This window comes from Aristolochia californica, unplaced genomic scaffold, assembly GCF_029961685.1.
Source record: "Aristolochia californica isolate CCGP_79_NKW_82.1479 unplaced genomic scaffold, dmAriCali1.0.hap1 SCAF_16, whole genome shotgun sequence".
Classification (NCBI taxonomy): domain Eukaryota; kingdom Viridiplantae; phylum Streptophyta; class Magnoliopsida; order Piperales; family Aristolochiaceae; genus Aristolochia; species Aristolochia californica.
This window is the reverse complement of record NW_027181837.1, coordinates 11581551-11725729: the sequence shown is the minus strand read 5'-3', so window position 1 is coordinate 11725729 and position 144179 is coordinate 11581551. Positions and strand designations below refer to the sequence as shown.

The window sequence follows — 144179 nt, the reverse complement described above, 5'->3', positions numbered from 1 at the left end:
AGCTCGTGGTATCTTTGTGGGTCCTACTTGATCTTCAAAACTTCTATTTAATTCCAACACATGTTCCTTATCTCTTAGCTAGAACCACTTTGTATGAGGACTCTTGTTGACACCTCTTGAGCTCATGGTGGGTCTCACCAGCTTATGGGGCCATGATGGGTTCCACATTGTAACCGTAATGTGGATTGCTACTTGATTATCACAATAGAGTTCCATAGGGCCCTCTTTGTGGAATCCAGATTCAGCTAGAAGAGATTTAATCCATAGAAGCTCACTCCCCTCCTAGAGAAAGAGCTTGTCCTCAAGCTCGTAAGTGGGATATAGGGCCCGAAAAGCCTCTAAGGGTTCCAAGGAAGTTTCAATCGGGTCGGTGTCGGCCCACTAGACTAAAATCTCCCACGATCCATGGACACGGCAAGCCTGGAACACCTGAGCGGGGGTGGGTAGCACACGCCTATCTTGAAGTGGTGGCAAAGGGGTGTGGAGCATAGGAGAATCTCCCTTGAATGGCTTCAACAGTGAGACGTGGAAAACATCATGGATCTTGGCGTCTGGTGGAAACTGCAGGTGATAGGCCACACTGCCAATGTGGTCCTATACCTGGAATGGACCATACAATTTTGGGGACAATTTGTGACGTTTGGAGGCTGTAAGGGAAAGTTGGCGGTAATGTTGAAGACGAAGCCATACATAATCTCCCGGAGCAAAGGCTAGGTCACGCTGCCGTTTATCATAATTTTTTTTCATTGTAATTTGAGCTTCCTGCAAATGAGCTCGGACCTGGCGGATCATAGTATCTCGTTCCTCCAAAACGTGGTCAAGAGCCACCACCCAAGAAGAGCCAGGTTCATACGATAAAATCCTAGGGGGATCTCTCCCATAAAATACCTTGAAGGGTGTCATGGCGAGTGCTGTGTGGTAAGATGTATTATAACAAAACTCCGCCCAGGCAAGCTACCTGACCCAACTTTTGGGTGAATCCCCCACGAAACAGTACAATTACATCTCAATAGTGCGGTTGACTACTTCCATTTGCTCATTTTTTTGTGGGTGGTAGGCGGAGGAAAAAGCCAATTTTGTCCCCTATAATCTGAAGAGCTCTTTCCAAAAAGTACTTGTGATGACTACATCTCTGTCACTGGTAATGGACTCCGGTAAGGCATGAAGGCGGACAATTTGGTCCATGAAAAGCTAAGTGACATGGATCACCATATAAGGATGCGCCAATGGCAGGAAGCGCCCATATTTAGAGAACCGGTCCACAACCACCAATATAATCAATTTTCCAGATGACGTGGGAATTCCATCAATAAAGTCCATGGATATATTTGCCCATACCTGTGAAGGTAGCTGAAGTGGTTACAACAACCCTGCTGGAGTTAATGACTCTGCTTTGTTCCTATTGAATTTAGGACCCCTTTTCCATAATCACGAGCAAAAGAAAGAAGAAATAAAAAGAGAGAAAAGGGGAGAAAAGCTCTCGGGTAGAGTAGAAAAAATTAAAAGGGAAAGGATGAGTTGCGCCAAGGAAGGAGAGGGAGAGAGAGAACCAAACTCGGGATTGAATGTGTTGCTTGATTAATTCCGAATTACAGCCTCTCTATTTATAGGAGAGGAGGAGGTAGAAACCTCATACAAATTGTCATTCAATCCTAATTACATTATAACTCTAACTCTTCAATATAAGTAAGTCTCAAAATAAGTAAGTCACAATATAAGTAAGTTCTTTATTATCTATGAATATAAGGGATAAGCCAGCTTGTGGCCTTATCCTAGTGGGCCCCTCATGATTCTCAGTGCACTTTGATAATTGTGCGAGTTCGTGAGATCTTGTGGGCCCCACTTGATCTTCAAGTCTTCTAAATCAACTCAACCTATGTTTCTTGATTCCTTTACTCGAGCTTTCTTTGGGAGATGACTCTTCTTGGTGTCCCAAGTCCTCTAGGATTCTTCTTGATGACCTACGTCCTCATGGTGGGTGCCACCAGCTCAAGCACCATGGTTGGCCCCACATTGTAACACTCCCCCTCAAGCTGGGGGTGAGAAGATGTCTTAAACACCTAGCTTGCTGCATATGGTAAACATGATCTTATGAGTGACTGGTTTGGTGAGGATGTCAGCAACTTGATTTTGTGAGGAGATGTGCTTCAGGGATAACAGACCAGCTTGGAATTGTGCTTTAGGGATAACAGACCAGCTTGGAATTTTTCTCGTATAAAGTAGTAATCAACTTCAATGTGCTTTGTCCTCTCATGGAAGACTGGATTCGATGCAATATGTATTCCTGCTTGGTTGTCACAATATAGATCCATTGGAGCTTCTTTATAAAATCCCAATTCAGTGAGAAGGGAACTTATCCATAAAAGTTCACTTACAGTGTGTGCCATGGCTCTGTATTCTGTTTCTGCACTGGACTGTGCTACCACATTCTGTTTTTGCTTTTCCATGTAACCAGATTTCCTCCAACCATTGTGCAAAACCCAGAAGTAGAATTTCTATCATCTGGGGATCCAACCCAGTCTGCATCCACGAATCCCTCAATGTTGAAGTGTCCATGTTTTATTTAGAGGAGCCCCCTTCCAGGAGCCCCTTTAAGATAACGTAGTATCGTCTCAAGTGCTTGCCAATGACTAAGTTGTGGCTTGTGCATGTACTGACTTACCACACTTACTGCATATGGAATATCTGGTCTCGTTACACATAGGTAAATAAAATGCCCTACTAACCTTAGATATTTTCCAATATCCACGTCTTCTCCAGTGCCTCCACATAACTTTGTATTTGCATCCATAGGAGTGTCTACCGGTTTGCATCCCAACATACCTGTTTCTTCTAGTAGATCAAAGGCATATTTTCTTTGGGATAGAATAATCCAATGTCATGATTGTAAAACCTCAATACCCAAAAAGTATTTCAGTAATCTAATATCCTTTGTCTTGAATTCAGCACATATTTTTTCTTTTATTTTTTGAATGCCCTCAGAGTCACTTCTACTTAAAATGATATTATCAACATAAATAGCTAGAATCACCTTACCTCTTGCTGTGTTCTCAATAAATATTGAGTGGTCTGCAGAGCATCTATAAAAACCTATCCCACACTACCAAAATAATAGATTTTTTAGAAGAGTTTGAAAGGCCTTATATAAAATCCATGGAGATATCTGCCCATACCTGTGAACGTAGCTGAAGAGGTTGCAACAGGCCTGCTAGGTGTAAGGATTCCGCTTTGTTCCGTTGGAAAACATGGCACGCAGATACATAGTCAGCTATCATACGTTTCATGCCCCTCCAATAGAAGTCATAACTAATACGAAATATGTCTTCTGCTGGCCCTCATGAGTGATGTTGTGAAAGGAAGATATAATGCTGCTAAGTAGAGCGGAAGTGTGATGGAGATAAATGCAATTCTTATACAATATGAGGCGGTCCTGAATTTCCCAACTGCTGTCCATAGTTCGTTGCTCGATTTTTTGATACAATTCCATAAGCTCGGGATGTTGATGAATTTCAACTCTGATTGAATCAAGCAAAAGAACTCGGGGTTGACTGATAGCATGTAGTTGTGGTTCCAACATATCTTGGCGAGATAGAGCATCTACCCCCTGTTAAGGTGGCCTGGTTTGTACTCCACCTGGAAATCAAACCCCATCAGTTTACTCAACCAATATTGTTGTGGGGAAGTAGTGATATGTTGCTCCAACAAGTATTTCAAACTGCAGTGGTCTGTTTGGATCACGAAATGTCGACCCAAAAGATAGGGCCTCCAATGCTAAATGGCGTTGTCTATGCCAATAAGTTCTCTTTCATATGCAGCTAATTTGTGGTGGTGCGGGGCAAGGTGGCAGTTGAAGTATGCTATGGGATGGCCGTGCTCCTGTAAGACTGCACCAATGCCCCCTCAGGAAGTATCACATTCAATAACAAACGGTTCTTCAAAATTTGGTAGTTGGAGAACCGGTGCAGCGGCTAAAGCTTGTTTCAACTGCTAAAAAGAGGAATATGCTATCTTCGACCATGTGAAGGCATTACGCTTAACTAAGTTCATAAGCGGCGCCGTGATCTGGCCATAGTCATGATTGAACTTCTTGTAATACCCGACCAGGCCTAAAAACCCCCTTAAAGTCGTGACGGAATGTAGAGTAGGCCAGTCAATCACGGTTTGTATTTTGCTAGTGTCCACTTTAACCCTAGAGGCTGAGATGACATGACCCAAATAAGCGACCTCTGGGGTACCCATAGCGCATTTGGATTTATTGAGGAATAAATGATGGGAATGCAGGAGGTTGAATACTTGGCGCAAGTGCTGAATGTGCTCTTCCCAATTCTTACTATATATTAATATATCATTAAAGAATACCATAACATATTTGTATAAGAATGGCCGGAATACCTCTTTCATAAGTGCCTGAAAAGTGGAAGGGGCGTTGGAAAGCCCAAATGGGATAACCAATAACTAAAAATGACCATGATGCGTACGGAATGCAGTTTTCTCCACATCGTCAGGGTGTACCCAAATCTGATGGTAGCCGGATTTCAAGTCTAGCTTAGTAAATAATTCTGCCCCATGTAACTCATCCAATAGTTCTTCCACCACCGGTATTGGAAATTTATCCTTTACCGTATGACCGTTGAACTATCTGTAGTTCACACAAAAGAGCCAAGAGTTGTCATGTTTTTTGACCAACAACACTGGCGATGAAGATGGTGAGTGGCTGGGCTGAATAATTCCTTGAGCTAACATATGCTGACATTGGCGCTCTATCTCATCTTTTTGCAAATGTGGGTAGTGGTATGGACGCACCACTACTGGCTTTGTGTCCAACTTTAAATGGATACGATGATCACAAGCTCGTATGGGCGGAAGTGCAGCGGGCTCATGAAATAAGTCAACAAATTCTATCAGGAGTGAGTTTAATTGACAGCGATCGGAGTCCATAACTTTGATATTCTGGAGAGTGCATGGTAACTGGCCATGCGTGCCATGTAATGTGAGTTGTTGGTGAGTTTGCATAAAACTCATAGTAAGGGACTTGAAATCCCATAAAATCGGACCCAACTGCTGCAGCCATTGAATACCCAATACCAAATCAAACCTAGCAAGTGGTATGACCAAAAAATCTGCCTCAAAGGTGTGTCCTTGAATAAAAATGTAACTGCTGAATGTTGGAAGATGGGCTCAAACCCACAAGCTCAAGTCAAGAAACTCACACGTCATAGGAGTTGCATATGTGTGAAATATGATTCTTCACTTAAAGATGGCATAGAGGTGTAAATATGTGTTCTTTTTATGTTTTTTTATTTCATCAAGTTGCAGCCCTAAGGGCATTGTAAAGACTATAAATAAAGGCTTTGGCTAAGAGGTAGAGCATTGAAACACTCTCCTCTCTTTCCACAAATTCGTCCAGCCCTCGTTTTCACTTTGACGCAAACCGCTTCTCCATTAATCCAAACTCTCTCGTTCCATGTCCTTCTTCTTCTCCTCTCCTTCTCTCTTCTTCTTCTTCTTCCTCGTTGATCTAAAGTTCCTTTCATGAGATCCTAAATTCTACGTGGTATCAGAGCAAGGAGTTTAGGTTCCCTCTTGATGAAGTTATTATGGAATCTGTTCAAGAAGTTGTAAAAGAAGGAGTTCAGTATGAAGAGATAAGTTCATTCTCTTCTTATTTACATTTTGTTTCCTTTCTTTATTTACATACTCCTCTTTACTGTTTTTCTACTTCTTGAACTTTGAATCACATCAAGTTAAGATAAATCTTTATATGTTGTGAAGATTTATTTTTATGACTAAATTGATGTTATAATCTTGATCTTCTTGTAAATCAATTAATCATTTGCTGTTTGTGTCTTATTAAGATTGATGGGTTAGAATCAATTACCTTTATGTAACTTGGATCAATCTCATTTGAGGTAGAATTCCAGCACATGTTGCTATAAGTCCTACTTAATGTTGCTCATGGGTTTGTGTTATGTTGTTGGATGCCCATTATATGTTTGGTGAAATTCCAGCAGTCATTTACCCTTTGTAGTTTCTTTTGAACTTCAACAATTGAATTTTTTTACGTTGAAGTATCCCATGAGCTGAAGAGAAATTTCTTCCAAGTATCTTGATTTGCCTTTAAATCTTCTCTAAATATTTTTTTCTATTTCTCGGTTTGTGTTGGATTCTGGATTAAGGCCTAATCGGTTGCATCTACTTTCTTCTCTTTGTTTTTAAGAATATAGAGGAGTTGAGTGATGACTGGATTTTATTCTCACTTGCTAAAGGCACAATTTTTTTGATAATTTGGTGCTTTCTCTCGTAAAATAAATTGGTTCTTGTTCTCCTTTTTTGTGACTGATTTGGTCCACAGGTTCTTAAAATTACATTGAGTAATTGTTATTTGAAGAAGGCCCCTTCCCTTGACCTCCACATTTGACTTGCCTGATCATGGAGAGTGGACACAACAGTAATAAGAGTGATATACTCCATATTACTATGATTCCACTAAGAGGTCTCTCCAATTACATGAGTTGGTCACAATCGGTCCGGAGGGTTCTTGGTGTGTGTTCGCAGGCAATCAAAAATAAAACCTATACTCCTAAAAATATATGTAGTAGTGCGAGTAAGGATCGATCCCACGAAGAGTGATTAGTCTACTTTTATGCTCTGTGAACAAGGATGGGGGGTTTTGAGTAGAACGAAAACACTAAAAAATAAACAACTTAGAAACAATTCAAATTAAAAGAATCGAAATCAATCAAGAGAACAAATCTTGGTTTAAGTCAACATCCACCATTGGAATTCCACAACTGATCATCGATGCAAACATATATCAATTCACACTTGAATATTCATCATTGGAACTATCTTCCTATCTCTCCTTTCGTAGTTATAGAAAACAAGCGATCCAAGTAACCCTAACTACTCAACAACCCAAGACAAGCGCTAAAGGTTTAATCTAGCAGCAACCTTAAGAATTAGAGAGATCGATGAAGCTAAACAACACAAGCACAAGTGGCTGCATTTAATTTAGTCCAACATTCTTCTCAAGACCTAATAATTTCTAACGCAGCAAATCATCAAATCTCATTTGTTTCACAGGTTAGAGAGATCAAACAATTACGGATTTGACATATAACCTAGCAGTAGATTGCAACGAGTAATAAACTAGTAGGCTTCCTAGGAATTAAACGAGACAATCATGAAATTTTTTTTCATAAGAACATCAGATACTCAAAACATAAATTGAATGATGAAAATAAATCAGATCTCACAGTTGTATTGATACCGAGGCTTCAGTTTCCTTTGACCAAGTTTGAAAGTTTAGCCACGCAGGGCCATGAAGAAATCTGAAGAAAAAATATTGAGAAAATAGAGGAAAAGCTGGAGAAGAGCAAATAGGGTTTGGGGCGCCGAACTTGTTTTTTCCTTTTTATCCCCTTCTTTCTCCCGTTTTAGGTTTTTTCTTTTCGTGTATCCCGGTCTAGGTCACAGAACACATGCTGCAACTTAAAGCACCGTTTCGACCCGCATACAGCCCGTATTGTCCAAAACTCAAAAAATAAAAGTTGTAGAAATTTTTTGGTAATTCTATAACATCTTTAATCATCTCCATCCGAGCTCGGATGAGAGATTTATGCCTAAATTACTCCTGTGGTTGAAGGGTGTGTTTCTCTCAAATTCATTCCTATGAAAATGATCTACCATAGGCTTGCAAATCTTCTCATTTTCCACCACTCAGATCACATGCATAACACAAATCATAAGGACTTTCGAAGGGTTGTAACGGGGTTTAAGATCATGGTGGGAAATATTTGGGAATGTAGCTAAAAAACCATCGAAACTAGTGGAGAAAAAATGAATCAACTCAAACTCAAATATATTAGACATGTAAAACCAATCACTCTACTCAGCATCTTCTTCAATTTGTGTCTATCTCGTATGAATAGACCCCTTTCTTGGAATTTTAGGTGGAATTATGAACACTGACAGTTTGTAACTTTAAAAGCCATTCCCTCCATCACTTCCTTTCTTCTTTTCTTTTTTTCTTCACTTTACTTTTCTTTTTTTTTCTTTTTTTTTTTCTAACAATTGTGCTCATGAATTGAGGATGAAAACATGTTCCATTTCACTAGTCATTGCCATATCACAAATCCAAACACCCCCACACTTATTTCTTGCACACCCACATGTACCATAGTGTTGAACAATGCTCCACTAGCTCTACGGCTAGGGAAATTTTTTTTTTCAGGTTTAAAGCAAGTAACATGGGTTCACAAAAAAAATAACAATAAAGCTCAAAGGGGTTCAACAAAAGGGAAAAATAATAATTGCGAGGTAGGCTATTTGGATTATATAGCTTATAACAAAGAGGGCCTTAATCATGTTCATGCATGCATGTGTCAATGTGACTCAAAGAGAAAGAAGGCAAGTTCTAGAGAAACAAATCCATGGAAGATTATCTCTCATGAAAAAATATAATGAGACTGATATGGATGTGTCAGTCTAAAGGCTCAAAATCTCACATGCTTTTGTCTACCAAATGTAGTCACTACCATCCTCAAAGAAAATAACTAGACTAATTCATTTTCAGTTGAAAGATTACTTATTCAATCATGTTATGAATCTTTCAAGAGTCTAATTGAATCTTGCTCATGACATAGACAACCTAAAAATCATTAAACCCCACAATATTTTTTTCAGATTTTTTTTTTTTTTTAAAAACGGATTTGGAACTCAACCTAAATCCCCTCCCCCACACTTAGAACTTACATTGTCCCCAATGTAAGGTCAAATGTAAAGAGAAGGCACAAATAACAAAAATATAAATGCAAAAATAAAGAGAAAAAGGAACAAACTCCCCTTGGGTTGCCTCCCCAGCAGCGCCTTTGTTTATTGTCATTGGCTCGACTCAGTCCTTCTATCTTCAACTAGTATAAATTGGATCCTTAAGGTCCAATGTTGTCATGTTCTCCACTTGGAAACCTTCATAGAAAGGTTTAAGTCTATGGCCATTCACCTTGAACACTTTGGAAGTCGCTAAACTTTGAATTTTAACTGCACCATGAGGAAAAACATTAGTAACAACGAATGGTCCAATCCAATGAGAACACAACTTACTTGGAAACAAACGATGTCGTGAATGGTATAGGACTTTTTGACCAAGTTTAAACTCCTTCCTAGAGATCATCTTGTCATGAAAAGCCTTCGTCTTTTCCTTATAAATCCTTGCACTCTCATAGGCATCATTAGGAATTTCCTCTAACTCTTGTAGTTGCAACTTCCTGTGTTCTCCACTTTCATCCATCTTCATATTGAAACGCTTGATGGACCAATAAGCCTTGTGTTCTAACTCAACTGGAAGGTGACATGGTTTCCCAAACACCAACCGATAAGGTGACATACCAATGGGCGTCTTATACGCAGTCCTATATGCCCACAAGGCGTCATCCAAGCGCAAACTCCAATCTTTTCTACGTGGATTGACCGTCTTTTCAATGATGGACTTGATCTCTCGATTTGACACTTCCGCTTGTCCACTAGTTTGCAGATGATAGGCAGTCGACACCTTGTGGGTCACATGGTACTTTCTCAGTAAAGTCTCCACAATTCGATTGCAAAAGTGAGTGCCTTGATCACTTATTAGAGCTCTTGGAATTCCAAACCTAGAGAATATATTAGACTTGATAAAATCTGTAACAACTTTAGAATCATCAGTCCTAGTAGCCATAGCTTCTACCCATTTTGAAACATGATTTACAGCAAGCAAAATGTAAACATAACCAAAATATACAGGGAATGGTCCCTTGAAATCGATGCCCCAAACATAAACAATTTCACAAATTAGTATGGGGGTTTGTGGAATCTCATTCCTTGGGGATATATTACTTAGTCTTTTGACAATGTTCGCATGACTTACAAAAAGAATATGAATCTTTGAATATAGAAACCACATTCTAGCACTTTTCTGGCCGTCCTCTTAGCTCCAAAGTGACCTCCACAAGCGTAAGAATGACAAAAAGAGAGAATAGAACTAATTTCATTTTTAGGAATGCACCTTCTTATTACTTGATCTGCACAATGCTTCCATAAGTATGGGTCATCCCACACATAGTATTTGGCATCACTCTTGATTTTATCTCTTTGTGCCCTAGACAAACCAGGAGGTAACATATTAGTAACCAAATAATTTACAATATTCGCATAAAATGTAATGTCACACTCGCAGAGAGCAATTGCTCATCAGGGAACGTTTCATTCAAATGAAGTTCATCCTGCACATGAAACGACTCAAATGATCTGCGACATGATTTTTTGTCCCTATTTTGTCTTTGATCTCCAAATCAAATTCACTCAAGAGAAGTATCCATCTTATTAGTCTTGGTTTTGCCTCTTTCTTCGTCATCAAATAACGGAGGGCTGCATGATCAGAGTAAACAATGACTTTAGTACCAAGCAAATAAGATCGAAACTTTTTCTAAAACAAAAACAACAGCTAAAAGTTCTTTTTCAGTGGTAGAATAATTTCTCTGGGCATCATTCAATGTCCTCGAAGCATAATAAATGGCATGGGATACTTTTTCCAATTCTTTGACCCAAAACGGCGCCTACTGCATAATCACTTGCGTCGCACATTATCTCAAATGGAACGTTTCAATTAGGGGGTTGGATAACTGGGGCAGAAGTCAATAGTTTTGTTAGCTTGTCAAACGCCTTTTTGGATGCCTCATCAAACTCAAAAGCCACATCCTTTTGTAGCAACTTGCACAAGGGTAAGGCTATTTTGGAGAAGTCCTTGATGAATCTAGGGTAGAAACCTGTATGTCCAAGAAAAGAACGAACTTCCCGCACACTAGAAGGATAAGGTAAAGATTGAATAATATCAATTTTAGCTTTGTCTACCTCAATTCCCCTGGATGAAACAACATGACCAAAACTATGCCTTGTTCAACCATAAAATGTCATTTTTCAGAATTTAACACAAGGTTGGTTTCTATGCATCTTTGAAGAACAAGTGTAAGGTTATGTAAACAAGTATCAAAGGAGTCTCCATAAACTGTGAAATCATCCATAAATACTTCTATGATATGCTCAGTATAACCTGAAAATATACTAACCATACACCTTTGGAAAGTGGTGGGAGCATTACAAAGGCCAAAGGGCATGCGACGATATGCAAAAGTCCCAAATGGGCATGTAAAAGTCACCTTTTCTTGATCCTCAGGAGCAATTGCAATCTGAAAATAACCTGAATAACCATCAAGAAAACAATAGTAAGAATGACCAGATAACCTTTCAACCATTTGATCAATAAAAGGTAAAGGGAAGTGGTCCTTTCGGGTTACTGCATTTTATTTTCTATAATCTATACAAATCCACCACCCATTCTGAACACGGGTAGGAACTAACTCATCATTCTGATTTTTCACAATAGTTATTCCAGTCTTTTTAGGAACCACTTGAACTGGGCTGACCCATGTGCTATTCCGAAATAGGATAAATCGCTCCAACTTCAAGAAGTTTGAGGATCTCTTTCTTCACTACATCCATCATATGCGGGTTCAATCTTCTTTGCGGTTGACGGGAAGGCTTTGCTCCCTCTTCAAGTAAGATACAATGCATGCATGTAGAGGGGCTAATTCCTTAAATATCTGCAATTGTCCAACCAATAGCTATCTTATGCTCCTTAAGGACCTGCACAAGCCTTTCTTCTTGTGATGCACTAAGTTTACTGGAGGATCACTGGTAACGTTCCTCCATTTCCAAGGAACATGTACTTGAGGTGATTGGGGAGAGGCTTCAAATCTGGAGTGGGAGCCTGTAAAACAGAGGGTAAAGGCCTCTCATTAGAAATTGGTAACTCAATATAATGAACGTTACCTGAATGCTGTAACTGTGGAATATCATTAAATGTTGTAGCAGTTTCTTGCAAATCAGAACTCAAGGATAACTCTTCATTCTCTTTCTCAATATGCTTACTAATGTCAACTTCCAATTCGTCTTTTCCATCAAGTTCAAAAACGTCCTATGTGAAAGAATCAATCACATCAATAAAATAAACAGGATTATCATCACCAGGATATTTCATGGCATCATAAATGTTAAACTTAACGATTTCACCATCAAATTCCATGGTAAGTGTGCCACTATGAACATCTATCTTAGTCTTGGATGTCTTTAAGAATGGTCTTCCTAAAAAAATAGGAGCACTTTGGTCACCATTTTCCATATCAAGCACATAGAAATCAGCAGGGAAAATCAAATTATTAACTTGCACAAGAACATCCTCAACTACACCCTTAAGATAGGCATTAGATCTATTATGCAATTGAATCACAACACCAGTTTTATTCAAAGGTCCAAGTTTCAAAGAAGCATATATAGAATATGGCATGACATTAATCGAAGCTCCTAAATCTATCATGGCCTTCTCAAATTTGATGTTACCTAACGTACAAGGGATAGTAAACATACCTGGATCCTTGCACTTCATAGGGAGTTTTCTTTGAATAATTGCAGAAACATTCTCCCCTACTCTCACCTTCTCACATCTGTTAAGTTTCTGTTTTCTTTTAATTGTGCACAATTCTTTCATGAATTTAGCATAACGAGGCACTTGTTTAATAACATCTAAAAGTGGAATATTTATCTCACATCTATGAAAAGTCTCATATAAATATTTATTTTGCTCATCTTTTCTAGATTCTGCCAAAGCTTGAGGAAAAGGAGGAACTGGTATATAATCAGGAAGAGGTGGGAACTTACGCTTATGTACGTCATCATCATTGGGGACGTTCCTGTCTACAACAACATTTTTGTCCTTTTCTTGCTCCAACAATGCAGGGGTTGCCTTTACCCAAATCTCAACCTCTTTACCACTTCTCAAAATTATTGCACTTGCATTCTCTCTTGGATTTACTACCATTTGAGAGGGTAATTTCTCCAAACGTTGTGCCTCTAGCTGAATATTTGTGGATGCCATCTGACCCATCTGATTGTCCTAACTTTGAATATTGGCCCTTGTCTCCTGTTGAAATTGCAAACTATTAGTCTCAAGAGATTTAACAATATCTTCTAAAGACATACCAGAATTGGAAGTTTGGCTCAGTCGTTGTAGTATAGTGGTGAGTATTCCCGCCTGTCACGCGGTTGACCTGGGTTCGTTCCCCGGCAACAATGCCAAAATTTGGTGTGCTGTCAGAGGAAACCAAAAATAAAACCTATACTCCTAAAAATATATGTAGTAGTGCGAGTAAGGATCGATCCCACGAAGAGTGATTAGTCTACTTTTATGCTCTGTAAACAAGGATGGGGGGTTTTGAGTATAACGAAAACACTAAAAAATATACAACTTAGAAACAATTTAAATTAAAAGAATCGAAATCAATCAAGAGAACAAACCTTGGTCTAAGTCAACATCCACCATCGGAATTCCACAACTGATCATCGATGCAAACATATATCAATTCACACTTGAATATTCACCATTGGAACTACCTTCCTATCTCTCCTTTCGTAGTTAATTAGAAAACAAGCGATCCAATTAACCCTAACTATTAAACAACCCAAGACAAGCGCTAAAGGTTTAATCTAGCAGCAGCCTTAAGAATTAGAGAGATCGATGAAGCTAAACAACACAAGCACAAGTGGCTGCATTTAATTTAGCCCAACATTCTTCTCAAGATCTAATAATTTTTGACGCATCAAATCATCAAATCTCAATTGCTTCACATGTTAGAGAGATCAAACAATTACGGATTTGATATCTAACCTAGCAGTAGATTGCAATGAGTAATAAACTAGTAGGCCTCCTAGGAATTAAACGAGACAATCATGAACGAAAATTTCAGAAGAACATCAGATACTCAAAACATAAATTGAATGATGAAAATAAATCAGATCTCATAGTTGTATTGATACCGAGGCTTCAGTTTCCTTTGACCAAGTCTGAAAGTTTAGCCACGTAGGGCCATGAAGAAATCTCAAGAAAAAAACTAGAGAAAAGAGAGAGGAAAACCTGGAGAAGAACAAATAGGGTATGGGGCACCGAACTCTTTTTTTCCTTTTTATCCCCTCCTTTCTCCTGTTTTAGGGTTTTTCTTTTCGTGTATCCCGGTCTGGGTCACAGTGCACATGCAGAGACTTAAAGCACCGTTTCAACCCGGATACAGCCCGTATTGTCCAAAAGTCAAAACATTAAGGTTGTAGAAAGTTTTCGTTTAATTCCATAACATCTTTAATCATCTCCATCCGAACTCGAATGAGAGATTTATGCCTAAACTACTCATCAATGTCGAAACTTTCCAGACTCACCCAATTAACTTCGTTTTGCACTTAACGCTTCCATTTACATCCTAAATCAAAATATAAAAATAATGAGTATATTTAGGACCAAATAATTATAAAATTCTAAGCATTAGGAGATAAAAATATGATATTTTTCATTCTTATCAGTTCTTATTACTCGTGACCTCTTAAGCCACGTTATTAAATTTCCTCCTCCGATTGATGAAGAAGATGAGACCTAGCACAAGTGGGTTAAAAATGATAACATGGTGATAATTCGGCTCATAAATAGCATGGAAGTGCATGTGGCCAACAATGTGGTCCACTTGGAAACCGCCAAGGACATATGGGACACTTGTGCTAAGCTTTACTCAAGTACTACCTCATTACAAAAAGTATATGATGTCTTACAAAATATGCTACATACGAAACATGGAGATAATATTCATGAATTTTTGGCCAGGTTTTGAGGCCTTCTCCAAGAATGGAAAATATCTCAGCCATACTCCACTGATATTACCATTGAAGAATGACAACGAGAAGCTTTGACAACAACCATTTTTTTGAATTTATGGGAAAGTGAAATACTTCATTGACATCAATAACTTGTTGTAATCAGAGTACATGAACCTCTATTTATAATAGAGGAAGGTAGTAGAGTCCAATTACAATAAAACTACCCTTGTCCCAATTACACCCAAACTCTAACACTTAAGGTAAGTCCTAACATAATTAGGTAACTCAATATTGATAAAAGACAAATATAACTTAAACTAAAACTCTTCTGGGTCGTGACCCTAAGATAAAGATACTTTTATGAGTCCTTCTTGATCTTCCAACTTATGTGATAAGGATGCCAGCTCTTGGTAATCATTGTGGGTCCTACTTCTTATGGGCTTGGGCCCATCTTGTGGGCCTTCCTTGGTCATGTGGCCCATCTTATAATAATCTTACATATGTGGGCCTTCCTTGGTCGTTTGGGCTTGATCTTATCTTCCAACACTCCCCCTCAAGCTGGGGGAACTCTCAGCTTGCTGAAAATGATGTATAAAATATTTTTGTATAAAATGGCACATCTTCCAATATACTTTTATCTTCCAACATTCCCCCTCACGCTGTTGTGTCCTTCCATGAGGCCCTGCGGCATTATAAGTGATAGGAAAAATCACTCCTAGCCGGTAAGCCATTGCTTCATACTCCAGTCTCAATGCTGGATGTAGGGCACACTCCACTGCTATCGATAGTGTGTCTATCGGCATGGCTTTGAAGTGTTCACCACCGTGTCCTTCCACAGGACAATGACTCTCTAGTGGTAGGAGTCATAAAAGCCATTACAGGGGAGAGGAGGGGGGGGGGGGGGGGGGGGGGGGGGGGGAGATAACATAGATGTAATCATAAGTTCCTCCATCATGGATTTCCAACCACAAATAATTTTCCTATTTTTGACGGGGATGAAGTTCCTCCGTCATGGACTCCCAACCACAAATAATTTTTCATCTTTTTTACAGGGATGAAGTTCCTTTGTTGTGAACTCCCAACCACAAACAATTTTTATCTTTTTGACGGGATAAAATAAATGATGACATGAGGCCACCTCTTATTCAATAATAATGTCCCCAAAGAGACAAAATAGCTGCAACTAAATATAACACGACCATCTTCCAACACCTATAACATGAACCAAATAGTAAACTTTGTCAAACAACCCATGAAATAATCCGATATAAAAATTTCTTGTTTGATGCACAAGCTTCATCTTTTGTGCTCCCCCTTTCTTGAATATTTTGGTCACATAAACTTATCCACAACATAAGGAATAAAATACCGCTTTCTTGTTCTTGTTCTACTTCTCTCCCTCAAGCTGGGAGGTAATAGCAGTGATCCTAGCTTGAACCAAATATCATAGAAGTAGAAATAATCCCAAATAACATAGATTTGTAAATAAGCCCTAAAACCAGGGAGAAGTGAGATATTTTCCTGATATATCAACTCAAACAGTGACGCAAAAAAATCGGCATAAATTAGGATTTTTCAATACAAAAAGATACCAGCATGACCTTTGATTCTTCCAATTCGAATATATCTTTCAATATAGATCAGATTGACATGAAATTTTTTCCTTCTAAAAATAGAATTAAATACCTCTCTTCAAAGTATGAATTAACTTCATTAAATATAATTATCATAAGATAAACAATCTGTTAGTTTTTGGTCTTTGTCATCTGACTGAACTAAGTTCTGTTTCTCCTGTTTTTCCAAAACGACCATTGACTCTTCCAAGATCAATATCTCCTTATAAAAAAATCATATCGAGAATTGGTTGAATAGGTAGGAAAATAGACTTACTTATATTTTGTTTTATATATAATTCTCCATATAAAGTCTCTTGCTTGATAGCATAAAAAACCTCAGAAATTGATGCGTATTGCTGCCGCTCGAACCTCTTTTTCAATATGATCTTTCTTGCTTCAAATATCGATTTCGCTTTGTTGATAACTCAGAGAAAAAATTGGTTGAATAGGTAAAAGAATATACTTACAGGTTGATATATATATTTCTTTATATAAATTCTAGTTATTGATAGCAAAAAATACTTCAGAATTTGAAGATTGCTGTTGCTTCTTGAACCTTTTTGCAAGTTGACCTTTGCTAATTGAAATATCAATATCTCTCTGTTGATAACTATGATTGGAACAAATAGTTCTTCTTTAGAAATTAGACTCAAATATCTTTCTGTCAATATATAACTTGCAATATGAAAAACTACGTATAGAGGTGAAAATCGCAATGAAAATTACAGGTGTAGGGACTGAAAAAAAATAACTACAGATCTAGACCTAGGGTTTAGGTTTTCGAGAAAAGGATCACATTACCTCCGTGAGTTGACCAAGTCAACTCACAGAAACTGCTCTGATACCATGTTGAATTTATGAAAAAGTGAAATACTTCATTGACATCAATAACTTGTTGTAATCAGAGTACATGAACCTTTATTTATAATAGAGCAAGGTAGTAGAGTCCAATTACAATAAAACTACCCTTGTCCCAATTACACCCAAACTCTAACACTTAAGGTAAGTTCTAACATAATTAGGTAACTCAATATTGATAAAAGACAAATATAACTTAAACTAAAACTCTTCTTGGACATGACCCTAAGATAAAGATACTTTTGTGAGTCCTTCTTGATCTTCCAACTGATGTGATAAGGATGCCAACTCTTGGTAATCATTGTGGGTCCTACTTCTTATGGGCTTGGGCCCATATAGTGGGCCTTCCTTGGTCATATGGGCCATCTTATAATAATCTTACATGTGTGGGCCTTCCGTGGTCATTTGGGCTTGATCTTATCTTCCAACACATTTGCTTATCGAATTTTAAACCTTACCTTGAGGTTGCAAAAACTCAGCTTCTAAGTTCTTCCACTCTTCCACCCTTCGATGACATTAGTGCTACATTACTTTGGATACCTGATCCATCCCCTCCTTCTCCTATTGATGCCCCATCGGCGATGTTCTCCGGCAATCAGGGTACATCTTCATCATACCGAGGACGGGGTAGAAATATGATAGGGGGTCGAACTATGAGAGGGGCTGAAAATAGAGGTGGTCGAACGGGTCCGAATAATTCCTGTACTGAGCCTTGACTTTGCACTTACTGTGGTGGTCAGAACCACCTTGTGGCAACATGCTGGAAACTTCATGGCAAACCTGATTGGGCCACGACTAACCCAATCTCTGTTAACATTGAGAAACATGAAGATAAGGCTGAATCATCCTCCGAAAATGTGACTCTTACTGCTGAAGACTATGTTGTATTTCAGAAAATAAAGTCCTTCATGGAATATTCCCTCATCATCTACTGCTGCTACTACTATTCCCTCAGGTATACTTTCTTCCTCTTCTTCCTCCTCCTCTTGGATCATCGACTCTGGGGCCACCGAACATCTATCAGGTAACAAACACTTGTTGCGGTCCTTATCTCCTTGTTACCCTCAGAAATTTGTTACTATTGCTAATGGTGCCCAAACCAAGGTCCTTGGCAAAGGTTCCTCCTCTCTTACCTCATCTATTCCCCTTCAAGATGTTTTGATTGTCCCTCAATTTCCTTTAAAATTGCTCTCGGTTAGTCAATTAACCAAACAATTAAATTGCTTTATCACCTTCTCACCGTCTTCTTGTGTATTTAAGGAACTCATTATGAAGCAGGTGATTGGTGGCGGCCATGAAAAGGGGGGTTTGTACTACTTCACTCTTCCACCATTAGATGCATTATCATCCACTACATCCGAGGCCCAACTTTGGAACAACCGACTTGGTTATCTGTCTACCCCTTCACTTCATTCTTTGCTTCCGTCCTGAAAAGAACTTTCTAATTTCAGTTGTGAGGTTTGTCAATTAAGTAAACATATTAGGAGTACATATTGTCCTCGTCTTACAAATACAAGTACTGCTCCTTTTGAGCTAATAAATTATGATGTATGGGGACCTTTATGTGTCTCAAATATTTCCCAAGTTAAATATTTTGTCATTTTAGTTGATGATTTTACCCGAGTGACTTGGTTATATTTATTTAAAGAGCGTTTAAAAAATTCTTCCTTTGTTTAAAATTTTTCATGCTATGGTCTTGGCACAATTTGGGAAGAAAATTCAAATCCTTAGATCTGATAATGCTAAGGAATACATGTCTAATGAATTCAAATAATTTTGTGAGAGTAATGGGCTTATTCATCAAACATCATGTGCCTATACTCCTCAACAAAATGGTGTTGCTGAAAGGAAGAATCATCATCTTCTTGAAGTTGCTCGAGGCCTCCTCTACTCCATGAAGGTACCCTATTTATATTGGCCTCATGCTATACTTACAACATGTTTTCTTATTAATAGGTTACCTTCATCAATTCTTCATTATAAAACTCCTTACTCTGTGTTATTTAATGGTGAAGATCCTTTTTCTCTTCCTTTGAAAGTGTTTGGTTGTACGTGTTTTGTTCATGTTACATCCTCACATAAAAATAAACACTATATTCTGTCTATGAGGTGCATTTTTTTGGGGTACACTCGCACCCAAAAAGGTTATGAAAATTACAATCCTACTCTTCAGAGGATACTTATCTCTAGGGATGTGACTTTATTTGAGGACACCTCCTTCTACTCCTCCCATGATGCTCCTCCAGGATGGACTTGTCCTTCTACCACTCTTTGTCCGCTTGTGCCTTTCAATCTTGAAGTTAACCCAACCCCTGATGCACCTGTCGTACCTTCACTTGTGGAGTTGTCGGATCCACTAGAGGTAAGTCTTTCTCCTCCTATGTATGGGCCTGAATTTGATAATCAACCTATTGCTTTAAGAAAGGAACGTCATTCTTGTACTACTTCGCATCCTATCTCAAATTTTATGTCTCCCCATCGCTTGTCTTTCGAGTGTTTTCAGTTCCTTGCGTCTCTTTCTTCTACTTCCATTCCACAGTCGAATCAGGAGGCTCTGAGGCATTCAGGATGGAAGGCGACTATGGATGAAGAAATGCACGCCTTATACGAAAATCAAACCTGGTCCTTAAAATCACTCCCAAAAGGTAAAAGACCAGTTGGTTGTAGATGGGTTTTTTCTGTAAAACTTAATCTGGATGGATTGGTTGCTCGTCTTAAAGCACGACTTGTTTCTAAGGGCTATACGCAGTGCTATGGGATAGATTATGAGGAGTCCTTCTCTCCTGTAACAAAATTGAATTCGGTACGCATCATCTTATCTATTGCTGCTAACTCATCATGGTCCGTCTATCAATTGAATGTTAAAAATGCTTTTTTAAATGGTGATATAAGTGAGAAAATTTATATGGTTCAACCACCTGGTTATGTGGTTGAGGGGGAGTCAGTATACCGGTTACAAAAATCTTTATATGGGCTTAAGTAGTCCGCTCGGGCTTGGTTTGATAAATTTAGTCAAACACTTTTATGGTTTGGTTTTCATCGGTGCTCGTTTGATCATTCCGTATATTATAAAGATATTGTCAAAGGGAAAATATTATTGGTCGTATATGTGGATGATGCACTGAGCATACAAGAGGTGAAGAAGATGATATGTCAGGAATTCAAGACTAAAGATCTTGGTATGCTTAAATATTTTTTGGGTATAGAAGTTCTTCAATCCAAACATGGGATAATATTGTCTCAAAGGAAATATGTATTGGATCTCCTTGATGAAACAGGAATGAAGGGTTGTAGACTAGTCAATACACCTATGGATACAAATATAAAATTATGTGCCACAAATGAAGAAGATATTGATATTGGCAAATATCAAAGACTCGTGGGAAAACTGATTTATCTCACGGTAACTAGGCTAGACATATCATATGCTGTAAGTATGGTGAGTCAAATCATATACAAACCACAAATTACCCACTGACAGGCTTTAGAGAGAATATTACGATACCTAAAAGGAGCTCCAGGAAGAGGATTGATGTGTAAAAAACATGGGCACTTGAACATAGAAGGCTTCTTTGATGCAGATTGGGCTGGATCACCTGATGATAGAAAATCTACATCAGGATATTGTATTCTGGATGGATGAAACTTGGTTACATGGAAAAGTTAGAAGCAAAATGTGGTTGCAAGATCTAGCGCTAAAACAGAATACAAACCTATGGCCCATACCGTTAGTGAACTTTTATGGGTTAGGACCCTTCTTATTGAATTAGGTTTTTATAAAAAAAGGGTCCATGGGTCTGCATTGTGATAATCAAGCAGTCATTCAAATTACTTCAAATCTAGTTTTTCATGAAAGAACTAAACATATTGAGGTGGATTGTCATTTTATACGGGAGAAGTTTCAAGCAGGAATAATCTCTCTCAAACATGTGTCATCTCAAGAGCAAGTAGCTGATATTCTCACTAAACCGGTTACATCTAAAATCCTATCGTTTACGTGTAGCAAGTTGGGTATTTATGATGTCTTTTCTCATCTAGCTTGAGGGGGAGTGTTGGAAGATGGGCTCAAGCCCACAAGCTCAAGTCAAGAAACTCACACGTCAAAGGAGTTGCATATGTTTGAAATATGATACTTCACTTAAAGATAGCATAAAGGTGTAAATATGTGTTCTTTTTATGTCTTTTATTTCATCAAGTTGTAGCCCTAGGGGCATTGTGAAGACTATAAATAAAGGCATTGGCTAAGAGGTAGAGCATTGTAGCACTCTCCTCTCTTTCCAAAAATTTGTCCAGCCCTCATTTTCACTTTGACGCAAACCTCTTCTCCCTTAATCCAAACTCTCTCCTTCCACGTCCTTCTTCTTCTCCTCTCCTTCTCTCTTCTTCTTCTTCTTCCTCGTTGATCTAAAGTTCCTTTCATGAGATCCTAAATTCTACACAGAACATAACCCTACTCTAGTAAGCTTTTCCCCATTAGCGACAGAGACTGAAATGCCAAAATTGTTCTGAAGTGGCATGCCCAACTGTTGGGCTGCTATTGGCTGAGGAAATTGTGGGTGCTGCCCGAGTCTACCAGTGCAAGTAACATGAGGTTTTGGATGCCAGCGTGGACTTGCATAGTGTTGGTGTTGTGTAACTCCATCATGGTGTGAATGGAAATTGCTGGTTCTTCCACTTCAGTGTCTTCCTCCTCCACTGGTTGTGTGATATCCTCTGGATCCTCCACCTCTAACCAAAACAGCCTTTTGCATACGTGCCCCGGCAGGAATTTTTCATCACAATTAAAACACTGCCCTTGAGCCTTTCTCTATTTCATTTCCAATTTGGAAAGGTGTCGAATATATTGTGTGGGGGGTGTGGACTTGGTAGTCTCTGATGTATGGGAAGGAGGTGGCCCTTGGTGCAAAGGGGCATTGTGGAGTGGTGGGGCACCTGGTGCCACACGCCTGGCCAGGGGGGTCTATGCCCCAGAGATTCTTTCATAATTATTTGCTTGGCATCTAGTGTACGTGCCAAATTCATAGCATGCGCTAAAAATGCGGGGTCATGTAATTCCACTTCTAGACGAAGTGCATCAACCAGGCCGACAATAAACAAATGAACATATTGACTAGGATGCACAAACTGACTGGCTCGGGCAAGCCTTTCCTGAAACTATTTTTGATAATTCTCATTGGAACCTGTTTGCTTGGGATTGACCAAATCCCCGAGAGGAATGCTGCGTTCTGGTGGACCAAACCTCAACATACTGTGATCTTTAAAAATTTCCCAATCATACTTGATGCTTAGAATTAAATTGGTGATACCACAGCTGCGCTTCGTCGAGCATGTGGAAGGCAGCTAAAGGAACCCTATCCTCGGGCTGGGTTCGTTGGTTCCAAAAAAAATGGTCACACCATTGCAACCATATCAGCAGGTATGAGGACCCATCATACGTTGGGAAATCGAGTTTGGTATACCTAGGCACTGTGGAATGGCTGTTGTCGTGAGTCTCCCCTGGAATTGGATGAGCTGGGTGCAGAGGAGGCATTGGGGGTGGAGGAATAGGTGGCTGATCGGAATGTCTATTGGAAATTCCTAGCAGAGAAGCATCCCGTGGAACCCATTCACCGAGGCGCATATTAATTTGGAGAATAGCCTCCTTGATTTCTTGCATTTCGGTTTGGATGGCTGCATTGTCATTCCAAAGTGCTTGGGATTCATACTGAATCTCTTCAATGGAGTTGCGCAAATCAGCTAGAGAGGAGGAATCACCGATGGTGGTCCTGTTTGATACCAAGTTGTTGAGTTCCCTCGCCATGGATCGTGTCACCCGATGATCTCCCCTTGATTCCAGATTGGACTGCTTTGTTAAGGAGGCATTAGGGTTCTTCAAATGACCAATTGCGATAAACTAATGAGCTTTCGAAGGAAGCACCACCTTGGACCTCGTCATAGAGAGAATCCGATCTTGTCTACTTCTAATTTGATCAATACTTGGTTTCCTTCATCAACTGACGTCCTTATAAAGACTAGGGAACGCACACCAACAAAGGCCAATGAAAGGGCCATAAGTTTGAAGGAAATTACATCAATACCTACTAATTGAAAAAGTTGGAAATTACATAAGCTACCCTCTATGTCTACTAGTTACTCTAGATGCTATGGAGTCCATAACACATTGTGGGTCCTACTTCTTATGGGCTTGAGCCTATCTTGTGGGCCTTCCTTTATCGTGTGGCCCATCTTATAATAATCTTAGATATATGGGCCTTCCTTGGTCGTGTGGGCTTGAACTTATCTTCCAATCAAAACGAAGAATTTCACTTAGACAAATTGGATGTAAATACAACCTTTCTTCTTGGTGATTTGGAGGAGGAAATTTACATGATGTAGCCACAGGGTTTCAAAGCACAGGGAAAGGAGAAAATGGTGTGCAAACTTCAAAAGATCTTGTATGGTCTTAAATAGGTTCTAAGACATTGGTATAAGAAGTTTGACACCTTTATGAGTAGTAATGGTTTCTCTAAGAAAAGAACCTCGTACTTGCAAATACTTCTCATCCTATATCCAACTTTATGTCTCACCATCTCTATTATGCAGTCCTATCAGGAAGCCCTAAAACATCCAAGATGGAAGGTGGCTATGGATGTGGAAATGCAAGCCTTATATGAAAATCAAACATGGAACTCAGCACTGCTTCCGACAGGTAAGAAACCGGTGGGTTGTAAATGGGTTTTTACTGTCAAACATTCTCTGGTGGGTTGCTTGCTTACTTCGGTAAAAGGTACACTCAATGATATGTAGTGGATTTTTAGGAGACCTTCTCTCCTGTTGCCAAGTTAAATTTGGTACGTATCCTATTATCGCTTACCGCTAACTCTTCATTGTCTGTCTATCAAATCGATGTCAAAAATGTTTTCTTAAATGATGATATAAGCAAGGAAATTTAAATGATTCAACCACCTATTTATGTGGTTGAGGGCAGTCCATTTGTCACTTAAAGAAGTCCTTCTATAGGCTTAAACAGTACCCTCGGGCCTAGTTTGATAAATTTAGCCAAGCACTACTACGGTTTGGATTTCATTGATGCTCCGTAGATCATTCGGTATTTATTAAAGATATGTCAAAAGGAAAGATATTATTGGTTGTGTATTTTGAAGATATTGTCTTAATCGGCAATGATGTGAATAGCATACAAGAAGTAAAAAATAGGATATGTCATGAATTTAAAACTAAAGATCTTGGAATTCTAAATTATTTTCTGGGCATAGAAGTTCTTCAGTCCAAGTATGGGATAATATTATCTCAGAGGAAGTATGCCTTTGACCCCCTCGAAGAAATAGGAATGATGAGGTACTGCCCAACTGACACACCTATGGATGCAAATATTAAATTATGTGCAAGTTTTGGAGAAGATATTGATATTGTCAAATATGAAAGACTTGGGGCAAACTTATCTACCTCACGGTAACTAGATCATACATATCATATGCCATAAGTGTGGTAAGTACATGCATACACCACAACTCACCCATTGTCAAGCCTTAGAAAGGATATTACGATACTTAAAACGAGCCCCAGGAAGAGTACTGCTTTATAAGAAAAATGGCCACTTCAACATAGTAGGTTTCTCATATGCAAATTGGGGTTGGATCACTTGATGACAGGAAGTCCATTTCTGGATATTGCACTCTTGTTGGAGGGAACCTGGTTACATGGAGAAGCAAGAAGCAAAACACGGTTGTGAGATCTAGTGCAGAAGCAGAATACAAGGCTATGGCTCACACAGTAAGTGAACTCCTATGGATTAGGTCCCTTCTTACCGAATCAGGATTTTGTAAAGGAGGTTCTATGGGTCTATATAGTGATAACCAAACAACTATTCATATCACTTCGAATCCGGTCATCCACAAAAGGACCAAACACAATGAGGTGGACTACCACTTTATATGGGAGTAATTTCAAGCGGTTATAATCTCCCTCAAACATGTTTCATCATAAGAGTAGGTAGTGGACTAAACCGATTATGTTTGAGATCCTATCTTTTATATGTGGCAAGTTGGGTATTTATGATGTATTTTTTCCACCAGCTTGAGAGGGAGTGTTAGAAGATGGGCTCAAACCCACACGTCCAAGGAAAAAAGCCCACACATCCAAGAGGTGGCATATTGGTAAATAAGAAGACCAATCATAAAGATGGCAATAAGATGTAATTACTTGTCTATTTATGTCTCTTTTCTTGTAATGTTGTAGCCCTAAGGGCATTGTAAAAACTATAAATAAAGGCCCTAGGCTAAGAGGTAGAGAATTAAGTTCTCTCCTCTCTTCTCAAATTCATCCAAACTCACCTCTCCCTAAGTCAATCTATATTCTCTCTCTCTTTTCTCTCTTCTTCTCTTCTTCTTCTCCTTCTTTTTCTCCTCTCCCTCTTTGGCTCGAGATCATTATGAAGGAGTCCTAAATTCTACATACTACATATTATATATCAAGTCTGGTCACTATGAGGAAAATAAGTTTTCCTTCAAGTTTCTAATATTTACCTAAATCAACATCTTTACCAGAGCTTGCACATAACATTGTGTTAGCATCCATAGGACTATCTGTTGGTCGACAAGCCATTATCCATGTGTCTTCAAATAGATCAAGAACATCTTCCTCTGAGATAAGATTATCCCATGCTTTGACTTGAAGACCTCAATACCCAAGAAATATTTCGAAAGTCCAAGATCTTCCATTTTGAACTCCTTGCATATCTTCTCTTTGACTTATTTTATATTGATTGCATCATTGCGAATCAAGAAAATATCATTCACATAAACTGTCAGTGATACACTTCCCTTTAAGGTATTCTTGACAAAGATGAAATGATCTATTGAGCACCTGTTGAATCCAAACCGTAACATTGTTTGGCTAAAATTTTCAAACCAAGCCAGAGGAGACTCTTTTAAGCCATATAAAGATTTCCTCAATCTGTATACCAATTGTCCCTCAACCACAAAGCCAAGTTGCTGATTCATATAAATTTCTTCCTTAATATCACCATTTAAAAAGACATTCTTTATATCTAATGAAATATCGGCCAAGAGGAATTTGCAGCAAGTGATAATAAGATTCTTATAGAATTTAACTTGGTCACCAGGGAGAAAGTTTCCTCATAATCAACTCATTAGCATTGAGTATACCCCTTTGCAACTAGACAAGCCTTGAGGCGAGCCAGAAACCATCTGAATTGTGCTTAATAGTAAAACCTATTTACAACCCATGAGTTTCTTTTCGAGAGGAAGTCGAACCAAGGCCCAAGTCTGATTCTCATATAAGGCATTAATTTCATCTTCCATCACCACCTTCCATCCTGGATGTCTGAGAGGCCTCCTGATACAACTGTGGGATAGATACAAAGGAGATAGATGCAAGAAATTGACACCAAGAAGAAAACAAACGATGGTAAGAAACAAAATTTGATATAGGATGAGAAGTAGAAGGCCCATTATAAGTCCTAGGTTTCTTTTGAAGAGCTATGGGCCTAGTATCAAATGGTGAACCAAATACAAGAGGGGAAGATGGACTTACCTCAAAAGGATTCGTAAACTCCATAGGTGTGGTATCGGCCGATGTTTTAAGGGGATGAATACAAAGATCCTCATCAAGGGGCACAACAGGCTTCAAAGCCTCTTGACCATATGAAAGACCTGAAGGAAAATCCTTTGAGGAATAAAAGGATATACTTTCAAAAAATGTTACATCCCTGGAGACAATTAACTTTCGAATAAAAGGGTTATAACAAACACATCCCTTTGGGGTACGAGAGTAACCCAAAAAAAATACACTTAATAACCTTCGAGTCCAACTTACTTTTTTGTGGGGATGTGACATGACTGAAACATGTACAACCAAAGATCTTCAAAGGAAGGAAAAAAGGGGTCCTCATTTCAAAATAACAAGGAATATGGTGACTTATGACCAAGTACCGAAGATGGTAGCCTACTAATAAGGAAATAGACCTAAATAATCTCATGAGGCCAATAAAAATAGGCCACTTTCATGGATTAGAGAAGGCCGCTAGCTACCTCAAGGAGATATCAATTTTTTCGTTCAACTTCACCATTTTTTTCAGGGTGTAAGCACATGAAGTCTGATGGATAATGCCATTATCCTTACAAAAGGATTGAAGCTCTACTGAGATCTCTAAAATTATTGGAACAAAGTACTTTTATCTTTTCACTTGTGGAATTTATGGAAAAGAGGAATACTTCATTGACATATTTATAGCCAGAGTACGTGCACCTCTATTTATAATAGAGGAAAGTTGTAGAGTCCAATTATAATTAAACTACATTCGTCGCAATTACACCCAAAATCTAACACTTAAAGATAAGTCCTAGCATAATCAAATAACCCAATATAAATATAAGACTAACATGACTAAAACAACTTTAAACTAAAACTCTTCTATGAGACCTGCTTCCATTATAATTCTGGCTCTGTAAAACTTCTTATTGTGTAAGACTTCTTATGTCACCTGATGTGACCATGGTGGGTCCCATATCTTATGGGCTTGGGCCCATCTTCCAACACTCCCCCTCAAGCTAGGGGTGAGAAAACATCATGAATTCCCAGCTTGCTGCAAATTATGTATAGGATCTTCTCGTATAAAATGAAAGTCCATTTCTTCCAACACTCCCCCTCACGCCGGTGCTCTCTTCCATGAGGCCCAGCTAGCATCGTATAAAATGATAATCCTCCATTTCTTCCAATACTCCCCCTCACGCCGGTGCTCTCTTCCATGAGGCCTAACTAACATAAGATAAGTGAGAGTAAAATCACTCCCACCCGTCTGACATTGTCTATACACAATGCTCAAAAGTATAATAAAACTCCTTCATCACCGTGTCCCTCCATAGGACAACGACTCTCAAGTGGTAGGAGTAATAAATGCCAATTAAGGGGGGTAACATATATGTAGTAATAAGCTCTTTCATCACAATGTCCCAACTCGGGTACCGACTCTCACAGGTAGAAATGGGTGATCAATGTCTGTCATTCACAAGACAACGATAAAAAACATGATAAGTGGGTAATCCCTGTCATTCACAAGACACCACGGGTACATAAAAAGTCTCAATTGACTTAAAACACCCAACCATGTTGGACTTAAACTCTCAACCGAAGCAACACACAAAAGGTTGGCCCAAAGATGTATGTCAGAGTCAAATAAAGGATGGTAGGAGTAAGATTGTCAAATAGCCTATAGGCAACGGGTAAACAAGAAGATAGGATGTTGAGGTCACCACTTCTTCAATAGTAATGTCTCATCCAAAGAAACGCAATAGTTGCAGCTGAAATGGGACTAGGCCCATATAACACGAACCAAAATAATAAAATCTTTGAAAAATGACCCATGAAATAATCCGATGCGAGTATCTGCAGAAACTAATATGTTGACCAAGGAATATGTTGTGAATACCTCAAAATAATAATCCAGCCAGAGAAATAGAATCAAGTCAAGTAGAGTCAGGTATCACCAATAATTACCACAATTATTACTGCAAGTCAAGATTCTTGATCTTGAATTTTATTTGCTGCAAAAAATTTCTTCTTAGATGCATAAGCTTCATCTTTTGTGCACCCCATTTCTTGGATATTTTGGTCACATAAAACTCACCACAACATATGGAATAAAATACCTATTTCTTGTACTTCTTCTACTTCTCCCCCTCATGCTGGGAAGCAATGGCAATGTCCCAACTTGAAAAAAAATAACATAGATGTAGTAACTGATAAAGGGGTAAGTGAGATAATTTCCTGATATAGTTGATAAATAACAGCAACTCAAAAAGTAACACAAAACAATCGGCTTAAATTCGGATTTTTCAATGCAACAAGATACTAGTATGACCTTTGATTCTTCCAGTGCAAATTTATCCTTAATTATAGATCAGATTAACATAAAAATTTCTCTTTCTGAAACTAGACTTAAATAAATTTCATCCAAGTATAAATTTTGTTCATAAAATATAAGTCTATTGAGATGTATAATCTGATTGATTTTGGTCTTTGTAATCTGGCCTAACTAAGTATTCATTCTCCTTTTACCTGCATGACCATTGACTCTTCCAAGATCAATATCTCCATATAAAAAACTCAGATCTAGAATTGGTTGCATAGGTAAGAAAATATACTTACAAATATTTCTTGTGATATATAATTCTACATATAAAGTCTCGTTCTTAATAGCATAAAATAGCTCGAAAGTTGAAGCTTTCTGCTACTACTTGAACCTCTTTTGAAATTTGACCTTGGCTGCTTCAAATATCGATTTCTCTATGTAGATAACTCCAATTGGAAAAAAAATCATTTTTTTCCTTGGAAAGTAAACTCAAATATCTTTCATTCAATATATAATTTGAAATATGAAAATCTCAGTATATAGGTGAAAACGTAAATAAAATAATGGGTATAGGGACTTAAAAAAATATAAATACGAACCTAAAATGCTAGAGATAATAAATCAAAAAATATCACATCCTTTGTGGGTTGACTGAGTCAACTCACAGAACCTGGCTCTCATACCATGTTGAATTTATGGAAAAGAGAATTACTTCATTGACTTATTTATACTCAGAGTACATGCACCTCTATTTATAATAGAGGAAAGTTGTAGAGTCCAATTACAATTAAACTACCTTTGTCCCAATTACACCCAAACTCTAACACCTAAAGATAAGTCCTAGCATAATTAAATAATCCAATATAAATAGAAGACTAACATGACTAAAACATCTTTAAACTAAAACTCTTCTATTAGACTTGATTCCATAATAATTCTCTCTATTTAAGACTTCTTATTGTGTAAGACTTCTTATGTCACCTCACATGATCATGGTGGGTTCCTTATATTTTGGGCTTGGGCCCATCTTCCAACACTCTTGGATATGTGGAATTTCCTTGGTCTTATGGGCTTGGACCCATCATCCAACACACTTGGATATGTGGGCCTTCCTTAGTCGTGTGGGCTTGGGCCCATCTTCCAACATTACTGAATTGAGTGGAGACCATGGCATGAAATGATTCAAAAATAGAAAGGATTTCAGACCTATCTTTGAATAAAAACAACCATGTAACTCAAGTAAAATCATCAATAAATGTAAAAAAATACTTAACTTGTGAGATATTCGATATACTTAATGGTCCCCTTAAATCTGAATGAATCAATGAAAATGGAGCAACATCTTTAAGTTTAGCTCGAGGAGAATATGTAATCCTCTGGTCATCAAAGGATGAAAGTACTAAGGAGTTGAGAAGTTGAGATTTGACCACCTCTAGATATGCCTTGTTATTGTCCAAACAAATAACAACTGCTAAGGCTTCCGCAGCTTTTCTTGAACCAAGAAGTTAGTAGATTAGGGCTGAGCAATTTTCTACTCCTAAATCAGCTCTCTAAACTGAGCCAAGTACTCATGTAGATTCTCCCCTTGTTTTGTATAAAATATATTTTGAAATGAATCATATAACTTTTTGGAAGATATGAATATGTTGGAGTGTCATTGATGTAATTAGTTTATGGTTTTTGTATCTTCTTCACTCTTATGGATGAAAGGTATAATTATAATATTGTTACTTTTAGCATCTATAAAATATAGCTTATGGGGGAGGGTTTGGACTAAGTCCATGTTGAATTTATGGAAAAGTGAAATACTTCATTGACATCAATAACTTGTTGTAATCAGAGTACATGAACCTCTATTTATAATAGAGGAAGGTAGTAGAGTCCAATTACAATAAAACTACCCTTGTCCCAATTGCACCCAAACTCTAACACTTACAGATAAGTCCTAACATAATTAAATAACTCAATATTGATAAAAGACAAACATAACTCAAACTAAAACTCTTCTTGGTTGTGACCCTAAGATAAAGATACTTTTGTGAGTCCTTCTTGATGTTCCAACTTATGTAATAAGGATGCCAGCTCATGGTAATCATTGTGGGTCCTACTTCTTATGGGCTTGGGCCCATCTTGTGTGCCTTCCTTGGTCGAGTGGGCTTGAGATTATCTTTCAATAGTCCATAATCTCATTCTTGTCCTCTTTTCTCCCCAACGTGTGTTCTCTTCTTTACCCAAGATGTAATCTACGGAGTCCAGAAAATTAACATAGTATCAGAGGTGTGATTTTCAAGACTCTATGAGTTTTTTTTCTTTACATAATTATTCAAAGCCTAATGTTATTTGTCTTTGTTGTTGATCATTCTCCGCCTTTGTTCATGGTAAGATCTATTCTTGGTAATTGCATATCTCAACAAAAATTTTATTTTTCCAAATTGATCAGTTCATCATTAGGAAAGTTTCTAATCAATGACTCAGAGATATTCAGTTTGTGTTGACTTTTAGGACTCCATGGATTTAACTCATGCAGAAAAAGAGAAAGACACCCATTGGGAGAAAACATGAGAAAGAAGAGGTTATGGACTTGATATCATAACCCTTCCCCTGAAGCTCAATTTATAGATTAATGAAACTACAATATTACAATTATGCCCCTATAACTTAAACCTACTTACATCAATCATGATTATCCAAATCTACGTAAATCAAGGGAAGATAAATCAATTACATTAATTGAGGAAGATTTGCCAAATCTTCCAACTCATGTGATAAGGATTCTAACATGTATGATGACTCATCATACCACCTCACGTGATCATGGTGGGTCCCACCAACTCGTGTGATCATGGTGGGTCCCACCAACTCGTGTAATCATGGTGGGTCCATATCTTATGGGATTGGGCCCATCTTCCAACACTTTCGGATATGTGGGCCTTCTTTGGTCGTGTGGGTTTGGGCTGTTATGCATGCAATAACATTATTATTTTATTTTTATTTTTATTTACTTTATTTTATTTCAATTTTAAGCCACAGGGGTATTTTTGGAATATTTCATTTATAGGGGTATTTTGTAATATTTTATCCTAAACCATGTAAGGATCAACCCTATTTAAGGGGTAAGAGTAATGAGAGAAGGAAAGCATTGATTTAAGGTTAATTTTAGGTTAAACAGGCTTGGAGCTCTCCATGACGAGTTCTAGGGTTTTCAAGCTTCCCTTTGGCTTGATCTTCGTCTTCCTCTTCCTCATCCATATGAATCCCTGTGTCAAATTCGGGACCGTAACAACTGGTATTAGAGCGGGAACACAATGAACTATTATATCTATTCTATATCCCACAAAAAATGGATGGCCCTACGCAAAGAAGAGGAAGAAAGATGTGATAGGCATGATGAATTGGAAAGAATAGAAGCAGAAGAGATACGTGAATGACACGATGAATTGAAAAGAATACATGAATGGCGTGTAGGTTCCATTATAAATTTTTATGCAAGGCAGCAACTCGTTGCCGCAGAAAAGGTCATACAACCTCAAATCTTCGAGCACATCAAATGCACAGAAGGTGAGGCAGCAGACGCTCTTTCGGACGGGAATACAGGCCACGGGCCAGAAAAATTAAAAATTTCGTCATGTTTACCGGCCGAAGTCCATGGGGAAGATTTGGGTGTGACCTAAAGTCCGAACCCGGGAACCATGGAAATCTCCAAGAAGGACACAAATCCGAATTTGGACTCAATCCTTCTGCAATCAGATGGTGGAGGCCACGGGCTAGAAAAATTAAAATTTTCGTCATGTTTACCGGCCGAAGTCCATGGGGAAGATTTGGGTGTGACCTATAGTCCGAAACCGGGAACCATGGAAATCTCCAAGAAGGACACAAATCCGAATTTGGACTCAGTCCTTCTGCAATCAGATGGTGGAGACCATGATTTTTGGAAGTCGGAGGGGTATTCCACAGCCCTCTTATCACGGTAAACCAGACGTATTCCACAAGCGATGCAAATAAAATTGCCCAGCGAAGAAGCCCCTCAGGGGTGTTGTTCGCCGTCAAAAAAATCTCAACGGGCACCCAACCGCAACATCTTCCCGTCGGGTCCGTCGATCAGGCAGTCAGCATGGTGTAGAGCAAAAGGGAGAAAGGGCGACGGAGAAAAGGGGTGCCAGAGCACCTCTCGAACCATGTGACAAAAAATCCTCCAGCGGGGATGCCACGATGTCCTCCTGTTCGCCATCAGAGGAAGAGCATGCTCCAGCGGTGCCGTCGGAAACCACTCCGGTGAGATTTGACTTCCGGCCACCACCTCTCACTCTCAATCCAGCTCTTGGGAGTCCAGCGGGGAACCCACTTCAACGTATTATGGGGTAAGATTCTGAAACGACATCTAATTTTCTCTCTAAACGATTTTTCTATGGGGGTGAAGGCACTCCATGGGGCTGAGCAGCAGTGACGCCGCTCGAATTTTTGGCCTGGAGGTTCTTTGTTCCGTGAAGCAGAGAAACAGTACCCAATTGAGGGAATTCGGGCTTGTGTGTATGAATTTCAGGATGTAAATTTTTTGGAAATTCTAGGAAGGTTAAAGAAATTCCTTCAGGTGATTTTTTGTTCTGCTGATGCTCACATTACCTGTGGGTATGTTCATTGTCAAATTGAAAATGTGGGGCTTAATTTTTTGAGTCCCATGTTTGTAGTCATGGGAGATGGAGATGGGAATTCCAAATATTTTGGCTTTGTTCATTTTGAGAATGTAGAAGTATGCATCAGTGTTGTATCCAATGCTAAGGATGCATTCTGCTGAATGATTATGCTATTCATGCTACAACTACTGATGGGTATGCTGAGAAAGATGAATTAGTGCTGCATGTTTCTGCTCTTAGCAGTGACTCAGTTGATATTGAAGAAATAACGTCTAGTTCTGTTGAAGATGTCAAACCTGCAGCAGAACCTGAAATTGAATTGGGTCAAAGTGGGCAAAACAGGGCAACTTCGCTTTAGCAAGATGTCAAAACAGAAGGTGAAGTTAGTCTTCGTTTTTGTGAAACAAAAGCAATTCGTCTGTAAATCCTGGTGATAGCTTGGAATCAGAGGTTGAATTTGGCAATCTTTGTGTGGAGCTAGAATGCAAAGATGATGTTGAAAATGGTGAAAGTTTGCTAATTTGTCCTATTATGGAGGTGAAATCAAGGGATAGTAAGTCATATTTGTCATCTCTTGGTTCTGAAAAGAATGGAGACAATGCAATATTTGAAGTGGTGTGGGAAATGGAAAATATAGAGAAAAAATTCTTCTAACTATCAAATTTTGAGGGGTTATCTCATGGCCACTCTCTTTTATGAGCCTTCAACTAGGACCAGATTGTCATTTGAGTCGGCCATGAAAAGGTTGGGTGGAGAAGTTTTGACAACAGAAAATGCACGGGAATTTTCTACAACAACAAAAGGAGAAACACTTGAAGATACCATACGAAATGTCGAAACATTGATATAATTGTCATGAGGCACTTTGACAGTGGTGCTGCCAGAAGAGCTGCATCAACAGCAGGTATTCCTGTTATTAATGTTGGGGATGGTCCAGGCCAGCACCCTCCACGGGCTCAGTTGGATGTGTATATGATCGGAAGAGAGATAGGCAAATTGGATGGCATTCGTGTTGCCTCAGGATGGAAACCCATTGAGTTTGATGATGAATCTCCCTACACCATCATGTTTGGACCCGATAAATGTGGGTTCACTAACAAGGTGCTTTTCATCCTCAAGCATAACAATCCCGAGACTGGGGAGTTTGTTGAACATCACCTTAAATTTCCTCCTCCTGTTCCATCTGATAAGCTAACCCATGTTTACACTGCAATACTGAAACCTGACAATGAATTGTGGATTCTTGTTGATGGGGAGGAAAAGAACAAGACCAATTTTCTATCTGCTAATGATTCTGAGCCTCCACTTATCCCACCTAAGACAATACAAGATCCAGATGATAAGAAACCTGAGGATGGGGATCAGAGAGCTAAGATTCCGGATCCTGAAGCTATAAAGCCTGAAAATTGGGATGAAGATGCCCCAATTGAAATTGAAGATGAGAAGGCAGAGCCGCCAGACGGATGGTTGGATGGTGAACCAGAGGATTTTGGCGACCCTGAAGCTAAGAAGCCCGATGATTGGGATGATGATGAGGATGGTGAATGGGAGGCAACGAAGATTGATAATCCTAAGTTTGAGTCTGCTCCTTGCTGTGGTGAGTGGAAAAGACCTACGAAGAGAAACCCGGTTTACAAGGGTAAATGGCATGCACCATTGATTGATAACCCTACTAGTAAGGGTATCTAGAAGACAAGGCAGATTCCTAACCATGAGTACTTCGGGCTTGATAAACCTGACTTTGAGCCCATTGCAACTATTGGAATTGAGATATGGACGATGCAGGATGGGGTCCTTTTTTACTATATTTTGATAGCTGGGGATGAGGAGACTGAAGAATCTGTCAGGGTGACTGAATGGAAGCCTAAGTTTGAATTGGAGAAGGAAATGCAGCACGAAGAGGAAGTTGCAGCATCTGGTGGACTTTCTGGTGTTCATAAGAAGGTCTTTGATGTGCTCTACCGGATTGCAGATATTCCTTTCTTAGCAGCATATAAGTTCAAGATCATTGATGTCATTGAGAAGGGAGAGAGTCAGCCTAACCTTACTATTGGCATTCTGGTCTCTGTGGTTGTTGTCCTTGTAACAATCATTTTTAGGGTTATCTTTGGTGGAAAGAAACGAGCTCCAGCTCGAGTACCGCCAAGGAAATGAAAAGCTCTGAAGTTGAAGGTGACAATCAAGGAACTAGTGGTGACAAGGAAGATGAAAATGAGAAGGAAGATGCTGCTACCCCCACGACCAAGGAGGTCTAGAAGGGAAACATAAAACTACAAGTGGGAGTTCCGATATTTTGAGGAGAGTTGGTTATGTAGTCTTGATGTTAGGCAAAAAAAAAAAATGCTTCTTTGGTTGGATGCTCTAGTTTTGTAGTCCAGAGGGCTGACACAGATACCGCGGTTGACACTTGAAAATGGATGGAAACGTCGGCAAGGGCAAGGGGGGGGGGGGGGGGGGGGGGGTGTAATTTTATGTACGTAATAACATTAATATTTTAATTTTTTTTCTTCATTTACTTTATTTTTTTTCAATTTTAAGACACATGGGTATTTTTGGAATATTTTATTTATAGGGATATTTTTGTAATATTTTATCCTAAACCTTGTAAGGATCAACCCAATTTAATGGGTAAGAGTAATGAGAGAAAGAAAGCATTGATTTTAGGTTAATTTTAGGTTAAACAGGCTTGGGGCTCTCCTTGATGAGTTCTAGGGTATTCAAGCTTCCCTTTGGCTTGATCTTTGTCTTCCACTTCCTCCTCCCTACGAATCCATGTGTCAGATCCGAGACCGTAACATGGGCCCATCTTCCAACACTCCCCCTCAAACTGGGGGTGAGAGAACATCATGAACTCCCCGCTCACTGCAAATGATGTATAGGATCTTCTCATATAAAATGGCAGTCCTCCATATCTTCCAACACTTCCCCTCACGCTAGTGGCTCTTCCATGAGGCCCAACTGGCATAAGATAAGTGAGAGTAAAATCACTCCAAGACGTATGACATTGCTCCAAACTCCAGTAGGTTGGAGCACACACCTATCTTCTCTAGGTAGTAGGTCTATACACAATGCTCATAAGTGGAATAAAACTCTTCCATCACTGTGTCCCTCCACAGGACAACGACTCTCAAGTGGTAGGAGTAATTAATGCCAATTAAGGGGGGTATAATATATGTAGTAATAAGCTCTTCCATCACGGTGTCCCAACCCGGGCACCGACTCTCACAGGTAGAAACGAGTGATAAGTGGGTAATGTCTGTCATTCACAAGACGACGATAAAAAACCCATGGGTATATTTATAAGTCTCGACGGACTTAAAACACCCATATGAATGTATAAATGGACTTAAAATCTCAACCGGTGCAACACTCGAAAGGTTGGCCCTAAGGTATTTTTGAGAGTCAAATAAAGGATGGTATGAGAAAGGATATTGAGGCCACCACTTCTTCAATAATAATGTCTCATAAAAAAAGATACAATAGCAGCAACTGAAATGGGCCTGGGCCCATATAATATGAAGCAAAATAATGTAAAATGACCTATGAAATAATCCAATGCGAGTGTCTACACCAAATAATATGTTGACCAAGGAATAAGATGTTAATACTTCAAAATAATAATCCAGCCGGAGAAAAAGTGTTGAGTCACATCGAGTCAAATAGTAGACCAATATAGCCGAGTCATGGAAGAAATATGTATAAAACATGGGACCCGGACATGTAGACCGAGGTAAAAAATAAGTGGGTCATGTCTGAGTTGATTCACTGAGTTGACCCGGATCGGGTTGACTTGGTCCGAGTTGGCCCAACTCTCAGGGTTAACCCAGCGGAACAGAACTGAGTCACTCGGCATAACCAGTGAGCCGATTAAATGTTTCCTAACTATGGGAAACATTTAATGCTTCAACAACTCTATCGTCCTCCTCTCGGCATCTAATAGAGCAGTTGTTCAAAAAAAAATTCTGGATTTTGGACTCTCTTAAAAGAAACTAAAAACGAAAAGCAGTGATCCAGCAATGAAGATAAGTATGCAGGTGCTGAAATCATCAATAAGTTCCTGAATAATAGTATCAAACAAAACTTCCCAATATCATCGGCAATAGTATCTTCCCTGAACAGTGTGGGATTGCAGAACTCTCTTCATGGCAGGCTAAATTCAAGATACCGATCAGAGGATTTTTTGGAAATCAATCAGCAAATCAGCAGCATGTATAATGACCAATAACGATCTGGCAGAGGCAGAAATTAGGCAATGAAGGAAAGACGGCTTCCAGATTAATAGAGCAAGAATTGACAGCAGAGACAATCTCGGGGAGGCAGTAGTGAGAAAAAAATCCCTGGAATCCCTTTACGACTATAAGCAGAAACAAACTCAGCAATTTGTTACTAGTCTATGAGTTTTGCTGGTTCTAGAAATAAACCAAATGCTAGAAATCAGAGCATATCTTCATCTTCCTTCCCTTGCCAAAAGTTATTTGTAGAAGGAGATTCTAGAAAGTAGTTATAATTAGCACTCGACAATATTTTTCTCCTGAGATCAATCAGTGATCATGAGAAATCAGCAACGATTAGACAAAAACTTTGGATGGCAATTAAACAGTGAAGCAGCAGCGATGATCTAGTAATCTTCAGCTCGCAACGACGCAACGACAACAAAGGATGATGTAGAGTATTTTCGGCGATATTGAAGATGATGCCAACGCAGGACGGCAGAAAAACAGAGGATGATGAGAACAACAGCAAGGAATGACAACGATCATATGTTGTGGACTCAATAGCACACCGAGTCACACAACGAAGGAGGCAACAACAACTCACTCAATAGGATTTATTTCTTGTATTACTTCGAGTAGGATTTATTTCTTATATTTTTTTAAGTAGGAGTTAATTCTAATTACTTTTATATGTAGGGGCATTATGGGAATTATTGTAACCCTAACCCTAAAACTCCATGACGTGATCTATTTAAAGGAATGAATGAATGAAATAGGTAAACTTTGAGATTTTAAAATAACCTAGTGTAAACAGGCTGAGATCACCTCTTGATCTCGAGTTTAGGGTTTACTCCAAAAATCCAACATATCCACCCTCCATTGCCATCCATCTTCATCCATCTTCCATCACCATCATTCCAAGTAAGAAGGGGAGCTTCCTGCCTCTTTTCAGAGCCCAAAGAGAAAGTCTTTCCTCTTTCTCGGTAGCAGCAGCAAGAGAGGCCTCAATTCCTCCCTTATCGAGCAGAAAAGTGAAGATCTTCATCCTCAAACCTTGAGCAGTCCTGGTGCAACGTGGGAGCTGATCACAGCAACAAAGAAGAGGTAATAATCTATTCCAAATTCGTGTTTTAAGTTAACTCAGAAAGAATGATTGCAATCTTAGCTAGAGCAGCAACAAAGAGGGCCAAACCCTCTTTGTTGTGATCAAGAAAAGAGAGCAGCTTACTCTAGTAAGCTCAGCATTTCTGTGGGGTATCCTACCTTTCACAACAACTCGTTAGGACCATCAAAAGAGGAGTTTCCTCCTGGCCGAGCACTGGTCAAGAGAAAGACTCACATATAGACCCTTGACGTGAAGTGAGCTTAAATTCTGAGTGCTGGAGTCTCAAGTTCCATATCGTGTAACTCGATCCAAGACCCGGGACCGTAACAACATGGTATCAGAGCAGGGTAACATGGGGGATACTCTCAGTAATGAAGAAATCCAAATCATGATACAAAAGATAGAAGATAGTCTTGAAACAGCACAACCAGTGTTGGGGAAGGTTTTTGGTTTGGAAGAAGAGATGAGCCGAGTCATCAGCATGCTAACTGAGCTGAGGACAGAGAGATATCAGAGCCCAGAGGTGAGAGAGGTTGCTCAACCATATCACAGAAGAGGGGAGCAGTGTACTGGGCACAATGTTGTCCAAGGACCCCAGCATGGAGGCACAGTTCCAAGGTACACCAAGTTAGAGTTTCCCTTTCAATGGTTCAGTTGATCCCTCAATTTGGTTGCATAGATGTGAAAGTTTTTTTTTGAACCAAGGGACTACTGAATGGGATAAGGTGCAACTAGCCTCGTTCCATATGACAGATGTAGCCATGTTATAGGTTACTCAAGTAGAAAAAGAGAGACCAGGGATGACTTGGGGAGAATTTAAAAATCTATGCACAGTTAGATTTGGCCCTCTCGCCAACAGCAACCCCCGGGGGAGTTAGTCCTATTGCAAAAAACTGGTTCGGTGGAACAATATCAAAAACTGTTCCCAAAAAATTTGGCGCGTGCTGGTGAGAGGGTATTGGTTGACCAACAGGTCTTCCTATTCACAGCGGGTCTCAATGAGTATTTACGGCTAGAGGTAGAACTCCTTATGCCTATGGATTTAGCTCATGCAATGAATATGGCCCGAGCAATGGAACAGTGACAACAGTTGCAGCAACGTAAGCCGGGTTGGACGGGTGAGAGGAACACATCCTCCACGTGGCAACACAATGCAAGTCCGAGCTCATGTCATTGACCGAGAATTGGTGGGACTAGTCGACTCGGGGAGTACACACAATGTTTTGAGTTTGACAGCCGCACAACACCTCCAGCTTCAGATACACCCTCATCCGACAGCCACCGTCTTAGTGGCCAATGGCGACAAGGTCCCTAGCTATGGGATTAGTAGGCGGTAACTTTTTCCATTGGCTCTACTTCGTTTAATGCTGAATTTTTTGTTATTCCCCTGGCGGGATTTGATATGGTATTAGGTATTAAATAGTTACAAACGTTGGGGACCATTCTGTGGGACTTTTCGGCTTTAACCATGAGCTTTGATTTGGCCGGGAGTCAGGTGCTCTTACTGGGCTGTCAGGTGGACAGGGCCCACCGCATGCACACTTTGCAGACACAGGAACAGCCTGATAGTACTAGTGATGGTCTGGTTGAGGAGTTCTCTGACCTCTTCCAAGAGCCTTCGGGTTTGACTCCCCTGAGGCACTGTGACCACAAGATCTGTCTGAAACCAGGATTTGAGGTAGTAGTCATGCGACCGTACCATTACCCACACCTTCAAAAGGACGAGATAGAGCGTCAGTTCCAGGAGATGTTGAAACAGGGTCTTATTCACCCCAATCGCTCCCCGTTCTCTTCACCCATCTTACTTGTGAAGAAACATGATGGGACATGGAGGTTCTGCATAGATTATCGGGAGTTGAACGTGCAAACAGTGAAAGACAAGTTTTCGATTCCGGTAGTGGATGAGCTCCTGGATGAGTTACATGGGTCGTGGTTATTCACTAAACTCAACCTCCGTATGGGATACCATCAGGTCCGGATGCACCCCTCTGATATCGCGAAGACGGCATTCCGCACACATCATGGCCACTTTGAGTTCGTCATCATGCCGTTCGGGTTATCCAATGCACCCTCCACTTTCTAAGCTTTGATGAACAACGTATTTAGCCCCTATCTTCGAAAATTTTCTCTTGTGTTTTTCGATGATATTCTTATATATAGCAAGTCGGTTGAGGACCACTTGGCACACTTGAGGATTGTTTTCGACTTGTTACAAGCACATCAGCTCTATTTAAAACATTCCAAGTGTTCTTTTGTGGCTTCACATGTGGGGTATCTGGGACACATTATCTCACATGAGGGGGTTACGGTGGATCCAGAGAAGATCCGAGTTATTCATGAGTGGCTGAAGCCACAGTCTTGTTCTGTATTACGGAGTTTTTGGGGTCTTGCGGGCTACTACCGAAAATTTATTCAAAACTATGGGCCCGTGGCAGCACCATTGACCAGTATACTCAAGAAAAATTTCTTTGTTTCGAATGAGGAGGCCACCAAGTCATTTGTGGCACTCAAAGTTGCCCTCACATCTGCACCAGTATTACAACTTCCCAACTTTGATGAATTGTTCGTGGTAGAGTGCGATGCTTCGGGCATGGGCATTGGGGCCGTTTTACAATAGTTGGGCCATCCTATTGCGTATTTTACCAAACAGTTGGCAGTCCGCCATCACAAGTTGGCAACCTATGAGCGCGAATTGGTTGGGTTGGCCAAGGCAGTGCAACATTGGAGGCCTTATCTCTGGGGCCGGGCTTTTCTCACACGCATGGATCACTATAGCCTTAAATTCCTACTAGAACAGCATTTGATGACGTCGCCACAGCAGCACTAGATCAGTAAGTTGTTGGAGTTTGACTTCTTAGTGGAATATCATGCGGGGAGATTAAATAAGGTGGCACACGCCTTGTCACGGTGTTTTGAGGATCATCAGTTGGTCTATTCGATCAGCCAGTCAAGATTTCTCATTCTGGACTTGGTGAGAGATGCACATGCCATTGACCCTGCACTGCAGGAACTACATCAGAAGATTTCGGAAGGGACAATGAATTCGAAGTGGTCCATCCTGGATTCACTTATTTATTACAAGCAACGGCTTTTCCTTCCACTTGAGTCCGAGTTGATTCCAGCTATTCTCTCAGCCTACCATGACAGTACACACGAGGGGATATAGAAGACCTTGCACATAATTCGAGCTGATTTTTACTGGCAAGCCATGAAGCCCTCTATTGCGACTTATGTGGATGACTATCAGGTCTGCCAGCACAACAAAGCCAAGCACTTGAGTCTAGCCGGTCTTCTCCAGCCTCTAGCCCTTCCTACACAGGTTTGGGCCGACATTTCGATGGATTTTTTGGAAGGTCTACCCCTGTCCTCTGGCAAATCCGTACTTTTCGTGGTGGTTGATAGATTCTCCAAGTACGGACATTTTATACCACTGGCTCATCCTTATACAGCAACATGGGTTGCTCTGACTTTCCTAGAGTAGATAGTCCGCTTACATAGCATTCCAAAATCCATTGTGAGTGACAGAGATGCAATTTTCAAGAGCACCTTTTGGCAGGAACTTTTTCGCTTGAGTGGGACTAAATTGAAGTTCTCCTCCGCCTATCATCCACAGACAGACGGGCAGACAGACGTGGTGAACCGCACCATCAAGATTTATCTACGGTGCTTGGGGGGTGATCATCCGCGGCAATGGGTTCAATGGCTTCTGTGGGCCAAATATTGTTATAACACTTTGTTCCACTTTGCCTTGCAATCCACTCCTTTTAGGGTTATATATGGCCGGGATCCACCTCGCCTTCTCTCGTACAACCCATGGTCCACCCGCATGGACGCGATTGATCAGGCACTCATGGACCGGGATCTGCTGCTACAGAATATCATAGAACGGCTACGACGCGCCCAAGCTTGGATGAAGGATGTCTAGGACAAAGGCCACCGTGAGGTCTCTTTTGAGGTTGGGGAATATGTGTGGCTACGACTCCAGCCCTACCGTCAGCAGTCTCTTGCGGGACCTCCACAACATAAGCTCTCTCCCAGATTCGTCGGGTTGTTTCCCATTCTTCGACGCGTGCGACCAGTCGCCTATCAGCTCAAATTACTAGACACGACCAAACTTCATGATGTGTTTCATGTCTCTCTTTTGTAGCCACATTCCGGGGCACAGCCTACATCTACTCCATTCCTACCACCGGTTGATAATGGCGAGGTTATTCTTAACCCTACTGCGGTGTTACATGCTTGGCTGACCAATGACCATTGGGAGATTCTCGTTCAATGGACAGACACTAACCCCGACGCTGCAACATGGGAACGTGTGGACATCTTCAAAAAAGTGTACCCTGTTTTTGAGCTTGAGGACAAGCTCTTTCTCCAGGGGGAGGCAGATGTTGTGGACTCAATAGCACTCCGAGTCACACAACGAAGGAGGCAACAACAACTCACTCAATAGGATTTATTTCTTATATTACTTTGAGTATGATTTATTTCTTACATTGTTTTAAGTAGGAGTTAATTCTAATTACTTTTATATGTAGGGGCATTATGGGAATTATTGTAACCCTAACCCTAAAACTCCATGATGTGATCTATTTAAAGGAAAGAATGAATGAAATAGGTAAGCTTTGAGATTTTAGAATAATCTAGTGTAAACAGGCTGAGATCACCTCTTCATCTCGAGTTTAGGGTTTACTCCAAAAATCCAACATATCCTTCACCCTCCATTGCCATCCATCTTCATCCATCTTCCATCACCATCATTCCAAGTAAGAAGGGGAACTTCCTACCCCTTTTCCGAGCCCAAAGAAAAGGTCTTTCCTCCTTCTCGGCAGCAGCAGCAAGAGAGGCTTCAATTCCTCCATTATCGAGCAGAAAAGTGAGGATTTTCATCCTCAAACCTTGAGTAGTCCTGGTGCAATGTGGGAGCTGATCATAGCAGCAAAGAAGAGGTAATAATCTATTCCAAACTCATGTTTCAAGTTAATTCAGAAAGAAGGATTGCAATCTTAGCTAGAGCAGCAACAAAGAGGGCCAAACCCTCTTTGTCGTGATCAAGAAAAGAGAGCAGCTTACTCTAGCAAGCTCAACATTGTTGTGGGGTATCCTACCTTTCATAGCAACTCGTTAGGACCATCAAAAGAGGAGCTTTCCTCCTGGCCGAGCACTGGTCAAGAGAAAGACTCACATACAGACCCTTGACGTGATGTGAACTTTAATTCTGAGTATTGGAGTCTCAAATTCCACGCCGTGTTACTCGATCCATGACCCGGGACCATAACATGATACCTGACTAACAAAAAGATTTCTGAAAAATAACTTATGCTCCCCAAGATTAATATTGTCACCGGAGGATGGCCCCCATCAGTGCTGGTTCCAGAAACGGAAGTAGCAGCCACAGCAGTGACGGGGATGCTTCGATTGAGGACTGTTAGCCGGACGGATCGGTCGACGAAAATAAAATAAAATGACAAAAGATGAGCTCTCTGGTGGTTGCCTCCGGCATATTGGCTTGGTGGCAATTACTAGTAGAAAATAACAGGGATATGGAAAATATAAAAAAATAAAAAGGGTTTGGAATTTTAAAATACCATGGCTAAGAGTCCCGAAAATCAATGCTCTAATACCATGTTGATTTTCAGGACTCCACGGATTTAACTCCTGGAGAAAAAGAGAAAGACACCCATTGGGAGAAAATAGGAAGAAGAAGAGGTTATGGACTTGATATCCTAACCTTTCCCCTAAAGCTCAATTTTTAGATTTGTTGGAAGATGGGCTCAAGCCCACAAGCTCAAGGCAAGAAACTCACACGTCAAAGGAGTTTCTTGCCTTGAGTTTGTGGGCTTGAGCCCATCTTCCAACACACCCCCTCAAGTTGGAGGAGAAAAGACATAAAAAAATACCCAGTTTGCCACATATAAACAATAGGATTTTAGATGTAATGGGTTTAGTGAGAATATCAGCTACTTGCTCTTGAGATGACACATGTTTGAGAGAGATTATTCCTGCTTGAAACTTCTCCCGTATAAAATGACAATCCACCTCAATATGTTTAGTCCTTTCCTGAAAAACTAGATTTGAAGTAATATGAATGGCTGCTTGATTATCACAATGTAGACCCATGGACTTTTTTTTATAAAAACCTAGTTCAGTAAGAAGGGTCCTAACCAATAAAATTTCACTAATGGTATGGGTCATAGCTCTGTATTCGGCTTCGGCGCTAGATCTTGCAACCACATTTTGCTTCTTAACTTTCCATGTAACCAAGTTTCCTCCAACCAGAGTACAATATCCTGATGTAGATTTTCTATCATCAGGTGATCCAGCCCAATTTGCATCTTAGAAGCCTTCTATGTTGAAGTGCCTGTGTTTTTTATACATCAATCCTCTTCCTAGAGCTCCTTTTAGGTAACGTAATATTCTCTCTAAAGCCTACCAGTGTGTAATTTGTGGTTGTGCATGAATTGACTCACCACACTTACAGCATATGATATGTCTGGCCTAGTTACCGTGAGATAAATCAGTTTTCCCACAAGTCTTTGATATTTGTCAATATCAATATCTTCTTCATTTGTGGCACATAATTTTACATTTTTATCCATAGGTGTGTCAACTGGTCTACAACCCTTCATTCCTATTTCTTCAAGGAGATCCAAGACATATTTCCTTTGAGATAATATTATCCCATGTTTGGATTGAAGAACTTCTTTACCCAAAAAATATTTAAACATACCAAGGTCTTTAGTCTTGAATCCCTGACATATCATCTTCTTCACCTCTTGTATGCTCAAAGCATCATCACCGGTTAAGATAATATCATCCACATATACGGCCAATAATATTTTCCCTTTGATCGTATCTTTATAATATACGGAATGATCAACCGAGCATCGATGAAAACCAAACCGTAGAAGTGTTTGACTAAATTTATCAAACCACGCCCGAGGGGACTGCTTAAGCCCATATAAAGAATTTTTTAACCAGCATACTGACTCCCCCTCAACCACATAACCAGGTGTTTGGACCATATAAATTTTCTCACTTATATCACCATTTAAAAAAGCATTTTTAACATCCAATTGATAGACGGGACATGATGAGTTAGTAGCAATAGACAAGATGATGCGTATCGAATTCAATTTTGCAATAGGAGAGAAGGTCTCCTCATAATCTATCCCATAGCACTGCGTATAGCCCTTAGCAACGAGTCAAGCTTTAAGACGAGCAACCGATCCATCCGGATTATGTTTTACCAAAAAAACCCATCTAAAACCAACCGGTCTTTTACCTTTCGGGAGTGATGTTAAGGACCAGGTTTGATTTTCGTATAAGGCGTGCATTTCTTCATCCATGGCCGCCTTCCATCCTGGATGCCTCGGAGCCTCCTGATACGAATGTGGAATTGAAGTAGAAGAAAGAGACGCAAGGAACTGAAAACACTCGAAAAACAAGCGATGGTGAGACATAAAATTTGAGATAGGATACGAAGTAGTACAAGAACGACGTTCCTTTCTTAAAGCAATAGTATCAAATTCAGGCCCCATACATAGGAGGAGAAGGACTTACCTCTAGTGGATCCGACAACTCCATAGGTGAAGGTACGGCCGGTGCATCAGGGGATGGGTTAACTTAAAGATTAAAAGGCACAAGTGGACAAGGAGTAGTAGAAGGACAAGTCCATCCTGGAGGAGCATCATGGGAGGAGTAGAAGGAGGTGTCCTCAAAGAAAGTCACATCCCTAGAGATAAACATCCTCCGAAGGGTAAGATTGTAACAAAAATAAACTTTCTGGGTGCGAGAGTACCCCCAAAAAATGTACCTTATAGACCGAGGATCAAGTTTATTTTTATGTGGGAGTGTAACATGAACAAAACACGTACATCCAAACACTTTCAAAGGAAGAGAAAAAGGATCTTCACCATTAAATAACATAGAGTAAGGATTTTTATGATGAAGGATTGATGAAGGTAACCTATTAATAAGAAAACATGTTGTAAGTATAGCATGAGGCCAATAGAAATAGGGTACCTTCATGGAGTAGAGGAGGCCCCGAGCAACCTTCAAGAAGATGACGATTCTTCCTTTCAGCAACACCATTTTGTTGAGGAGTATAGGCACATGATGTTTGATGAATAAGCCCATTACTCTCACAAAATGATTTGAATTCATGAAACATGTATTCCTTAGCATTATCAGATCTAAGGATTTGAATTTTCTTCCCAAATTGTGTCAAGACCATAACATGAAAATTTTTAAACAAAGGAAGAATTTCTGAACGCTCTTTAAATAAATATAACCAAGTCACTCGAGTAAAATCATCAACAAAAATGACAAAATATTTAACTTGGGAAATATTTAAGACACATAATGGCCCCCATACATCATAATGTATTAGCTCAAAAGGAGCAGTACTTGTAGTTGTAAGACGAGGAGAATATGTACCCCTCATATGTTTACTTAATTGAAAAACCTCACAACTGAAATTAGAAAGTTCTTTTAAGGACGGAAGCAAAGAACGAAGTGAAGGAGTAGACGGATGACCAAGTTAGTTGTGCCAAAGTTGGGCCTCGGATGTAGTGGATGATAATGCAGCTAATGGTGGAAGAGTGAAGTAGTACAAACCCCCCTTTTCATAGCCGCCACCAATCACCTGCTTCGTAGTGAGATCCTGAAATATACAAGAAGACGATGAGAAGGTGATAGAGCAATTTAAATGTTTGGTTAATTGACTAACCGAGAGCAAATTTAAAGGAAATTGAGGGACAAATAAAACATCTTGAAGGGGAATAGATGAGGTAAGAGAGGAGGAACCTTTGCCAAGGACCTTGGTGTGGGTACCATTAGCAATAGTAACGAATTTCTAAGGATAACAAGGAGACAAGGCCTGCAACAAGTGTTTGTTACCTGATAGATGTTCGGAGGCCCCGGAGTCGATGATCCAAGAGGAAGAGGAAGAAGACGAAGAAAGCATACCTGAGGCAATAGTAGTGGCAGCAGTAGATGATTCCATGAAGGACTTCATTTTCCAAAATGCAACATAGTCTTCAGCAGTAAGAGTCACATTTTCGGAGGATGATTCAGCCTTATCTTCTTGTTTCTCAACGCTAACAGAGACTGGATTAGCCGTGGCCCAATCAGGCTTGTCATGAAGTTTTCAGAAGGTTGCCACAAGGTGGTTCTGACCACCACAGTAAGTGCAAATTCAAGGCTCAATACAGGAAGAATTCGGACCCATTCTACCACCTCTATTTTCAGCCCCTCTCACAGTTCGACCCCCTCTCATATTTCTACCCCGTCCTCGGTATGAGGAAGATGTACCCCGATTGTCAGAGAACAAAGTCGATGGGGCATCAATAGGAGAAGGAGGGGATGGATCCGGTATTTTTTGTAATGACACAGTACTTGAGTAAAGCTTAACACAAGTGTCCCATATGCCCTTGGCGGTTTCCAAGTGGACTTCATTGTTGGCCACATGCTCTTTCATGCTATTGATGAGCCAAGTTATCACCATGTTATCATGTTTAACCCAGTTGTGGTAGGTCTCATCTTCTTCATCAATCGGAGGAGAAAATTTAATAACGTGGCTTAAGAGGTCACGAGTAATAAGAACCTTCATAACCGATTGTGACCAGCTCATGTAATTGGAGAGACCTCTAAGTGGAATTGTAGTAATACGGAGTATATCACTCTTATTATTATTGTGTCCACTCTCCATGAAGAGGCAAGTCAAATGTGGAGGTCAAGGGAAGGGGCCTTCTTCAAAGAACAATTACTCAATGTAATTTGAAGAACCCGTGGACCAAATCAGTCACCAAAAAAGAGAACAAGAACCAATTTTTTTCACGAGAGAAAGCACCAAATTATCAACAAATTTGTGCCTTTAGCAAGTGAGAACATATAGCCATCACTCAACTCCTCTTGTATCTTAAAAACTAAGAGAAGAAGGTAGATGCAACCGATTAGGCCTTAATCCAAACTCCAACACAAACCAAGAGATAGAGAAAATATTTTGAGAAGATTTAAAGGCAAATCAAGATACTTGGAAAAAATTTATCTTCAGCTCTTGGGATACTTCAGCGTAAAAAAAAAATCAATTGTTGAAGTTCAAAAGGAACTACAAAGGGTAAATGGCTGCTGGAATTTCACCAAATATATAGTGGGCATCCAACAATATAATACAAACCCATAAGCAACATTAAGTAGGAGAAGTTACAACAACATGTGTTGGAATTCTACCTCAAATGAGATTGATCCAAGTTACATAAAGGTAATTGAATCTCACCCATCAATCTTAATAAGATGCAAGCAGCAAATGATCTTGATCACGTTTGTAATTGATTTACAAGAAGATCAAGATTATAACATCAATTTAGTCATAAAAATAAATCTTCACAACATATAAAGATTTATCTTGACTTTAAGTGATTCAAAGTTCAAGAAGTAGAAAAAACAATAAAGAGGAGTATGTAAATAAGAAGAGAATGAACTTATCTCTTCATGATTGAACTCCTTTTACAACTTCTTGAAAAAATTCCATAATAACTCCTTGATCTGATACATTTGTATAGTATAATCAAGAAATTCACACGTCAAAGGAGTTGGACATGTGTGAATTTTGATGCTTCACTTAAAGATGGTATAGAGGTGTAAATATGTGTTATTTTTATGTCTTTTATTTCAACAAGTTGTAGCCCTAAGGGCATTGTAAAGACTATAAATAAAGGCATTGGGTAAGAGGTAGAGCATTGAAGCACTCTCCTCTCTTTCCACAAATTCGTCCAACCCTCATTTTCACTTTGATGCAAACCTCTTTTCCCTTAATCCAAACTCTCTCCTTCCACATCCTTCTTCATCTCCTCTCCTTCTCTCTTCTTCTTCTTCTTCTTCTTCCTCATTGATCTAAAGTTCCTTTCATGAGATCATAAATTCCATATGGTATCAGAGCATATTGGTCCCGTGTTCGAGTCCCGCTCCCACCGAATTTGTCCCAGGTATTTCTGGTGAATTTGTCCCGGGTTTTTTCGGTGAGTTTGTCCACAGGTTTTCCCGGTGCGGGGGAGTGTTGGAATATTTGTTTGCATCGACTAGGCCAGTCCTTGTATAAGATCTGTGGGGTTGCTTTCCTAATAGGTTCAAGCCTTTTAGCGCACTGGTTTCAACAAGATTAATCAAACTACAATATTATAATTATGCCCTTGGAACTTAAACCTAATTACATCAATCATGATTATCCAAATCTACGTAAATCAAGGGAAGATAAATCAATTACATTAATCTAAAAAGATTTGTCAAATCTTCCAACTCATGTGATAAGGATTCCAACTCGTGTGATAAATCATCATGCTACTTCTTGTGATCATGGTAGGTCTCACCAGCTCGTGTGATTATGGTGGGTCCATATCTTATGGGCTTGGGCTCATCTTCTAACACTTTTGGATATGTGGGTCTTCCTTGGTCGTGTGGGCTTGGGCCCATCTTCCAATAGTTTGGAATACTTTCCAGATTCTACAGATTAAAAACAAAAAGTTTCCAATGATAAACTTGACTTAATTAGTAGCTCTTGTGAATAAGGAAACATTTCCAAAGATAAGATATTTCTGAGATCAGAGAAACTTCAAAAAGGAAGTTAAATATTTGTTCAATATGCTAGAATTCGTCCAGAATTCTGGAATTCAAGGAGAGCCTCTTTGCATGCAGCAAACAATAGTGCAAGACTTCATACTTCAATAGTCTATCAACTAGAGTAACAACAACTCAACTTAGGTATGTGATAAAAAGAAAAGTATCCAGTATTGATAGATTAAACTACCGATTTGCAAAAAATAATATTATCAACCAACCACACATTTATAAGAAACAAGGCTATATGTAGTATAGAAAAAAGGTTGTAAAACACCTCAAACTGATAGTTTTCTTTCAATCGAAAAATCAGCTTTCATGGAATAAGAGAAACTTCAAACTTTATCTCATAAATTTCATGAAAGAAGCATAATTTCCAAAGGAAGAATGTCTAGCCTATATCTGGCATTAATATAGATGAAAAATCAAGAACCAAACCTGGAAGAAATACTTAACTTTCCCAAGTCATTCTAACTGAAACTGAAGAGGTACAATCCTACACTTTAAACCGAAACTTGTTTCATGGAGTCCTGAAAATAATTTATCTGATACCATGTTGATTTTCAAGACTTCCTAGGTTACAATATTCGTAAAGGAGGGAAAGAAGAAGAAGTAAAAGAAGAATAAGAAGAAGAAGAGAGGAGAAGACGTCCAAGAGGAGTGAGAGAGGATAGCACATTGAGGAGAGAATGAGAGGAAGGATTAGGGTTATGGACTTATGTCCTAACCCACCACCTTAAGCTTTATTTATAGGCCAAAAGTATAAATATTATAAGTAAACCCTTCACCCTAGTAAGTGTGAATAAGAGACAAAAGATAAAAAGATAATTATATCAATGACACCCAGGCTTGTTCATATCTTCACCAGGAACTACATTGTGACAAACTAGAAAAATAAAAAGCAAGCATTAGATCTCTCAAACATATTTCATCTCAAGGGCAGGTTGCAAATATCCCCAGCTTGAGGGGGAGTGTTGAAAGAAGTAATCTGCGTATAGTGGCATTATGTAAAATCTCATCTTTCATTGGTTCTTTTCCACCCTTCTAATCATCATCTTCATATATTTATCATCTGCTCATTTTTTCATCTACGCTTCTTTCATCATCTACTCATTTTGTCATCTACGTTTCTTTCATCATCTACTCATTTTGTCATCTACACTTCCTTTTCCTTTCATTAATTTTCCCCTCCTTCAGCTTATATTCCAATAGACAAATACAAAGGGGAGCTTCCCCTTCCTCCCCTCTCTCACCGACAAGACAAGAGGGTAGAAAGAGCCTTAGCCTTTGGTATTTTTGTTGAGAAAAAATTTAAATTATTAAATATATAGAATTTAATTACTAATTACCCATACACTTTGCCAAATCCATCAGTTGTAGTTAAAAATTTGGTCATACATGAAATTACCATATCTAGTCAACCAAATTTAAAATACAGCATTTGGGAAGGCCGTTCAAACATTAAAAAGCCAGTAAGCTTTCATTATGAGTATTGGGCTCTTAAAAGAAACCCAATAAACTCTCATAATGAACATTGGGCTCTTAATAGAAACCCAAAAAGCTTAATCGGTTCTGAATAGATATCCCTTACGAATTAGTTAAGAAAGAAATTTTTAACTTATATAAATTTCATATATAATAAAATAATAATGATAATGCTCTCTAACTTATGATTTATTGCAAATATAAACTGCAAAGTCACTTTTGAATATTTGAAATGTTTATCAATAACTTATCTAAATAATAATTTTATTAAGTACAAGAAATAGTGTTAATACAGGTAAAATAGCTTTTCTAAGACGTTAAGGTACTATGTTGTAAATGTTATTAACAAATAACTTGATATTTTAATAAATATTTTATATATGCTTTCATTTATGTGAGAAGTTGTCTATTAGTGTTGTTTGTGTGTGGATATTGTTCGTAAATCTGTATGTAAAGGCCCAAATTTGTGTCTTTGGGGCCTCACATGTGTATGGTGGGAGGGGCATGCGTATATGGAACTCACTAACAATTTGCATCTATATTTGAACTATCAAGGGTGGAGGCCAGAACGTCCATGCCTATGTATATACTAGCTTGCCTCTCTTCCAAAATTTTCTGGTTCTGCCATTGAGAAATACATATCATATTCTAAAAATGTCGATACACTTTTGTAAACTTGAGTAGCATCAACACTGCCTGATCCACACTACATCTTAACTGATTCATATTATATCTTCACGCATCTGCCATGGCACATCCATAACACAAAAATATCTCAATTTTTCTCGGAACTCTAATTTTTCCCTAAAATTTCAAATTTTCATTTCCCATTCCTCTATAGATGTTTTTTACGAGGGACTGAATTTTCTTTTAATTAGGAGTTAGGGGGACAGGTAGGGGTATAATATCTAAATTTTAGCAACAAAATGGGAAACTGCGTAATGTTGCTTGGGCTCCAAGCATCATGGGTTGGGCTCCATCTCCATGGAGTTATTTGGGATTTTGGGGAAAAAATGTCGAAGCCTAGCAAAAAAGAAAAAGCGGTTTCTAATTATTGATCTATAGTTGACTCCCATCCATGTTTTGACGAGAACAAAACGTAATAGTGTTAACGATTGTAAGTTTAACATTTCATACGAGAGACAAAAATCTAGGTTTTTGCAAAACAACCGGTATATGCTTCTCAATACCTCAAGATATATCACTATATCAAGTCATTCTGAAGAAGCACCCACAAGTGAAAATGAAGAATAAAATATTAGAGTTCAAATTTAAGGGTAGCCCCAAAACGTACAAATGATTTTTTTGGAGCTTTAGGGTATATTTCATTGACAACATGTTTTATTGATGCATATCAAAGTTTTAAAAATAATAGAATCGCTTAGGAAATTATTTTTATCATACTTTGAAGCCTAGATTAGAGAACTAGTTTTTGACATGATTGATCATTCCTTGCCAATGATCGATCATCCAGAATGCAACTTGGCTAAAAATATAAAGTATGATCGATCAATCAAATATATTGGTTGATAAGATAGAACACTACCCAGATCACCTATAAAGCATGATTGATCATTCTCACTCGATTAGTCTATCATCCATGTCCAAACACTGAAGCACTATAAAACATAATCAATCATACCTACAATATTGATCAATCAAGCAGAATGCCAAAGAGGGACAAAGCATGATCGATCATATACAATTCATTGATTAATCATACTTTGTTTTGCATAGCCAGAGCATCAATGCATGGTCGATCAGTCGGGGTGGAACTAATCGATCAACAAATGTTTTTAATAAGGCAAACATGCATTGATTGATCAATTAGCCAAAAATATAGTTTTTACACACGATTGATTGATCATACATTTGCATTCATCGATCATTGAGTTGACAATTTTTTTGAAAATGACTAAATAAATACTATGGAGAAATTATAAATACCCCAACAAACATGCCTTGTAGACATTATTGAACATTTGCTTGTAAACCTACTGCATTCAAAGCTATTCCTACTTGAAATTCATTTCAATACTAGTTTTGAGAGAGAAAGTGCAATAAACCTTACAAAATTCATCATCTCTTAAAATTTTTCCTTGCATCATATTACATCAAGCTCCAAATTTATTCTAATTCGTGCTTGGAGTTGGATGCTTATAAATCTCAAAGAGAAGGTGGTTTCTCCACCAAACTCAAAGGGTCTAAGCTTTTCTTCTTTTGTACTTTTATTTTTAATTCCTAGGTTGATCTAGAACCTTTAATTCTAGATTAAAAAAAAAAACTTGCTAGAGCTAAAACCTAGCTTATAAATCTTAGAGGAGAATATTATAAGTTTGTGTATTTGAGTATACACGTGGTTCTAGAAAGAGTTGAGATATCTTTTTTCATAAATTCTAACTAATAAAGCCAATCAATAGAATTTCACAAACAAGGGTTACTAGATGGTGAATACCATTAATGAAACGTCAATAGAAAAATATCAGTGTTAATTTTTGTTGTGTATATTTTTATATTTTATATTTTATTTAATTTTTAATTAGCACACTAAGTTTAAATTTTGAAATAACTCAATTAACTCCCCACTTGAGAAACCACCTAGACCAACACTAATTAGGAAAAGTTTTGATTTGGGTAAGTTAGGCTTAATTTTTATTAAATTAGGGTTTCTATTTGGGTGTAAAAGAAAGGTTATAAATAGAAGAAAAAAACTTAGCGAGGGCAAAGAGTAGCAAAAACTCTATTTTTCTTATTTCTTCTTCTCTCTTTTACCTACTTGTCCCCTAACTCTTCTCTCATTTTTGCTTCTTCTTCTCTTTTTTTCCCATGAGATCTCACTTTCTTTCTCTCTTTCTCCCTTAATCCAACCTTCTTAATATACTTCTCTCTCAACTCCTACTTGTTTTGCTTGAAAAGATAGAACCTTTCAAAGAGCACCAGAGCAAGGCACCATGTCACTTACTAATAGGGTAATATATGTCACTCAAAGGGACAACGATAAAAAAAAAAACTACTTAAGGGCACCAGTAGAAACAAGTCTCAATGGACTTAAAACCCCTATATAGAAAAAAAGGCAGTCTAGATGAAAGCCTTCAACCCGTCAATGGCAGTCAGCTTTTAATTCGAAATTCTTTCTTCATATTTTAAAGCAGACAACATAGACCTTTCAATTAATCACCTTCATTTTCATTAATGAAAGCTCAGCATGGCAGCAGGATTCGCCACTTGAAAAAACATCACGCAATCTATTCAGACGAGCTAACTCTATGTAGTACTGTGTAATATATAGTCTCACTATGACGGTCCAACCTAGTGACTTTAGAAAAAATGAGAGCCGACATAGGCCTACAAACATGCATGAATCCCACAATTCTCATGTTAATTTCCAAGAAAGTAGGCGACGTATTGAAATACAAATATTTTTCATGACCAATGGTGGCGGCGATGTCGCACGTGGCTTTTGCCTACTGCTCTAGTCTGGATTCTACAGAGGAAATTCTCTCCATCGACACTGGCATATAAATTGGAGTGACCCCTCTGCCATGTAAGTAGCGAGAAAGAAGGGAAGGCGATTCAGAATTTGGGATGGATTCGCTTCTCGTGATGCAGATATTTTTTGGGCTGATCGCCGTAGTTCTGATAAGCGTGATTGCAAAAGGGAGGAAGGCGAAGGCGGCGGGGGCTCCGGAAGTTGCAGGGCGGTGGCCGATCATTGGTCACTTACCACTGCTAAGTAGAGCGAAGCAACCGATGATGCGAACGATGGGAGCATTGGCAGACAAATACGGGCCGGCATTCACGGTATGGATGGGCGCTCATCGGACTCTGGTGGTGAATAGCGCAGAGCTGGCGCGGGAATGCTTCACCACCCATGACAAGGCTCTCGCCGGTCGACCCAAGTTCATGGTCGGAAAGTACCTGGCCTCCGATTACGCCATGTTCGCGTTCGCCTCTTACGGGCCTTACTGGCGGGAGGTGCGCAAGATCGCCGTATCCAATCTTCTCTCAACTCAGCAGGTGGACCGACTCAAGGAAGTTCGTTCCACGGAGATCGACTTTTGCATTAAAGAGCTGCATAAACTTTGGCTCAAAAATGGCAAGGCTCCCCTCAAAATCGAGATGAAACAGTACCTCAGCGACCTCTCACTGAACAACATCGCAAGAGCAATTTGTGGGAAGAGATATTTCGGCTCCGACGTTCATGAAGATAAAAAAGATGTTGAGAAATTCCATAAAGCCATCAGCGAGAACTTTCTGCTCGCAGGGACCTTTACTCTCTCCGATGCTGTCCCTTCACTGGAATGGCTGGATATAGGTGGTTATGTTGTTGCTATGAAGAACAACATCAAAGAGTTGGATTCCATTATCTCGGTGTGGGTGGAGGAGCACCGGCAGAGGCGTCTCTCCGGGGAGAAAGTGGAGAATCCAGACTTCATCGATGTGCTGCTGTCTGTCATGGAGACTGCCAATATTCCAAATATCGACCCTGAGATTGTGGTTAAAACAACTAGTTGGGTAAGTTACTGCATATCTATGCGCTCTTCAACTATTATTTCTAGTTTATAATTAACTCGATCGTCTTTATGCATCCAGGCCCTCATCCTTGGCGGTAGTGATACATCTTTCTTGAGCCTCACTTGGGCACTTTCCCTGTTGATGAACAACCGCCATGTTTTAAAGAAAGCTCAGGAGGAATTGGACAGAGTAATAGGGAAAGATCGAAACGTGGATGGATCAGACATAAAGAATTTGCCATACCTCGAAGCCATTGTAAAGGAGACCTTGCGGATGTACCCACCAGCCCCACTCTCACTCCCTCACGAAGCCATCGAGGATTGCTCTATTGGAGGGTACCATGTCCCAGCAGGTACCCGTATTTTTACCAATATCTGGAAAATACAAAGAGACCCGCGTTACTGGCCGGAGCCTGACGAATTCCGACCAGAGAGGTTCCTCACGACTCGTGCACATGTAGACACCAAGGGCAAGCATTTCGAGCTCATTCCTTTTTCATCTGGTCGGCGTATGTGCCCAGGAGGGCCTTTTGCACTCGAGGTCATATACTTGACCCTCGCGCGCCTCTTGCATGGCTTCAATTTGGACATACCATCAGGAGAACCGGTCGATTTGACTGAGGGTTTAGGGGTTACTCTCCCAAAGACAACTCCTCTTGATCTCAGTCTCAGCCCTCGACTAGCTTCAAAACTCTATCTTTAATCGTTAAATTCATGAAGTCGTGAATACACAGCAACAGACAAAAAAAAAAAAAAAAAAAACGAGTTTAGAGAGGTCAGTGGTTAATACTTGCCGGTGGAATTTATATTTTGTTGTTATTGAGAATAAAGTGTATTAAAATATTTGAACGATATGTATTGAAGTTTTTGTTGTTATTATTTCTTCAGTTCTAATTATAAAATTGTTTCTGAAACGACTGGAAATATATTAGTGATCTAATTTAGTGGTGTAAATTGTTTCCACTGATCTCTCTGTCCGCCCGTCGACAGCAAAAGACAAATCCGTCGTACACACGAAGCTACCTATTTTATTTTATTTTTTCTAAAAAATTCTGATAGTGAGGCGTTGACAAGCAACAGAAGCCAGCAGGGGGCACGTGGCCGTACACTCGATTAGAAGAAAAAAAAAATGAACTATTTTTCTTGGCATGAGCCACCAGATAGAAAAAATTAAAGATTGGTTTATAGTATTATGAAGTATAAATAGAAGAAATTAAGAATAAATTTCTTCACTTTCCTTGTCCATGATATCAGAGGAACAACTTGTCATCGTTGAACTATTTTTCTTGTATTATGTTATATTTATATTAGGGAAATTTATTAAATTACCGATTTTTAACAAATATTAACAAAACGAAGCAATTTTTAAACCTAATATAGAAAATAAACAAAAAGAAGCAATTTTTAAACTTAATATAAAAATATTGTGTACAATCCAAGACGACACGTCAACATGCCACATAAGCAACCGAGGGAATTAACGCCATGTCACTTGACACGGCATCATATCGCCATGTCATCACATGCCAGAACACGTCATCACACACGACATTAGCACTTCGCGCCAACATATTTTTTTCCCATTTTTTTATTATTGATTTAACATCTTTTTTAATTTTAAAAACATTTTAAAACATTAATTTATGCTTTTAAAAATCTTACACATTTCATTACCTTATATTTAATATAAAAAAAAATTATTTACTAATTATTTAAAAATTACATTATCGATTTAAGATATTATTTAATTTAATATAATATTTTTTAAACATTTAATTTAGTTTTTAAAAACCACGTATCAGTTGTGAAACATTGAACAAACCCACACCTTTACAATTGAGTAGGGTATTTATATAATTTAGAATAGAAAATATAAGCTTTATATGATAAAATAAATACAACATGGGATAAATCCAATGGAATCTCATCCGATAACTAAAAGGATTCTGCTTATCACTAATCATGCCTACTCAAGCTAGGCCAATTGTTAGAGAGGTCAATCTTGTCCCATAACAACTGAAACTACGAACTTGGCACTGGTTATGTAAGGAGATTTGTTTCGAGGGTTCTTGGAAGCAAAAGGACGAGAAGAGAAGCAACACTAGTAGCGGCTGGGGCGGACAGAATCTCATCGTCCGGTGAAGAGATGTAGAATAGCAACAACACTGGTAGAAATTGTTAGGAATTATATGCCCTAATTCTAAACTAACGAGAGAAATAATAATAATTACAGAAGAAAGAAAAAGCAAACATGAAAATACAATAAGATTTATATAGGTTCGCCTCAAGGTGAGACTACGTCTTGTCTTCCGCCACTACAATAATCCATTATAAAGATGAAATAGTTTACAAAGAAAAATCACACACACTTACATGTGTTTTTCTCTAATCTCTCTCGGGTTACAACTCAAAGTCCTCCATGATGATGATAAAACCCTAATAGTAGTGTCCCCCAATTATAAAGAGAAAACTTGGGCAACTGCATTACAAGTGTGAAATTTCCAAACTATTATTAATGAAACATTAGTCAATATATCGTGGACCTTTCGGGAGCTCCCCACCTATAATTTTTTAATGAAAAACTCTTTATTCACCACGATTATAAACAAGGTTACAAAGTATATTTATACATAAATTAAATAACTAAAAAAATGTTTTTTTGTCACTCAGAGATCTGTCAATTCCAGAGAAGGAAGCCTGGTCTGCATGCTTCTGTTATGGCGCCATCTCGTCACCCCCCCCCCCCCCCCCCCAGCTGAGCGTCGAATTGGAACAGACGTGAAGTGTGGAGCAAAAAAATTCAGAGAGAGGGTGTGGAATACTTTTGATGAAAATATTAGCAACCTACAAATGAGATGGCACATATTGTCTGTAAAGTTTGTCAACAACAACAATTTCGTTGTAACAGTCCCGGATCTGACACAGCGATTCGTCGCGAAGAAGAAGAGAAAGACGAAAATCAAACCGAATGGAAGCTTGAAAACCCTAGGTTCTTTGAGAAGAACGCACACTCCTGAGCCTGTTGAGGAGAACTCTAAATCAATGTTTGCTTTTTCTCATTACTCTTACCCCTTAAATAGGGTTCACCCTTACAAGGTTTATGATAAATATTAAAAAAATGCCCCTATGGCCTATTAATTCTTTAACTTAAATAAAATAAAGTAAATAAAAACAAATAATTAGACTATAAATAACTTAGCAATGTTATTGCGGGCATAACATTACACCCCTCCCCCTTGGAGAAATAGTTTGTCCTCAAACTTGAAGATATAATCTGCTTGCAGAACGTTTCCACCTACTCCCAAGTAGTATCCATAATATCTATGTCAGCCCTCTGGATGATAAAACTGGATCATTCCACCCGAGAAGCAAATTCTTTTTTCAGTGAAAATCCAACACTGCCAGTCTCATTCGTTCTAGCAACCCACCACACGGTCAAGCAACCAAACAACATATTAACACTTGTTCCATTTTGGCAATACCATGATTGGCCAACAAGACGTTCCACCATAATCTTCTGAAACCCATATGAGAATAAACCCACCATTGCTGCAAGACAGTGTCCCCCCATCATAGCATGTCAACAAATTAAATTCCTCTATGAGATTTGGTCAAAAACTCTACTAGTATCCTCCACCTTATGTGCCTTGATAGGCATGTCATGAAACTGGGTGGCAGCATCATACACGCTACATGCTAGAGGTTGGGTAGTTTTGATTTGAGGCAAAACTCTAAAGTTTGAAATCACAACATTCATAATTACTGCGGTTTGCCTAATTTCTTCCGGTGTATCCTCACTTTTCTGTGCATAAACTGCTGCTCTTGGATCACTCAGCATATCCTTTAGAACTCCACAAACAGCCACGACAGTACTATTTACGGCCCTGACAAATTATGTGTATATAAATCCAATTTCTGGCACACCAGCAATTCCAAGACGTGGACCCAGATCAAGTTCAATTGGTACTGACAATAGTGGGCTTGAAATCATTGGCATCTGGTTTCCACTTTCGGTATTGTTTATCCCATAAGAGACCAGTAACATGAGCCTCATAAGCATATTCAACCATCAACAGCCGTGCAAAAATTTCATAGATAACCTCTTTTGCTGAAAAGCAGCTTGAATGCGAGCAGTTAAAAGATATCTTGATGTAAGTTTGTTTTCCTTGATGTAATGCACCCAGATTGGTGCAAGTTGTGATGAAACCCACTACAGGATATTGAGCAAGAATGGATTGTATGTTCATGATTGGGTTGTAGGCAGCAGTAAAGACGTCAAGATAAAAAAACTCTGAATTTTGCAAGTGCTCATCAAATTCAAAAATTGCAGTACTAGGGAAAATAGAAATAATTCTAGTAATTAATGTTATGGACTCCATAGCATCTTGGGTAGTAAACAGGTCTAGAAATTAAATTATAGAATTTTCCTTTTCATGTACGTTGGTTTTGGTTCAGGTTGGTTTGATTTTAATTTCTGTGAAGCAAGTGACCCATGGGTCAGGTTTGTCATTCACGTCGCTAATCCTATTTATAGGGGAGAAGGGCTTAATGAAGAATTAAGCATTGAATCAAGTAGAAAGTTAGAGGTCGGATTCTCCCTCCTAAGGTCTAGGTTGAGCCTCCTTCAAGTTTCAATTTCTTTCACCATTCCACGTTCCAAACACCGAAAAATCCTTCTGTTAGGTTTTTCCCGAGCCATGGATCGAGTCACCCTTCTTTCCTCTTTTCCCTCTATATTGAATCTTGACGTTGGAAGAGGATTCTTGTTTCTTGAACATGGAATGATGGAATTCGGAATGGAATAATTGAGCTTTGAAGGAAGCTCGACCTGGACCTCAGAGGGAGAATCCGACCTAGACCTCTGAGGGAGAATCTGACCTGTTTAATTCTAATTTTCTCAATACTTGCTTTCCCTTCACCTTGACATTCCCCTAAATAGGGTTGATGACTGAATTACAAAGTAGACCCATGGGTCAAGTGGTTCACGCCACATTACATCTAAACCAAACCAAACCAAACTAAACTAAACTAAACCAAACCAAATGAAATTACATTAAAAGTAAATTGACATAATTTAATTCCTATGCTTGTGGATAACTCATGATGCTATGGAGTCCCTAACATCAGCCCCTCCTAGAGAAAGAGCTTGATGTAGGGGTAGAGGGTGTGGAACGCAGCTAATAGCTCCCATGTCGTGTCACTAGGATCAGCATCAACCCATTGCACTAAGATCTCCCAATCACCCTGAATGCGGCAAGCCTGTAATACCTATGCTGGAGTAGAAAGTACACGTCCCTCATGTAGTGGGGTAGATGTTATGCACGCAATAACATTAAATGTTATGGATGCAATAACATTATTATTTAAGTTGTTTTCTTTAATTTACTTTATTTTATTCAGTTTTAGGTTATAGGGGTATTTTAGGAATATTTTATTTATAGGGGTATTTTTTTAATATTTTGTTTATAGGGGTATTTTTAGAATATTTTATTGTAAACCCTAACGGGTGAACCCTATTTAAGGGGTAAAAGTAATGAGAAACGAAATCATTGAAGTATTAAGAATTATGTTAAATCTAGCATAAACTGGGTTAGAGTTTTCCTCAACGAGCTCTAGGGTTTTCAAGTTTCCCTTTGGCTTGATCTTTCGTTTTCGTTCTCCATGTCTCCCTACAATACTTACTATCCGTACGGTAATCCATGGCAAATCCAAGATTCTCCCAACGAATCCTTGTGTCAGATCCGAGATTGTAACAACTGGTATCAGAGCAGGAACACGATGCCCATCGAAGACCCATATTTGGCAATGTATAGACAAGTCCGTGAAATGGCTGAAGATGGTGACACGCCGAAAAGTATATAGATGTGGCGTGATGGCTGGGTGCAATATTGGCTGATGAAGGAGTATAGAGAGGCATTCCTCGGAGAAGATATCTCCGACGGAGTGAAATTATGCGAATGAAGAGGTATAGAGAGGCATCCCATGGAAAAAAACTGTCTCTGACGGGAAAAAGGGTAACGCCGAGGTTTCGGCTTCGTTCCGACTATCGGTCGAGACTCCTGCGGAATGTTATGCACGCAATAACATCATTATTTTAGTTGTTTTCTTTAATTTACTTTATTTTATTTCAGTTTTAGGTCATAGGGGTATTTTTGGAATATTTTATTTATAGGGGTACTTTTGGAATATTTTATTTATAGGGTTATTTTTAGAATATTTATTGTAAACCTTAACAGGGTGAACCTTATTTAAGGGGTAAGAGTAATGAGAAACAGAAGCATTGAAGTATTAAGAATTAGGTTAAATCTAGCGTAAAGTGGCTTAGAGTTCTCCTCAACGAGCTCTAGGGTTTTCAAGCTTCCCTTTGGCTTGATCTTTCGTTTTCGTTCTCCATGTCTCCCTACAATCCCTGCTATCCGTATGATAATCCATGGCAGATCTCAAATCCTCCCAAAGAATCATTGTGTCAGACCCGAGACCGTAACAATTGGGGTATTTTTGGAATAATTTATTTATATGGGTATTTTTGGAATATTTTATTTATAGGGGTATTTTTGAAATATTTTATTTATAGGGGTATTTTTAGAATATTTATTGTAAACCCTAACAGGGTGAACCTTATTTAAGGGGTAAGAGTAATGATAAACAAAAGCATTGATGTATTAAGAATTAGGTTAAATCTAGCATAAAGAGGCTTGAGATCACCTTCTTGATCTCAAGGTTAGGGTTTCCCTAAAAAACCCACGTAATCTCTCATCCTCCATTGATCTTCGTCTTCTCCATGTCTTCTTACTATCCCTACAGTAATGCATGGAAGACCCGTAACCTGTGGTAGATCTCAAATCCTCCCAAAGAATCCTTTTGCCAGATTCAGGACTATAACAACTGGTATCAGAGCAGGAACACGATGCCCATCGAAGACCCATACTTGGCGATGTATAGACAAGTCCGTGAAATGGCTGAAGATGGTGACACGCCAGAAAGTATACAGATGTGGTGTGCTGATTGGGTGAAATATTGGTTGACGACAGAGTATAGAGAGGCATTCCTCGGAGAAGATATCTCCAACGGAGTGAAATTATGGCGAATGAAGAGGTATAGAGAGGCATCCCGTGGAAAAACTGTCTCTGATGGGAAAAAGAGTAATGCCGAGGCTTCGACGTCGTTCCGTCTATCGGTCGAGACTCCTCCAAAGGATTTGGGGGAAACCTCAAATCTAGATTCACCCCAAACACCTCAGCGCCACCATCCACCCTCACCTCCACCAGCGCCGACCACCAACGTCGATTCCGCGATGGTGACCTCCGAAATGGGTACTCAACATGTCCCAAATCAGAAGGATATCACGAAATCCCTTCGGCGACACCCACGAAAGACCATTTCCAGGTCCCCCCTCAAGTCCGAAAGCTCGCCATTTCGGAAGAGATTTCCGAAATCCCGAAATCAAACCTCCCCAGCTCACGGAAAACCACACTCCGTTCCGAAGGGGAGAGGGAAAATTTTCCAGCCATTCAGACTAGGAAATATTTCCACGAGCACTCTGTCTCGGCAAATTTCCAAGCGGCGAAGCCTCCAAGGGCTGTTGTTCACCGCCGGAGCAACAGGAGACTCCGTCGGGGAAATTTCTGCACTGTACGGTGCCGTGAGGACGGCATAAGACCGTTGCCAGCCTTAGTCAGTGCCGGGAGGGAACGAGCCGAGGTTTCTGCAATGTCCGACGGCCGCTCTGTTCGGGATCGGCATGAGGATGAGGAAGATTTTCGATTTTCCCAGAAGACCCGTCGGCGAAATTTCCGCTGAAGGAGGAAGATGACTCCCGATTCAAATTTTCCTAAGTCAGGAAATTTTGATCAGCACAGGAAGCTGAGTTGCGCGCGGGACCGGGCTTCCAGAATCGAGTCAACCCAGGCCAACTCAGACCGGGTCAACTCGAGAAAAAAAAAATCTTTCGCTGGCTTGAGGTTCTTCGATTCCGCGGTTGACACTTGCGCAAACATTACTTCCGAGCTTGAGGACAAGCTTGTCTTCCAGGGAGGGTGTAATGTTATGCACGCAATAACATTATTATTTTAGTTGTTTTCTTTAATTTACTTTATTTTATTTCAGTTTTAGGTTACAGGGGTATTTTAGGAATATTTTATTATAAGGGTATTTTTTTAATATTTTATTTATAGGGGTATTTTTAGAATATTTTAGTGTAGACCCTAACCAGGTGAACCCTATTTAAGGGGTTAAAGTATTGACAAACGAAAGCATTGAAGTATTAAGAATTAGGTTAAATCTAGCGTAAACTGGCTTAGAGTTCTCCTCAACGAGCTTTAGGGTTTTCAAGCTTCCCTTTGGCTTGATCTTTCGTTTTCATTCTCCATGTGTCCCTACAATACTTACTATCCGTACGATAATCCATGGCAGATCCAAGATCCTCCCAACGAATCTTTGTGTCAGATCCGAGATCGTAACAGCAGAGGTGTGTGCAGCAAGGGAGAGTCACCTTGGAAGGCCTTCAATTAGAAGACATAAAACACATTGTGAATCCTTGCCTCTGGCGAAAACTGCATGTGGTAGGCAACTATACCAATGCGGTCCATAACTTGAAAGGGGCCATAATACATCAGAGAGAGCTTGTGGCGTTTGGAGGCTGTCAGTGATAGCTGCCTGTAGTGTTGGACACGCAACCATACATAATCTCCTGGAGAAAAGAAGATTTCCCGGTGCTTCTTGTCATAATACAACTTCATAGTATGTTGTGCCTCTTGGAGATGAGTGCGCACCTCAGTGAGCAAGGTGTCTATTTCTGCTAATGCTTGGTCCAAAGTGGCGACCTTGGAGGCACCGATTCATATGATAAAAGGTTGGGCGGGTCTCTACCATATACTACCTTGAATGCGGTTGTTCCGAGTGCGCTGTGGTAGGAGGTGCTGTAACATAATTCAGCCCAGGCAAGCCACTTAACCCACAGTTTAGGTGAGTCCCCCACGAAACAACAAAGATATATCTCAATTGTCCTATTGCCGACCTCTGTCTGACCATCTGTCTGCGGATGGTAGGCTGAAGAGAATGCAAACGTTGTGCCCTGCAGCTTGAATAGTTCTTTCCAGAAAGTACTGGTAAAGATGGCATCCATGTTACTTGTAATGGAATTAGGCATCCCATGTAAGCGGACAATATTATCCATAAAGAGCTGAGCTATGTGAGCTGCAGTGTAAGGATGCGCCAGAGGTATGAAATGGCCACACTTTGAGAAACGATCAACCACTACAAAGATAACGGATTTTCCGGACGATGAGGGAAGTCCATCTATGAAGTCCATGGAAATATCAGACCAGACATGTGACGGCAGCTGAAGTGGTTGGAGCAACCCAGCTGGACTTAAAGATTTAGCTTTATTCCGTTGAAAAATCTGACAAGCCACCACATAATCGACTATACTGCGCTTCATACCCCTCCAATAAAATTCCCAACTTATCTGAAAATATGTTTTTTGTCGGCTCTCATGTATATTGTCATGGAAGGAGGCTAAAATGTTGTGAATCAGTGGTGATGTGTGGTGTAGAAAGATCCTATTTTTTAAGAGGACCGGATTATCTTGAACCGACTAATGGTTTGTCGTTGTTCCCTGCTGGATCTCATGACATAAAGCAATAATTTCCAGGTATTGTTGTGTCTCTTCCCGTATAAAATCCAACAAGAGAGCTCTGGGTTGACTTATGGCATGTAATTGCGGCTCTGGAATGTCCCGGCGAGATAAAGCATCAGCCCCCACATTCAAACTCTCAGGTTTATACTCCACAGTAAAGTCAAACCCCATAACTTTACTTAACCAATGTTGCTGCGGTGAGGTAGTCAGGCGCTGCTCAAGCAGATACTTGAGGTTGCAATGATCAGTGCGAATCAGAAATGGGCGCCCCCAAAGATAAGGCCGCCAATGCTGTATGGCTTTCACTAATTCGATCAGTTCCCTCTCATAAGCTGCTAACTTGTGGTGGTGCTGGCCAAGTTGGCGGCTAAAATAAGCAATCGGGTGTCCCTGTTGGTGTAACATTGCACCAATACCGCCCCCCCGAAGCATCACATTCCACCACAAATGACTCATCAAAGTCCGGTAGCTGCAAAACTGGGGCGGATGATAAGGCCTCTTTCAACTGCTGAAAGGAATGAGCCGTTGTCTCAGACCAAATGAGGCATTTTTCTTTAGTAGGTTGTTGAGCGGTGCTGCAATTTGGCCATAGCTGCGAATGAATTTCCTGTAATACCCAGCTAGGCCCAAAAATCCCCTTAATGCTGTAATGTATGTGGGAAGAGGCCAATCTGTGATGGCATGTATCTTACTCTGGTCAACCTTCATCCCCACTGCTGAAATAGCGTGGCCCAAGTATGCCACTTCTGAGGTTCCCATAGAACATTTGGACTGATTTAAAACCAAATGATGTGAGCGGATAAGAGTAAATACCTGGTGAAGGTGTTGAAGATGTTCTTCCCAACTGTTGCTATATACCAAAATATCATCGAAAAATACCAAAACGTATTTCCTCAAGAGAGAGGAAAATACGTCATTCATGAATGCCTGGAATGTGGAAGGCGCATCGGAGAGACCAAATGGCATTATGAGGAACTCGAAATGCCCGAGGTGCGTGCGAAACGCTGTTTTCTCCACATCTGATGAATGAACTCAGATTTGATGATAGCCAAATTTCAAATCGAGCTTGGTAAAAATAGTAGCACCATGTAACTCATCTAGCAACTTGTCCACCACTGAGATGGGAAATTTATCTTTAATGGTATGCACATTGAGTTGCATGTAATCCACACAAAACCTCCACGACTTATCATGCTTGTGGACCAGTAATACCGGTGAGGAAAAAGGAGACCTGCTGGGCTAAATAATCCCCTAGGCTAGCATCTTTTGGCACCGCCTTTCAATCTCATCCTTCTATAAGTGGGGGTAACGATAAGGACTCACCACTACAGGTTCAGTGCCCATTTTCAAAAGGATACGGTGATCACAATGCCTAATTGGTGGTAGAGCAGTAGGTTCCTGAAAGATATCCTCAAAGTCTGTAAGTAATTGAGATAACTTACAGTTGTCCGTGCTCTGGACCTGAACAACCTGAAGTGCACAGGGCACTAGTGCTTGTGTGCCATGCAATGTAATCTGGCGATGGTCTTCTATAAATGATGGTTAGAGCCTGAAAATCCCATAATATTGGCCCCATCAGTTGTAGCCATTTAATTCCCAGTACCAAATCAAAGCCGGACAGTGGAATCACCAGGAAATCTGCAATAAATGCTTGTCCCTCTATATCAAAGTGTGTGGCTGGAGAGATGCCCACACTGGTAATTTTAGCCCCATTGGCTATTGATATAGAAAGGCCAGTCTATTGCTGGACTACTAACCCAAGTTGTTCTGCCGCTGGCTGACTGATGAAATTATGTGTATTGCCAGAGTCAACTAAAGCAAGTAACTGTAGATGATGTAACTAGGCTTTAACTTGCATGGTACTAGAACTACGCAGACCAGTCATGTCATGAAGGGAAATCTCTGGACCCTCTTGGTCTGTTTCCACAATCTCCTCCTCTGGTAGTATGTCTTCACCATCCTCCCACAGACATATACTGAATAATCTTTTGCATAAGTGACCTTGTACATACTATTCATCACAGTTAAAACAAAGGCCCTTGGGATTTCTCTAATCCATCTCCTGTCTGTTCAGTTTTTTGAAGTAAGGACAGGTGGAGTCGAGTTAGTTGTCTGGGCGTAGTGCTGCACTGGCTCCAGAACATGGAGGTCCATAATAAGAGGTTGGCGCAGTGGCATTGTGCCTCCTTGGCCAAGCTGGTTTTCTGACCAGTGAATCCTTTAGCACACGCTGCTTATGCTCAATTGACCTGGCTAAATTCATAGCATGGTCCAAATCTGTATGACCATGTAATTCAACTTCCAGTCGTAGAGCTTCTATCAAACCAATAGTAAAAATATGAACATACTGTGTGTGACTGACAAACTCATTAGCGCGGGCCAACCGTTCCTGGAAGGTCTTTTGATATACCTCTAGTGATCCAGTTTGCTTAAAATTGATTAATTTGCCCAATGGATTGCTACTAGCTAGAGGATCAAACCTCATCATGCATGATTGTCTAAAGGTTGCCCAATCCTAAACCAATTGGTCATTTCGGAATTGGTGGTACCATAGAAGCGCTTCATCGAGCATGTGGTAGGCGGCCAAATAAATTTTCTCATCTGCAGGTTTTTTTTATGATAAAAGAATTGATCACACTTGGTTAACCAAATCAAGGGGTCCTTAGACCCATCATATGTAGGAAAGTCTAATTTTAAATACCTGGGAACCGTATTTGGTCCCTGAGTGGCAGGCCCCAGATGGGGATTGTGATGACGCATTGGTGATGGTGGAGGAGGTGGTGGGTGGTATTGATGGTGGTCGGCCAGTGGAGAGTAGGCTATCGGCGGTTGTGCTCGTGTACCACTGTCATCTTGTTGCCGAAGGAGAGCTTGGATGGCGGTATCCATGGATTTTATAGCCTCACGCATGTCAGATGTTGTCTGATGCACCTCTTCCAGGGATTGAGCCTGAAGGTCTGTCCTTTGGCGATTATCTTCAACTAATTGCCTCAAATCCTCAGGGGAAGAGGAATCCCCAAGGGTGGACTTGTCTGATACCAAGATGTTAGGTTCTTCCCGAGCCATGGATCGAGTCACCCTTCTTTCCTCTCTTCTCTCCATATTGAATCTTGACGCTGGAAGAGGATTCTTGTTTCTTAAACGTGGAATGATGGAATTCGGAATGGAATGATTGAGCTTTGAAGGAAGCTCGACCTGGACCTCTGAGGGAGAATCTTACCTGTTTAATTCTAATTTTCTCAATACTTGCTTTCCCTTCACCTTAACGTCCCCCTAAATAGGGTTGAAGACGGAATTACAAAGTAGACCTATGGGTCAAGTGGTTCACGCCACATTACATCTAAACCAAACCAAACCAAACCAAACTAAACCAAACCAAACCAAATGAAATTACATTAAAATTAAATTGACATAATTTAATTCCTATGCCTGTGGATAACTCGTGATGCTATGGAGTCCCTAACACCTTCCCACGTCAAGAGCAAATCTAGAGGGAAGAGAAGGAAGAAGGGTGACGAGATCCATGGCCCGGGATTCCTCTTCCCCAGAGGATTTGCGACAACTTATAGAGGAACAACGTCAAAGGGCAGAGACACAAAATCAAGCCATCAACGATAATCGCCAGAACACTGCTGACCTTCAATCGGCAATGGCAGCCTTGAATGATTTCGTCCAGCAAATCCTCCGGCGACTGGATGAAGGTGTGGTTCGAGGGCCGCCGCCGCCCGGAAGCTACACTCCTTTAGCCGAGCACCACCATCACCACCCGCCATCACCCCCACCACAACTGCGCCCCCCACATCCTACAATGGGACCCCATGCACCTACCCCTAATTCGGTACCATATGTTAAATTGGATTTTTCGACATTTGATGGGTCTACAGACCCCTTGATCTAGTTACATTGATGTGACCAGTTCTTTTACAATCAAAGAACACCTGCAGATGATTGGGTCTAGTTAGCCGCATTCCATATGCTCGATGAAGCGCTTCTATGGTTCCACCAGTTTAAGAATGAACGTATGGTTTAGGATTGGGATTTATTTAAACAATCTTGTATGTTGAGGTTTGGTCCTCCCGCCTGTAGCAATCCTTTGGGTGATTTGGTGAATTTAAAACAGACGGGAGCTATTGAATTGTACCAAAAGCACTTTCAGGAATGCTTGGCCCACAGCCAGTACCTACACAGTAGCTCACATCTGGCGCATCCCTACACAGTAGCTCACATCGCCTAGCTCTTCATGGATTATATTGTTCGATTACATGGGGTGTATGCGTCCATTACTAGTGATAGAGACGCCATCTTCACCTGTACTTTTTGGAAGGAACTCTTCAAACTACAAGGCACCAAGTTGGCTTTCTCTTCCGCCAACCACCCGCAGACCGATGGCCAGACAGAAGTCGTCAATAGAACTATTGAGATGTACCTCCGTTGTTTTGTGGGAGACTCGCCTAAACGGTGGGTTAAGTGCCTGACATGGGCAAAATTTTGTTATAATACTTCCTACCATAGCGCTCTTGGCACAACTCCTTTCAAGGTAGTGTATAGTCGTGATCCACCCCGGCTCTTATCGTATGAACCCGGTTCTTCCAAGGAGGCCACTCTGGACTAGGCCCTATCAGAAAGGGACGATATGCTCAATCAGGTGAGCACTCACCTCCAAGCAGCCCAACAAGCAATGAAACACTCTTATGATAAAACATCGGGAAGTGGTCTTCTCTCCAGGGGATTATGTGTGGCTTCGTCTCCAACACTACCGGCAACTATCCCTCACGACCTCAAAGAGTCACAAATTATCCCCAAAATTTTATGGGCCCTTTCAAGTACTGGACCTCATTGGCACAATAGCCTACCGCTTGCAACTACCCCCAGAGGCTAAGCTCCACAATGTTTTTCATGTATCGCAATTGAAGGCCTTCAATGGCGACTCTCCATTCCTACACACACCTTTGCCACCGCTGCAAGAGGGTCGGGTACTTTCTACTCCAGCTCTGGTGTTGCAGGCTCGCCACATTCAGGGCGACTGGGAGATTCTCATGCAGTGGGCTGAGACAGACCCCATTGACACTACCTGGGAGTCCCTGGCGTCCTTTCGAGTTCTCTACCCCACCTTCGAACTTGAGGACAAGCTCTTTCTCCAGGAGGAGGGGTGATGTTATGAACTCCATAGCATCCCAGGTAATAAACAGGCGTAGAAATTAAATTATGGAATTTTCCTTTTTATGTATGTTGGTTTTGGTTCGGATTGGTTTGATTGTAATTTCCATGAATTGAGTGACCCATGGGTCAGGTTTGTCATTCACGTCCCTAATCCTATTTATAGGGGAGAAGGGCTTAATGAAGAATTAAGCATTGAATCAAGTAGAAAGTTAGAGGTCGAATTCTCCCTCCTAAGGTCCAAGTCGAGCCTCCTTCAAGGCTCAATTCACTTTCACCATTCCATGTTCCAAACACCGAAAACTCCTTCCACGTCAATAGCAAATCTGGAGAGAAGAGAAGGAAGAAGGGTGACGAGATCCATGGCCCGAGAAGATCCCAACACACACTTACCCCAACCATTCTCTCTATGTCTTTTATCTGCTTAGGAATAAGGAGCTTCAAACCCAACTGCAAGACATGGTGGACAACAGAATGTTGAGCACCACCGAAAAATAGAATTGGTATCATATTGAATAATGTTTTGCAGCACTGTTTTCTGCACTGCAACAACAACATTGTTTTCTTGGCTGTCTGGCAGCACTGTTTTCTGCACTGGCACAATAGACATCATTTTGTTGAAGAACCCATGAGCCTCTTCAGGTGGCCTGTTATGTGCTAACCCTGATGTACTGAGAGCAGCCACCCTGAAGTCACAGTTTTGTGTTGTTGGAGCCAATCCAAGATCTTCACATTGGCCAGCATGCTGTACTTACCATGAGCGTAAGCACTGAACAGACACAGGTAAGTGATCTCATCTAGTCCAACGGTATGAGTTTTCATTTTACCAAACATTTCTAGTGACTCTCTGCATAACCCATGTGCTGCAAAACCAGCAGCTTCCTCTATGGGATCCATTACTATCGAAACCCAGAACTAAGGCTGTCAAAGACAAAAAAAAATTCTGGAGCAGCTGCTCAATTACAACCAAAGAGTTATCTAGCAATTCACATTTTGCATATAAATTCAGAAAGGTAGTGCATAGATTATCAGTCAATTCCATCCTATTCCTTGTTATGCAGAATTGAACCCATTTGTCAGTGTAAAGAGGTCCAAGAATGGCACCTGCAGCAAGAACCCCGATTACATTTATTGCTGTCCCTGTGTGGCAAGAATCAGCAACATCCAGCATAGGACTATATTTATTTCCCACAACAACAGATAATTTTGCTTCATAAGTCCTGCATTTGAGCTTTGCACCTCTTGCCACTGCTACTTCTAAATTCAGGACTGTCACAGTCCCATCATTCTGCATACATAATGTATAAACATTATCTTCATCCTTTCTATCGGTTTTTATTTTCTGCTGTGGTGCCCCGTTCTGCAGTCACAGCAGCAGCAAATTTAAAAGTCGTCATCCACTCAGTCGTCATGTATCCCACTGAGCATGCCAACATATATCTGCACTGCAACAACAGCAACAAAAAAAAATTGACTGTAGCCATCCCACACTTTGCATACACATCCAGATTTCCAGAATTAACAGCACCTGTTTCATTCTGCTCAGCTTCTTCAAAATTCTTACTGTCAGTTTTCATCTTCTGCACACAAGCCCCACTGCTAAAATGTTTGGAACAGAATTTGAATTTTTATAAAGTGACTGATATATACATCAAGGCCTGCTTTGTCTTGCAATAATTGCAAGCATCTAAACAACCAACAGTAATTGGAAGTGTCTCTCCTGTCCAACCCAAGTTTGCATACCCATGAATCAATGCATTGGACCCAAAAGTTGCAGATTCAAAACCAAGACCTGCAGTGTTTGCTTTTGGTAGAAACAGGTCGGCAGATTTGAAATCGTGTAATTTTATACGATCCCTTTTATTCTCTACATATTTCAGGTTTTGCTCATTTGCATACTTTCTAAAAGTTTTAACTGTCTGCTGTTGTGCCCCTGTCTGCACTGCAACAGCAGCAGAATTTTGAAATTTCGTCAGTCGGTTCATTCTAACAGTCTCCCCATTATTTCTCACGTTGGCTACCCTCCCATTTCTAGAACTCACACCTGGTTGAAGAATTGCCACTATCAGTGGCCGAGCAGCATACATGGGACCCAGAAAATTAAACACAGTTTTCAGATTGACTGTTACTGCTGGAAAAATGAAAAAGAACAAACGCACTGGTTCTGTTCTCATTAACCATAATAAAAATCATCACCCATAGCATATTCTCTACCATTTCCAGAAAACCCAAAAAGTTTCCATCTCGCATTGCAAACAGAAAAACCTGAATTTCGTCAAAATTGGAGTAATCTCTTTGTTGCTCTGCTTCACGGAACAATCCCAACGCCATTGGAGAGGTATTTTGTAAAACATCGGGGGATTTGAGAAAGGAGAAAACGAAATTTGGAGAAATTCATCTCAGGATCTTACCCCAAATTTTGTTAAAGTCGGGTTCCCGCTGTGTTGCCAAGACCGAGAGTGAGAATGAGAGTCCCAACCGGACCTGTTTCCGACGAAGCCTCACTTTTTTCCGATGGCGAACATTAGCCCTTCGGGGCTTCTCCGCTTGGGGATTTTCTGTCTCATGGTCTGAGAGCCGTTTTGCTTCCCGTGAGAAGGGGGTTGTTGATGCCGAACCTAAATCAGCCCTTCCCGTGAGAGGCGTATCTAGGAAACGTTTGCTGGTCGGAAGAGTCGCTGGAAATTTTTCCGTCTCCTGTTCGGGATGGAGTTTTGCTTGCCGTGAGCAGGGTCTTTTGATTTCGGATTTTCTGGTCCCATTTCCATGCTTGGGATTTTTGCGCTGGACTTCTCTACTCGAAGATTTTCACTGTCCCCGATTTCATATTTCCTAACTCCTTCCTCAAAAATTCCATCACGCCTCGCTCCCATTCGTATTTCCCATTGTAAGTCTGTCGAGTTTCTACTTAAGAATTGGAATTTGATCAAACTGTTGCGAGATCTGAGTGAACCTCGTCTCGTTTTTTGCCTCTGCCTCTATGACCGTAATCTTGCCCTCTTATCAGCAATGCTCTTAACTTACTCTTTCTGGTCTTCCCCATGTTACCTCGCTCTCATACCAGTGTTATGGTCCGGGATTTGACACAGCAATTCCTAGAGAAGAAGAAGAGAAAGATGAAAATCAAGCTGAAGGGAAGCTTGAAAACTATTGAATTTAGGATCCCTTTTCCATAATTCCGAGCAAGAGAAAGAAGAAAGAAAAAGACAAAAAGGGAAGAAGAACTCTCGGGTAGAGAGAAGAAAAAATAAAAGAGTAAAAAGAGGTTGTACCAAGCAAAGAGAGAGAGAGAGAAAGTAACTCGAGAATGAGATGTGTAACTGGTATTCCCGGATCTAACATAGGGAGGAAGACGATGAATAGGAAGGATCGCAGTGAGCTTTTGAAGGAGCTCCCCTTAGGCCTCGTTTAATTTACTGTTTAATCTACTGAAATTTCTTTTACATTCATTACCTTACGATGCATACAAATATTTCACACCAACAAGAGTTTAGGCAAAAATTACAAAAATGCCCCTGAGGCATATTTAAACCCAAAAAGCATAAAACAGAAAGTAAACTAAATGACTACTTAACTGACTTAGTCAGGGTAATTGACTCAACCATGGTGTCTCAGCCTGACTCGGCTCACTATTTGGTCCATAACATCTCACCCCTCCTAGAGAATGAGCTTGTCCTCGGGCTCGAAGTAGAGTATGCCTGCCGAAATGTATCCTCCCCTGGTTCGCTCCGTGAGTCGTAGGTTCCACCTGAAAAAAAAAATAACTTTTTTTTTTTTGCATGATGAAATGGTCTTGTCAACCAAAACCCGGAGGCATGTCAGGAACCTCATCACTACAAATCTCTCTTATGTCAGTACCATGCAATGCAGCGGGTGCAAAACTAGGTGGCTCAGCATCACTAGTATGTGACATGGCTGTGGAGACCGGGTGATCATCCTTATACTCGTCACTGTGTTTAGTCACCTGGGCAGACTCCGTGTGTTGTCCCCAACGACTATGTGCTTCATGATAGTTGCTGAGAGAAAAGCCAGGTGGTTCACTGGGCTCACCACCAGAACATGGATTCTTCGTGTGAGGAGAAACTGTAAGAGATCCATGACAGTCTGTCTCATCAGACTGTTGATTGTTGGGCAACAATAAGTCTTCAACTGGTTCCTTCCCCTTTGGGTTTGATAACTGGTTGTAAACAGATTCAACTACCTCTGCAATTTCATTTTTCAGGCCATCACTAGATTTAATAACAGCCCATAGAACCTGGGGAGGGTGTTGGTCTTGACCATCCCCAGGAAAACCTGCTGTTGATGCAGCTCTTCGGACAACACCACTGTCAAAGTGCATCAGGACAATTATATCAGTGTAGTCTTCGACATGTCGTATGGGAGCCTCCAGCAGTTCTCCTTTCGATGCTGTTGAAAATTGCCGAGCCTGATCAGTTGTCAAAACTTCAACCCTAGAGTTCACCTCAATAATAGAGAAAATTGGCAAACCTTCACCATAGGCAACAACATCTGTGCATTCGAACTTAAGAAATTTTTATTTTTGCCAAATTCAATTCCAGGTTCTACTACAGGGTTGACATTGTTGTGGACTCAATAGCACACCGAGTCACACAACGAAGGAGGCAACAACAAATCACTCAATAGGATTTATTTCTTATATTACTTTGAGTAGGATTTATTTCTTATATTGTTTTAAGTAGGAGTTATTTCTAATTACTTTTATATGTAGGGGTATTATGGGGAATTATTGTAACCCTAACCCTAAAACTCCATGACGTGATCTATTTAAGGGAAATGAATGAATGAAATAGGTAAGCTTTGAGATTTTAGAATAACCTAGTGTAAACAGGTTGAGATCACCTCTTGATCTCGAGTTTAGGGTTTACTCAAAAAATCCAACCTATCCTTCATCATCCATTGCCATCCATCTTCACCCAACTTCATCCATCATCATACATACTAAGAAGAGGAACTTTCTGCCCCTTTTCTGAGCCCAAAGAGGAGGTCTGTCCTCCTTCTCGGCAGCAGCAGCAAGAGGGGCCTCAATTCCTCCCTTATCGAGCAGAAAAGTGAGGATCTTCATCCTCAGATCTTGAGTAATCCTGGTGTAACGTGGGAGCTGATCATAACAGCAAAGAAGAGGTAATAATCTATCCCAAAATCGTGTTTCAAGTTAATTCAGAAAGAAGAATTGCACTCTTAGATAGAGAAGAAACAAAGAGGGCCAAACCCTCTTTTCCGTGAGCAAGAAAAGAGAGTAGCTTGCTCTAGCAAGCTCAGCATTGCTGTGGGGTATCCTACCCATCACAACAACTGGATAGGACCATCAAAAGAGGAGCTTTCCTCCTGGACGAGCACTGGTCAAAGAGAAAGACTCATATACAGACCCTTGATGTGAAGTGAGCTTAAATTTTGAGTGTTGGAGTCTCAAGTTCCACGCCATGTTATTCGATCCATGACCCGGGACCGTAACAACTTGGGATCAGAGCAGGGTAACATGGGGGATAATATCAGCAATGAAGAAATCCAAATCAGGATACAAAAGATAGAAGATAGCCTTGAAATAGCACAACCAGTGTTGGGGAAGGTTTGTGGTTTGGAAGAAGCGATAGCCGAGTCATCAACATGCTAATGGAGTTGAGGGCAGAGATACATCAGAGTCCAGAGGTGAGAGAGGTTGCTCAACCATATCATAGAAGAGGGGAGCAGTGGCCTGGGCGCATTGTTGTCCAAGGACCCCAGCATGGAGGCACAGTTCCAAGGTACACCAAGTTAGAGTTTCCCTCTTTCAATGGTTCAGTTGATCCCTCAATTTGGTTGCATAGATGTGAAAGTTTTTTTTTGAACCAAGGGACTACTTAATGGGATAAGGTGCAACTAGCCTCGTTCCATATGACAAATGTAGCCATGTTATAGGTTACTCAAGTAGAGAAAGAGAGACCAAGGATGACTTGGGGAGAATTTAAAAATCTATGCACAGTTAGATTTGGCTCTCCCGCCAACAGCAACCCCTTGGGAGAGTTAGTCCTATTGCAACAAACTGGTTCGGTGGAACAATATCAAAAACTGTTCCAGGAAAATTTGGCTCGTGCTGGTGAGAGGGTATTGGTTGACCAGCAGGTCTTCCTATTCACAACGGGTCTCAATGAGTATTTACGGCTAGAGGTAGAACTCCTTATGCCTACGGATTTAGCTCATGCAATGAATATGGCACGAGCAATGGAACAACGACAACAGTTGCAGCAATGTAAGTCGGGTTGGTCGGGTGAGAGGAACACTTCCTCTACGTGGCAAGGGCGCCGCTATACTTCATCTCAGGGAGCATCTCCAGTAGCCCCATCCAGACACACTCCGACTACGACTCACGTAGCCGATCCCCCGCCCTGGTAATCCCCTACCGAGCTTTATAAAAAAATTAACGAGTGCGGAGATGGCAGAAAGGCGGTCTAAAAATTTATGTTATAACTGTGATGAGCAGTATCGGGAAGGACACTAATGTAAACGATTATTTTGGCTCGAGGTGGAGGATTCAAAGGATCCAGAAGAGCCAGAGGATATTATCGAGGAGGAACCACCGGAGATATCCTTGCATGCTATTACTGGCCAGAAATTGCCTAATACAATGCAAGTCCGAGTTCATGTCATCAACCGAGAACTGGTGGGACTAGTCGACTCGGGGAGTACACACAATTTTTTGAGTTTGACAGCCGCACAACATCTCCAGCTCCAGATACACACTCATCCGATAACCACCGTCGTCAGTGGCCAATGGTGAGAAGGTCCCTAGCTATGGGATTAGTAAGGTGGTAACTTTTTTCATTGGCTCTACTTCGTTTAACGCTGAATTTTTTGTTACTCCCCTGGCGGGATATGATATGGTATTAAGTATTAAATAGTTACAAACGTTGGGGCCCATTATGTGGGACTTTTCAGCTTTAACCATGTGCTTTGATTTGCCCGAGAGTCAGGTGCTCTTACAGGGCCCATCACATGCACACTTTGCAGACACAAGAACAACCTAACAGTACTAGTGAGGTTCCCATTGAAGAGTTCTCTAACCTCTTTTAGGAGCCTTCGAGTTTGCCTCCCCTGAGGCACCGTGACTAAGAAATTCTAAAATCGGAAGAGTATTTACACACCCTTCATAAAAAATCCGTAACGGAGTTCAGCATCAAACCCTTTCCCACACGTCATACGTCTTCCTGAAGACGCAGGAAATCCGAGTGCTCTCTTTCTTGAAAAAGCTCCCCGAACTTCCGAAATCATACGACGGGGACCCCGATTTTTGGAAATCGAAGGGAAATCGAAGGGATATTCTCATTGGAGGCCACAGATCTTCCACAAAAGACGAAAAAAATTGAACTGGACGATTTGGCAACCTCAAATCCGAAGACCGACTCTGCGGTAGCAGAACCAAAAGACCTGTTCGTTGTTGAGCAGAAAGATTCTAAATTTCGACCACGATTTGCTGCTATTCGCCACCGGGAAAAAAAGAGGCGTCGACGGAAACAAATCCGGGGGGCTTTGGCTCTCGGATTCTCATGCTCACTCTCAATCTCTCTCTCGGCAGTCTAGTGGGGAACCAACGTCAATGTATTTTGGGGTAAGTTTCAGAAACACCATCGATTTTTAGGTAAACAAGAGTATTCCATGACGTTGATGGGGCTCCAAGGGCCTAAGTAGCAGCCACATTGCTCGAAAATTGGGGAAGGAGCTTCTCTGTTCCGTGAAGTAGAGAACCAGTACCCAATTGCTGGAATTCCGGCTTGGCTATATGAATTTCGAGATGAAATTTTTCTGGGGATGTCGGGATTCATAGAAATAATTTTATGGGGACTGCTGAAAAAATTTTTTGGGGGGCTATGTTTTGTTGTTGATGAGCACAATCATTGTGCGTGGGTTCGTTGGCAAATTGAAAATGTGGGGATTCATTTTTGGGGTTCCATGTCTTTAGTAATGAGAGCAGGAGATGAGAAATCCGAATGTTTTAGATTTGTTCAATTTGTCAACGCAGAAGATGTTGCTCGAGCTATTGAGCTTCCAGATGCTATGGAGAATGTTGTTGCAGCTTTGATTAGGGAGGTTGCAAGTAAAACCAATGACTCTGGTGGTGATGGGACTACAACAGCTTCAGTACTTGCCAGGGAGATAATCAAACTGGGTTTGCTCAGTGTAACATCTGCTGCTAATCCTGTTTCTATAAAGAAAGGGATTGCTGTTGTGGTGGCAATGCAGCAATGGTTTTAACAGTTTCAAATTTTTGCTAATGTTGCATTCTTGGGGTGGGCAGGACAGCCACTTCCAATTTTTCAAATTGCTGTTGTGGCGGCAATGCAGCAATGGGTTCAACAGTTTCATATTTCTGCTGTTGTTGCATTCTTGGGGTGGGCAGGAGCGCCACTTCCAAATTTTCAAATTGTTGTTGTGGTGGCAATGCAGCAATGGGTTCAACAAGAAAAAATGAAACCGGTTAGAAGTGATGCAGATGAGCAACAGCTAGAAAATGTAGGAGAAAATGGAAATGAATCACAGGGTGCATCTATAGTTGATGAGTATTAGGGACATGCTGCAGTGATTACTGCTGTCTAGCTCTGTGAACACAAGTTGGAAACAAGACTACTGATAGGTCCATATTTAGGCCAGCAGTATGGTGGTGTTTATGGGCATCGAGGAAGTTCCACTACATTGAGTTCTTTAAACCCAGAAAAGTCACTCTTAACCCAGTTGAGTACTGTGGCAGTCCAGCATACACTGCTGCCAGCCAGCCAAGCAAACAAGGCTGTTGTGGCAGTCCAGCATATACTGCTGCTAACCAGCCAAGCAAACAAGGCTGCTGTGGCAGTCCAGCATACACTGCTGCCAGCCAGCCAAGCAAACAAGGCTGCTGTGGCAGTCCAGCATACACTGCTGCCAGCCAGCCAAGCAAACAAGGCTGCTGCTAGCCAACATACACTGCTGCTAGCCAGCCCAGCCGAGGTGCTTCTTGAGGATGTAGATGGCTATTTGCATGCAATCAAGGCACTAACCTAGAGTGCTGGAAAAGGGATGTATGATTCCAGTGGTGCTGAATCTAGTGCTTATGCTTCGGGGGTGGCACTTGAAACACTTGCAGGAACTCTTATATTAGCAAGTGCTGCAGTTGATCAATTTGTGATTGGCAAAGTATATTTTTTCTGTTCATGTTCTGGAATTGAAACGTCAAGGGAGAGAAAACATATAAAGGAAAGAGGAATTAAGAAGTCTCCAGACTGTCTTATGATTGAAGTGGATGGAGTGATTTATGAATTCCTTGCCGAAGATAATGACTATTCTCTGTCCAAACACATATCTGATGCAATTTCAGAAATGCTTCAAATAATAACGTTGAAAGGTTTTATTCCTAACAACATTCAGAAACAACAAGATGAGGTTGAAGCAAAAATGTTGAGGAGAGAGCAGCTCTTGCAGCCAAGTACGAGAAACTTTATGACCTACTATATACTGAGAGATATGAGATAGTACATGGAGTAATTGAAATCGAAGAATCTACAGAACGGGAGAAGAAAATGCAGTTGAAGAGAAAGGTGTTCCCAATTTCTGGCTTTCGGCGGTGAAAACTATTGAAATGCTTGCAGAGGAGATACAAGAGCGTGATGACGGGGCTCTTAAATATTTGAAAGATATCAATTGGTCTAGGATTGATAATCCCAAGGGCTGCAAGCTGGAGTTTTTTTTTTATCCCAATCCATATTTTACAAATAATGACTTGGTCAAAACTTATCACATGTGCGATGAGGATAAACCCATTTTAGAGCACATAAGGTTTTGAAGAAGCCTAAAGAGGGATCAAAGAACACCAAACCCATCACAAAAATTGAAAAGTGTGAAAGTTTCGTTAATTTCTTCAGTCCTTCACAATTCTCGGATGATGATGATAGTTATGAAGAAACTGCTGAACAACTTCAAAATCAAATGGAACAAGATTATGATATTGGATCCACCGTTAGAGACAAATTTATCCCACATGATGTCTCATGGTTTACGGGAGAGGCTGTTCAGGGTAACAAGTTTGATGATATAGAAGGGGAAGGGGATGAAGATGATGAAGATGTTGCTGATGATGATGATTATGAAGAGGACATTGTTGCCAAAAACAGGCCAAAGAAGGTATCTGCCGGACAAAAGGTGAAGAGGGGAGTACCCCATGGGGAAGGCCAAGAGAGGCCTCCAGAGTGCACGCAGCAACAGAGACAAAGGTCCAGATGGGGTTGAAGAGAGATGGGTGCGGAGGCTTCCGACGAAAAAAAAATAAAAAATTGCGACTTGGGCGGAATGCTCCAGTTTTGGGAGTCCAGAGAGCGGACACAACTACCGTGGATGCTACCAGGTGGAGATGTCGGTATAGAGGCCCTACCTTCGAGGTTGAGGACAAGCTCTTTCTTCCATGGGGGGTGTAATGTTATGCACACAATAACATTATTTTTTTTAATTTTTTCTTTAATTTACTTTATTTTATTTTAGTTAAGAAAGGCCACATGGGTATTTTTGGAATATTTCTTTTATAGGGGTATTTTTGTAATATTTAATGTTAAAACTTGTAAGGGTCAACCCTATTTAAGGGGTGAGAGTAATGAGAAAGTTAAGTATTGATTTTAGGTTAAACAGGGTTTTGAGTTCTCCTCAACGAGCTCAGGGGTGTGCATTTTCCTTAACGAACCTAGGGTTTTCAAGTTTTTCTTTGGCTTGATTTTCGTCTTTCTATTCTTCTTCCCTACCAATCCATGTGTCAGATCCGGGGCTATAACATAAGAGTTGAGTTGTCGCTAGTAATAATAATGTCATTGATATAAAGGAGCAAATATATAGTGTCAGAGTGCTTATGAAAGACAAACAGAGAAGTGTCAACACGATTGGAAGAAAATCCAAGTTGAGTGATAAAGAAGTTGGAGTGCTGGAACCAGGCACGAAGAGCTTGCTTGAGATCATTGAGAACTTTCTGTAACTGACAAACATGATGAGGAAAATGAGGCTCAATGTACCCAGGAGGTTGTTCCATATAAATATTTTCAGTGAGAGTACAGATAAGGAACACATTCTTGACGTCAAGTTGGTGAAGAAGCCATTTGCTAGTCACAGCAATGGAGAGCACAACTCAGATAGTAGAAGTTTTTACCATAGGGCTAAAGGTCTTAGCGTAGTCAAGACCAGGGACCTGAGTGTAGCCCTTGGCAACGAGGCGTGCTTTGAGATGCTCAATAGATCCATTAGGCAAATATTTGGTCCTAAATACCCATTTGAAACCCACAATATTGGTGTTGGCAGGTCAAGGGAGTAAAATCTAGGTCTAATTATTTTGCAGAGCTTGAACTTCTTCATCCATGGTAGCAAGCCAAGTAAGATTTTTAACAGTAGTTTTGAATCCTTTAGGTGCAGTAGAGGAAAGGAGAGTAAAGAGAAGTCTAGAGGATCCCACAATACCGAGGTTGGCCAGATGGCGTGGATTAAAAATACCAGCTTTACCTCGTGTAAGCATAGGGTGAGAACCCAATGGTAGTGTAGAAGTAGGAGCATAAGGAGTGATTCGTGTCTCGGTAGTTTGGGCTGGATGCCTGGTGCGGCAATGTTGAATTTAGGACCCCATGATTGAAACCTCGAACAACATGAGAGAGGGAGAAGAAAAAGAGCAAAGAGAGAGAGAGAGAGCTCGGGTAGAGAGGAGAGAAGAGAGAAAAGAGAGATAAAGACTTTAGGCTAGAGGGATATTCTTCCACGAGTTGAGAAGTGGAGAGTTTGATTGAACCATTCAACCAAGACCCATATTTATACTATTTCCATTACATATTTAGGGAAACTTTTGAGATAAATTAGGATCCTTAATTACATCAATCATGGATATCCAAATCTACATCAATCAAGGGAAGATAAATCAATTACATTAATCAAGGAAGACTGTCAAATCTTCTAACTCATGTGATAAGGATTCCAACTCGTGTGATGACTCATCATGCCACCTCATGTGGTGACTCATCATGCTTGCTTGTGTGGTCATGGTGGGTTTGGTCCCACCTTGTAACAGATTATTCAAAGACTTTCTCACCTGTGGCAAAAATAAATACCATTCGAGTGTAGTTGGTATTCAATTTTGTTGTCCCTTGTAGCAAACCTAGACTAATCGTTGCATTAGTTTGAGATAAAGAAGCCTTTCTTCGTGGTAATCTGAGGAGGGCTACATGGATATACCACCAAGGTACATTACATCCTCGAAAACTAAGGTTGTGTGTAAGTTGCAATGCACATTCTATGGAATTAAACAATCACCTTGTGCATGGTTTGGTTGGTTTAGCTTCGCTATTAGAAAATATGGCTTCAAACAAAGCAACTCAGATCATACTCTATTCTTGAAACATTGACTAATAAAGGTAACAATTTTAATAATCTATGTAGATGACATGATTATTATAGGGGATGCCATGGAAGAAATCTCTTGAATTCAAGAAAAATTGGTAACTGACTTTGATATGAAAAATATGGGAAGACTCAAATATTTTTTGGAAATGTAATTATCAAGATGAGAAAAAGGAATATTTCTTTCACAAAGGAGATATGTGTTAGATTTGCTATAAGAAGTTGGATTACTAGATTATAAGCCAGCTGACACTTCAATTGTTAATAATCACAAACTTGGAGAGTATGGACATAATGTGCCTATTAATAAAGGAAGGTATAAAAAATTGATAGGTAAGCTAATCTATTTATCCCATACTCGACCAAATATTTCTTATGTTGTAGGCATAGTGACTCAATTTATGCACTATCCTAGTGAAGATTATACGAGCATTGTAATTTGGATTTTTTGCTATTTAAATTCCCCTCCTGAAAAAGGAACTTATGTTCTCCAAAAATTACCATCTAAATATTGATAGTTACACAGATGTAGATTGGGCATGGAATATTTTTTAAAGGAACTCCACCTCATGCTATTTACCTTTGTAAGAGGCAATTTAGTCACATGGAGAAGTAAGAAACAAAAGGTTGTGTCATTGTCCAGTGCTAAAGCCTAGTTTAGAGGAATGGCCAAGGGTTGTTGTCAACTACTTTGGCTTAAAAGATGTTGGCCGAGCATTGACTCCTTTCTTTGTTTTGATGATAACAAAACTTAATTGAGCTAACAATTGCAATTCTAAGTATTTCAGATGCATTCCCTTCAAGAGATAATTAATTCAAAGGTCAAACTATTGAATCAACACAAACTTCTCAAAGACCTCGAGCTCCATGGAATGTTAAAGTACTCTTGAAGAAGCACCCTTAGAAAAAGAAGAAAATTTGAAGATTACAGTTTAGAAATTATTGAGATAAGTCAAATACTCAGTCTATATCAAAGAGCAACACAATTCTTCCAAAATTTGAGGTACAATGCAATTTTGGAGCTTTAGGACATACTTTGAATTCAATAATTTTTTTTAAAATGCATACACATATTTCATACATGTTATAATCAGTTAGGATCGCAAATTTCCATGCTTTCACAATCCATATAGTGAATTGGCATTGGAATGATTAATCAACATCTGCCAATGATTGATCAACCAGAAGTTTATAGGCAAAAAATATAAAGTACGATCGATCAACAAAGGTTGATTCATCGATCATCCAGAACGTGGCCAAACTGTGCTAAAAAACATGATCAATCAATCCAATTGGACTAATCAATCAATAATGTCTAGGCAAACCAAATTCCCCAGATATAAGAAAGGGCTACGCACTTTCAGATGATGGAAAAGACAACTAAAGAAAGAAAAATTATTCCCGACTTTCGATTAGAATAAAAAATAAACAATTTGTGTTGGCATGAGCTGACAAATAGAAGAAATTAAAGATTGGTTCATAGTGGTATGAAGTGTCAAATAGAAGAAATTATGGATACCTTTCATCACTTTTCTTCTTCTATGTGTGGACTTTCTTTCCATGGACTTGTGGGCTTGAGCTCATCTTCTAACAGACACAAACATTTACTTGTCGACAAAATTTGAATTGCACCTAGGAAAGATTCCCGCTACATGGTGGGATCCAATTATTCTCAACGAAATTCAAAAATCATCAATAAATAACACTATTCTTAATGAAATTAATATCACTGAGTTACGTAGGAAAAAAATAAAAAATCATTGGTAACTATTTACTTGTTCTCAATGAAATTCACAAAGTGCTGATAGATATATACTATTCTCATAAAAATTACTATTGGAGAGAATAAGTAGGAAAAAAAAATCATTGATAATTATTCACTTATTCTCAAAAAATTAAGAATCATCAGTAAATATGTACTATTTTCTATTAGATTTATTTCACAAAGAATAAGTAGGAAAAAAATCATTAGTAATTATTCACTTATCTTAGGAAAATTTCAAAATCATTGGTAAATATATACTATTCTCGAAAAAATTAATTTCATATAGAATAAGTAGGAAAAAACAAAAATAATCATTGGTAAATTATACAATTAATGTCGACAAATTTAAAAAATCCTTGTTAAATATATACTATTGTTTACTAATTTAATTTCACCGAGAATGAGTGGAAAAAAAATATAAATTTAATATTTTATTCTCAAAGAAATTAATAATCGTCGATAATTATATAATATTCTCAGTGAAAAATACTTTCTTCGAGAATTAAAAAAAAAGACCAAAATATTCTTAATTTATTCTTTGTTCTGAATTAACCAATTAACATAATTAAGAATTCATTAGTAAATAACTAATTGAGGACTAAGCAACTAGTTAACCATTTAATCAAGTAATTAATTCAAGCAATTAATGTAATTAATTAATTAAGTTTTAAGATGTTAACTAACTAATTATAATGGATTAAGTAATTATGTAAATTAACTACATAACCAATTAAATAATGTTATTTAGTAATTCATTAACTAATTAAATAAGTAGGTAAATAATTAATAACTTGATGAATCTAGGGCAGTGCATCTAGAGGAGTCATTGTTACATTTCCATTATTATATGTACTGATCCCATAGAGTTAGAATGGACAGTAACAATGTAGTTTAGTCTAAGCATTACAATTCACACTCTGTATTGCACGCCTTAACACAAATTATCATTGAAGGGAACTAATAAATTAATTAATTATAAGATTAATTAACTAATTAAATAATTAATCAGTTAATTTAATAACCAATTGATTGAGTATAACTTAATTATCTAAATTAATTAATTAAGTATTTAATTGAATATTGATCAACTAATTAAATAGCAAATTGAGTTAGTAAATATTTTAATTAATCAACTGATTGAGTAACTAATTATTGAGCGACAGATAGTATGTAGATTAACTAAGTACATAATCAATTGAGTGATTAATATTTTAATTAACTGATTAAAGAATTAACTAATTAATTAATAATTAACAACATAAAAATAAATAAGTAATAATATAATTAAGAGTAGATTAACTAATTGTTAAGTAATTAGTTAATACATAATATAACTAATTAATATATTATGTAATTAATTAATACATGATATAATTAATAATTGATTAAGTTATTAAGACATTAATTAACTAATTATGTATTTTATTTAAGCAATTATGTAAATTAATTGGGGAGGAGGGGAGGAGGGGAGAGAGGGAGGGGAGGGGGACGGGGAGGAAGGGAGGGTTTGTGCAATAGTTCTTCTATGCTAACGAAATTGGGTATGATTGATTCAATTTAACTCTGAAAACACGCAAACATGGTCTAATAGTTTTGCAAAACCCTCTCTAAATTTGAGTTTTTTTTCTGACTTGCAATTAATTGTTTGGAATCAGAGAATGTGCTTGTACTGTTTGTGCGGTGCGGGTCTCATCTTGATTTACTTGATGATAGTTCTCTTCCATTGAAAGATATCACTTAACTGACATCTAGTTGGAAAACTTAAATTAAACAATTGTGACGAGGCCAAATATTATTGTATATAAATGGAGGTTCTGAGAAAGGATTATACTATAAGTGTAAGAGGCATATAGAAGTTGTTGAATGTTCTTATGAAGATTATTCAAGATTAAAAATTGACAAGAAATCCACCACTTCAAAAATTTGGAAAATGAGGGGAAACGTCCTTGGTGAAGCAAGTTTCCTTAAATGTGATAGTTGCTTAATTTGTGGTTCTTAGGCTATTAGGAGCAGAGTAAAAGTTCTTAGTTTATTAGGATTTGATATTCCTTATCCTTTTCTTAGTATGTCGAACGTTTCACGAACCGTCATCTAGACGGTTCACGATCCGTCACTTAAGTGACCCATCCGTCGTCGGTTTTTCATTGATGGTGGTCGTCGGTTACAACCTTACAGCTTCCCGTCGGTTTGGTGGTCTCCTTTGATGGAGAGTGTTAGAAGATGGGCTCAATCCCACAAACTCAAAGCTAGAAGCCCACATGTCAACGGAGTGGCAAAATGGTTATTTATGGTATGTTCCATAAGGATGGCATGGAGATGTAAATACATTGTCTTAGTATATCTTTTAATTTATTGAGTTGTAACCCTAAGGGCTTTGTAACACTATAAATAAGAGCATTAGCTAAGAGGTAAGGAATTCAATCCTTCTCCTCTCTTTGGAAAAATGTCCAGCCACCCTCTCTTCTCTCTTGACGCATTCTCTCCTTCCCTTAATCCAAACTCTCTTCTCAAACATCCTTCTCCTTTCTCCCTCTTCTCTCTCTTCTCTCCTTCTTCTTCTTAATCCAAACTCTCTTCTCAAACATCCTTCTCCTTTCTCCCTCTTCTCTCTCTTCTCTCCTTCTTCTTCCACGTTAACCTAGAGTCATTCTCATGGGGTCCTAACTTCTACATGGTATCAGAGCTTGGAGGTTAGGATCCCTATTCAAGTAGTTATGTCATCCATTCAAGAAGTTGTGTATAGAAGAACGAGTTCTGCCATGAAGAGATAGGTAAAATTTTATTTTTTTTGCATATTCTCTCTTTACGGTGTCAATTTTTTTTCCTCTCTACTTGAATTGTTCATTCATGTCGAGGCAAGATAATCTTCATAAACATTGTGAAGATCTATCGTGTATGACTAAAAGGATATTGTAGTCTTGTTCATCTTGTAGCACAATTACATGATTGATCAACGGTTGTTTTTTTCGATTTGTTATTTGGATTTTGTTACCTTTATGTAACGGGAATCACACATTGTTGATATGGGATTCCAGCATATGTTGTTGTCAATTCTATAATCTAATGTTACTCATGGGAGTATGTCATATTGTTAGATGCCCGTTATATGTTTGATGAAATTCTAGCACTCACTTATCCCTATTCTATGTTGTGTGTGAACTTCAGCAATTGAATCTTTTGTTTTGTTGAAGTATTCCCATGAGTTGGAGTTTCTTTTGCCAATAAATTTCTCTCGGTTTACTAAGAAAGGCATTGTCTAAAGTTGCTCTCGGTTTTGTGGTTGAGTTTGGATTAAGGATAAGAGTTGCATCTATTCTCTTCCCTATATTTTTTTGATAAATATAAGAGAAGTTGAGTAGTGGCTGGTTCTTGTTATCACTTGACAAAAACACCTATTTTTCCTCTCGTGAAAATATTCTCTACTTAGTTTTGGTGGCTAAATTGATCTATAGGTGCTTCAAATTACGTTGTGTAATTGTTATTTGAGCCCCTTTGACAATTGACCTTACTAGTTGATTTGCGTCAACAAGGAGAGTGGACATATGAGTAATAAGAGTGACATACTCTGAATTACTAGAACTCCACTAAGAGATCTTTCCAATTACCTCAGCTGGTCACAATCGGTACGGAGGGTTCTCATTACTCGTGACCTTCTCAATCATGTTATCAAAATCCCTCCTCCGATTGATGAAGAAAATGAAGTCTACCATAAATGGGTAAAAAATGATAACATGGTTATTAGTTGGCTTATTAATAGTATAGAAGAGCACGTTGCTAACAATGTGGTCCACTTGGAAACTTCGAAGGATATTTGGGACACATGTGCTAAACTCTATTCTAGTACCGCCTCCTTGCAAAGAGTATACGATGTTTTCCAAAGTATGTTGACTACCAAACAAGGAGATAATATTCATGAGTTTTTGTCCCGATTTCGTGGCCTTCTCCAAGAATGGAAAATTACTCAACCATACTCTACCGACATTGATGTCCAAGAAAAACAGCGCGAGGCCTTGGCAACGGCTATGTGCCTGACCAATATTAAGTCGTATCTAGAGGTGGCTAAGACTCAGCTTCTTAGTTCCCTCTTTTGATGACATAGCTACGTTGTTACAGATTCCTGATCCATCTCCTCCTCCTCTGATTGATGCTCCATCAGCTATGTTCTCTGATAATCGGGGTACATCATCCCCATTTCGAGGAGGCCACAATAGAGGTGGTCGAACGGGTAGAGGAGGCTGCAATAGAGGTGGTCGAACGGGTCCGACCCATCCCCGCACTGAGCCTCGATTGGGCACTTACTATGGTGGTCAGAATCACCTTGTGGATTCATGCTGGAAACTCCATGGTAAGCCTGATTAGGTGACAGCCAATCCAGCCTCAGTTAATGTTAAGAAAAAAAGAGGACAAAACTGATTCTCATTCCAGGAATGTGACTATCTCTTCGGAAGACTATGTTGTAATTCAAAAGCTGAAATCCTTATTGGATTAGTCCTCTACTCCACCAGGTCCTACTGATGCCACTACCATTGCCTCAGGTATGCTTTCTTCCACTTTAACCCCTTCCTCTTGGATCATTAACTCCGGGGCTTCCAAACACTTGTCAGGTAACAAACACATGCTTCATTCATTGTCTCCATGTCTTCCTCATAAATTGGTCACTATAGCTAATGGTTCCCAAACCAAGGTGTTTGGCAAGGGTTCCTCCTCTCTTACCACGTCTATTCCTATCAAAGATGTGTTATTTGTTCCTCAATTTCCGTTAAATTTGCTCTCCATTAGTCAATTAACTAAACAATTGAATTGTTCTGTCACCTTCTCACCATCTTCGTGTATATTTCAGGATCTAACTACGAAACAGGTGATAGGTGGCGGCCATGAAAAAGGGGGTTTATATTATTTTACTCTTCCACCAGTATCTATTATTTCATCCACTACATCTGAGGCTCAAATGTGGCACAACCGGTTTGGTCATCCATCTATCTCATCACTACGTTTTGTAGTTCCATCTCTTAAATCTTTGTCTAATTTTAATTGTGAGGCATGTCAATTAAGTAAGCATGTTAGGAGTATATATTCCCCTCGTCTTACAACCACTAGATTGTTCCATACATTCTGATATATGGGACCCTTTAAAGGTCTCTAACATTTCTCAGGTTCAATATTTTGTTACTTTTGAAGATGATTTTACCCGAGTGACTTGGTTGTTTTTGTTTAAAGAACCATCGAAAATTCTTTCTATGTTTAAAAACTTTCATGCAATGGTTCTCACGCAATTTGGAAAAAAAATTCAAATCTTTAGATCCAATAATGCTAAGGAATATTTGTCTAATGAGTTTAAATCGTTTTGTGAGGGTAATGGGCTTCTTCATCAAACATCATGTGCCTATACCCCTCAACAAAATGGTGTTGCTGAAAGAAAGAATCGTCACCTCCTTGAGGTTGCTCGGGGCCTCCTCTACTCCATGAAGGTACCCTACTTTTATCGGTCGCAGGCTATTCTTACAGCATGTTTTCTCATCAATAGGTTACCTTCATCAGTACTTAGAAATCAAACTCTGTATTCTGTTTTGTTTCATGGTGAAGATCCATTTTCTCTTCCTCTTAAAGTATTTGGTTGCACATGTTTTGTTCATGATACTTCACCACATAAAAGTAAACTTGATCTTCGGTCTCTGAAGTGTATTTTTTTTGGATATTCTCAAACTCAAAAAGGATATATTTGTTATAATCCTACACTTCGAAGGTAGATGGTATCTCGGGATGTGACTTTCTTTGAAGACACTTCCTTCTACTCCTCATCACACGAGGCTCCTCCAAGGTTTACATATATTCCTACTACTCTATGTCCGCTTGTGCTTTTTCATGAAGATATTACTCAACCCCCTGAAGCACCAGTCATCCCCTCACCTATGGAGTTATCTGATCCTCATGAGGTAAGTCTTTCTCCTCCTCCTATGTTTGGGCCTGAATTTGATATTTGGCCTATTGCATTACGAAAGGCGACCTGTTCTTGCACTACGTTTCATCCAATTGCCAATTTTATGTCTTCTCATCGCTTATCTTCTCAGTGTGTTTAGTTTCTTGCCAAATTTGATACCACAATCCTATCAGGAGGCCCTGAAGCATCCAGGATGGAAGGTGGCTATGGATGAAGAAATGCATGCATTATATGAAAATCTAACATGGACATTGGCATCGCTCCCAAAAGGGAAAAGACCGGTTGGTTGCAGATGGGTTTTTTTAGTGAAACACAACCCAGATGGGTTGGTTGAAGCATCCAAGATGGAAGGTGGCTATGGATGAAGAAATGCATGCTTTATATGAAAATCAAACATGGACATTGGCATCGCTCCCAAAAGGGAAAATACCGGTTGGTTGCAGATGGGTTTTTTCAGTGAAACACAACCCAGATGGGTCGGTTGCTCGCCGTACAGCACACCTGGTTGCAAAAGGTTATACTCAGTGTTATGGGAAAGATTATGAAGAGACTTTCTCTTCAGTTGCTAAACTAAACTCGATATGTATCATCCTTTCTATTGCTGCTAACTCATCTTGGCCAGTATATCAGCTCAATGTAAAAAATGCATTTTTAAATGGTGATATATGCGAAGAAATTTATATGGTCAAACCACCAGGATATGTGGTTGAGGGGGAGTCCGTATGCCGATTAAAGAAAACTTTATATGGGCTTAAACAATCCCCTCGGGCTTGGTTTGATAAATTCAATCAAGCGCTTCTACGATTTGGCTTTCATAGGAGCTCGGTTGATCACTTAGTATATGTTAAAGATACTCTCAAAGGGAAGATATTATTGGTCGTGTATGTTGATGATATTATCTTGACTGGAAATGATGCTCATAGTATACAACAAGTGAAGAATATGATATGTAAAGAGTTCAAGACTAAAGATTTGGGTAAACTCAAATATTTTCTGGGTATAGAAGTCCTTCAATCAAATCATGGAATAGTATTGTCTCAAAGAAAATACGTCTTGGATCTTCTTGAAAAAACATGAATAAAGGGTTGTAGACCAGTTGATACACCTATGGATGCGAATGAAAAGTTGTGTGCCACAACTAGAGAAGATGTTGACACTGGAAAATATCAAAGACTTGTGGGAAAATTGATCGATCTCACGGTAACCAGGCCAGATATATTATATGATGTGAGTGTGGTAAGCCAATTCATGCACAAACTACAAATTACTCACTGGCAAGCATTGGAGGGAATACTACGACACTTAAAAGGTGCTCCAAGAAGAGGATTGCTATATAAACAATATGGTCACTTAAATATAAAAGGCTTCTCAGATGCATATTGGGTTGGATCACCCGATGATAGAAAATCTACATCTGGGTATTGTACCCTTGTTGGGGGAAACTTGGTCACATGGAAAAGCAAAAAGCAAAACATAGTTGCAAGATCTAGTGCTGAAGTAGAATACCGAGCTATGGCCCACACTGTAAGTGAACTTTTATGGATAAAGACTCTTCTTACTGAATTGGAATTTTATAAAGGAGGTTCTATGGGCCTACATTGTGATAATCAAGCAGCTATTCACATTACGTCAAATCCAGTTTTCCATGAAAGAACTAAACCTATTGAAGTGGATTGACATTTTATACGGGAAAAGTTTCAAGCATAAATAATTTCTCTTAAATATGTTTCATCTCAAGAGCAATTAGCTAATATCCTCACCAAACCGGTAACGTCCAAAGTTCTATCTTATATAGGTGGCAAGTTGGGTATTTATGATGTATTTTCTCCACCAGCTTGAGGGCGAGTGTTGGAAGATGGGCTCAAGCCCACAAGCTCAAGGCTAGAAGCCCACACGTCAAAGGTGTGGCAAAATGGTTATTTATGGTATGTTCCATAAGGATGGCATGGAGATGTAAACACATTGTCTTGGTATGTCTTTTAATCTATTGAACTGTAACCCTAAGGGCTTTGTAACACTATAAATAAGAGTATTAGCTAAGAGGTAAGGAATTCAATCCTTCTCCTCTTTGGAAAAACGTCGAGCCACCCTCTCTTCTCTCTTGACTCATGCTCTCCTTCCCTTAATCCAAACTCTCTTCTCAACGTCCTTCTCCTTTCTCTCTCTTCTCTCTCTTCTCTCCTTCTTCTTCCTTGTTAACCTAGAGTCATTCTCATGGGGTCCTAACTTCTATAGAGAGGAGGCTATAAGAGGGGGTATGGACTAGCAAAGGCATGCTTGAACGTTGTCATCGATGAACCTCTGCAATAGATGAGACATTCTGTTCACCGGAGACGATAGCCGAGAAGCTTTGTTCGCTAGAAGTTGACGCCATGTTAGGAGGTACGATTTCAGTTTATGAATTTCATATATGTTTTTGAAATTCATTAAAGTTTTGCAGTTGGTATCAGAGCTCCCCTCTCTAATAAGGCGACATTTCATGAAGAGCGATGCTCTGCATACGCTCTTCGGTGTCCGTTCTCGGGCCTCCGTGGAGAGCGGATAGCCGGCACTGTGCATCGGCCAGCGTCGCCGTCGGACGACAGCGGCCAATGTTCGACAAGAGGCGACCTCCAGTAGAGGGCCGATAGTGGAAGTCGAGTGTTCCCTCTATGTGTGGCTGGAGATTGAAGACGACCTCCAACACGTGCAGAAATTAAAAAAATGTTTTTTTTAAACTTGGGGTTTTATGTTTCATTTAAATAACGAGTCGACTCAGATGGGTTCAGTCAACTCGGACTGGTTAAACAGGATCAGACTGGTTCTAGAGGGTTGAGACGAGTCGATCGGCTTGACGCGACTTGAACTTTAAGGGTCGAATCGGGCGGTTCGGGTCGACTTGCCCGTTCCAACTCGCAGAAGCGAATCTGAGTGAAGACCGAGCTGACTTGGTTCTCAAAAACAATTTTCACCAGCGGGGATTCAAACCCGTGTGCTGGAAAGGAATTCTGGCACTCGTAACCACCTAGCCCGACTGACTTTATGTGTTATCTTTGGATACACATAAAATATATATTAAAATTACAGTAATTTATTTTTATGCAATTTCAATAATTGTGCAAATTTTATTTAGGTTTTATACATACTTCAGTTTTTTATGCATATTTTATGTTGACCTAAATATAAGGATTATTAATTGACATTCATTTTAATCAATTATTTTTATGTCATATTTTTTGTATACATTTGAATAATTGAGTAATTGGCATAACATTCTTAATTATGCAAATGTCTAGTGACATTAAGTTTAGTCACATAAAGTCAATAACATAAAAAAATTGTGATTAATCATGGAGATATAATAATTCAACACTAGATAGTAAATGTTATATTTACATGATTCATCACTATGGGAAAGAAATATTTAAAAAAAATCAATATTGCCTACAGGTCTAGAATATTTCTTTACAAACAAATTTTTGGGTCCCATCATAAAAAGACATAATCGTATTTGTGTTATAATCTAAACCCACAGGAAAGATTATAATGACACGCTGATTTATTTGTTTAGATTATTTACATAGGTAAATATTCAAATTTTGGCTTTATTACATGTTAAGTAAACTTGTTATCTATTTTTTGCAACTCTTAAAACTTTATTTGTCCCAACCTTTGATTCCTTTATTGTTCCCCTAAATGGAAAAAATTATAGTGAGTAGAAAGAAAAACTTCTCCTGTTATTAGGGTGCATGGATCTTGACTTGGCACTTAAAGTGGATGAACCTCCGAAACCCACGGAATCCAATACCCAAATTGAGAAAACATTATTTGAACTTTGGAAGAGATCTAATTGATTAAGTTTGATGTTTAATAAGTCTCATATTGGGAAGACTATTAGTGTATTTATTCCTAAATGTGTCAAAGCCAAGGAATATCTTCAAGCTATTCAGGAACAGTTTGAGAATTCCAATAAGGCATTAGCAAGCACCCAAATAACCCAAATGTGTTCCTCAATGTGTTTTGAATTTAATATGACTCATGTTTCTTATAACACTTGGTAAATTGATTCTGGTACTACAATCCATGTTGTCAACACATACAAGGTTTCTTGAACCAACGAAAACCGACGCCAAGTGAATGCTCTATCTATTCAGGAAACAAGATGAGGAAGTTGAAACTTTCAAACTTGTCCGAAATACTAGCTTTGTCTTATACCTTGAAAGGACATTTTATGTTCCAAATTTTTTCTAAAAACCTTATCTGAGTTTCCAAACTTTTACCCGTTGAAAATTATATAAGCATACTCTAAAGGGGTGTAATGCAAAACAGAAGAGGTGATAATGCAAAGGTGAAGGGTGCTATCAATAACTCGATTTAAAAAAAACGCAAAAGAATAATGGCTAGAAACAGGAAAACAGCCAGATGAGGGCATGATACACCCACCCACTTATTGATGTTGGGTAGCTCCAACTAGCAAGGCTATTGAGGCAATTGTCTTCAATGTGCAGCTGTCTCTCGGCTGTAATACTGGTTTATAGTCTTGGCTGGAATACGATGCAGGAGCTCCCATGGAAAGATATGCAGAAGTGTCCAGGCAAGATCAAGTGACTGGAAAATGTTGCAGGTGTCATATGCTCCTTGTGCCACAAACTTTCGCTCAAACTTGTCCAAGAATTCAAGATATAACTGCAATTTCAGGGTAAAAAACAATATTAGTTCCACTTTTGTTTATGTGCCTGTGAGCACTTGTGTGTGTATGTGTGTGTGTGTGTGAGAGAGAGAGAAAAAAAAAAAAACCAAGTCCTCTGAAGAGAGGACTTCTTCTCCCACCACAGCTTTCATGGCCTGAACATCTTTTCCAATTGCATAATTTGCATATAGCTGATAAGTAATTGCCACAAAAATGGTACAGTAAGCTCATAAAACAAGTTTTATGTGATTAGAATTGATGTCAATGAAAATTCTTGACAAAAAAAACAAAAATTAAATTATGATGTTAATCAATATCACCTGGTTTGAAACATCCGCATGATCATGACGAGTCATCCCCTCACCAATAGCACTCTGCCCGAAAGAAACACAACAGCAAATCCTTAAACATCAATTTCTCATCAAAATAAATACAAAAATCAAAACCAAACACTGAGCTCAACTGTTAGCTGGTTACCTTCATCAATCGAGACAGAGATGGAAGAACATTGATTGGAGGGTAAATCTGTCAAGCCAAAACCACAAAACTTTCTCAGTCAACAACTGAAATGAACTATAAAGGGGGGAACATTCAGGTTAGATGAACATTCAGGTATTTAAAACGATTAGAATTTTGACCATTTGAGAAACTCAAATTAGGAATCACCAATCATGAACATTTTCCTAAAAAATTGTTACAGAAATAAGTATGACAAAGAGTGGATCAATAGCTTCTCCAACCTCCAGCCTTCAGGTTCATATGCGAATGTAAACGCATGCCATAGTGAATAGCAAAACAAAACACCAAAGTATGTTTACTGGGGCAATAAATTTTGTGTAGAGCCACAGCAGTATTGATGTGGCCAAAAAATGCATTGCAATTGTTGAAAATAAAACTGGATGATGCCATGAATGAAATCAAACAAGCCTAAATTATGTTAACCCAAGCCTCAATAATTAAAAAACAGGTAGATTACTCTCCACCCCAAGAAAAATTGCCTAAATTATTCTCACCCCCTGAGAAATGCCAATCACTTGCACCTCTTTGTTTTTCTATCACCCCTTTCTCACATTTATAAGCGAAAAAGAACAAGAAAGCCCTTACAAGCTTAATTGTTTTAATAATCTATAATTGTGGGGACAATGGGCCCCACACAAAATTTCCCCGCATGCTCATGAGAGAGAGGAGGAGAGAAGACACGAGCCTTCCTGTCATGCTCCCCCACAGGCTGGGATCCCCACTCCCGGCCATACATGATTTTCCCCCCCACCCTGTTTGAGGGGGGGGGGGGGGGGGGGTGGATGCCTCCCTGTTATGCTCCCCACCAGCTCAGGGTCCCCACCCCCTCTGTCACTGACAAACAGAAGGGTAGGGGAAGGTTCCTCCCTGGAGGTCCTCACCCCCTCAGTCACCAACAGACATAAGGGGAGGGGAGGTTCGTCCCCGATATCTCTCTTTCCACTTGGAAAGGTAGTGCAACTAGGGGTGGGCACAGGTCGGGTTGGGGTAGAATTCCAGAGGGGACGGGTCAGGTCGGGTAGGATTTTGGAAACCCAAACCACAAAATCCCGAACCCAAAAAAAACACGAAAGAAAACCAAAATATCAAACCCAACCCCAACCCCATCACCGTCCCTGCAACCCCATCCCCATAAACTCGATTTAAACCCAACCCACCTCTGTCAAGTCCCTATAAACCAGACCCATCCCCGTCCAATCCCCATAAACTCAACCCATCCCTGACCTGTCCTAACCTCATTTTATATCCTCATCTCGTCCCTACGGGTCGAGTTTGGGAAAACCCGTCCCCAACCTAAAACCTGAGGGGTTTTTTTTCTGCCCCATCACCAACCCACAGGATGAAACCCGAACCTGGGGTTTTCGAGTCGGGTTCCCCGTGAAACCCGACCTGATACCCAACCCTAAGAGTGACAGGGATGAGGAACGTTACCCCTGCCCATCTGCCTGTCAGCCCCCTCCTGTTTCTTTTTCCACTCAGAAAGAGAAAATGAGGGGAAGGTGGCCTCTCTGTGTCTGCTGGTGGCAGATAGAGAGGGTAGGAGAAGGAGGAAGGCAATGGAAGATGTAAGCCCTCCATTTTCATCCCTCTTCTGCCCTGAGGAGTAATAAGACAAATGCCAAGGGAGGGTTCAACCTTCCCATCTCATTCCTTCTGCTGCCAAATGTAGTGTGGGTAGAGTTCCTCCCCTTTCCAACTCCCGTCTTCTTCAAGGAAGGTACTTGGAAAACCACTACCAGCCTCCCTCTTATTTCAACATATGGAGGCAAGACATAGAGGAAGCAGTAAATTTTTACTGCCTCCATATAGATACAAATTTTTAGAAGAAAAAAAATGAAGAAAATCACCATATTGCCAGCATCCCATGATGCGGCAATCTGACATTCCAAGCATGGCATATTGATCCAAGACCTACCTTTGAATCAGTTAAAATAACATTATATATATAAGGCTGATCCAATACGAAAAACCATTTGGTGCGAAACATACAAAATGGCTATCTCAGTGGCAGAGATAGCATTTTGCATGTTTCACACCAAATGGCTTTTCGTATTGGATCAGCCCTATAGAATATATATATATTATATTATATAAAAATCTTTAAACAATAGTTAAAAATAAAAGAAGTTTTCAACTGAATACAGATTTTTCAATTTTGGAACCCTACCTGTCGATTGTGAAGCTGTCTATCAATATATATTTGTCCCTCTGTAATGTAACCTGTAAGATCTGGTGTTGGATGTGTAATATCTGATCCATACAAATAAATAAATTACAGATTTTCCATTACCAGAATATAAAGCACGAAAGATGACCAAAAATAAGAAGCTGAAACTCTAATGTTCACTACCATCATTTGGCATGGTTAGAATTTGAATTTGTGTAATGGATCCTTTTCGTCCTTCAATACGCCCAGCACGTTCATAAATTGTAGCCAGATCAGTATACATGTAACCAGGGTAACCACGTCTACCAGGCACTTCTTCTCGAGCAGCAGAGACCTATAACCAAAGATGGCTTAGTCTGGTGTGAACATACTCCCACTTACATTTTTCCATAAATTCTATAAAAACCAATTGTATTATGTTAAGGGATAATTCTTGACAAATTCAGAAGATGCTAATATGAGCACCTGGCAGTGTACAAGCAGAGAATCACAACTAAGAAACAAAAAATTAGCACTTTCCTGCAGATGAGCTAAAGTAGCACATCCAAGAGCAAATACATCTAACATATAATGTCCACATGCACAGAATTATCCACTTGAACATGTCAGAAATAACACATCCTAGCATGCAGTTCAGGCAGTATGCCCATAAGAGGAGCATAAAGCAAACCGACCTGAGTCACCATTGCAAATAAGTCATAGATCCAAATTAAAAATGATTAAGAACATACACCCAGATAAGGATCCCTGTAAAGTTCTAATACACAGAAAATATGCGCAAAGCAAACAGAAGATGATAATCTATGTCAGGCCAATCAAAAGAAATGCAGATAGACTTTGTCTTAGATCCTTCACTTTTTTACAGCCTCAAGTTTTGCAATAGGTTCAATGAACCTTCTGTCAAAACATTGGGCATTTTTTAACTTCAAAGCTCCTCAATTTTAACTTCATTTCTCTATTCTCATGATGAAGATTTTCATACTCTGAAGGGAATTTCACCATACTAGTGAACAATTATCAGGGTTTGTACTCTTTCCTACTTTGGCCATCTTGTGACTGGAATCACAGGCTCTAAATAGTGAGCCTGACCAAAATTTGAACACCAGAAAAGGTGACCTGTAGTTATAATAACATTCATGTGGATAGAAATACAGAAAAATCTTATCAAACTGGAGATGTGGACTTAAGCTGTTAAAGCCTGTTTCCAAGAACAATACCATAATAAGAAGTAGATATAAATAACATTAAAGAGCTCAATAATAGAAGCAGGTAAGTGTAGCAGCTTGTCTTCTTCTGTTAACCTAATAATCATGTTACCAAGGAGTGCTCCTACTGAAAAAAAGGCAATGTTTGAATGATTAAAATCAATGGAATTGATCTATAGATGTTTACTAGCAAAATGGATTTATTACCTCACGAAGAGCATCTGCATATGAACTCATATCTGTTAGAATGACCAATACATGCTTCCCACATTCATATGCTAAATATTCTGCAGTAGTCAATGCAATTCGAGGAGTAATAATACGTTCAATTGTGGGGTCATTGGCCTTGTATGAAAAACACATGGAAATCAAGTACCAGCTGTTCGAATTCATTATTGCACATATACATGAGCTGAAAGCAATTCCGCAATGATGCTGAATAAACATCAACAGAACACAGACATACCAAATTTAGAAAAAGAGTAACCCTCTCCATAGACCCATTTTCTTCAAAATCTCTTTTGAAAAACTGTGCAGTCTCCATGTTTACTCCCATAGCTGTAAACACAATTGCAAAATTGTCCTCTTCTCCATCCTGTTGCTTCATGGGTAAAACAGAATCATACAACTAGTTGTTTTTTCTTTTTTTCTTTGAAGAGGATCATACTAGTTATAAGCAGAAACACTGTCATTAAAGAAGATTGCATAGGCATTCGCTCAATTACTTAGATAGCATCAGCAGAAACTTCAAATGAGAAAACTAATGCAGTAGAGATTAGATAATTATCAGATAATAGCTACGGGGATCAAGAAATAGTCTACTCACTAGTGACATCACACAAAGCCCAAACTCAATTTCCATCTTATTTTTCTAATCCTTCATCACTTTTGTTTCCACACAACAGCTCAGGCTGTCTAAGCCATTCACCTAGGAGCTTAAACTATTTTTAGCAATTCCTAAGTACAATAGACAGCTGATTTTACTAGTAACCAGACTATCAAACAACAAATTTAATTTGGTTTAATCACATATATACTCCTGAATACTGATATTGCCTTCATACCCCTGGGTTTTAAACATTTTAAAATCGGACTACTTCCTCCCAAAATGACTTGCAGTAGTTAAGAAGCCTCTTTCTAACTAATAAGCATAAGATCATTCAAGCCCAAACCAATGTGGGATTACTCTCATATAAACAATCACTTTCACTCTCAGACAACTAGCCTGAGATTTGGAGACGTGCAACTATATACTAGTAGACTTTTTTATCCACCGACAGAACCAATGCAGACAGACCCCTGTAATATCACCAAAATTGCCCACACATCCCCACCAATAAATAAAATTAACTTTAAAATTAGTATGTTAAAAGACAAAAACACCCTCATAAAATAAAATTTTCTATTACATAAGTGCATAAGACTGATGCAAGTAGCTCAAATGAATCAGTCCATGAGTCTCAAATAATCTCATATTAAGTTGGTTCCAATTGTGGAGTCCACATTGTACAATTCATAACCACACAAGAAACAAGAGATATAATGTCAACTTTATAAGAGAATTTTAAATCTAGCGACATTTAAACAGTAAGGGCATGTAGGCATAATTTTAAAACCCAGAGGTATGTAGGCAATTTCAGCAATTGCTCCTTTTAGTTTTAGATGCCAGCCCCCATGCCACAAGCTGGAAGCAATAATCATAAACTTATCTTGTAGCACAACTAATATGTTCAGCATGGAGTGCGGTTTCCTAGATGTTGATCTCCCCATGTATCTCTTAATTATCATCACTCTTGTTTAAAAGGATACAACATCACCAACTGATTCTTCCACAACCAGTTGTCTAGTTTTCAAATGCATAAGATTCTAGCGTCAATAGTCCACCACAATTATATAGAAGAATACCTCCAAAAGATTATCAGATTTTTCTAGGCGCTTAACTAGGCCAGCTTGACGACATATTTGAGCTGCAATCTCATTATGAGGAAGCCCAGCAGCAGAGAAGAGAGGTATCTTCTGCCCTCGGGCAATGGAGTTCATGACATCAATGGTGGATATTCCAGTCTGAATCATCTCTTCAGGATAGGTCCTCTCACTGATAGAACTTCCTGCACGAACATCACCAATAATCAGAATACACCCAGAAAATGCTCAAATGCAATCTAAATATATTCTCCAGTTAGAAAACGCCCTCTGAACTTCTTGAAATTACTTACCAGAAATATCCAAATAAGCCTCAGGTAATATAGGAGGGCCATTATCTATAGGTTTACCAGAACCATTAAAAATTCGTCCAAGCATGTCTAATGAAACTGGTGTTTTCAGAACCTGTCAGTGCAAGATGAAAACAATATAAAAGTGATGAATTAATATAACCAAAGCAAAGCAGAGAGTGACAACAGAAAACGAGAAAATACAAATCAATACTAATTCAATTAACTCATCAGCACATAAACAGGAAGTTGTTTAATCTCAAGTTTACAGAGATTAAACAATGAAAGAGAAAGCCATCATAAAAAGGCCTCTAAAAATTTCGATAACTTTGTACACCGTACTTAATGATATATGAAGGAAAAAAGAGGGGTTTATTTGGATGGCGAAGAGGCAGATCAATGATGAAATAAATGCAAGCTGACATACTGCTAAATAGCTGGCTTAACAGATAACAAAACAAAAACAATCTTATTGGCAATGGTTAAACATGCTGATCTTAGCTACATGTACATTAAATGAAAAAAAAAAACATATCAACAGAAAACACCCACAGGAAATCAAGGGCAACTTAACTTATAAAGCATGAAAAATGCAGAAGTAAATATTTTTCCAAGAAAAGATGGCGGCAGAGCTTCAAGCCGAACGAAGTCGGTATGATGAGGAAACTTGGCAAAACATGATGAATCTGGCTCGCCTCTTGGGCGTGGTTTTCCATGGTCAGACTCCAGGACGGAAACGAGGATGGACCAGATTTGGGAGTTCATCAAGTCAGTTCTAAATGATCTTGATCTCTTGGAATGTCCTGGGAGTAGGATCTGCACGGAAGTGAGCATTAATCTGTCGCCTCCTATCGCAATACAACCCCTCCATTGTGGTGCTCCAAGAAACTAAATGTCAAAATCCAAGCGACAGCCTCGCTCGAGACCTTTAGAACTGCCCCTCGCTGCAATGGTCGGCTGTAAATTCCATCGGCCTCTCTGGTGGAATCATGGATCTTTGGGATAGTTCTCTCTTCGATGTAGTCAACATCAGGCACGGAACTTACTCGGTGGGGATTCATTTTCGAGATCGATGTTCTGATTCTCAGTGGTGTCTCGCTGGAGTTTACGGCCCCAATCGATATCGTGAAAGGAGGAACTTCTGGGAGGAGCTTTCAAACCTTCATCTTTAGTGGTCTCTCCCGTGGTGTTTCGCAGGAGATTTCAATGCAATTCATTTCTGCGACAAGAAGCAACCTCCAGCTACACACATCTCATCTTCTATGAGGGGCTTTGCTGATTTCATTGGCAACAACATCCTATCCTCTCAAAATTAGACCGTTTCCTTGCAGACTCAAATTGGCTCCATCTTTATGAAAATATTTCTAGAAAAGTTCACAATCGGGTAGGATCCGACCACTGGCCCATCCTCTTATCCACCTCTTGTGGACGATGGGGTCCTTCCCCATTCAGATTTGAAAACACCTAGCTCTCGAATCCTGATTTTGAAGTGCTCTTGAAAAACTAGTGGTCCAATTTCTAGCTTGGGGTCGACCAGAGTGGTCTCTTCCGATAAAGCTCAAATTCCTTAAAAAGAATCTTAAGGATTGGTCCTTCCAGCGTCGCAAATCTGCCAAAGAAAAGAAATCCTCTCTTCTCTCCAACATCGTTGAGCTGGATTCTTCGGAAGAACAAAGGTACCTATCTCCATCTAAATTTCCTCTTGCCTTTCTCTTCAAAGGGAGTTGCAAGCTCTCTTAGTTCAGGAAAGAATCAGTTGGAAGCAAAGAGCCCGTTTTAAATGGCTAACTAAAGGAGATGCCAATACAAAGTTTTCCCACTCCCTCGCATCGACGAGGAAGAGATCCAACCGAATTGCCTCCTTATGTGTCAATAATGAGGTAACGTCGGATAGGATCCAAATTACTAATGAGCTGCTCAGTTTTTTCACAGATCTATACACTGATGATGTTATTAACCGGCCCAAAGTCTAGCAGCTTCATTTCGGGCAGCTTCCCATCTCTGTCTCATCTATCCTCGAAGCCCCTTACTCTCAAAAGGAAATTGAGAAGGCAGTCTTGGGCATGGCTTGTGATCGGGCCCCGGGACCTGATGGATTTAATGGTGAATTCTACCATCGTGCTTGGCCGATTATCATGGGAGATATTTATAAGATAGTTGAAGGTTTTTTCATGACTAGTGTAGAATTTAGGATCTCATGAAAGGAACTTTAGATCAACAAGAAAGAAGAAGAAGAAGAAGAGAGAAGGAGAAGAGAAGAAGAAGAACGCGGTAGAAGAGAGTTTGGATTAAGGGAGAAGAGGGTTGCGTCAAAAAGAAAAATGAGGGCTAGACGAATTTGTGGAAAGAGAGGAGAGTGCTTCAATGCCCTACCTCTTAGCCAATGCCTTTATTTATAGTTTTACAATACCCTTAGGGCTACAACTTGATAAAACAAAAGACATAAAGGAACACATATTTACACTTCTATGTCATCTTTATGGAAAGTACCATATTTTACACATATGCCACTCCTTTGACGTGTGGGCTTCTTGTCTTGAGCTTGTGGGCTTGAGCCCATCTTCCAACACTCCCCCTCAAGCTAGAGGAGAAAAGACATCATAAATACCCAGCTTGCCACATATAAACGATAGGATTTTAGATGTAACGGGTTTAGTGAGAATATCAGCTACTTGCTCTTGAGATGACACATGTTTGAGAGAGATTATTCCTGCTTGAAACTTCTCCCATATAAAATGACAATCCACCTCAATGTGTTTAGTTCTTTCATGAAAAACTGGATTTGAAGTGATATGAATGGCTGCTTGATTATCACAATGCAGATTCATGGACCCCTTTTTATAAAAACCTAGTTCGGTAAGAAGGGTCCTAATCCATAAAAGTTCACTAATGGTATGGGCCATAACTCTGTATTCTGCTTCGGCCCTAGATCTTGCAACCACATTTTGCTTCTTACTTTTCCATGTAACCAAGTTTTCCCCAACCAAAATACAATATCCTGATGTAGCTTTTCTATCATCAAGAGATCCAGCCCAATCTGCATCTGAGAAGCCTTCTATGTTGAAGTGTCCATGTTTTTTATACAACAATCCTCTTCCTGGAGCTCCTTTTAGATAACGTAATATTCTCTCTAAAGCTTGCCAGTGGGTAATTTGTGGTTTGTGCATGAATTGACTCACCACACTTACAACATATGATATGTCTGGCCTAGTTACCGTGAGATAAATCAGTTTTCCCACGAGTCTTTGATATTTGCCAATATCAATATCTTCTTCATTTGTGGCACATAGTTTTACATTTGTATCCATAGGTGTGTCAACTGGTCTACAACCCTTCATTCCTGTTTCTTCAAGGAGATCCAAGACATATTTCCTTTGAGACAATATTATCCCATGTTTGGATTGAAGAACTTCTATACCCAAAAAATATTTAAGCCTACCAAGGTCTTTAGTCTTGAATTCCTGTCATATCATCTGTTTCACCTCTTGTATGCTCAAAGCATCATCACCGGTTAAGATAATATCATCCACATATACGGCCAATAATATTTTCCCTTTGACCGTATCTTTATAATATACGGAATGATCAACTAAGCACCGATGAAAACCAAACCGTAGGAGTGTTTGACTAAATTTATCAAACCAAGCCCGAGGGGACTGCTTAAGCCCATATAAAGACTTTTTTAACCGGCATACTGACTCCCCCTCAACCACATAACCAGGTGGTTGAACCATATAAATTTCCTCACTGATATCACCATTTAAAAAAACATTTTTAACATCCAACTGATAGACAGGCCATGAGGAGTTAGCAGCAATAGATAGATGATGTGTACCGAATTCAATTTTGCAACAGGAGAGAAGGTCTCCTCATAATCTATCCCATAGCACTGTGTATAGCCCTTAGCAACCAGTCGAGCTTTAAGACGAGCAACCGATCTATCTGGATTATGTTTCACCGAAAAAACCCATCGACAACCAACAGGTCTTTTACCTTTCGGGAGTGATGTTAAGTACCAGGTTTGGTTTTTGTATAAGGCGTGCATTTCTTCATCCATAGCCGCCTTCCTTCCTGGATGTCTCAAGGCCTTCTGATACGACTGTGGAACGGAAGTAGAAGAAAGGGACGCAAGAAACTGAAAACACTTGGAAGACAAGCGATGGTGAGACATAAAATTTGAGATAGGATGCGAAGTAGTACAAGAGCGACGTTCTTTTCTTAATGCAATAGGCCAAGTGTCAAATTCAGGCCCATACATAGGAGGAGAAGGACTTACCTCGGGTGGATCCGACAACTCCATAGGTGAAGGTACGGTCGGTGCATCAGGGGATGGATCCACTTCAAGATTGAACGACACAAGCGGACAAGGAGTAGTAGAAGGACAAGTCCATCCTGGAGGAGCATCATGGGAGGAGTAGAAAGGAGTGTCCTCAAAGAAAGTCACATCCCTAGAGATAAACATCCTCCGAAGGGTAGGATTGTAACAGACATAACCTTTCTGGGTGCGAGAGTATCCCAAAAAATGCACTTCATAGACTGAGGATCAAGTTTATTTTTATGTGGAGATGTAACATGAACAAAACATGCACATCCAAACACTTTCAAAGGAAGAGAAAAAAAATCTTCACCATTAAATAACACAGAGTAAGGAGTTTTATGATGAAGGACTGATGAAGGCAACCTATTAATGAGAAAACATGTTGTGAGTATAGCATGAGGCCAATAGAAATAGGGTACCTTCATGGAGTAGAGGAGCCCCTGAGCAACTTCAAGAAGATGATGATTCTTCCTTTCAGCAACACCATTTTGTTGAGGAATAGGCACATGATGTTTGATGAATAAGCCCATTACTCTCACAAAATGATTTGAAGTCATGAGACATGTATTCCTTAGCATTATCAGATCTAAGGGTTCAAATTTTCTTCCCAAATTGTGTCAAGACCATAGCATGAAAATTTTTAAACAAAGGAAGAATTTCGGAACGCTCTTTAAATAGATATAACCAAGTCACTCGAGTAAAATCATCAACAAAAATGACAAAATATTTAACTTGGGAAATATTTGAGACACATAAAGGGCCCCATACATCAGAATATATTATCTCAAACGGAGCAGTACTTGTAGTTGTAAGACGAGGAGAATATGTACTCCTGAATTGTTTACTTAATTTACAAACCTCACAACTGATATTAGAAAGTCTTTTTAAAGATGGAACCAAAGAACGAAGTGAAGGGGTAGACGGATGACCAAGTAGGTTGTGCCAAAGTTGGGCCTCAGATGTAGTGGAAGATAATGCAACTAATGGTGGAAGAGTGAAGTAGTACAAACCCCCCTTTTCATGGCCGCCACTAATCACCCGCTTCATAGTGAGATCCTGAAAGACACAAGAAGATGGTGAGAAGGTGATAGAGCAATTTAATTGTTTGGTCAATTGGCTAACCGAGAGCAAATTTAAAGGAAATTGAGGAACAAACAAAACATCTTGAAGGCGAATAGATGAAGTAAGAGAGGAGGAACCTTTGCCAAGGACCTCGGTTTGGGTACCATCAGCAATAGTAATGAATTTATGAGGATAACAAGGAGATAAGGACTGCAACAAGTGTTTGTTACCTGATAGATGTTCGGAGGCCCCGGAGTTGATGATCCAAGAGGAAGAGGAAGACGAGGAAGAAAACATACCTGAGGCAATAGTAGTGGCAGCAATAGATGATGAGGGAATAGATGATTCCATGAAGGACTTCATTCTCTGAAATGCAGCATAGTCCTCAGTCGTAAGAGTCACATTTTCGGATGATGATTCAACCTTATCTTCATTTTTCTCAACGTTAACTGAGACTGGGTTAGCTGTGGCCCAATCAGGCTTGCCATGAAGTTTCCAACATGATGCCACAAGGTGGTTCTGACGACCACAATAAGTGCAAAGTTGAGGCTCAGTACGGAAAATTTTTTGACCCGTTCTACCACCTCTATTTTCAGCCCCTCTCATAGTTTGACCCCCTCTCATATTTCTGCCCCATCCTCGGGATGAAGAAGATGTTCCCCGATTGCCAGAGAACATCGCCGATGGAGCATCAATAGGAGAAGGAGGGGATGGATCCGGTATCCTAAGTAATGTAGCACTAATATCATCGAAGGATGGAAGAGCAGAAGAACTTAAAAGTTGAGTTTTGGCCACCTCAAGGTATGGTTTAATATTCGATAAGCAAATGGCTACTGCCAAAGCTTCTCTTTGTCGTTCTTGAACGGCAATATCAGTGGAATATGGCTGAGCTAGTTTCCATTCTTGAAGAAGACCACGAAATCGTGCCAAAAATTCGTGAATATTATCTCCATGTTTCATATGCAGCATGTTTTGTAAGACATCATATATTTTTTGTAATGAAGCAGTGCTTGAGTAAAGCTTGGCACAAGTGTCCCATATGTTCTTGGCGGTTTCCAAGTGGACCACATTGTTGGCCACCTGCTCTTCCATGCTATTAATGAGCCAACTTATCGCCATGTTATCATCCTTAACCCACTTGTGGTAGGACACATCTTCTTCATCAATCGGAGGAGGAAAGTTAACAATGTGGCTCAAGAAGTCACGAGTAATAAGAGCCCTCCGAACCGATTGTGACCAGCTCATGTAATTGGAGAGACCTCTAAGTGGGATTGTATTAATACGGAGTATATCACTCTTATTACTATTGTATCCAATCTCCATAATGAGGCAAGTAAAATATGGAGGTCAAGGGAAAAGACCTTCTTCAAAGAACAATTACTCTATGTAATTTGAAGAACCCGTAGACCAAATCAATCACCAACAAAAGAGAACAAGAACCAATTTCATTCACACGGGCAAGTACCAAATTATCAACAAATTTGTGCCCTTAGAAATTGATAATAACATCCAACCATCACTCAACTTCTCTTGTATTCATAAGAACAAAGAGAAGAAAGTAGATGCAACCGATTCGGCCTTAATCCAAACTCCAACACAAACGAGCAATAGACAAAAATTTAGAGAAGATTTAACGACAAACCAAGACACTTGGAAGAGATTTATCTTCAGCTCATGAGAGACTTCAACGTAAGAAAAAATTCAATTGTTGAAGTTAAAAAAAACGGAACTACAAAGGGTAAATGGCTGTTGGCATTTCATTAAACATATAATGGGCATCCAACAACATAACACAAATCCATGAGCAACCTTAAGTAGGAGAAGATACAGCAACATGTGCTAGAATTCTACCTCAAATGAGATGGATCCAAATTACATAAAGGTAATTGAATTTCACCCATCAATCTTAATAAGATGCAAACAACAAATGATCTTGATCACTCTTGTAATTGATTTACAAGGAGTCAAGATTATAACATCAATTTAGTCACAGAAATAAATCTTTACAACATATAAAGATTTATCTTGACTTGATGTGACTCAAAATTCAAGAAGTAAAGAAAAACAGTAAAAAGGAGTATGTAAATAAGAAAAGAAAACAAAAAAAAACGTAAATAAGAAGATGATGAACTTATCTCTTTATGACTGAACTCCTTTTACAACTTCTTGAACAGATTTCATAATAACTCCATGAAGAGATCCTAAACTTCTTGCTCTGATACCATGTAGAATTTAGGATCTCATGGAAGAAACTTTAGATCAACAAGAAAGAAGAAGAAGAAGAAGAGAGAAGGAGAAGAGAAGAAGAAGAACGTGGAAGAAGAGAGTTTGGATTAAGGGAGAAGACGGTTACGTCAAAAAGAAAAATGAGGGCTGGACGAATTTGTGGAAAGAGAGGAGAGTGCTTCAATGCCCTACCTCTTAGCCAATGCCTTTATAAAACAAAAGACATAAAAGGAACACATATTTACACTTTTATGCCATCTTTATGGAAAATACCATATTTTACACATATGCCACTCCTTTGACGTGTGGGCTTCTTGTCTTGAGCTTGTGGGCTTGAGTCCATCTTCCAACAACTAGCATCTCCTTCCTCAGCATGGGAGCTTCTTTTATCTCACTAATCCCCAAGATGAGAAACGTTGAGACCCCTAGTGATTTTCGCCCTGCTTGATTTCAAGTTCATACAAGAGCATTGCTAGACTCCTCGCAAACAGACTCAAAACAGTTCTCCCTCTTGTGATCAGCCATGGCCAGAGTGCTTTCTTGAAGGGTAGAAACATCTTGGACTCAGCTATGGCGGCGCACGAACTGTTTGATAAATTTTCTCGCTCGAAGGATCCAATTTTTATCCTTGAGTTGGATTTAGAAAAGGCTTTTGATAGGGTAAATTGGAGTCCCTTGGATGACATCACAAGTAGGATGGGCTTCGGAGATCGTTGGAGATATTGGAATAGGAGTTGCATGTACTCCACCTCGTACTCTCTTCTCTTAAATGGAACAGTTTGTGGTTGCTTCAAGGGATCTAGAGGATTAAGAAAGGGTGATCCTCTTCCCCCTTCCAGTGCTTCAATATGCGGATGACACTTTAATTTTTGGAGCAGGAACGTTGGACAACATAAAAAAAGTAAATGTTGTTTTGGGGATCTTTGGAATCTACCCAAGTCAGAAAGTCAATTGGAGGAAAACTTCTTTGATTGGATTCAATATCAACCCAAACTCTCTCTCAAAAATGGCGGAGGTGCTTGGTTGCATAATCTCATCCACCCCTTGCACTTACCTTGGTCTTCCTCTGTTCACTGGTCGTATTGGCAAAGATCTTTGGATTCCAGTAATAGAGAAGATGGAATTACGACTTGCATCATGGAAGGGTCGTTTGCTTAGCAAGGCAGGAAGGTTGACTCTTTTGAAATTATGTATCGTTAGCATTCCAAACCATTATCTATCCTTCATGCCTTGCCCAACTCCTGTTTGTCAGCAGGTTGATAAAATGAAGAAGCGCTTTCTTTGGAGAGGGAACAGGCCTGACTTTTAAGTACCATTTGGTTAACTGGGCGGAAGTTTGCCTCCAGAAGAATTTTGGAGGTCTCGGAATCCGGCTCTCCAAAGACATGAATCAGGCTTTGCTCCTTAAATCGATTTGGAGACTCAATTCATCTGCTCCAAACCTCTGGAAAAATATGGTGTTTTCAAAGCTCTGCATTTCCTCAAAGTGGTGGATAGATGGGGGAAATAGAAGGAATTTATCTCCTATACGACGGTTGCTCTATCTCTTAACTCCTACTTTCTCCGCACAGTCCGATTCTATGTTGGAGATGGCCATCATATCAAATTCTGGGAAGATTGGTGGTTGGGGGATATGCCTCTTCAGAACACTTTTCCTAGCCTCTTCAGAATTTCGAGATTGAGGAATAGTACCATTAATGAAGTCACTGATAACGGGGGATGGAACATTCAGCCTCGCCATGGCTTATCTGATTCAGAAGGTCTTGAAGTCAATCGACTGTTGGACGTTTTGCTGCCAACCAGAATCCAAGCTAACAAATCAGACAAATTAATCTAGTGGCCAGATAAAAGTGGCTCCTTCTCTCTCGCCTTCGCCTATCTTGCTATTCGAGGAGAGATCACTCGAGGTCCCAAGCATGCAGTAGAACTCACATGGCGTCTTAGAGCCCCCCCCGGTGGTTGGGGGATATGCCTCTTCAGAACACTTTTCCTAGTCTCTTCAGAATTTTGAGATTGAGGAATAATACCATTGATGACACTGATAATGGGGGATGGAACATTCAGCCTCGCCATGGCTTATCTAATTCAGAAGGTCTTGAAGCCAATCGACTGTTGGAGGTTTTGCAGCCAACCAGAATCCAAGCTAACAAATCAGACAAATTAATCTGGTGGCCAGATAAAAGTGGCTCCTTCTCTCTCGCCTCCGCCTATCTTGCTATTCTAGGAGAGATCACCAACCCCCCCGGTGGTTGGGGGATATGCCTCTTCAGAATTTCGAGATTGAGGAATAGTACCATTGATGAAGTCGCTGATAATGGGAGATGGAACATTCAGCCTCGCCATGGCTTATCTGATTCAGAAGGTCTTGAAGCCAATCGACTGTTGGAAGTTTTGCAGCCAACCAGAATCCAAGCTAACAAATCAGACAAATTAATCTGGTGGCCAGATAAAAGTGGCTCCTTCTCTCTCGCCTCCACCTATCTTGCTATTCGACGAGAGATCACTCGGGGTCCCAAGCATGCAGTAGAACTCACATGGCGTCTCAGTGCACCTCCCCAATCTTCATGTGGAGTGCTAGCCGTAGTAAGATTCTCTCTGCTAAAAACCTCATAATTTGTGGCCAACTCGGAGTTGACCACATTTGCCCTTTCTGCCATGACCAGGAAGAAACTGTTAGCCACCTGCTTCTTTTGTGCCCTTTTTCTTGGGATATTTGGAGTCGATTCTTAGCAAAATTGGGCTCCAACTCTACTTCCCTAAGGACTTAACAGCCACCTGTCGTATGCTTGTTGGGACTCCTATCCCCAGTCTTGGGAAATTGATGATCTCTGCTATATCCGCATTCATCCCCTGGGGTCTTTGGCTGGAGAGAAACCAACGAAGATTCAATGCCAAACTCAACACTCAAGATAGAGTCATTGAAACCATCTCAGGCAATATTGCTACTTGGCTTCACTCTAGAAAGGCCTTCTCCCCTTTCTTTGGATCATCTATTAGGGATAATTGGAGAAGCGTAGCCCAGCTCCACCTCTCCTCGAAGCCTCCTGTCATCTACGAATGGACCCTGTTGAATATATGGAAAAGTGAAATACTTCATTGACTTCAATAACTTCAATAACTTGTTGTAATCAAAGTACATGACCCTCTATTCATAGTAGAGGAAGGTAGTAGAGCCCAATTACGATAAAACTACCATTGTCCCAATTACACCCAAACTCTAACACTTAAAGATAAGTCCTAACATAATTGAATAACTCAATATAGATAAAAGAAAAAAATAACTCAAACTAAAACTCTTATTTGACGTGACCATAAGATAAGATACTTTTGTGAGTCCTTCTTGATCTTTCAACTTATGTGATAAGGATGTCAGCTCATGTTAATCATTGTGGATCCTACTTCTTATGGGTTTGGGCACATCTTGTGGGTGTTCCTTGGTCGTGTGGGCTTGAGCTTATCTTCCAACACTCCCCTTCAAGCTGGGGGTGAAAGAACAACATGAACTCCCAACTTGCTGTAAATGATGTATAGGAGATTTTTGTATATAATGGCACATCTTCCAATATGCCTTCATCTTCCAATACTCCCCCTCACGTTGTTGTGTCCTTCATTGAGGCCCTACGACATTATATAAGTGAGAGTAAAAATCACTCCTAGTCGGTAAGCCATTGCTTCATACTCCAGTCCTAATACTGGATGTAGGGCACACTCCGTCTTCTATCGGCATTGCTCTAAAGTGTCCACCACCGTGTTCCTCCATAGGACAACGACTCTCAAGTGGTAGGAAACATAAAAGCTATTACAGGGGGGGGGGGGGTGCGCAGATAACATAGATGTAATAATAAGTCCTCCATCATGGTTTCCCAATGTGATATATAACACGAAAGAGAACCCAAGAAATAATGTCCCCAAAGAGACATAATAGCAGCAACTGTATGTAACACGACCATCTTCCAACACATATAACACGAACCAAATAATGAACTTTGTAAAAGAACCCATGAAATAATCCGATATAAAATTTTTTTTTTAGATGCACAAGCTTCATCTTTTGTGCTCCCCCTTTCTTGAATATTTTGGTTACATAAACTTATTCACAACATATGAAATAAAATACCTCTTTCTTGTACTTCTTCAAGTTCTCCCCCTCAAGCTAGGAGGTAATGGCAGTGATCCCAGTTTGAACCAAATATCATAGATGTAGCAATAGGCCCAAATAACAGAGATTTATAAATAAGCCCTCAAACCAAGGAGAAGTGAGATATTTTCCTGTTATATCAATTGAAAAAGTGACACAAAACAATCGGCTTAAATTCAGATTTTCAATGTAACAGTATACCAACATGCCCTTTGATTCTTCCAATGCGAATATATCTTTAAATATAGATCAGATTGACATGAAATTTTCTTCATCTAAAACTAGACTTAAATAAATTTAATCCAAGTATAACATCTCTTAATAAAATATAATTATCAAAAGATAAATAATCTGATAGGTTTCGGTCTCTGTCATCTGGCCGAACTAAGTACTGTTTCTCCTATTTTTCCAGAATGACCATTGACTCTTCTAAGATCAATATCTCCTTATAAAAAAATTATACCGAGAATTGGTTGAATAGGTAAGAAAATAGACTTACATATATTTCTTTTGATATATAATTCTTCATAAAAAGTCTCTTTCTTGATAGCATAAAATACCTTGGAAGTTGAGGCTTTCAGCTGCAGCTCGAACCTCTTTTTCAATCTGATCTTTGCTGCTTCAAATATCAATTTCTCTTTGTAGACAACTCAGATAAAAAAATGGTTGAATAGGTAAAATAATTGACTTATAGATATATTTTTTTTTATATATTTCTCCATATAAAGTCTATTTCTTGATAGCAAAAAATACCGCGGAAGCTGAAGCTTTCTACTGCTGCTGCTCGAACCACTTTAGCAATCTGACCTTCTCTCATTAAAATATCGATATGTCTCTATAGATAACTCCGATGGGAACAAATCTATTTTATTTGAAAAGTAGACTCAAATATCTTTCCGTCAATAGATAGTTTGCCATATTAAAAACTCTGTATAGAGGTAAAAAATATAAAGAAAACGATAGGTGTAGGGACTGAAAAAAGTAACTACGAACCTAGACTTAGGGTTTAAGGTTTAGAGAAAAGGATCACATTACCTCCGTGAGTTGACCAAGTCAACTCACAAAACCTACTCTGATACCATGTTGAATTTATGGAAAAGTGAAATACTTCATTGACTTCAATAACTTGTTGTAATCAGAGTACATGAACCTCTATTTATAATAGAGGAAGGTAGTAGAGTCCAATTACAATAAAACTACCCTTGTCCCAATTACACCCAAACTCTAACACTTAAAGATAAGTCCTAACATAATTGACTAACTCAATATAGATAAAAAACAAACATAACTCAAAGTAAAACCCTTCTTTGACGTGACCATAAGATAAGATACTTGTGTGAGTCCTTCTTGATCTTCCAACTTATGTGATAAGGATGCCAGTTCATGGTAATCATTGTGGGTCCTACTTCTTATGGGCTTGGGCCCATCTTGTGGGCCTTCCTTGGTCATGCGGCCCATCTTATAATAATCTTAGATATGTGGGCCTTCCTTGGTCGTGTGAGATTGAGCTTATCTTCTAACAGACCCCACCTCCTGCTGGAGTTCTTAAGCTCAATTTTGACGGCTCCTCTTGGTAACCCTGGCTTAGTTGGTTTTGGTGGCGTGATCTGTGATTCTTTTGGGAACCATATCGTCTCTTTTTTCGGGATGCTTGGTATTGCAGAAACCACGATGGCTGAACTTCAAAACTTTCTCAATGGGCTTCGTATTGTTCGCGATCATTGCCCCGGACCTATCCTGATCGAGGGAGACTATAAAGTGGTGATCGGTTGGTACCAGAATGCTTCTACTCCTCCGTGGTGCCATTGGGATGCTTTTTTTGAAGTTTTGGATATTGTAAATCTCTTGGATTGTTTCTGGTGTCTCATTTCGAGATCAGCAAATTCTGTGGTTGATGCTCTAGCCAAGCAAGGAGCCTCCTTGCAATCTCTTGTTGTCAGGAGTTAGCTCCTTTTGTTCTCTCTTAATAAATTCACATTTCATAAAAAAAAAAAAAAAAAATGAAAGAAAAGTACATGAAGACTTTAAAACATAGATTTGTTTCACTAGGCCATTCAATGATTAGCCAACAAAGGATATTGCACTGCATGCCAAAACAAATCCTTAATGGAAACAAAGCATCTAAACAATAGGTTTAGTTGGACAATAGGGTAGAAAGTTCATCAAACACGTGCCCGTCATTATTTGCTCTTTAAAATTATAATGACCAAAATTTTGGTTATGCTATGTTCCTTTTATCTTGCAAGGTTATAGAACATTAAAATTTGATTATATATCAACATCATTTCAAAAAAAAATGTGATTATCTATTTCCCACGTCTTATATATTAAATCAGGAATTTGAACTGAATTATATGGCCAAATGTAAAAAAATATCTGTACACAACTGACACTGAATAGGCAAAATAAATAAAATTTTTAAAAAAATACGTATCTCTCCCAAAACATAAAATTGATTTACCTCGCCAGTGAATTGCACAGTGGTGTACTTGTTGTCAATTCCAGAAGTTCCTTAAAAAACCTAAAAACAATGTACTTGTTATTGGAGATCACAAGAAGTTTCTTGAAAACACAAAAAATATACTCCATGGGAATAAACATCTAAAGAAGAATGCAGCAATGATGAATAACCTGTACAACAACTTTCTCCCCATCAACTTCCAGAACATGACCTCGTCTAGTTGTGCCATCTCCCAAACATATGTTGACAATCTCTTGGAATTTGGGACCCTGAACGAGTGAACAAGAATAAGAAAAAGAGATTGCATGCCAAAATGGTGCAAGAAAATTGAAATTCCAAGATGAGAAATTGTAATGAATATGTGCCAGATGAGAACCCACATGCATTCCTTAACTTTGTCCAAAATAACCAGGGGACCCGCAACTCCAGAAACAGTCCAATACTCTGTATTATACAGGAGAAGATCATACATATGAACATTCTTGGAGATAGGGAAAGTGCAATAAAATGCCATTAACCTCATGAAGACCATGATTTTGCAGGTTTATAAGCTAACAAAAAAGAAACTGAAAGATTAGGGAGACCTGTCAGACAGGCAGTTCGAAAGATAAATTACAGGATATTCCACAATTTGATAATAGAACTTGAGCTATTAACTTTCATTACCATTAAATCAGTATAAAGGAGCCAAGACAGAGGGGGGGTTGTTGTTGTACAGAACTCAACTAAGAAAACTACTGAATCAAATAAACAAGTTCTATAGCATCTATAGTATATTTAAAAACTAAAATGCAGAACTATACAACCCTGCCGCTGAGCTTACCTCCCACCCCAACAAAATAAACCTTTAAGAATAAAACATGAGGAAGAGAAGTGATGAAAACATTACCAGTTAGATGTAGTTGAGTTTACTTGCAAGACATAAATTAAAAGAGAGCACGACTCTCTCTAATTTTCCATCTACTTGACATTCTAACCATTTTTTCCTTATAAATGAAAGAGGACAAGATGAAGTAAAAAGAACATAAGTTAGAATCCTGTGTTACATAACAAGATAGATTTACACCCAATCTCCAATGCTCCAAGGGAGTAGAACTCTCTCTAATTTTCCATGTACTTAGACATTCTCCAATGATTTTTAAGCAAAAAAAATAAAAAATGAACATGTAAAGAACTAAAGCACAAGAAAATTTTATGTGGTTCAGCCCTAGAGCCTAATCCACGGAAGGAAGGAGAGAGGGAGAATTTTTTTATTGAATCAGGATGAAATAGTACACCAATACAAGCCAATTTATAGGCTAAAGAAGGATAACTTAAATCCTTAATTAAGGATTCAAATTTCCTTAATTTAAGAAATAAAAAATCAATCAAGATTTTTTCTTGATTTTAGAAAATCATTTGATTGATTTGTCATATATTTCCTAATTTATTACATAATTTAATTCCAAAATATTTATTTTAAAAAATAATTTTGCTTAACATTCCCCCTCAAATTGTATTAGGGGTAAGACGAAATACAACTTGTTGTGCTACAAGATAGAGCCTCCATCTTGTGAAGGGGGCTTTCTTTCTGCTTAACGTCATCGATGGTGCGATAAATAGAATATGGATTAATGTGGTTATGGTTGTGGGTGCCCATCCGACTAGCACATGCTATCACAATCTTGTAAAAACAAAATTTTATACAAGAAAGTAATGTGATTGAAAACGCAGCAAATATGAGGTGAAATAATGGTAATTGGTGTATGAAAAATATATTTGTTAAGGAATAGTCCCACATTAATTAGTGAGTACAAAGATCATGAGTTTATTAGTTGGGAAAGAGGTTTCTTAAGTTGACTAGTCATTTTGGGATAGGGTTTTGGACCCAACTTAACATGGTATCAGAGTAGGTACTCATATGTGGGCCTACACCTAAAAACTATCTACTTGTAGAGCCACAAAAGAGGGCCTACACTTAACACTATCCACTTGAGCCACACAAGAGGGCGACCTACACTTAAACTGCCTACTCCTAAATTATCCACTTGTAGAGCTACAAAAGATGGTCTACACGTGAGGGGGAGTGTTAAGAAATAGTCCCACATTAATTAGTCAGTACAAAGATCTTGAGTTTATTAGTTGGGAAAGAGGTTTCCTAAGTTGACTAGTCATTTTGGGATAGAGCCTTGGAGCCAACTTAACAATATTAATATTATATTTATAAATAGTTTAGGATATGAGATTGTGTCCCTCACACCTCTATTCCTAACACCAAAAAAGGAAAAAAATATTGCCCCATTGATTCAATAAATAAACCCTTTCTCAATCCTTCCCATTTTTAAAATAATAAATAAAGGATTTTTTAGACAATAAATGATGAAAATTTCATAAAAATTGAATGAAAATGAGGGGAATAGGACTATTTTTTGTTTGAACGAAAAATTGGTCAGGTTACGGGTAAAAAATTGAGAAAACCAAACCAAAAACAATAAATAGATAGCGAAACGGGTTGGATCTGCTATTCGGATTGCGTGTCGGATCCCGATCTGAGAAGCAGAACATGCTACAGAGAATGGAAGTAGATGCGATTTTGGTAGATTTTCAATCGATTGTCCAAATCCAATCCGGAACTATGCATCAGATTATGCGGCAGATCCTTGAGTCAAAACCAAACCTACACGCCGGATAGACACGCAGTTAAGCGTTGTAGACCTGGTTTGACCATATCGGGTATGCGCACTGTCCAAAGTCAGAGCCAGTTTTTGAAACCGGATACGTGAGCCAAGCTATCCCATCATCTTCCTCTCAACGCAAAATGACCCAGAATTGAAAATTTTTCAATTTCAGCATCATTTGTTGATGGATTTTGACTAGACAAAAGAGGAAATACTCTGATTTGAGTCCTCTTTCAAACTAATGTTTTAATTTAAATAGAAAATCACAATATTGCAATGGAAAAAGTGATTCAAGAACACAGTGCCCGTTAGTGAAAAATACAAAATTATAAACCATTTATCAATGGATTTTGATGAAAACAAGAGGCAAAATGCTCTTAATAAATTGACCTATCTAATGCATCAATCAATTTGAATGAAATCATGGAAAAGATATGGCATAGAAATTATGCGAAAATTAATAGCGAAAACAAAATAATAGCCATGGCCATAGGCTCTGATACCATGAAAGATTTTTGAGCAAAAATAAAATTGAACATGGAAAGAAAAAAAATGCATAAAAAAATTTTATGTGGTTCAGCCCTAGGAGCCTAATCCACGGACAGAAAAATAGAGGGAGAATTTTTTATTAAACCATGATGAAATTTTACATCAATACAAGCCTATTTATAGGTTGAAAAAGGATAATTTGAATTCTTAATTAAGGATTCGAATTTCCTTAATTTAAGAAATAAAAAATTAATCAATAATTTTTCTTGATTTTAGGAAATTGATTGATTTGTCACTAATTTCCTAATTTATTACATAATTTAATTCATAAAATATTTAATGTATAAATAATAATTTCTCTCTTAACAATGCTAAGAAATTTTTTCTATATAAATGAAAGAGAACAAGATGAAGTAAAGAGAATATGAGTTGGGATCCTATACTACATAACAAGACAGATTCACACCAAACATACCCATCCTGATCTCTAATGTTCCATCCTCCATCTCAGAACCTTTTTGTGCAACACCCATTATCAAACTCCAAAGCTACATACATCCCATCACATTATGGCTAGTATAAGCACAAATGTAATATAAATTAAATAAACTGAAATCTAAAAGTAAATTCCTCTAAGTTTGAATATTTTTCCAGATTCAACAGCTGAAAATAGACAAGGTACTTGAGAACTACCAAGGAACCCTATGTAACAACTAGACCAAATTAGAAATCTTGCATCAATTAAATGAACTTTAGATGAAATTATGTCCAAGATAATTTCACAAATTTGATTTATGTACAGCTACCTAGTTTCATATGCACAACCAACCTGAAAAGCAAAAGCTGAAACTTGGCATGCATGTCATGTGTAACAAGCAAAACAATTATACAACATTTTATTTTTTTTAATAGTAATTAAACGTGTGAAAGTACTGCGGGCGGACATGGTACTCAAGAGTCATCACGGAAAATAGTCAACAACTGAAAACCTTACAAGTTCCACCAATGTTGAACTCATTGGATAAGAGTATAATGATAACCAACTACAAGAGGTTCCAAATAGGAAACCAAATAGAATAGAGAACCGAAACATACCAAGAGAAAGAAAATATGTACACGACAGAACAATCCTCCGGCATTAGGGCATACAAGAAATCCTTGAAAGCTAACTTAAACTTCACCGGTACCCTAAAATCCAATAAAATGCCCACAGCCTGATCGATTCAAGCTTAAAAATACATTTGGACAAACCTACAGGAGAAAAAGACACAGGCGTAGTTGAATTAGCTTGCTAATATATCACTTGCTCGGAGATATTAACAAGTTCAGCAATTTTGTCAGATCTTGCACTGATCAGGTCGATGTTCTACTCATAACACCAAATTTTCAGATTCCATGAATAAAATTCATAATTCACCAACCACGCAAGAAAAAAGCGAATGGAGAGATCTGAGAAGAGAATACCTGCCTACCGAATCTCAGATGAAGAGTGATGAAGAAGAAGACTCGGACCCTTAACACGTATACAGATCGGATCAAATTGGAAAATTATGGACAAGCTTTTATATATTGCCTCTGTGAGATTCTGTATAATTTCTTTTATGCTTAATATTGTTTGAATACCCGCTTTTTACCGTGAAAAGATGTTTTGGTAAAAATTGTGACAGTAGGATACGCAAGTGGTCTGTTCTGTTATACGACCCTTGAAGGAATATAACATTAGATACTTAATATCACGCCACAAGAAGATAATATAGAACAAAATAAAAATAAAAATTAGGTAAAAGAAACAAATTTGCTAATTTTAAAATCTTTGTGCAGACTTACTGGCTTAATTGGCTTAAATTAGACCCAGTTCATCTATTAGGTAGAGTAAGCTTTTGATATGAAAACTAATCACAACTCAATAAGTATTACTTGTTCTCTAGTTGATCCAACTGGTTAGTGCAAACAATAGGGTGCATTCTAGAAGCTTCACTCAGCCCCTCCTCTTACTTCTCCCCCTTTCTCTTTTTCTATTTCTTTACAAATTTATTTTTAATATCCCTTTACTTCTTTTCCTTTCGAAGACTAGCTTACCTCTTACATATGTTGTTCTTGGGTTTTATACTATCTTCGTATGATAGTTCTTCTTTTATTGACCATTCTTTAAGTAATTTTGAAGATTATACATCTAAAATATTCATTTGTAGTTAAATGCAAATACTTTATCGTCATCAAAATCTGGGAGTCCAATTTTTTATTTAAGTCAACATAAGTCTTTGGGCCTCAACCATGTGAAAAAATTAGAGGGCTTAAGTTACATTTATAATTCATGTTTATTCCTTTGTTCTCTTAGATGTATTGATCCTATGTCCAAAAAGTGAAGGGCTCTTGTGCAATTATTTTAAATTTAAAAATATAAGAAAGAAAAAGAGGAGAGGATCGTGGAAAACGTGGATCTTTATTTGACTCTTGTACTTTTCTAAGACTTTTCTTTTATTCTCCTTCTTCCTCTACTATTGAGTACCCTAAATTCTTCTTTTTGTTTTTTCAATTCTTTTATGTTAAATCTCTTCTAATTTAAGAGGAACTTTCGTTTTTATGGTATCAGAGCAATGCATGACATGCCTTGGCATGGGAGGTGAAGTTTTGAAAGTATGCAAGTGAAGATCTTGAAATCTCATCAATAATAGGTATTGTTCTAGAGGTGTTTGATGAAAAAGAAATTATTTAAAGTACAAGTTTTTCCTTATTTTCTTCATGTTTTTTTTTCTTATTAAAATTTATGTGCTAGAAGGTTGAGTTTTAAATGATGGATCTACATTTGAACAATTTACATACGACTTGATCATGAAGTTTGTTCATGTGGAGTGCATCAAGTGAAAAAGGTTGAGATCTATCCAAGTTTTACTTTTATAGAAACTCTTTACTATTGATATCTAGAATGAATAAAGGTTCATAACTTGATTTGACATTGATGTACATGAAAAGAACACATTTATTAGAGAGTGATTCGGTATATGTGTTTGTAACTCATCCACATAAGCCACAAATTCTACAATTTTAGCTATTGGAGATTATGGACCTATTTCTACTATTAAACTAAATGGAAAAAATTTTCTTCTGTGGTCATGAATTATAGAAGTTTATGTTGGTGCTTGTAAGAAGAAAACTTTTTTGCTTGATCCGCCACCTTCCAATCAGTCTACAACTTAGAAAGCATAAAACTTTCTAATTATATCATGACTTATGAATAGTATGGAGTCCAATCTTCAGAGTCAGATTATCCATTGCAAAATTGCATTTGATATTTGGCAAGGACTTAAGAGAAGAATGTCCCATGAATAGAATATGTCCATGTTGTATGATCCATATTCTAGATATTTTACAATTTAAAGAGGTCGCTAAAATATGATGAAATATGTGGGGGAACTTGAATGCGTGTGGCAAGAGATAATAAATAACCACCCTTTGACTTTTGATATCAATCTAACAGAATCTCAAAGGGAAAAAATCAGGGTTACAAGGTTTTTACATGGATTATGGTCTAAATATGACTATCAGAGCTCAAATCTTAGTCAACAAGGACAAAACTCTATTTGAAGATATTGTATCATTAGTGAGAGTAGAACCAGCCATTCTGAGTGAAAAACCTAAAGGTGAGTCCTCAACCTTGGTATCTAATGCTTACTCTAATCCCAATTTTCAGCAAAGAAACAATGGAAGCATTGGAAGGAACCAAGGAACCAAGGAAACAAGGGAAAGATTAATGGAGAAAACCTTGTATTCATTACGGAAAAATAATCATCCATAAAGAAATGTTTGGAAAAACTTGGTAAGCTTGCACAAGCTAATGGTATTGTGCAAAAATAAGGATCTAATATTGGCCCAGACATGATGGTGGTAAGTAAGGATGATCTTAATCATCTCATACAATAATGCATGGCAGCTACACACCTCTTAGTTAAATCCTTATCCCTAAGTCATGTTATATTGGCTTATGGGTCTTCTTCTAAAATTATTGCTGAAGGTTTTATTTAGGCATCCTCTACCATACCCATTCATTCTATTTTATTTGTATGATAGAGAGACAATGTTAAATTAGTTAGATAGATTGAGAAAAGGATAAGAGAAGAAGAGTTGAGGAAGACGAAGGAGGGAGAGAGGAGAGAAGGATAGAAGAGGGAGAGAACACAGAGAAGGGAGAATGAGAAGAGGGTGCCAAAATACTCCCTTCATTTAGCTTCTTCTCCCTTTATTAAATTTCACTAGAGAGAGTGTTAGCATAGCTTTAGTTAAGCTTAGCTTTACATTATTCTACAAATTTAACTCAATACATATAAAGTTTTTTTTTGAATTGTAATATTTCATACTCCTAGAAGTAGTACCTTGTCCTCAACTTTGGAAAGTTAAACGATGGAGGAAGTCTTCAAGTCCCAAGTGGCATCATAAGGAGACTTGTGGTGCCATTGAATCAAAGCTCGGTGTAGAGGTGGGAGCCTTTGCAGGCTTGCCATTTTTTGTGGATTGCTAAGGGGACAAGAGTGTCATCCTCCATAGGAGGCTGGAGGGCAAAAGAGATAGCTTCACCATTGCCCAAATTTTGTTTTAGCTAGAATACATGAAAGACCCAATGAATTGTTGTGCCATCTGTCAACTTTAGCTCATAAGCCACTTTTCTTATTCATTCTAGCACCATGTACGGACCAAAGAAGCAAAGTACCAACTTCTGGTTTCAAAAAGCAGCCAAAGAGAATTGGCTATATGGTTGGATCATGAGATAAACTAAATCTTCAACAACAAACTCTGGTTCTAGATGCTTTTTCTCATGTTGGAGTTTCATATGTTGTTGGGGGAAGAATAGATGATGCTTAATGACCTAGACCACAATCATGACCCACTAATACATCTTCCGAGGCTGTAAGAGTTGAAGTGCCCGCAATATATGAAGTGATGGTGGAGGGGGCCTACTATAAACAACTTTAAATGGAGTTGCTTGCAAGGATGAATGGAAGGATGTGTTATACGAAAATTCGGCCCAAGGAAGGTATGAAAGCTATGTCTTGAGTTTCTTGCCTAAAAACTCTCATAAATATGTCTTCAAGAAACAGTCACCACTTCTCTCTGGCCATCAATCTAGGGATGATAGCTCGTGCTCCTTTTTAAGTGTGTTCCCTACAAAACAAAAAAATTCCTCCAAAAATAGTTGACAAAAATAGAGTCGCAGTCAGATATAATAGAGTGGGGCATCCCATGGAATTTGACCACTTGAGAAATGTATAATTCTACAATTGTTCTTGTCGTACAAGAGTGCTTCTTACCACAAAAAAATATGCATATTTGCTAGGCAATCAATGACCACAAAAATCATACTTTTTCCCTTGGACAAGCCTTCAATAAATTCTATTTAGATATCTTCCCACACCATGTCCAGTATAGGCAAAGGTTGTAAGTGACCTGTCAGAGATGAAGTGTCATATTCAATGCACTGGCAAATAAGAGAAGTGGCCCCCATACATCTTCACATCAGATTTCAACCCTTTCCAAACAAAAGTCTTGATCTAGTGATAAGTTTTCAAGAAGCCTTCATGCCTAATTGTAAGAGAATCATGTAGTGAAGTAGGATGAGTTGGCCCAGGTGGCTTCTCAAGAGGAGGGTGCATTGAGATTTACAAGTTAAAATTTAACTTAGGCATGGAAATATAAAACATGCAACCATTCAATTTAAAAAATAAAAGGATTCATACACCATAGGGATAACACGTGATTTTTTTTATCGATGTTCCCTTATTAATATTCACTGCCCAAGAACTCGTGTTTGGGAAATTCCACTATTTTAGCTCTAACAGCTGAAATTTACATCAAAGAGATTCTGACTCTCTTTCAGCCACATTTAACTCAAGTACTCACTTTTACAAACAATCTTTCCAAGAGATTGGCTAGATACTAGTTCTAGCTAGGCCTTTATTATTTAGATTCAAGTTTTAGATGAACCTTTCACAAAAGAAAATTGTAAAGAAAGGTAAAACACTTACACCCTTTGCACTTGGAAACTACCTTCTCCTTGAAAGATTGAAGCTTCCAACTTTGCAAAGCAATGAAATAATATGAGCTTGTCTAATGTTGATGGAACGAGAGGAGTGGAGGAAAGAGTGGGAATTTTCAAAGGAATAACTCTATCTTTGACTCAAAAGCACTTTGAGAAGGTTTTCAAGTATTTGAGAATAAAGGCTCAAGGATATGCCAATAAAATTCTCATTAACTTCTCTATGGGAGTTTTGATAGGGTATGTTGGAAGATGGGTCCAAGCCCACACGACTAAAGAAGACCCACATACCCAAGTGTGTTGGAAGATGGGCCTAAGCCGATACGACTAAGGAAGCCTCACACATTTAAGAGATGTGGAAGATGGGCTCATGGCCCATAGACTAAGGAGAAGGCTCACTAGTCCATACAATGATGACATGATGGTAAATAAAGAGTCATCTCATAGAGATGGTATTTATGTAATTAAGTTAAAGTTTTAGGGACATTATTATAATATTTTAGGATCATTAATCTATAAATTGAGCTTTAGGGGAAGGGTTAGGGCATCAAGTCCATAACCTCTTCTACCTCTTATTTTCTTTCAATGGGTCTCTAAATCCATGGAGTCTTGAAAATCAATATGGTATCAGAGCATTGATTTTCAGGACTCACATCTATGGTTTTCAGGATTGAAAAAAACCCCATTATTTTTTTCTTTGCTTGTGTTACTGTTTTGTTTTTCATCATTACTAGAACTATGTTTTTGCTGCTATGTATTTCTGGAAACATTTTCCAGCAATCCGATAAATTATTTTTGTTATGATCTTTTGGCATTGTTGTTATCCTGCACACTAACGAAAGAAACTCAACCGAGATCGGGATCTTATTTATGTTTTGGAAGTTGTTTCGGAATTTATCTCCCGAGTTTATGTTTCTTATTTCGAAAACTCCTTTCATTGCTAGCTACGCCATCTTTGTTTATCATTGTTCTTCCGCTGATGGGAGTTTATCATTGATCAAAAAGAGTCCTTCGTTGTTATTTCGTTGCTGCTTTTTCGGGATATTACTGCTAGTTTTACTCTGTCCGATGTCTGCTTCTCCGAGGTATAATGGCTGAGAATCTGACAGACTGAAAGTTGCTACTTTCATCTCTATTTCTTCACCTGTTTATTTTGGATGCTTCTCTTGTTTCTATTCCTATTAATTTTGGGAGTTATTGGAGTTATTGGAGTTATTTGAGGGAAGATTTGCACTGACGAGATGAGAATTTGTTGTTGTTTATTATCTTCTTATGCTCATCTCTTTGCTGGCATTAGATTCCAGAGATGTTTCTTACTTTGGAAAAATTATCCGCCATTAATCATCCGAAATCTTCTCTGCCACATAAACTACCGAAAATACATTTGATACTCCCCTATTCGGAAAGTGCTCTAGGGACTTATCTTTGTTCAGAAAGTCTGTGGCAATCTCCTTCACTGGCATGAGAAGTTTTTGGATATTGGGATTGATCTTCTGTGTTGCTCTATCGCTGGCATTTCCATACCAAGATACAAATTCCACCATTACATTTTTTGAAAAATCTCGTAGCTGTCTTGCTATCTGATAGTCTCTCTATTGTCTTTGTTAATCGAAGAAAGGCTCGGGAGACAACTGGTAAGCTTTTTGGTTTCGATTCGAAGCCTGAAGCCAATTCGGAAGGGTTGTACTCTATTACTTCGATGATACCTCCATGCTGTCTCTAGTCTCCCGCTCCGTTCGGTGCCATAGGGAGGAAGAACATTGTAGCAAAATTAAATGTTTCCTAGGTTAGGAAACAAGTTTTAATTGAGCACTTGCCGGGTCAACCCAGTGAAACTAGCTGCCTATCAAGCAACATCAGTCTATTGAGCCCCACCAATTATGCCAAGTTAACTCGGACCAACTCGGATCGAGTCAACCCGGTCTGGGTCAACTCATCCGGGTCAATTCGACTTGGCCCACATATTTTTTTGTCTCAGCATACTGTCCGGGTTCCAAGTTTTATACATATTTCTTCTGCGACTCAGCTATATTGGTCTACTATTTGACTTGGCATGACTCGGTTCTTTTTCTCTGGCTGGATTATTATGTTGAAGTATTGACAACTTATTCCTTGGTCAGCATATTATTTGGTGCACAAACTCGCATCAGATTATTTCATGGGTCCTTTTATAAGGATTTTTATTATTTGGTACATGTTATTGGGCCTAAGCTCATTTTAGTTGTTGCTATTGTGTCTGGTTGGATGAGACATTATTATTGAAGGACTTCTCAATTGCTGTTTTTTTTTCAGCATTGACTATTCAGATGATGAAGAAAGCAAAGGTGGCCCCAAAATATTATCTTTTGGGTAATTACTCATTACCCCTCTAAATTGGCATTTATTACTCCTACCACTTGAGGGTTAGTGTCTTGTTGTTATGCACGCAATAAAATTATTATTTTAGTTATTTTTCTTTAATTTACTTTATTTTATTTCAGTTTAGGCCACAGGGGTATTTTTGGAATATTTTATTTATAGGGGTATTTTTGTAATAATTTATATTAAACCCTAACAGGGTGAACCCCTTTAAGGGGTAAGAGTAATGAGAAAGACAAGCATTGAGAATTAGGTTAAATATAGCATAAAAAGGCTTGAGATCACCTTCTTGATCTCAAGGTTAGGGTTTTCCTAAAAAACCCACGTATTCTCTCATCCTCCATTGATCTTCGTCTTCCCCATGTCTTCGTACTATCCCTACAATAATGAATGGCAGACTTGTAACCTGTGGCAGATCCAAGATCCTTCCAACGAATCCTTGTGTTAGATCCGGGACCGTAACAACTGGTATCAGAGCGGGAACACAATGAACCAAGAAGATGAAATAATGGCGATGCACAAACAAATCAGAGAAATGGCTGTAGCAGGCATTGGAGCAGAAAAAATACAGAAATGGCGTGTAGCCTGGGTGAAGTATTTTTTATCAATGGAGGAACGTGAGGCAGTCGATCGAGAAGTTGTTCCGGCTGAGCAGAGCATAAGCACAGACAGGAAAGCAGCAGAAGTCTCGGGCGGGGAAACAAACCAAGGGCCGAAAAAATCAAAACGTTTGTCCAAAGTCTCTGCGGAGGATTTGGGAACAACCTCAGATCCGGACAAACAGAAGATGCAAGAACTCGAAGAGTTCTCTGTATCTCTGGTGGGGGTGACATCTGACTGTGGGGATTCAGAAATTCCAAAAACGGAAGAGTATTCTGCACACCCTTCGTAAAAAAATCGGGAATGGGAAATCTTCAAGTAGGAAACTCCAGCGACAGCCCTGTCAAAATTGATTTTCGGATCATGGAAATCTGACGAGCAAGACCCTGAACTTCCGAAATTGAAGTCGATATCAACTCCAAAATCAGACTCAGCACTTCCGAAATCAGACGGCGGGACATCAGATTTTAGGACATCGGACGGGTTTTTTGTCAAAACATCGAATCCGACTCCGGGGACCTTGCAAATCTTCGAGAAGGACCCGGGAAAGCCAAAATCAGAGAGGTATACTGCTACACCCTCATCGGTGCTGGAAATACGTCAGGCGCAAATATCCCGAGTTGGGCAATGAGACCTAGAAATTCTGAAATCAAACCTCCCCTGCTTAGGGCAAGCCACACTCCGTCCCGAACGGGAGAAGGAAAATTTTCCGGCCAATGTTCCGACCAGGAAATATTTCTGAGAGCCCTCTATCTCAGAAAATTTCCAAGCGGTGAAGCCTCCAAGGGCTGCTGTTCACCACTGGAGAAGGGGGAGACTCCGTTGGACAAATTTTTGCTCCACCTCGGCCTCGAAAGCCCAGCGGGGAACCATCTTTATCGCAATTAGGGCTAAGCTTCGGAAACTCCCTCGATTTGTAGATCAAAACATGTCTTTCAGGGTGTTGATGTGACTCAAATGGGCTGAGTAGTAGAAACGCTGCTCGAAAATTAGAGATGAAGGTTCTCTATGTCATGACGCAGAGAATCAATGGCCAATTGATGGAATTTCGAATTGGGGGTATGTAGTGCGTGCGAGCTGAATTTTTTTGGAGGATGCCGAGATCCATTGGAAATTTTTTTTGGAGACCTCCGAAATTTTTTTTCGGGTGGCTTTGTTGTTTTGTGGATGATTTGTATGCTGCTCGGGCCCTGTTCGTGCTGAATGGGATGTCTTCGATTGTGTGAAGTAATACAGCAGTAGTGTGGCAGTTTTGGGTTATTTTTGGGGTAATTGTGTGTCGAATGGGCTGTATTTTGGTGAATTTTTGACTGAGATTTCTTCCATGTGCAAAAAAATGGAGGCTAGAAAAATTCTTCTGTTACTCCTTTGTTTGGATTTGTCTTTCCTAGCCGTTATTGCAGTAGGGCCACCTATGCGTCCTGCTGATGTCGATGCAAGATGTGATGATGGAGCTTCAGATGAATGAGATGGTGGATTTTTCCCTAATGTTCCCCAAATTAAGTTTGGGGGTCCTACTAGCACGCACCCTCTTGCATTTCATGGTATACTGCCGATGAAGTGCTCCTCGGGAACAAAATGAAAGATTGGATGAGATTTAGTGTGGCATTTCTGCTACTACAACAAGCTTTCTACTCAAATATGATCTTTCAGGGGAACTCAAACTCAACTGTGTGTGTAACCATGCTACACTGTCCAACCGCAGTTATTTCCATGAACTTGAAACTGCAAGGATCAATGGGTTGCTTGGAAACATTGAGGCAACCACTGGCGACCCCCAGATTGGTGGGGATACTGATCAAATCCTCGTGGACATCGGCGAGACAACTCTGCTTGTGCTTAATGTGATGCTGAAATTTTTTTGTGGAGGGCTCTATTTCACTGTTGATGAGCACAGTGGCTTGGTAGTCCTGGCTTGGTAGTCCTGCATGATGTGAGGGCCATATGGCTGCGCAATCCCAAAGAGGTTTGTTGAAGAGTTCTACAATTTTTGCCATTCTCCTACAAAGGACTTTGGTGATGAAATGCCAATGGCTTGGAGTCACTTCATTGCTGAAGGAGATGTAGTGTTCAAAGCTGTCCTGTTTGTTCCTCATCAGGCTTCACCTGATTTGTATGAGACTTACTACACTACCAACAAAGCCAATTTGAAGTTGTATGTGCGAGTCTTCCTCTCAAATATATTTGATGAGCTTCTTCCAAAATATGTAAGCTTTTTGAAGGGTTTGGAATCAAATATTGGGCATGCCATGATAGTTAGATTCTGCCATGCCAGGAATGCTGGGGAAGTACTACGTGTCTTTAAGGAGAGGGCAAAACAGCAGGGGAGGAAACAGGAGGCAGCTGCTGGTTTTGCAGCCCTTAAGTTCTTCCACAACTTGTGGTGTGCTGCTGCTTTGACAGTGCAGAAATGGACTCAACCGACAACAATAGAACCTAGAAAAATTATTGATCCATTGCTAGGCCAGCAGCATAACCATGTGTATTGGAAGTATGGTAGTTTTCCCTATTGTTCCAGCGCAATCCACTGCATTCCTGGATTGTACAACATTGTTTTGACACTGCACAAAACAATCCTACCACTTGCAGGAACTCTTCGATGGGCAGGTGCTGGAGTTGGTCACTCTGGGATTGGCATGGTGCAAAATGACAAAGTCAAGCTTTTTGACAGTTTGGAAAATCCTGAGGATGACCACACAGAACTAAATGTGACTGACTTTCAAATCGGGTGCCCTATGAAGGACACAAAGTACCCAACGGAATGTGTTGATACAGTTATCACTTCTCTTGGATTTGATTATCAGAACATGGAAAAATGGATGGGCGATGCAAATGCTGCTGCTGACAATCCAGTGCTGCACAAAGCGCACAATGCTCAAGTTGGTAAGAGTTCCAGGGGTTATTTTACCATTCTGCCTACACTTCTTAATCATAATAGCCAATGTCTAGGGACGTTAGAGGAAGGTGCTGTACAGAAGGCTAGTTGTGATGGGTTTGGGAAAAAATTTAAAGCTATTGTTGGTTTGGGTAATGATATTCAGCACAATGAATGCTTGAGCATCAATGGGGGTTGTTGGTGAGATAAAATGGTGACTTTAATGTTACGATATGTTAAAATGTATATTAAATGTAATTTATATTCATAATTGTTGTGTAATTTGGGATATGTATATAGGGTTATTTGATTAGGCTTAATGGGATGAGGGGGTATTGTCTTGGGCCCATGGGCCATTTTGTAACAGGAAAACCTAAAGGATATATACTTAATGAAAGGGGGAAAATCCCCAACGGACAAAATTTTGGATTTAAAAAAAAAACCAGAGAGCTACGCTCTCCCTTGTGGATGTTTGGATTGTTCTGTCAGTCCCTTGATCTTGTTTGGTCATGGTATCAGAGCTCTGAAGAGTAACCCCGACGTATTTCTCGTCCGATGACCTGCGTTGTTTGACCAATTTTTTTTTCTCTTCACTTTCAGCATTGATTTCGGGCACTGTTGGAAATACTTGTGGGGTGGTTTCGTTGCCGGACGAGTTACGGGGGTTCTGTTGCCAGGAAGGGGGTTCTCGCCGGAAGGGGAAACGACCCGTAGAGGGCTCTTGCTGGAAGGGGAAACAAAATGGGTTGTCGGAAAGTATTTTCTGAGCTCGAAAATGTTGTGGTTTCGTCGTCGAAAAAGCTCAATCGGTGGTTTCGTTGCCGGAGAAGCTACAACGGGACGGGGGTTCTCGGCGGAAACTCGCCGGAAGGGGGAACGAAGGTAAATTTTTTTTTTCTCCCGCACGTTCGTTTCGGGTGATTAATTGGCATGTGGTCATTTTGCAATTTAAAAATCTTTGGAGGCCGCTTTGCAATTTCTGAAAGATTGGGGGCCGCTCTACAATATATGCATGTTTGGGGGCCGTTTTGAAATTTCTGAAAGTTTGGGGGCCACTTTGCAATTTCTGGAAGCTTGGGGGGCCATTCTGGCATTTCTGAAAGTACGAGGGTGCTTTTCGAATTTCTGAAAGTTTGGGGGTCTAATTCGAATTTCTGTTAACCTGGGGGCAACTCTTGGATTTCTGTAAGTATAGAGGTCTATTTGCAATTTCTGAAAAGTGAGGGTATATTTGGAATTTCTTATCTTACGGGGGTGCATCAGGAATTTTGCTAGATTCAATTTTATCATGTCAGCAGATAAGTCCGATTTCACAGGCAAGAACTACGGTACTTGGGAATTTCAATTCCGGTTATTTGTTCAGGGAAGAGGTTTATGGGGTCATATTGATGGGAGTGATCCGGCCCCTGGCGATGCTGACGCATTGTCAAAATGGATCATCATGGATGCTAGAGTCATGACTTGGATACTTGGATCTCTTGAGCCTCACCTAGTCCCAAATCTGAGGCCCTACAAAACTGCCGCCGATATGTGGAATTACCTCCACAAAGTTTATCGTCAAACCAGCACGGCCCGTCGATTTCAATTTGAATATGAACTTGCAAATTTCACCCAAGGCAGTCGTTCGATTGAAGAATATTTCTCGGGCTTCCAAAATCTATGGGCTGACTACACTGACATTGTTTACGAGGATGTCCCTGCTGCTGCTCTCTCTGCTGTGCAAGCTGTCCATGACACCAGTAAACGGGATCAATTCTTGATGAAGCTTCGTCCCGAGTTTGAGATTGCTCGATCACATCTGATGAATCATCATCTGGTGCCGTCCCTAGATGCCTGTTTGAGATAACTTCTCCGGGAGGAGCAACGCCTTACTACTCAGGCTAGCATGGCACCTCGAGTTCAGGATGATCTCTCGGCTCATGTAGCTTATATAGCACAAGGAAGGCCTCAGGGTCGGGACACCAGTTCTGTTCAGTGCTTCCACTGCAAGGCTTATGGTCACTTTGTTCGGGACTGCCCCAAGAAGTCGGTTCTATTCTGTAGCTACTATAAGAAGCCGGGTCATCACATCACCGTTTGCCCTACACGACCTCCACGGAGGAAGCCTACAGCTTATCATGCATCCACTGGTACATCTAGTTCTACCACATTGCCACCTGCCGTTTCGGTCCCTATCATTCCTGTTCCACCAGCACCTGCCAGTTCCACCACTCTCACTCCTGAAATGGTACAACAGATGATCATTTTTGCCTTTTCTACTTTTGGTATCTCAGGTAAACAGAACCTTTCTACTCACCCATGGTATTTTGATTCTGGTGCCTCTAACCACATGACCAACAATGTGGTATCTCTTTCGAATGTCCGAAAGTATGATGGCAATCTGCACATCAACACTGCTGATGGCAGCACTCTGCCTATCAGTGCTGTTGGTGATCTCTCTCCATCTTTAGCTGATGTCTTTGTGTCTCCTGACCTATCGACAAACCTTTTGTTTGTTGGTCAATTGGTTGATAAAAACTGTAATGTTCAGTTTTCTCGCTTTGGCTGTGTTGTGCAGGATCAAGCGTCGGGGAAGGTGATTGCGAAGGGGCCTAAAGTGGGCAGGCTATTTCCACTTAAAGTCTTTCTATCCACTGTTATTCCACGTTCTCTTGTACTTTATTTTGCTTGTAATGTTGTTGGATCTGGCCCTAAGTTGTGGCATAGACGTCTAGGCCACCCAAACTCGGCTGTACTTCGTACATTATTTAAATCAGGTTTATTAGGCAATCAAGATTGTATGTCTCGTGACACGTCATTTGACTGTTCATCATGTAAACTTGGCAAAAGTAAAACTCTATCATTTTCGCATCATGCCTCGCATGCTTCCCACTGCTTTGACCTTATTCATAGTGATGTTTGGGGAATTGCTCCTGTTATCTCGCATGCACACTTTAAGTACTTTGTCACCTTTATTGATGACTTTAGTCGATTTACCTGGGTCTACTTCCTACGAGCTAAGTCTGACGTTTTTGTCGTTTTTAAGAGGTTTCTTGCACTCATTGAAACCCAGTTCTCCGCTCACCTTAAAGTACTCCGCTTTGACTCTGGGGGCGAGTACATGTTGGCAGAATTTCAAGAATTTCTTCAAAACGAAGGCATTATCTCTCAACGTTCTTGTCCCTTGACACCCCAACAAAATGGTGTTGCTGAGCGCAAAAATCGTCACCTTCTTGATATGGTCTGCACCCTTCTCATTGAATCATCCGTTCCTCCTAGGTTTTGGTCTGAAGCTCTCTCTACCTCCATCCATTTAATTAACCGCCTGCCCTCGCCTGTCTTGCATCATGTCTCTCCCTTTGTTAAATTATTCGGTTATTCTCCGTCCTACACAACTCTTCGGACGTTCGGTTGTGTTTGTTTTGTGCATTTACCTGATCATGAACGACATAAACTTACAGCTCAATCCGTTATGTGTGCATTTTTTGGGGATGCCGGTTCTCAAAAGGGCCATGTTTGCTATGATCCTCAGGCTCGTCGAGTCCGTGTTTCTCGGAATGTGGTCTTCTTTGAAAACCAATATTTCTTTCCCTCTCAAGTTACACTTCCGTCTACCTCTTTGTCTAGTTTGTCGAGCTTTGATGAGCTCGCTGTCCTCTTCCCCTTCTGACCTAGCGATTGCTCTTGATCCTCCCTCTGCTTCTGCTCCCCTCCATCTTCGTCGATCCACACGTAGTTCTCACCCTCCTGACCGGTATGGTTTCCCCTCCCCTATATCTCTGGTAGCTACTTTGTCTTCTATTTCCATTCCTTCTGGATATAAACAGGCTATAGCACATGCATGTTGGCAAAAGGCCATCCAAACTGAACTACAAGCGCTAGAGGAGAATCACACCTGGGACATTGTGGCTTGCCCTCCCACTATTCGGCCTCTTGGAAGTAAGTGGGTCTCTCTGTCAAGCTGCATTCCGATGGATCATTGGATCGGTACAAAGCCCGCCTTGTGGCCCAGGGGAACAGGCAGGAATATGGGATTGATTATGAGGAAACTTTTGCCCCAGTTGCCAAGATGACCACAGTCCGTACTATCTTAGCCATTGCAGCCTCTCAATCTTGGCCATTGCATTAGCTGGATGTGAAGAATGCTTTTCTCCACGGTGATCTGCAGGAAGATGTCTATATGAAGCTTCCCTCGGGTATGTCTACATCCTCTCCTGATCACGTCTGCAAGCTACGATGTCCTTTGTATGGGCTTAAACAAGCCCTCCGGGCTTGGTTTGAGAAATTTCGTAGCACTCTTATTCTCCACCGGTTTACCCAGAGTCAGTATGATTCCTCCCTCTTTTATCATAAGTCTGTTGCAGGCATGGTCATTCTCATGGTTTATGTGGATGACATCATCATTACTGGCACTGACTCTGGACTAATTCCCACGCTTCAGAAGGTGTTGCATGCCACTTTTCATATGAAGGATCTTGGACGCCTCACCTACTTCTTAGGGTTGGAGGTCCATCACACACTTAAAGGTATTTTCTTAAACCAACATAAGTATATTCAAGATCTTATCACACTCGCTGGGTTGGAGGACACATCTTCGGTGGTTACCCCTATGGAGGTCAATGTCAAATATAAAAAAGATGAAGGGACTTTCCTTGATGATCCGACTATCTATCGACGACTAGTCGGGAGTCTCATCTACTTGACTACTACTCGCCCGGACATTTCCTATGTTGTTCATAAGGTCAGTCAGTTTATGACATCTCCTCAACATCTTCATCTTGCGGCCGTTCAGCGCATCATCCGCTATCTGCGCGGCTCCCCTGCTCGTGGTTTATTCTTTCCTACTGGCTCCGCGCTACATCTGGTTGCCTATAGTGATGCTGATTGGGCAGGGTGCCCCGATACCCGTCGATCTACTACAGGCTGGTGTATGTTTTTAGGCGATGCACTGATTTCTTGGAAATGTAAGAAACAAGATCGAGTGTCCAAGTCATCTACCGAGGCTGAGTATCGTGCTATGTCTACTGTGTATTCGGAAGTTATTTGGCTCCGTGGTCTTCTTGCTGAGCTCCAGTTTTCTCAGCCCTCCTCTACACCGCTTCATGCAGATAATACAAGTGCTATACAGATTGCAGCCAATCCGGTTTTTCATGAGCGTACCAAGCATATTGAGGTTGACTGTCACTCCATCTGCGATACTTTGGAGCGCCGGGTAATATCTCTACCGTACATTTCTTCGGATCTTCAAGTGGCCGATGTCTTCACCAAAGCATTGTCTCAATCCCGAAATAATTTTTTGGTTGGCAAATTGTTGCTGGTTGACTCACCATCATCAATTTGAGGGGGAATGTTACGATATGTTAAAATGTATATTAAATGTAATTTATATTCATAATTGTTGTATAATTTGGGATATTTATATAGGGTTATTTGATTAGGCTTAATGGGATGAGGGGGTATTGTCTTGGGCCCATGGGCCATTTTGTAACAGGAAAACCTAAAGGATATATACTTAATGAAAGGGGGAAAATCCCCAACGGACAGAATTTTGGATTTCAAAAAAAAACCAGAGAGCTACGCTCTCTCTTGTGGATGTTTGGACTGTTCCGTCAATCCCTTGATCTTGTTTTGTCATTTAACAGCTTGCAAGGACACCTTCCATGGTAGAGTCAGTGAGTGTCCCTGGCTAGAAGGAGTGCAATTCAGGGGGATGGTTATAGCCATTGTGCGGCAAGTGGGCTTGGACGATACAAGCTAAACAATGGAGGCTATTGGCATGCTGCTTCTGATGGACATTCTGTCTCAGCTTGTCAGGAGGCTGAGGGCAGTAAAGGCCCATGTCCAGCTGGATTCAGGGATGTGTGGGGGTGTGCACATGTTCTTGATAGGGACGAGAGGTTTCACCAAAGGTACAACCTGGAATTGGTGGATGTTGACAAAGCAGGCGACTTGACTGTTGTTGACATCATGCTCAGTGTTATAGCCATGATACTTTCGTGGAGTATGCGGGGCAATTGGCTGAACATGGACTGGGTCCCAAGAATGAGGTTATCAGGGATATGTTGTTTTTTGCCAATGCGGCAAATGCTGGGGCAGCTCCCCCAACGGCTGTTAATGTTGAATCAACAGTTACCAGTTTGGCGTAGGTAACAATTTCACTTGTTGTTCATTTTCTTCCCGTATTGGGGTATGCTACAACAAGTGCAGTGACCAAAAAAAAAAAAACTCCAATTTTGGGAGTCCAACGGGCGAACATAGCGATCACGGATGCTACTTGGCCACAGGTGAAGACGTTGGCATACAAACACTACTTCCAATGCTTGAGGACAAGCTCGTTCTTCCAAGGGGTGTAATATTATGCACGCAATAACATTATTATTTTAGTTATTTTTATTTAATTTACTTTATTTTATTTCAGTTTAGGCCATAGGGGTATTTTTGGAATATTTTATTTATAGGGGTAGTTTTGGAATATTTTATTTATAGGGGTATTTTTGGAATATTTTATTTACAGGGGTATTTTTTTAATACTTTATATTAAACCCTAATAGGGTGAACCCTATTTAAGGGGTAAGAGTAATGAGACAGACAAGCATTGAGAATTAAGTTAAATCTAGCGTAAACAGGCTTGAGATCACCTTCTTGATCTCGAGGTTAGGGTTTTCCTAAAAAAACCACGTATTCTCTCATCCTCCATTGATCTTCGTCTTCCCCATGTCTTCCTACTATCCCTACAGTAATGCATGGTAGACTCATAACCCGTGGCAGATCTAAGATCCTCCCAACGAATCCTTGTGTCAGATCTGGGACCGTAACACTTGTGGAGGTACACAGTGATGGAGAAGTTTTATTACACTTTTGAGCACTGCATATAGACCCACTACCTACAAAAGATAGGAGTGTGACCTACATCCAACATGAGTTATAACTAGAGTACGGAGCGATGTCATACAACTTGGAGTTATTTTACTCTCATTTATCTTATGCCAGCTAGGCCTCATGGAAAAGACCACTAGCGTGAGAGGGAGTGTTGGAAGATATGGAGAACTACCATTTTATACGAGAAGATCCTATACACTATTTGCAGCAAGTTGGGAGTTCATGATGTTCTCTCACCCCTAGCTTGAGGGGGAGTATTGGAAGATGGGGCCCAAGCCCACACGAACAAGGAAGGCCCACACATTCAAGAGATGTGGAAGATGGGCTCAAGGCCCATAGACGAAGGAGAAGGCCCACAGTCCCATACAATGATGGCAGGATGTTAAATAAAGAGTCATCTCATAGAGATGACATTGATGTAATTAGGTTAAAGTTTTAGGGGTATTATTGTAATATTTTAGGATCATTAATCTATAAATTGAGTTTTAGGGGAAGGGTTAGGGCATCAAGCCCATGACCTCTTTTTCCTCTTGTTTTCTTTTAATGGGTATTTAAGTCCATGGAGTCCTAAAAATCAACAGGGTATTTATAAGTTTCCCAAGCCAAAATAGCTATTTTTGGTCTATCTACAAAAGTCAGTGTTTTCATTGATTGATCAATGTAAAGTGAGATCTGTATCTTATAAGTTTCCCAAGCCAAACTAGCTATTTTTGGCCTATCTACAAAAGTCAGTGTTTTCATTGATTGATCAATGTAAAGTGAGATCTGTATCTTATTGATCAATGGTATGATCAATCAATATATTCCTGTTAGGTCTGACATTTTAAGATTTTTGGAAGATTGGCCCAAACCCACACGACCAAGGAAAACCCACACATCTAAGAGATGGGGAAGATGGGCTCAAGGCCCACAGGCCCATACAGTGACGGTAGGATGGTAAATAATGAGACATCTCATAGAGATAACATTGATTTAATTAGTTTAAGTTCTAGGAGTATTATTGTAATATTATAGTTCTATCAATCTATAAATTGAGCTTCAGGGGGGAGGGTTGGGACATAAGTCTATAACCTCTTATTCCTCATGGTTTTCTGCCGATGGGTGTCTTTATTTTTTTCTCCATGAGTCCTGAAAATCAACATAGTATCAAAACATTGATTTTAAGGACTCACAGGTACGGTTTTCAGGATTCCAGAAACTCATTTTTTTTCTTTCTCGTATTTATTTTTTCATAGTTTCTGGAACTTTGTTGGAACTTAATTTTTTATTACTGCTCATTTTCTTCTTCTGCCTGGTGACATGAGTCCAGTGTAGCTCTTGTGGTTTGGTGATGATGAATAAAATCATGGCGTTTCTGAGTCTGAGGCGAGATCTGAAACCACGCATGAAAATGCATGTTGAAAAAAACATGCAGATGATGAATAAAATCATGGCGTTTCTGAGTCTGAGGCGAGATCTGAAACCACGCATGACAATGCATGTTGCAAAAACATGCAGATTTTAAGCTGTTGCTCTCCTCTGTTCAATAAACAATGACTCTTTCATTGACATGTTGAAGAGCACGAAGAAGCCAGCGCATGCTCCTGAGCATGATGCACAGTAGGAACAAGAAAGGGCAGAAAGGCCGGTAGATTGGAGCCATCGCACCATGACGCCATCCGTGGCGTCACTCACAGGACCCACCATTACTTTACTCACTGTCGTTACTCTATTAGTCTCAGTTACTAGGCTGTCTGTGATTCCACCATGGCAGAGGGTCATCAATGCTTATCCGAGATGAAATCTCCACCGGCGCCATGGACGTGAGAAGAAGCACCATGCAGTGCACAGGGATGCCGAATCGAAGATGGAAATTCCTTCGCTGCCTCTCTGAGAATTATTCACTCCGTCATCACTGTTTCGAGAATTATTCTTTCTCTACTAGAATTATTTCCGAGCTTACAAGTATCAATTCCGAATTTGTCTTTGCTGTTGTTCCCGTCATCCTTTGCTTTTTGGCCATTCTGCATTGGCATCATCTTCAATCTCGCTGAAAATACTCTATGTCATCCTTTGTTGTCATTGCTTCGTTGAGAGCTGAAGATTACTAGATCATCGCTATGGCTTAACTGTTTGATTGCCATCCTAAGTTATTGTTTGACCGTTGCCGATTTATCATGATCTCTGATTGATCCCAGGAGAAAATATTGTCAAGTGCTAATTATAACTACTTTCCAGAATCTCCTTTTGTAAATAATTTTCGATGAGGGGAGGTAGACGAAGATATGCTCTAATTTCTGGCGTTTGGTTTATTTCTGGAATCATCATTACTCATAGACTGGTAACAGGTTGCTGAGTTCGCTTTCTACTTATAGCGGTAATGGGATTCCAAGGATTTTTTTTCGCTATTACTTCTCCGAAATTGTCTCTGCCGTCGATTCTTGCTCTGTTAATCCAGAAGCTGCCTTTCCTTCGCTGCCTTATTTCTACCTCTGTTGGATTGTTACTAGTAATTATACAAGCTGCTGATTTTCTAAATGATTTTTGGGAAATCCTTTGATAGGTATCTTCAATTTAATCTGCCATGAAGAGAGTTCTGTTATCCCACGCTGTTCGGGGAAGAAGATGACTGTTGGTAGCTGAATTAAAAATTTCCTAAGTTAGGAAACCTATTTAATTGAGCATTTTGACCGAGACTTGGACCAGACCAAGTTAACCCAGCAAACCAGCGACCCGAGCATTGTTTAGTGCTTCTGTCTCGCTTGGGTTAACTCGAGCCAACTTGGACCGTGTCAAATCTATTCGGGTCAACCTGACTTGGCCAACTTATTTTCTACCTCGGTTATACGGGCCTAGGTCCCAAGTTCTATACCTATTTTTTCCGGGACTTGGCTATATTAGTCTGATATCTGACTCGGCTCGACTCGGTTCCTTGTCTACGTCTAGATTATTATTTTGAAGTATTGGCAACTTATTCCTTGGTTAACATATTATTTGGTGCACAACCTTCCGATGGACTCGTAACAGATTATTTTATGGGTCATTTTTAAGGATTATTTGGTACGTGTTATTTGGGGCCAGACCCATTTCAACTGCTGCTATTGTGTCTCTTTGGCTGTGACATTATTATTGAAGGACTTCTCAGTTGCGGATTGTTGTCAGCATTGGTTATTTTGATGAAGTAGAAAGCATATGGTTGCCCCAAATATTATGTTTTGGGTGATTACCCGTTACACCCCTTAATTGGCTTTTGTTATTCCTACCATTTGAGAGTCGGTGTCTTGTGGAGGGACACGATGATGGAGAATTTTTATTACATTTTTGAACAATGCCTATAGACCCACTACCTCTAGAAGATAGGAGTGTGCCCAACATCCAACATGAGTTATTTGATTGGAGTATGGAGCGATGTCTTACTGCTAGGAGTGATTTTACTCTCACTTATGTTATGCCAGTTGGGACTCTTGGATGAGAACACCAGCTTGAGGGGGAGTGTTGGAAGATATGGTAGACTGCCATTTTATACAGGAAGATTCTATACACCATTTACAGTAAGTTAGACGTTCATGATGTTTTCTCACCTCTAGCTTAAAGAGGAGTGTTGGAAGATGGGCCCAAACCCACATGCCCAAGGAAGACCCACACATCTAAGTGTGTTAGAAGATGAGTTCATGCCCATAAGACCAAGGAAGGCGTACACATCCAAGAGATGTGGATGATGGGGGTCAAGGCCCACATACCAATGAGAAGGCCCACAAGCCCAGATAGTGATGGTAGGATGGTAAAATAATGAATCATCTCATAGAAATGACATTGATGTAATTAGTTTAAGTTTTACGGGTATTATTGTAATATTATAGTTTTACAATCTATAAATTGAGCTTAATGGGGAAGGGTTAGGACATAAGTCTATAACCTCTTCTCCCTCTTGTTTTTTCTCCCAATGGGTATCTTTCTCTTTTTATCCATGAGGTAAATCCATGAGTGCTAAAAATCAACAAAGATGATCGATCATTGCCAAGTTATGATCGATCAATCAGAATTCCCTCTGGTAATGCAATGCAAGTATGATTAATCAATGAACTTCCCAAGATCTATCATGCTTTATCTTCATGACTGGAAAAATTTTGTTTGATCGATCAGTCATGTAGGATGATCGATCATTCAATGTTAAATTCACTTGCATGGATAATATTGATCAATTAGTCCAAGTGGGAAGACTAGTCATGCTTTATAGCTTGTTTTGTCCATATTTTGGATGATTAATCAATCAACTTAGGTTGATCGATCATACTTTATAAATTTGGCTTATGAAGTTCTAGATGATTGATCATTGGCAGATGTTGATAGATCATTTCAGTTCTAGTTCAACTAAATTGACTTTTAAAAACATGGGAATGAATGATCCTAAGTGCTTCTAACATGTTTAAAAGATGTAGATGATATTTTTAAAACATGTATGAATGTAATGTATATCCTAATGCTCCAAGTCTACATTGTACCTCAAATAGAAGGAGTTTGGACAAATCTCTTTTACATAGACTGAGTTTTGACTTATCTTAGTAAATCCTAGATTCTGGTATTCGCTTTGTCTTTCATCTTCTAATGGTGGTTCTTCAAGAGTCGACTTTATGTGAAGCTTGAGGTATTGAGTGACTTGATTTATTTTGAATCTTTAGACTTTGAAATGCATGTCTCTTGAAGGAAAAGTATATGAAATACTTAATTTATAATTTTCAGGTCTATTAAGTTTTGTTATCATCAAAATAAAGAAGGGACTCAACCTACGATCAATAGGATGGAACCACTACTCTGTCATGGAAGAACAACAAAAAATTTACCTCCTTGTAATGAGGCAGTGAAGTAGGATCAGTCCGTACATTTGCCAAGAGACTCCGGATGTAGAGTCATGGCCATTTGCTGCTTGTTGTGGACTCAATAGCACACCGAGTCACACAACGAAGGAGACAACAACAACTCACTCAATAGGATTTATTTTTTATATTTCTTTGAGTAGGATTTATTTCTTATATTGTTTTAAGCAGGAGTTATTTCTAATTACTTTATATGTAAGGGCATTATGGGGAATTATTGTAACCCTAACCCTAAAACTCCTTGACATGACCTATTTAAGGGAAAGGTATGAATGAAATAGGTAAGCTTTGAGATTTTAGAATAACCTAGTCTAAACAGGTTGAGATCACCTCTTGATCTCGAGTTTAGGGTTTACTCCAAAAATCCAACCTATCCTTCACACCCCGTTGCCATCCATCTTCACTCAAATTCATCCTTCATCATCCATACTAAGAAAAGGAGCTTCTTGCCCCTTTTCCTAGCCCAAAGAGAGGGTTCTCCCTCTTCATCAATGTCAGCAACCATCAAGGGGTCTAACCCTATTGACGAGCAGCAAGTGGAGAGTTTTCTGGTCATTCACGTGAAGGAGATTAATTGTTGTTCCTAGGCTTGGAGCCAGCAAGGAAAGAGAGGATAATCATTCATGCACGTGGGCCAAGGCTTGGTACAAGCCAGGTGTACATAGCTTGACATCCTACAACCAAATCAGGTTTGAAAACCTGATTTTCGTGAGAAGAAAAAGGTATTCTTCTTACTTTATTCTAATCAACATTCATGGCTTAAATTTCATATATTTAGCAATCAAAATATTGCATCCATCAAGAGTCTTATCCACGTGAGAGAAACCCAGCAAGGAAGAGTTTTTTCTACCCTCATACCGAGTCCAGCAACTCAGTACCAATGCTGGAGTCACAAATCCCACGCCGTGTTACTCGATCCATGACCCGGGACCATAACAACTTGGTATCAGAGCAAGGTAACATGGGGGATAAT

At 39.5% G+C, this 144179-nt stretch overlaps 2 protein-coding genes and 3 pseudogenes across 2 annotated transcripts; 3 read left to right on the top strand and 2 right to left on the bottom strand.

The window, feature by feature from the left end:
* Window positions 1-11710: 11710 nt before the first annotated feature.
* LOC137952587 (uncharacterized) lies at window positions 11711-12973 on the bottom strand. Its single transcript, XM_068799665.1, has 2 exons — window positions 12137-12973; window positions 11711-12007 (listed from the first exon to the last, which is right to left on the bottom strand). Exons 1-2 carry the CDS (start codon window positions 12971-12973, stop codon window positions 11711-11713), a joined length of 1134 nt encoding a protein of 377 aa, XP_068655766.1.
* A 21580-nt stretch (window positions 12974-34553) lies between these two features.
* LOC137952586 (calnexin homolog pseudogene) lies at window positions 34554-36000 on the top strand (annotated as a pseudogene).
* Window positions 36001-55700: 19700 nt separating this feature from the next.
* Window positions 55701-57332, top strand: LOC137952585 (cytochrome P450 CYP82D47-like). Its single transcript, XM_068799663.1, has 2 exons — window positions 55701-56630; window positions 56709-57332. The coding sequence occupies exons 1-2, from the start codon at window positions 55701-55703 to the stop codon at window positions 57330-57332; spliced, it is 1554 nt and encodes a 517-aa protein (XP_068655764.1).
* Window positions 57333-78617: 21285 nt separating this feature from the next.
* Window positions 78618-81960, top strand: LOC137953092 (nucleosome assembly protein 1;2-like; annotated as a pseudogene).
* Window positions 81961-95896: 13936 nt separating this feature from the next.
* On the bottom strand, window positions 95897-120167 carry LOC137953043 (V-type proton ATPase subunit B 2-like; annotated as a pseudogene).
* Between the last annotated feature and the right edge of the window lie 24012 nt (window positions 120168-144179).

Coding starts and splice junctions, on each gene's coding strand:
- LOC137952585 (XM_068799663.1), top strand. CDS start 55,701: ATGGATTCGCTTCTCGTGATGCAGATATTTTTTGGGCTGATCGCCGTA. Junction 56,631..56,708: donor TGGTTAAAACAACTAGTTGG/GTAAGTTACTGC, acceptor TTATGCATCCAG/GCCCTCATCCTTGGCGGTAG.
- LOC137952587 (XM_068799665.1), bottom strand. CDS start 12,973: ATGGGTCAGATGGCATCCACAAATATTCAGCTAGAGGCACAACGTTTG. Junction 12,008..12,136: donor CATCCAAGACTAAGATAGAT/GTTCATAGTGGC, acceptor TCTTTCACATAG/GACGTTTTTGAACTTGATGG.